The 124,932-nt window shown below is 41.6% G+C and overlaps 2 long non-coding RNA genes and 32 other non-coding genes across 34 annotated transcripts; 2 read left to right on the plus strand and 32 right to left on the minus strand.

The window, feature by feature from the left end:
* Window positions 1-6,454: 6,454 nt before the first annotated feature.
* On the minus strand, window positions 6,455-6,527 carry TRNAN-GUU (transfer RNA asparagine (anticodon GUU)). The gene has a single exon. It is a non-coding gene; the product is annotated as a tRNA-Asn (tRNA).
* A 221-nt stretch (window positions 6,528-6,748) lies between these two features.
* On the minus strand, window positions 6,749-6,821 carry TRNAN-GUU (transfer RNA asparagine (anticodon GUU)). Its single transcript has one exon. It is a non-coding gene; the product is annotated as a tRNA-Asn (tRNA).
* Window positions 6,822-18,897: 12,076 nt separating this feature from the next.
* TRNAN-GUU (transfer RNA asparagine (anticodon GUU)) lies at window positions 18,898-18,970 on the minus strand. The gene has a single exon. It is a non-coding gene; the product is annotated as a tRNA-Asn (tRNA).
* A 3,446-nt stretch (window positions 18,971-22,416) lies between these two features.
* On the minus strand, window positions 22,417-22,489 carry TRNAN-GUU (transfer RNA asparagine (anticodon GUU)). The gene has a single exon. It is a non-coding gene; the product is annotated as a tRNA-Asn (tRNA).
* Window positions 22,490-25,641: 3,152 nt separating this feature from the next.
* Window positions 25,642-25,714, minus strand: TRNAN-GUU (transfer RNA asparagine (anticodon GUU)). Its single transcript has one exon. It is a non-coding gene; the product is annotated as a tRNA-Asn (tRNA).
* A 2,419-nt stretch (window positions 25,715-28,133) lies between these two features.
* TRNAN-GUU (transfer RNA asparagine (anticodon GUU)) lies at window positions 28,134-28,206 on the minus strand. Its single transcript has one exon. It is a non-coding gene; the product is annotated as a tRNA-Asn (tRNA).
* Window positions 28,207-29,453: 1,247 nt separating this feature from the next.
* TRNAN-GUU (transfer RNA asparagine (anticodon GUU)) lies at window positions 29,454-29,526 on the minus strand. Its single transcript has one exon. It is a non-coding gene; the product is annotated as a tRNA-Asn (tRNA).
* A 1,392-nt stretch (window positions 29,527-30,918) lies between these two features.
* TRNAN-GUU (transfer RNA asparagine (anticodon GUU)) lies at window positions 30,919-30,991 on the minus strand. Its single transcript has one exon. It is a non-coding gene; the product is annotated as a tRNA-Asn (tRNA).
* Window positions 30,992-33,848: 2,857 nt separating this feature from the next.
* On the minus strand, window positions 33,849-33,921 carry TRNAN-GUU (transfer RNA asparagine (anticodon GUU)). Its single transcript has one exon. It is a non-coding gene; the product is annotated as a tRNA-Asn (tRNA).
* A 1,248-nt stretch (window positions 33,922-35,169) lies between these two features.
* On the minus strand, window positions 35,170-35,242 carry TRNAN-GUU (transfer RNA asparagine (anticodon GUU)). The gene has a single exon. It is a non-coding gene; the product is annotated as a tRNA-Asn (tRNA).
* A 3,000-nt stretch (window positions 35,243-38,242) lies between these two features.
* Window positions 38,243-38,315, minus strand: TRNAN-GUU (transfer RNA asparagine (anticodon GUU)). Its single transcript has one exon. It is a non-coding gene; the product is annotated as a tRNA-Asn (tRNA).
* A 1,537-nt stretch (window positions 38,316-39,852) lies between these two features.
* On the minus strand, window positions 39,853-39,925 carry TRNAN-GUU (transfer RNA asparagine (anticodon GUU)). The gene has a single exon. It is a non-coding gene; the product is annotated as a tRNA-Asn (tRNA).
* Window positions 39,926-42,343: 2,418 nt separating this feature from the next.
* Window positions 42,344-42,416, minus strand: TRNAN-GUU (transfer RNA asparagine (anticodon GUU)). The gene has a single exon. It is a non-coding gene; the product is annotated as a tRNA-Asn (tRNA).
* A 2,565-nt stretch (window positions 42,417-44,981) lies between these two features.
* TRNAN-GUU (transfer RNA asparagine (anticodon GUU)) lies at window positions 44,982-45,054 on the minus strand. The gene has a single exon. It is a non-coding gene; the product is annotated as a tRNA-Asn (tRNA).
* A 7,188-nt stretch (window positions 45,055-52,242) lies between these two features.
* LOC149608058 (uncharacterized) lies at window positions 52,243-52,592 on the minus strand. Its single transcript, XR_016377062.1, has 2 exons — window positions 52,541-52,592; window positions 52,243-52,429 (listed from the first exon to the last, which is right to left on the minus strand). It is a non-coding gene; the product is annotated as an uncharacterized LOC149608058 (long non-coding RNA).
* A 1,990-nt stretch (window positions 52,593-54,582) lies between these two features.
* Window positions 54,583-55,628, minus strand: LOC149608059 (uncharacterized). Its single transcript, XR_016376999.1, has 3 exons — window positions 55,104-55,628; window positions 54,988-55,036; window positions 54,583-54,917 (listed from the first exon to the last, which is right to left on the minus strand). It is a non-coding gene; the product is annotated as an uncharacterized LOC149608059 (long non-coding RNA).
* Window positions 55,629-56,289: 661 nt separating this feature from the next.
* TRNAN-GUU (transfer RNA asparagine (anticodon GUU)) lies at window positions 56,290-56,362 on the minus strand. Its single transcript has one exon. It is a non-coding gene; the product is annotated as a tRNA-Asn (tRNA).
* A 1,394-nt stretch (window positions 56,363-57,756) lies between these two features.
* On the minus strand, window positions 57,757-57,829 carry TRNAN-GUU (transfer RNA asparagine (anticodon GUU)). The gene has a single exon. It is a non-coding gene; the product is annotated as a tRNA-Asn (tRNA).
* A 219-nt stretch (window positions 57,830-58,048) lies between these two features.
* On the minus strand, window positions 58,049-58,121 carry TRNAN-AUU (transfer RNA asparagine (anticodon AUU)). Its single transcript has one exon. It is a non-coding gene; the product is annotated as a tRNA-Asn (tRNA).
* A 222-nt stretch (window positions 58,122-58,343) lies between these two features.
* Window positions 58,344-58,416, minus strand: TRNAN-GUU (transfer RNA asparagine (anticodon GUU)). The gene has a single exon. It is a non-coding gene; the product is annotated as a tRNA-Asn (tRNA).
* A 27,082-nt stretch (window positions 58,417-85,498) lies between these two features.
* TRNAN-GUU (transfer RNA asparagine (anticodon GUU)) lies at window positions 85,499-85,571 on the minus strand. The gene has a single exon. It is a non-coding gene; the product is annotated as a tRNA-Asn (tRNA).
* Window positions 85,572-86,670: 1,099 nt separating this feature from the next.
* On the minus strand, window positions 86,671-86,743 carry TRNAN-GUU (transfer RNA asparagine (anticodon GUU)). The gene has a single exon. It is a non-coding gene; the product is annotated as a tRNA-Asn (tRNA).
* Window positions 86,744-87,696: 953 nt separating this feature from the next.
* TRNAN-GUU (transfer RNA asparagine (anticodon GUU)) lies at window positions 87,697-87,769 on the minus strand. Its single transcript has one exon. It is a non-coding gene; the product is annotated as a tRNA-Asn (tRNA).
* Window positions 87,770-89,751: 1,982 nt separating this feature from the next.
* Window positions 89,752-89,824, minus strand: TRNAN-GUU (transfer RNA asparagine (anticodon GUU)). The gene has a single exon. It is a non-coding gene; the product is annotated as a tRNA-Asn (tRNA).
* A 954-nt stretch (window positions 89,825-90,778) lies between these two features.
* Window positions 90,779-90,851, minus strand: TRNAN-GUU (transfer RNA asparagine (anticodon GUU)). The gene has a single exon. It is a non-coding gene; the product is annotated as a tRNA-Asn (tRNA).
* Window positions 90,852-91,072: 221 nt separating this feature from the next.
* TRNAK-CUU (transfer RNA lysine (anticodon CUU)) lies at window positions 91,073-91,145 on the minus strand. The gene has a single exon. It is a non-coding gene; the product is annotated as a tRNA-Lys (tRNA).
* A 2,566-nt stretch (window positions 91,146-93,711) lies between these two features.
* Window positions 93,712-93,784, minus strand: TRNAK-CUU (transfer RNA lysine (anticodon CUU)). Its single transcript has one exon. It is a non-coding gene; the product is annotated as a tRNA-Lys (tRNA).
* A 2,127-nt stretch (window positions 93,785-95,911) lies between these two features.
* On the minus strand, window positions 95,912-95,984 carry TRNAN-GUU (transfer RNA asparagine (anticodon GUU)). The gene has a single exon. It is a non-coding gene; the product is annotated as a tRNA-Asn (tRNA).
* Window positions 95,985-96,938: 954 nt separating this feature from the next.
* TRNAN-GUU (transfer RNA asparagine (anticodon GUU)) lies at window positions 96,939-97,011 on the minus strand. Its single transcript has one exon. It is a non-coding gene; the product is annotated as a tRNA-Asn (tRNA).
* Window positions 97,012-97,232: 221 nt separating this feature from the next.
* On the minus strand, window positions 97,233-97,305 carry TRNAK-CUU (transfer RNA lysine (anticodon CUU)). The gene has a single exon. It is a non-coding gene; the product is annotated as a tRNA-Lys (tRNA).
* A 1,686-nt stretch (window positions 97,306-98,991) lies between these two features.
* TRNAN-GUU (transfer RNA asparagine (anticodon GUU)) lies at window positions 98,992-99,064 on the minus strand. The gene has a single exon. It is a non-coding gene; the product is annotated as a tRNA-Asn (tRNA).
* A 368-nt stretch (window positions 99,065-99,432) lies between these two features.
* On the minus strand, window positions 99,433-99,505 carry TRNAN-GUU (transfer RNA asparagine (anticodon GUU)). Its single transcript has one exon. It is a non-coding gene; the product is annotated as a tRNA-Asn (tRNA).
* A 5,389-nt stretch (window positions 99,506-104,894) lies between these two features.
* TRNAN-GUU (transfer RNA asparagine (anticodon GUU)) lies at window positions 104,895-104,967 on the plus strand. Its single transcript has one exon. It is a non-coding gene; the product is annotated as a tRNA-Asn (tRNA).
* Window positions 104,968-105,335: 368 nt separating this feature from the next.
* On the plus strand, window positions 105,336-105,408 carry TRNAD-GUC (transfer RNA aspartic acid (anticodon GUC)). Its single transcript has one exon. It is a non-coding gene; the product is annotated as a tRNA-Asp (tRNA).
* Window positions 105,409-124,932: the final 19,524 nt, after the last annotated feature.

The following is a 124,932-nucleotide window of genomic DNA, read 5'->3' on the forward strand; positions in this document are numbered from 1 at the left end:
CTCCCGGGTGGGCTCGAACCGCCAACCTTTCGGTTAACAGCCGAACGCGCTAACCATTGCGCCACGGAAGCCCAAAGATTAAATGTTCGTCAGGTATTGTGGAAAAACTTTGACTTTTTACGTCACATCTGAGACTTCACAACACCGCTCCCGAATGGGCTCGAACCACAAACCTTTTGAATAACAGCTGAACGCTCTAACCATTGCGCCACGGAAGACCAAAAATTAAATGTTCGTCAGTTATTTTTAAAAAACTCAGAATTTTACGTTACATCTAAGACCTCACAACACCGCTCCCGGATGGGCTCGAACCACCAACCTTTCGGTTAACAGCCGACGGCGTTAACCATTGTGCAACGGAAGCCCAAAGATTAAATGTTCGTCAGGTATTGTGGAAAAACTTTGGATTTTTACGTTACCTCTGAGATTTCACAACACCGCTCCCGGGTGGGCTCGAACCACCAACCTTTTGGTTAACATCCGAACGCGCTAGACTTCGAGCCAAGGAAGCTCAGAAATGAAATGGTCGTCAGGTATTGTGGAAAAACTCTGACTTTTTACGTCACATCCGAGACTTCAAAACACCGCTCCCGGATGGGCTCGAACCACCAACCTTTCGGTTAACAGCCGACGGCGTTAACCATTGCGCAACGGAAGCCCAAAGATTAAATGTTCGTCAGGTATTGTGGAAAAACTTTGGATTTTTACGTTACATGTGAGATCTCACAACACCGCTCCCGGGTGGGCTCGAACCACCAACCTTTCGGTTAACAGCCGACGGCGTTAACCATTGCGCAACGGAAGCTCAAAGATTAAATGTTCGTCAGGTATTGTGGAAAAACTTTGGATTTTTACGTTACCTGTGAGATTTCACAACACCGCTCCCGGGTGGGTTCGAACCACCAACCTTTTGGTTAACATCCGAACGCGCTAGACTTCGAGCCAAGGAAGCTCAGAAATGAAATGTTCGTCAGGTATTGTGGAAAAACTTTGGATTTTTACGTTACATGTGAGATCTCACAACACCGCTCCCGGGTGGGCTCGAACCGCCAACCTTTCGGTTAACAGCCGAACGCGCTAACCATTGCTCCACGGAAGCCCAAAGATTAAATGTTCGTCAGGTATTGTGGAAAAACTTTGACTTTTTACGTCACATCTGAGACTTCACAACACCGCTCCCGAATGGGCTCGAACCACAAACCTTTTGAATAACAGCTGAACGCTCTAACCATTGCGCCACGGAAGACCAAAAATTAAATGTTCGTCAGTTATTTTTAAAAAACTCAGAATTTTACGTTACATCTAGGACCTCACAACACCGCTCCCGGATGGGCTCGAACCACCAACCTTTCGGTTAACAGCCGACGGCGTTAACCATTGTGCAACGGAAGCCCAAAGATTAAATGTTCGTCAGGTATTGTGGAAAACTTTGACTATTTACTTCACATCTGAGACTTCACAACACCGCTCCCGGATGGGCTCGAACCACAAACCTTTTGAATAACAGCTGAACGCTCTAACCTTTGCGCCACGGAAGCCCAAAAATTAAATGTTCGTCAGTTATTTTTAAAAAACTCTGAATTTTACGTTACATCTAAGAACTCACAACACCGCTCCCGGATGGGCTCGAACCACCAACCTTTCGGTTAACAGCCGACGGCGTTAACCATTGTGCAACGGAAGCCCAAAGATTAAATTTTCGTCAGGTATTGTGGAAAAACTTTGACTATTTACGTCACATCTGAGACTTCACAACACCGCTCCCGGATGGGCTCGAACCACAAACCTTTTGAATAACAGATGAACGCTCTAACCTTTGCGCCACGGAAGCCCAAAAATTAAATGTTCGTCAGTTATTTTTAAAAAACTCTGAATTTTACGTTACATCTAAGACCTCACAACACAGCTCCCGGATGGGCTCGAACCACCAACCTTTCGGTTAACAGCCGACGGCGTTAACCATTGCGCAACGGAAGCCCAAAGATTAAATGTTCGTCAGGTATTGTGGAAAAACTTTGGATTTTTACGTTACCTCTGAGATTTCACAACACCGCTCCCGGGTGGGCTCGAACCACCAACCTTTTGGTTAACATCCGAACGCGCTAGACTTCGAGCCAAGGATGCTCAGAAATGAAATGGTCGTCAGGTATTGTGGAAAAACTCTGACTTTTTACGTCACATCCGAGACTTCAAAACACCGCTCCCGGATGGGCTCGAACCACCAACCTTTCGGTTAACAGCCGAACGCGCTAACCATTGCGCCACGGAAGCCCAAATATTAAATGTTCGTCAGGTATTGTGGAAAAACTTTGACTTTTTACGTCACATCTGAGACTTCACAACACCGCTCCCGGATGGGCTCGAACCACAAACCTTTTGAATAACAGCTGAACGCTCTAACCATTGCGCCACGGAAGACCAAAGATTAAATGTTCGTCAGGTATTGTGGAAAAACTTTGGATTTTTACGTTACCTGTGAGATTTCACAACACCGCTACCGGGTGGGCTCGAACCACCAACCTTTCGGTTAACAGCCGACGGCGTTAACCATTGCGCAACGGAAGCCCAAAGATTAAATGTTCGTCAGGTATTGTGGAAAAACTTTGGATTTTTACGTTACCTGTGAGATTTCACAACACCGCTCCCGGGTGGGCTCGAACCACCAACCTTTTGGTTAACATCCGAACGCGCTAGACTTCGAGCCAAGGAAGCTCAGAAATTAAATGGTCGTCAGGTATTGTGGAAAAACTCTGACTTTTTACGTCACATCCGAGACTTCAAAACACCGCTCCCGGATGGGCTCGAACCACCAACCTTTCGGTTAACAGCCGACGGCGTTAACCATTGCGCAACGGAAGCCCAAAGATTAAATGTTCGTCAGGTATTGTGGAAAAAATTTGGATTTTTACGTTACATGTGAGATCTCACAACACCGCTCCCGGGTGGGCTCGAACCACCAACCTTTCGGTTAACAGCCGACCGCGTTAACCGTTGCGCAACGGAAGCCCAAAGATTAAATGTTCGTCAGGTATTGTGGAAAAACTTTGGATTTTTACGTTACCTGTGAGATTTCACAACACCGCTCCCGGGTGGGCTCGAACCACCAACCTTTTGGTTAACATCCGAACGCGCTAGACTTCGAGCCAAGGAAGCTCAGAAATGAAATGGTCGTCAGGTATTGTGGAAAAACTTTGACTTTTTACGTCACATCTGAGACCTCACAACACCGCTCCCGGATGGGCTCGAACCACAAACCTTTCGGTTAACAGCCGAACGCGCTAACCATTGCGCCACGGAAGCCCAAAGATTAAATGTTCGTCAGGTATTGTGGAAAAACTTTGACTTTTTACGTCACATCTGAGACTTCACAACACCGCTCCCGGATGGGCTCGAACCACCAACCTTTCGGTTAACAGCCGACGGCGTTAACCATTGCGCAACGGAAGCCCAAAGATTAAATGTTCGTCAGGTATTGTGGAAAAACTTTGGATTTTTACGTTACATGTGAGATCTCACAACACCGCTCCCGGGTGGGCTCGAACCGCCAACCTTTCGGTTAACAGCCGAACGCGCTAACCATTGCGCCACGGAAGCCCAAAGATTAAATGTTCGTCAGGTATTGTGGAAAAACTTTGACTTTTTACGTCACATCTGAGACTTCACAACACCGCTCCCGAATGGGCTCGAACCACAAACCTTTTGAATAACAGCTGAACGCTCTAACCATTGCGCCACGGAAGACCAAAAATTAAATGTTCGTCAGTTATTTTTAAAAAACTCAGAATTTTACGTTACATCTAAGACCTCACAACACCGCTCCCGGATGGGCTCGAACCACCAACCTTTCGGTTAACAGCCGACGGCGTTAACCATTGCGCAACGGAAGCCCAAAGATTAAATGTTCGTCAGGTATTGTGGAAAAACTTTGGATTTTTACGTTACCTCTGAGATTTCACAACACCGCTCCCGGGTGGGCTCGAACCACCAACCTTTTGGTTAACATCCGAACGCGCTAGACTTCAAGCCAAGGAAGCTCAGAAATGAAATGGTCGTCAGGTATTGTGGAAAAACTCTGACTTTTTACGTCACATAAGAGACTTCAAAACACCGCTCCCGGATGGGCTCGAACCACCAACCTTTCGGTTAACAGCCGACGGCGTTAACCATTGCGCAACGGAAGCCCAAAGATTAAATGTTCGTCAGGTATTGTGGAAAAACTTTGGATTTTTACGTTACATGTGAGATCTCACAACACCGCTCCCGGGTGGGCTCGAACCACCAACCTTTCGGTTAACAGCCGACGGCGTTAACCATTGCGCAACGGAAGCTCAAAGATTAAATGTTCGTCAGGTATTGTGGAAAAACTTTGGATTTTTACGTTACCTGTGAGATTTCACAACACCGCTCCCGGGTGGGTTCGAACCACCAACCTTTTGGTTAACATCCGAACGCGCTAGACTTCGAGCCAAGGAAGCTCAGAAATGAAATGTTCGTCAGGTATTGTGGAAAAACTTTGGATTTTTACGTTACATGTGAGATCTCACAACACCGCTCCCGGGTGGGCTCGAACCGCCAACCTTTCGGTTAACAGCCGAACGCGCTAACCATTGCTCCACGGAAGCCCAAAGATTAAATGTTCGTCAGGTATTGTGGAAAAACTTTGACTTTTTACGTCACATCTGAGACTTCACAACACCGCTCCCGAATGGGCTCGAACCACAAACCTTTTGAATAACAGCTGAACGCTCTAACCATTGCGCCACGGAAGACCAAAAATTAAATGTTCGTCAGTTATTTTTAAAAAACTCAGAATTTTACGTTACATCTAGGACCTCACAACACCGCTCCCGGATGGGCTCGAACCACCAACCTTTCGGTTAACAGCCGACGGCGTTAACCATTGTACAACGGAAGCCCAAAGATTAAATGTTCGTCAGGTATTGTGGAAAACTTTGACTATTTACTTCACATCTGAGACTTCACAACACCGCTCCCGGATGGGCTCGAACCACAAACCTTTTGAATAACAGCTGAACGCTCTAACCTTTGCGCCACGGAAGCCCAAAAATTAAATGTTCGTCAGTTATTTTTAAAAAACTCTGAATTTTACGTTACATCTAAGAACTCACAACACCGCTCCCGGATGGGCTCGAACCACCAACCTTTCGGTTAACAGCCGACGGCGTTAACCATTGTGCAACGGAAGCCCAAAGATTAAATTTTCGTCAGGTATTGTGGAAAAACTTTGACTATTTACGTCACATCTGAGACTTCACAACACCGCTCCCGGATGGGCTCGAACCACAAACCTTTTGAATAACAGATGAACGCTTTAACCTTTGCGCCACGGAAGCCCAAAAATTAAATGTTCGTCAGTTATTTTTAAAAAACTCTGAATTTTACGTTACATCTAAGACCTCACAACACAGCTCCCGGATGGGCTCGAACCACCAACCTTTCGGTTAACAGCCGACGGCGTTAACCATTGCGCAACGGAAGCCCAAAGATTAAATGTTCGTCAGGTATTGTGGAAAAACTTTGGATTTTTACGTTACCTCTGAGATTTCACAACACCGCTCCCGGGTGGGCTCGAACCACCAACCTTTTGGTTAACATCCGAACGCGCTAGACTTCGAGCCAAGGATGCTCAGAAATGAAATGGTCGTCAGGTATTGTGGAAAAACTCTGACTTTTTACGTCACATCCGAGACTTCAAAACACCGCTCCCGGATGGGCTCGAACCACCAACCTTTCGGTTAACAGCCGAACGCGCTAACCATTGCGCCACGGAAGCCCAAATATTAAATGTTCGTCAGGTATTGTGGAAAAACTTTGACTTTTTACGTCACATCTGAGACTTCACAACACCGCTCCCGGATGGGCTCGAACCACAAACCTTTTGAATAACAGCTGAACGCTCTAACCATTGCGCCACGGAAGACCAAAAATTAAATGTTCGTCAGTTATTTTTAAAAAACTCAGAATTTTACGTTACATCTAAGACCTCACAACACCGCTCCCGGATGGGCTCGAACCACCAACCTTTCGGTTAACAGCCGACGGCGTTAACCATTGTGCAACGGAAGCCCAAAGATTAAATGTTCGTCAGGTATTGTGGAAAAACTTTGACTATTTACGTCACATCTGAGACTTCACAACACCGCTCCCGGATGGGCTCGAACCACAAACCTTTTGAATAACAGCTGAACGCTCTAACCTTTGCGCCACGGAAGCCAAAAAATTAAATGTTCGTCAGTTATTTTTAAAAAACTCTGAATTTTACGTTACATCTAAGACCTCACAACACAGCTCCCGGATGGGCTCGAACCACCAACCTTTCGGTTAACAGCCGACGGCGTTAACCATTGCGCAACGGAAGCCCAAAGATTAAATGTTCGTCAGGTATTGTGGAAAAACTTTGGATTTTTACGTTACCTGTGAGATTTCACAACACCGCTCCCGGGTGGGCTCGAACCACCAACCTTTCGGTTAACAGCCGAACGCGCTAACCATTGCGCCACGGAAGCCAAAAAATTAAATGTTCGTCAGGTATTGTGGAAAAACTTCGACTTTTTACGTCACATCTGAGACCTCACAACACCGCTCCCGGATGGGCTCGAACCACCAACCTTTCGGTTAACAGCCGAACGCGCTAACCATTGCGCCACGGAAGCCCAAAAATTAAATGGTCGTCGGGTATCGTGGAAACACTTTGGCTTTTTACGTTTCATGTGAGAGCTCACAACACCGCTCCCGGGTGGGCTCGAACCACCAACCTTTCGGTTAACAGCCGAACGCGCTAACCATTGCGCCACGGAAGCCCAAAGATTAAATGTTCGTCAGGTATTGTGGAAAAACTTTGGCTTTTTACGTTACATTTGAGACTTCACAACACCGCTCCCGGGTGGGCTCGAACCACCAACCTTTCGGTTAACATCCGAACGCGCTAACCTTCGAGCCAAGGAAGCTCAGAAATGAAATGGACGTCAGGTATCGTGGAAAAGATCTGACTTTTTACGTCACATCTGAGACTTCACAACACCGCTCCCGGATGGGCTCGAACCACAAACCTTTTGAATAACAGCTAAACGCGCTAACCATTGCGCCACGAAAGCCCAAAAATTAAATGTTCGTCAGTTATTTTTAAAAAACTCTGAATTTTACGTTACATCTAAGACCTCACAACACCGCTCCCGAATGGGCTCGAACCACCAACCTTTCGGTTAACACCCGACGGCGTTAACCATTGCGCAACGGAAGCCCAAAGATTAAATGTTCGTCAGGTATTGTGGAAAAACTTTGGATTTTTACGTTACCTGTGAGATTTCACAACACCGCTCCCGGGTGGGCTCGAACCACCAACCTTTCGGTTAACAGCCGACGGCGTTAACCATTGCGCAACGGAAGGCCAAAGATTAAATGTTCGTCAGGTATTGTGGAAAAACTTTGGATTTTTACGTTACCTGTGAGATTTCACAACACCGCTCCCGGGTGGGCTCGAACCACCAACCGTTTGGTTAACATCCGAACGCGCTAACCTTCGAGCCAAGGAAGCTCAGAAATGAAATGGTCGTCAAGTATTGTGGAAAAACTCTGACTTTTTACGTCACATCCGAGACTTTAAAACACCGCTCCCGGATGGGCTCGAACCACCAACCTTTTGGTTAACAGCCGACGGCGTTAACCATTGCGCAACGGAAGCCCAAAGATTAAATGTTCGTCAGGTATTGTGGAAAAACTTTGACTTTTTACGTCACATCTGAGACTTCACAACACCACTCCCGGATGGGCTCGAATCACAAACCTTTTGATTAACAGCTGAACGCTCTAACCATTGCGCCACGAAAGCCCAAAAATTAAATGTTCGTCAGTTATTTTTAAAAAACTCTGAATTTTACGTTACATCTAAGACGTCACAACACCGCTCCCGAATGGGCTCGAACCACCAAACCTTTCGGTTAACAGCCGACGGCGTTAACCATTGCGCAACGGAAGCCCAAAGATTAAATGTTCGTCAGGTATTGTGGAAAAACTTTGGATTTTTACGTTACCTGTGAGATTTCACAACTCCGCTCCCGGGTGGTCTCGAACCACCAACCTATTGGTTAACAGCCGAACGCGCTAGCCAATTGAGCCACGGAAGCCCAAAAACTAAATGGTCGTCAGGTATTGTTGAAAAACTTTGGCTTTTTACGTTACATCTAAGAACTCACAACACCGCTCTTGGGTGGGCTCGAACCACCAACCTTTCGGTTAACAGCCGAACACGCTAACCATTGCGCCACGGAAGCCCAAAAATTAAATGTTCGTCAGGTATTGTGGAAAAACTTTGGATTTTTACGTTACATGTGAGATCTCACAACACCGCTCCCGGGTGGGCTCGAACCACCAACCTTTCGGTTAACAGCCGAACGCGCTAACCATTGCGACACGGAAGCCCAAAGATTAAATGTTCGTCAGGTATTGTGGAAAAACTTTGACTTTTTACGTCACATCTGAGACTTCACAACACCGCTCCCGGATGGGCTCGAACCACAAACCTTTTGATTAACAGCCGAACGCGCTAACCATTGCGCCACGGTAGCCCAAAAATTAAATGTTCGTCAGGTATTGTGGAAAAACTTTGGATTTTTACGTTACATGTGAGATCTCACAACACCGCTCCCGGGTGGGCTCGAACCACCAACCTTTCGGTTAACAGCCGAACGCGCTAACCATTGCGACACGGAAGCCCAAAGATTAAATGTTCGTCAGGTATTGTGGAAAAACTTTGACTTTTTACGTCACATCTGAGACTTCACAACACCGCTCCCGGATGGGCTCGAACCACAAACCTTTTGAATAACAGCTGAACGCTCTAACCATTGCGCCACGGAAGACCAAAAATTAAATGTTCGTCAGTTATTTTTAAAAAACTCTGAATTTTACGTTACATCTAAGACCTCACAACACCGCTCCCGGATGGGCTCGAACCACCAACCTTTCGGTTGACAGCCGACGGCGTTAACCATTGTGCAACGGAAGCCCAAAGATTCACAACACCGCTCCCGGATGGGCTCGAACCACCAACCTTTCGGTTAACAGCCGACGGCGTTAACCATTGTGCAACGGAAGCCCAAAGATTAAATGTTCGTCAGGTATTGTGGAAAAACTTTGACTTTTTACGTCACATCTGAGACTTCACAACACCACTCCCGGATGGGCTCGAATCACAAACCTTTTGATTAACAGCTGAACGCTCTAACCATTGCGCCACGAAAGCCCAAAAATTAAATGTTCGTCAGTTATTTTTAAAAAACTCTGAATTTTACGTTACATCTAAGACGTCACAACACCGCTCCCGAATGGGCTCGAACCACCAAACCTTTCGGTTAACAGCCGACGGCGTTAACCATTGCGCAACGGAAGCCCAAAGATTAAATGTTCGTCAGATATTGTGGAAAAACTTTGGATTTTTACGTTACCTGTGAGATTTCACAACTCCGCTCCCGGGTGGTCTCGAACCACCAACCTATTGGTTAACAGCCGAACGCGCTAGCCAATTGAGCCACGGAAGCCCAAAAACTAAATGGTCGTCAGGTATTGTTGAAAAACTTTGGCTTTTTACGTTACATCTAAGAACTCACAACACCGCTCTTGGGTGGGCTCGAACCACCAACCTTTCGGTTAACAGCCGAACACGCTAACCATTGCGCCACGGAAGCCCAAAAATTAAATGTTCGTCAGGTATTGTGGAAAAACTTTGGATTTTTACGTTACATGTGAGATCTCACAACACCGCTCCCGGGTGGGCTCGAACCACCAACCTTTCGGTTAACAGCCGAACGCGCTAACCATTGCGACACGGAAGCCCAAAGATTAAATGTTCGTCAGGTATTGTGGAAAAACTTTGACTTTTTACGTCACATCTGAGACTTCACAACACCGCTCCCGGATGGGCTCGAACCACAAACCTTTTGATTAACAGCCGAACGCGCTAACCATTGCGCCACGGAAGCCCAAAAATTAAATGTTCGTCAGGTATTGTGGAAAAACTTTGGATTTTTACGTTACATGTGAGATCTCACAACACCGCTCCCGGGTGGGCTCGAACCACCAACCTTTCGGTTAACAGCCGAACGCGCTAACCATTGCGACACGGAAGCCCAAAGATTAAATGTTCGTCAGGTATTGTGGAAAAACTTTGGATTTTTACGTTACATGTGAGATCTCACAACACCGCTCCCGGGTGGGCTCGAACCACCAACCTTTCGGTTAACAGCCGAACGCGCTAACCATTGCGACACGGAAGCCCAAAGATTAAATGTTCGTCAGGTATTGTGGAAAAACTTTGACTTTTTACGTCACATCTGAGACTTCACAACACCGCTCCCGGATGGGCTCGAACCACAAACCTTTTGAATAACAGCTGAACGCTCTAACCATTGCGCCACGGAAGACCAAAAATTAAATGTTCGTCAGTTATTTTTAAAAAACTCTGAATTTTACGTTACATCTAAGACCTCACAACACCGCTCCCGGATGGGCTCGAACCACCAACCTTTCGGTTGACAGCCGACGGCGTTAACCATTGTGCAACGGAAGCCCAAAGATTCACAACACCGCTCCCGGATGGGCTCGAACCACCAACCTTTCGGTTAACAGCCGACGGCGTTAACCATTGTGCAACGGAAGCCTAAAGATTAAATGTTCGTCAGGTATTGTGGAAAAACTTTGACTTTTTACGTCACATCTGAGACTTCACAACACCACTCCCGGATGGGCTCGAATCACAAACCTTTTGATTAACAGCTGAACGCTCTAACCATTGCGCCACGAAAGCCCAAAAATTAAATGTTCGTCAGTTATTTTTAAAAAACTCTGAATTTTACGTTACATCTAAGACGTCACAACACCGCTCCCGAATGGGCTCGAACCACCAAACCTTTCGGTTAACAGCCGACGGCGTTAACCATTGCGCAACGGAAGCCCAAAGATTAAATGTTCGTCAGGTATTGTGGAAAAACTTTGGATTTTTACGTTACCTGTGAGATTTCACAACTCCGCTCCCGGGTGGTCTCGAACCACCAACCTATTGGTTAACAGCCGAACGCGCTAGCCAATTGAGCCACGGAAGCCCAAAAACTAAATGGTCGTCAGGTATTGTTGAAAAACTTTGGCTTTTTACGTTACATCTAAGAACTCACAACACCGCTCTTGGGTGGGCTCGAACCACCAACCTTTCGGTTAACAGCCGAACACGCTAACCATTGCGCCACGGAAGCCCAAAAATTAAATGTTCGTCAGGTATTGTGGAAAAACTTTGGATTTTTACGTTACATGTGAGATCTCACAACACCGCTCCCGGGTGGGCTCGAACCACCAACCTTTCGGTTAACAGCCGAACGCGCTAACCATTGCGACACGGAAGCCCAAAGATTAAATGTTCGTCAGGTATTGTGGAAAAACTTTGACTTTTTACGTCACATCTGAGACTTCACAACACCGCTCCCGGATGGGCTCGAACCACAAACCTTTTGATTAACAGCCGAACGCGCTAACCATTGCGCCACGGAAGCCCAAAAATTAAATGTTCGTCAGGTATTGTGGAAAAACTTTGGATTTTTACGTTACATGTGAGATCTCACAACACCGCTCCCGGGTGGGCTCGAACCACCAACCTTTCGGTTAACAGCCGAACGCGCTAACCATTGCGACACGGAAGCCCAAAGATTAAATGTTCGTCAGGTATTGTGGAAAAACTTTGACTTTTTACGTCACATCTGAGACTTCACAACACCGCTCCCGGATGGGCTCGAACCACAAACCTTTTGAATAACAGCTGAACGCTCTAACCATTGCGCCACGGAAGACCAAAAATTAAATGTTCGTCAGTTATTTTTAAAAAACTCTGAATTTTACGTTACATCTAAGACCTCACAACACCGCTCCCGGATGGGCTCGAACCACCAACCTTTCGGTTGACAGCCGACGGCGTTAACCATTGTGCAACGGAAGCCCAAAGATTCACAACACCGCTCCCGGATGGGCTCGAACCACCAACCTTTCGGTTAACAGCCGACGGCGTTAACCATTGTGCAACGGAAGCCCAAAGATTAAATGTTCGTCAGGTATTGTGGAAAAACTTTGACTTTTTACGTCACATCTGAGACTTCACAACACCGCTCTCGGATGGGCTCGAACCACAAACCTTTTCAATAACAGCTGAACGCTCTAACCATTGCGCCACGGAAGCCCAAAAATTAAATGTTCGTCAGTTATTTTTAAAAAACTCTGAATTTTACGTTACATCTAAGACCTCACAACACCGCTCCCGGATGGGCTCGAACCACCAACCTTTCGGTAACAGCCGACGGCGTTAACCATTGCGCAACGGAAGCCCAACGATTAAATGTTCGTCAGGTATTGTGGAAAAACTTTGGATTTTTACGTTACATGTGAGATTTCACAACACCGCTCTTGGGTGGGCTCGAAGCACCAACCTTTCGGTTAACAGCCGAACGCGCTAACCATTGCGCCACGGAAGCCCAAAAATTAAATGTTCGTCAGGTATTGTGGAAAAACTTTGGATTTTTACGTTACATGTGAGATCTCACAACACCGCTCCCGGGTGGGCTCGAACCACCAACCTTTCGGTTAACAGCCGAACACGCTAACCATTGCGACACCGAAGCCCAAAGATTAAATGTTCGTCAGGTATTGTGGAAAAACTTTGACTTTTTACGTCACATCTGAGACTTCACAACACCGCTCCCGGATGGGCTCGAACCACAAACCTTTTGAATAACAGCTGAACGCTCTAACCATTGCGCCACGGAAGACCAAAAATTAAATGTCCGTCAGTTATTTTTAAAAAACTCTGAATTATACGTTACATCTAAGACCTCACAACACCGCTCCCGGATGGGCTCGAACCACCAACCTTTCGGTTGACAGCCGACGGCGTTAACCATTGTGCAACGCAAGCCCAAAGATTAAATGTTCGTCAGGTATGGTGGAAAAGCTTTGACTTTTTACGTCACATCTGAGACTTCACAACACCGCTCCCGGATGGGCTCGAACCACAAACCTTTTCAATAACAGCTGAACGCTCTAACCATTGCGCCACGGAAGCCCAAAAAAAAATGTTCGTCAGTTATTTTTAAAAAACTCTGAATTTTACGTTACATCTAAGACCTCACAACACCGCTCCCGGATGGGCTCGAACCACCAACCTTTCGGTTAACAGCCGACGGCGTTAACCATTGTGCAACGGAAGCCCAAAGATTAAATGTTCGTCAGGTATTGTGGAAAAACTTTGGATTTTTACGTTACCTGTGAGATTTCACAACACCGCTCCCGGGTGGGCTCGAACCACCAACCTTTCGGTTAACAGCCGACGGCGTTAACCATTGCGCAACGGAAGCCCAAAGATTAAATGTTCGTCAGGTATTGTGGAAAAACTTTGGATTTTTACGTTACCTGTGAGATTTCACAACACCGCTCCCGGGTGGGCTCGAACCACCAACCTTTTGGTTAACATCCGAACACGCTGACCATGGAGCCAAGGAAGCTCAGAAATGAAATGGTCGTCAGGTATTGTGGAAAAACTTTGACTTTTTACGTCACATCTGAGACTTCACAACACCGCTCCCGGATGGGCTCGAACCACAAACCTTTTCAATAACAGCTGAACGCTCTAACCATTGCGCCACGGAAGCCCAAAAAAAATGTTCGTCAGTTATTTTTAAAAAACTCTGAATTTTACGTTACATCTAAGACCTCACAACACCGCTCCCGGATGGGCTCGAACCACCAACCTTTCGGTAACAGCCGACGGCGTTAACCATTGCGCAACGGAAGCCCAACGATTAAATGTTCGTCAGGTATTGTGGAAAAACTTTGGATTTTTACGTTACCTGTGAGATTTCACAACACCGCTCCCGGGTGGGCTCGAACCACCAACCTTTCGGTTAACAGCCGAACACGCTAACCATTGCGACACCGAAGCCCAAAGATTAAATGTTCGTCAGGTATTGTGGAAAAACTTTGACTTTTTACGTCACATCTGAGACTTCACAACACCGCTCCCGGATGGGCTCGAACCACAAACCTTTTGAATAACAGCTGAACGCTCTAACCATTGCGCCACGGAAGACCAAAAATTAAATGTCCGTCAGTTATTTTTAAAAAACTCTGAATTTTACGTTACATCTAAGACCTCACAACACAGCTCCCGGATGGGCTCGAACCACCAACCTTTCGGTTGACAGCCGACGGCGTTAACCATTGTGCAACGCAAGCCCAAAGATTAAATGTTCGTCAGGTATGGTGGAAAAGCTTTGACTTTTTACGTCACATCTGAGACTTCACAACACCGCTCCCGGATGGGCTCGAACCACAAACCTTTTGAATAACAGCTGAACGCTCTAACCATTGCGCCACGGAAGACCAAAAATTAAATGTTCGTCAGTTATTTTTAAAAAACTCTGAATTTTACGTTACATCTAAGACCTCACAACACCGCTCCCGGATGGGCTCGAACCACCAACCTTTCGGTTAACAGCCGACGGCGTTAACCATTGTGCAACGGAAGCCCAAAGATTAAATGTTCGTCAGGTATTGTGGAAAAACTTTGGATTTTTACGTTACCTGTGAGATTTCACAACACCGCTCCCGGGTGGGCTCGAACCACCAACCTTTTGGTTAACATCCGAACACGCTAACCATGGAGCCAAGGAAGCTCAGAAATGAAATGGTCGTCAGGTATTGTGGAAAAACCTTGACTTTTTACGTCACATCTGAGACTTCACAACACCGCTCCCGGATGGGCTCGAACCACAATCCTTTTCAATAACAGCTGAACGCTCTAACCATTGCGCCACGGAAGCCCAAAAATTAAATGTTCGTCAGTTATTTTTAAAAAACTCTGAATTTTACGTTACATCTAAGACCTCACAACACCGCTCCCGGATGGGCTCGAACCACCAACCTTTCGGTTAACAGCCGACGGCGTTAACCATTGTGCAACGGAAGCCCAAAGATTAAATGTTCGTCAGGTATTGTGGAAAAACTTTGGATTTTTACGTTACCTGTGAGATTTCACAACACCGCTCCCGGGTGGGCTCGAACCACCAACCTTTCGGTTAACAGCCGACGGCGTTAACCATTGCGCAACGGAAGCCCAAAGATTAAATGTTCGTCAGGTATTGTGGAAAAACTTTGGATTTTTACGTTACCTGTGAGATTTCACAACACCGCTCCCGGGTGGGCTCGAACCACCAACCTTTTGGTTAACATCCGAACACGCTGACCATGGAGCCAAGGAAGCTCAGAAATGAAATGGTCGTCAGGTATTGTGGAAAAACTTTGACTTTTTACGTCACATCTGAGACTTCACAACACCGCTCCCGGATGGGCTCGAACCACAAACCTTTTCAATAACAGCTGAACGCTCTAACCATTGCGCCACGGAAGCCCAAAAAAAATGTTCGTCAGTTATTTTTAAAAAACTCTGAATTTTACGTTACATCTAAGACCTCACAACACCGCTCCCGGATGGGCTCGAACCACCAACCTTTCGGTAACAGCCGACGGCGTTAACCATTGCGCAACGGAAGCCCAACGATTAAATGTTCGTCAGGTATTGTGGAAAAACTTTGGATTTTTACGTTACCTGTGAGATTTCACAACACCGCTCCCGGGTGGGCTCGAACCACCAACCTTTCGGTTAACAGCCGAACACGCTAACCATTGCGACACCGAAGCCCAAAGATTAAATGTTCGTCAGGTATTGTGGAAAAACTTTGACTTTTTACGTCACATCTGAGACTTCACAACACCGCTCCCGGATGGGCTCGAACCACAAACCTTTTGAATAACAGCTGAACGCTCTAACCATTGCGCCACGGAAGACCAAAAATTAAATGTCCGTCAGTTATTTTTAAAAAACTCTGAATTTTACGTTACATCTAAGACCTCACAACACCGCTCCCGGATGGGCTCGAACCACCAACCTTTCGGTTGACAGCCGACGGCGTTAACCATTGTGCAACGCAAGCCCAAAGATTAAATGTTCGTCAGGTATGGTGGAAAAGCTTTGACTTTTTACGTCAAATCTGAGACTTCACAACACCGCTCCCGGATGGGCTCGAACCACAAACCTTTTGAATAACAGCTGAACGCTCTAACCATTGCGCCACGGAAGACCAAAAATTAAATGTTCGTCAGTTATTTTTAAAAAACTCTGAATTTTACGTTACATCTAAGACCTCACAACACCGCTCCCGGATGGGCTCGAACCACCAACCTTTCGGTTAACAGCCGACGGCGTTAACCATTGTGCAACGGAAGCCCAAAGATTAAATGTTCGTCAGGTATTGTGGAAAAACTTTGGATTTTTACGTTACCTGTGAGATTTCACAACACCGCTCCCGGGTGGGCTCGAACCACCAACCTTTTGGTTAACATCCGAACACGCTAACCATGGAGCCAAGGAAGCTCAGAAATGAAATGGTCGTCAGGTATTGTGGAAAAACCTTGACTTTTTACGTCACATCTGAGACTTCACAACACCGCTCCCGGATGGGCTCGAACCACAATCCTTTTCAATAACAGCTGAACGCTCTAACCATTGCGCCACGGAAGCCCAAAAATTAAATGTTCGTCAGTTATTTTTAAAAAACTCTGAATTTTACGTTACATCTAAGACCTCACAACACCGCTCCCGGATGGGCTCGAACCACCAACCTTTCGGTTAACAGCCGACGGCGTTAACCATTGTGCAACGGAAGCCCAAAGATTAAATGTTCGTCAGGTATTGTGGAAAAACTTTGGATTTTTACGTTACCTGTGAGATTTCACAACACCGCTCCCGGGTGGGCTCGAACCACCAACCTTTCGGTTAACAGCCGACGGCGTTAACCATTGCGCAACGGAAGCCCAAAGATTAAATGTTCGTCAGGTATTGTGGAAAAACTTTGGATTTTTACGTTACCTGTGAGATTTCACAACACCGCTCCCGGGTGGGCTCGAACCACCAACCTTTTGGTTAACATCCGAACACGCTGACCATGGAGCCAAGGAAGCTCAGAAATGAAATGGTCGTCAGGTATTGTGGAAAAACTTTGACTTTTTACGTCACATCTGAGACTTCACAACACCGCTCCCGGATGGGCTCGAACCACAAACCTTTTCAATAACAGCTGAACGCTCTAACCATTGCGCCACGGAAGCCCAAAAAAAATGTTCGTCAGTTATTTTTAAAAAACTCTGAATTTTACGTTACATCTAAGACCTCACAACACCGCTCCCGGATGGGCTCGAACCACCAACCTTTCGGTAACAGCCGACGGCGTTAACCATTGCGCAACGGAAGCCCAACGATTAAATGTTCGTCAGGTATTGTGGAAAAACTTTGGATTTTTACGTTACCTGTGAGATTTCACAACACCGCTCCCGGGTGGGCTCGAACCACCAACCTTTCGGTTAACAGCCGAACACGCTAACCATTGCGACACCGAAGCCCAAAGATTAAATGTTCGTCAGGTATTGTGGAAAAACTTTGACTTTTTACGTCACATCTGAGACTTCACAACACCGCTCCCGGATGGGCTCGAACCACAAACCTTTTGAATAACAGCTGAACGCTCTAACCATTGCGCCACGGAAGACCAAAAATTAAATGTCCGTCAGTTATTTTTAAAAAACTCTGAATTTTACGTTACATCTAAGACCTCACAACACCGCTCCCGGATGGGCTCGAACCACCAACCTTTCGGTTGACAGCCGACGGCGTTAACCATTGTGCAACGCAAGCCCAAAGATTAAATGTTCGTCAGGTATGGTGGAAAAGCTTTGACTTTTTACGTCACATCTGAGACTTCACAACACCGCTCCCGGATGGGCTCGAACCACAAACCTTTTGAATAACAGCTGAACGCTCTAACCATTGCGCCACGGAAGCCCAAAAATTAAATGTTCGTCAGTTATTTTTAAAAAACTCTGAATTTTACGTTACATCTAAGACCTCACAACACCGCTCCCGGATGGGCTCGAACCACCAACCTTTCGGTTAACAGCCGACGGCGTTAACCATTGCGCAACGGAAGCCCAAAGATTAAATGTTCGTCAGGTATTGTGGAAAATCTTTGGATTTTTACGTTACATGTGACATCTCACAACACCGCTCCCGGGTGGGCTCGAACCACCAACCTTTCGGTTAACAGCCGAACGCGCTAACCATTGCGCCACAGAAGCCCAAAGATTAAATGTTCGTCAGGTATTTTTAAAAAACGCTGAATTTTACGTTACATCTAAGACCTCACAACACCGCTCCCGGATGGGCTCGAACCACCAACCTTTCGGTTAACAGCCGAACGCGCTAACCATTGTGCCACGGAAGCCCAAAAATTAAATGTTCGTCAGTTATTTTTAAAAAACTCTGAATTTTACGTTACATCTAAGACCTAACAACACCGCTCCCGGATGGGCTCGAACCACCAACCTTTCAGTTAACAGCCGACGACGTTAACCATTGCGCAACGGAAGCCCAAAGATTAAATGTTCGTCAGGTATTGTGGAAAAACTTTGGATTTTTACGTTACATGTGAGATTTCACAACACCGCTCCTGGGTGGGCTCGAACCACCAACCTTTCGGTTAACAGCCGAACGCGCTAACCATTGCGCCACGGAAGCTCAAAAATTTAATGGTCGTCAGGTATTGTGGAAAAACTTTGACTTTTCACGTCACATCTGAGACCTCACAACACCGCTCCCGGATGGGCTCGAACCACCAACCTTTAGGTTAACAGCCGAACGCGCTAACCATTGCGCCACGTAAGCTCAAAAATTAAATGTTCGTCAGGTATTGTGGAAAAACTTTGGCATTTGACATTACGTTTGAGATCTCACAACACCGCTCCCGGGTGGGCTCGAACCACCAACCTTTCGGTTAACAGCCGAACGCGCTAACCATTGCGCCACGGAAGCTCAAAAATTAAACGGTCGTCAGGTATTGTGGAAAAACGTTGGCTTTTTACGTTACATTTGAGACTTCACAACACGGCAGCCGGGTGGGCTCGAACCACCAACCTTTTGGTTAACATCCGAACGCGCTAACCTTCGAGCCAAGGAAGCTCAGAAATGAAATGGTCGTCAGGTATTGTGGAAAAACTCTGACTTTTTACGTCACATCCGAGACTTCAAAACACCGCTCCCGGATGGGCTCGAACCACAAACCTTTTGAAAAACAGCTGAACGCGCTAACCATTGCGCCACGGAAGCCCAAAAATTAAATGTTCGTCAGATATTTTTAAAAAACTTTGGATTTTTACGTTACATGTGAGATCTCACAACACCGCTCCCGGGTGGGCTCGAACCACCAACCTTTCGGTTAACAGCCGAACGCGCTAACCATTGCGCCACATAAGCCCAAAGATTAAAGGTTCGTCAGGTATTTTTAAAAAACTCTGAATTTTACGTTACATCTAAGACCTCACAACACCGCTCCCGGATGGGCTCGAACCACCAACCTTTCGGTTAACAGCCGAACGCGCTAACCATTGTGCCACGGAAGCCCAAAAATTAAATGTTCTTCAGTTATTTTTAAAAAACTCTGAATTTTACGTTACATCTAAGACCTCACAACACCGCTCCCGGATGGGCTCGAAACACCAACCTTTAGGTTAACAGCCGAACGCGCTAACCATTGTGCCACGGAAGCCCAAAAATTAAATGTTCTTCAGTTATTTTTAAAAAACTTTGGATTTTTACGTTACATGTGAGATCTCACAACACCGCTCCCGGGTGGGCTCGAACCACCAACCTTTCGGTTAACAGCCGAACGCGCTAACCATTGCGCCACATAAGCCCAAAGATTAAAGGTTCTTCAGTTATTTTTAAAAAACTCTGAATTTTACGTTACATCTAAGACCTCACAACACCGCTCCCGGATGGGCTCGAAACACCAACCTTTAGGTTAACAGCCGAACGCGCTAACCATTGTGCCACGGAAGCCCAAAAATTAAATGTTCTTCAGTTATTTTTAAAAAACTCTGAATTTTAAGTTACATCTAAGACCTCACAACACCGCTCCCGGATGGGCTCAAACCACCAACCTTTCGGTTAACAGCCGACGGCGTTAACCATTGCGCAACGGAAGCCCAAAGATTAAATGTTCGTCAGGTATTGTGGAAAATCTTTGGATTTTTACGTTACATGTGACATCTCACAACACCGCTCCCGGGTGGGCTCGAACCACCAACCTTTCGGTTAACAGCCGAACGCGCTAACCATTGCGCCACAGAAGCCCAAAGATTAAATGTTCGTCAGGTATTTTTAAAAAACTCTGAATTTTACGTTACATCTAAGACCTCACAACACCGCTCCCGGATGGGCTCGAACCACCAACCTTTCGGTTAACAGCCGAACGCGCTAACCATTGTGCCACGGAAGCCCAAAAATTAAATGTTCGTCAGTTATTTTTAAAAAACTCTGAATTTTACGTTACATCTAAGACCTCACAACACCGCTCCCGGATGGGCTCGAAACACCAACCTTTCAGTTAACAGCCGACGACGTTAACCATTGCGCAACGGAAGCCCAAAGATTAAATGTTCGTCAGGTATTGTGGAAAAACTTTGGATTTTTACGTTACATGTGAGATTTCACAACACCGCTCCTGGGTGGGCTCGAACCACCAACCTTTCGGTTAACAGCCGAACGCGCTAACCATTGCGCCACGGAAGCTCAAAAATTTAATGGTCGTCAGGTATTGTGGAAAAACTTTGACTTTTCACGTCACATCTGAGACCTCACAACACCGCTCCCGGATGGGCTCGAACCACCAACCTTTCGGTTAACAGCCGAACGCGCTAACCATTGCGCCACGTAAGCTCAAAAATTAAATGTTCGTCAGGTATTGTGGAAAAACTTTGGCATTTGACATTACGTTTGAGATCTCACAACACCGCTCCCGGGTGGGCTCGTACCACCAACCTTTCGGTTAACAGCCGAACGCGCTAACCATTGCGCCACGGAAGCTCAAAAATTAAACGGTCGTCAGGTATTGTGGAAAAACTTTGGCTTTTTACGTTACATTTGAGACTTCACAACACGGCAGCCGGGTGGGCTCGAACCACCAACCTTTTGGTTAACATCCGAACGCGCTAACCTTCGAGCCAAGGAAGCTCAGAAATGAAATGGTCGTCAGGTATTGTGGAAAAACTCTGACTTTTTACGTCACATCCGAGACTTCAAAACACCGCTCCCGGATGGGCTCGAACCACAAACCTTTTGAATAACAGCTGAACGCGCTAACCATTGCGCCACGGAAGCCCAAAAATTAAATGTTCGTCAGATATTTTTAAAAAACTTTGGATTTTTACGTTACATGTGAGATCTCACAACACCGCTCCCGGGTGGGCTCGAACCACCAACCTTTCGGTTAACAGCCGAACGCGCCCACCATTGCGCCACAGAAGCCCAAAGATTAAAGGTTCGTCAGGTATTTTTAAAAAACTCTGAATTTTACGTTACATCTAAGACCTCACAACACCGCTCCCGGATGGGCTCGATCCACCAACCTTTCGGTTAACAGCCGAACGCGCTAACCATTGTGCCACGGAAGCCCAAAAATTAAATGTTCTTCAGTTATTTTTAAAAAACTCTGAATTTTACGTTACATCTAAGACCTCACAACACCGCTCCCGGATGGGCTCAAACCACCAACCTTTCAGTTAACAGCCGACGGCGTTAACCATTGCGCAACGGAAGCCCAAAGATTAAATGTTCTTCAGGTATTGTGGAAAAACTTTGGATTTTTACGTTACATGTGAGATTTCACAACACCGCTCCCGGATGGGCTCGAACCACCAACCTTTCGGTTAACAGCCGAACGCGCTAACCATTGCGCCACGTAAGCTCAAAAATTAAATGGTCGTCAGGTATTGTGGAAAAACTTTGACTTTTTACGTCACATCCGAGACCTCACAACACCGCTCACGGATGGGCTCGAACCACCAACCTTTCGGTTAACAGCCGAACGCGCTAACCATTGCGCCACGGAAGCTCAAAAATTAAACGGTCGTCAGGTATTGTGGAAAAACTTTGGCTTTTTACGTCACATCCGAGACTTCAAAACACCGCTCCCGGATGGGCTCGAACCACAAAACTTTTGAATAACAGCTGAACGCGCAAACCATTGCGCCACGGAAGCCCAAAAATTAAATGTTCGTCAGATATTTTTAAAAAACTCTGAATTTTAAGTTACATCTAAGACCTCACAACACCGCTCCCGGATGGGCTCGAACCACCAACCTTTCGGTTAACAGCCGACGGCGTTAACCATTGCGCAACGGAAGCCCAAAGATTAAATGTTCGTCAGGTATTGTGGAAAAACTTTGGATTTTTACGTTACATGTGAGATTTCACAACACCGCTCCCGGGTGGGCTCGAACCACCAACCTTTCGGTTAACAGCCGAACGCGCTAACCATTGCGCCACGGAAGCTCAAAAATTAAACGGTCGTCAGGTATTGTGGAAAAACTTTGGCTTTTTACGTTACATTTGAGACTTCACAACACGGCAGCCGGGTGGGCTCGAACCACCAACCTTTTGGTTAACATCCGAACGCGCTAACCTTCGAGCCAAGGAAGCTCAGAAATGAAATGGTCGTCAGGTATTGTGGAAAAACTCTGACTTTTTACGTCACATCCGAGACTTCAAAACACCGCTCCCGGATGGGCTCGAACCACAAACCTTTTGAATAACAGCTGAACGCGCTAACCATTGCGCCACGGAAGCCCAAAAATTAAATGTTCGTCAGATATTTTTAAAAAACTTTTGATTTTTACGTTACATGTGAGATCTCACAACACCGCTCCCGGATGGGCTCGAACCACCAACCTTTCGGTTAACAGCCGAACGCGCTAACCATTGTGCCACGGAAGCCCAAAAATTAAATGTTCTTCAGTTATTTTTAAAAAACTCTGAATTTTACGTTACATCTAAGACCTCACAACACCGCTCCCGGATGGGCTCAAACCACCAACCTTTCAGTTAACAGCCGACGGCGTTAACCATTGCGCAACGGAAGCCCAAAGATTAAATGTTCGTCAGGTATTGTGGAAAAACTTTGGATTTTTACGTTACATGTGAGATTTCACAACACCGCTCCCGGGTGGGCTCGAACCACCAACCTTTCGGTTAACAGCCGAACGCGGTAACCATTGCGCCACGGAAGCTCAAAAATTAAACGGTCGTCAGGTATTGTGGAAAAACTTTGGCTTTTTACGTTACATTTGAGACTTCACAACACGGCAGCCGGGTGGGCTCGAACCACCAACCTTTTGGTTAACATCCGAACGCGCTAACCTTCGAGCCAAGGAAGCTCAGAAATGAAATGGTCGTCAGGTATTGTGGAAAAACTCTGACTTTTTACGTCACATCCGCGACTTCAAAACACCGCTCCCGCATGGGCTCGAACCACAAACCTTTTGAATAACAGCCGAACGCGCTAACCATTGCGCCACAGAAGCCCAAAAATTAAATGTTCGTCAGATATTTTTAAAAAACTCTGAATTTTACGTTACATCTAAGACCTCACAACACCGCTCCCGGATGGGCTCGAACCACCAACCTTTCGGTTAACAGCCGACGGCGTTAACCATGGCGCAACGGAAGCCCAAAGATTAAATGTTCGTCAGGTATTGTGGAAAAACTTTGGATTTTTATGTTACATGTGAGATCTCACAACACCGCTCCCGGGTGGGCTCGAACCACCAACCTTTCGGTTAACAGCTGAACGCGCTAACCATTGCGCCACGGAAGCCCAAAGATTAAATGTTCGTCAGGTATTGTGGAAAAACTTTGACTTTTTACGTCACATCTGAGGCTTCACAACACCGCTCCCGGATGGGCTCGAACCACAAACCTTTTGAATAACAGCTGAACGCTCTAACCATTGCGCCACGGAAGACCAAAAATTAAATGTTCGTCAGTTATTTTTAAAAAACTCTGAATTTTACGTTACATCTAAGACCTCACAACACCGTTCCCGGATGGGCTCGAACCACCAACCTTTCGGTTAACAGCCGAACGCGGTAACCATTGCGCCACGGAAGCTCAAAAATTAAACGGTCGTCAGGTATTGTGGAAAAACTTTGGCTTTTTACGTTACATTTGAGACTTCACAACACGGCAGCCGGGTGGGCTCGAACCACCAACCTTTTGGTTAACATCCGAACGCGCTAACCTTCGAGCCAAGCAAGCTCAGAAATGAAATGGTCGTCAGGTATTGTGGAAAAACTCTGACTTTTTACGTCACATCCGAGACTTCAAAACACCGCTCCCGGATGGGCTCGAACCACAAACCTTTTGAATAACAGCTGAACGCGCTAACCATTGCGCCACGGAAGCCCAAAAATTAAATGTTCGTCAGATATTTTTAAAAAACTCTGAATTTTACGTTACATCTAAGACCTCACAACACCGCTCCCGGATGGGCTCGAACCACCAACCTTTCGGTTAACAGCCGACGGCGTTAACCATTGTGCAACGGAAGCCCAAAGATTAAATGTTTGTCAGGTATAGTGGAAAAGCTTTGACTTTTTACGTCACATCTGAGACTTCACAACACCGCTCCCGGATGGGCTCGAACCACAAACCTTTTGAATAACAGCTGAACGCTCTAACCATTGCGCCACGGAAGCCCAAAAATTAAATGTTCGTCAGTTATTTTTAAAAAACTCTGAATTTTACGTTACATCTAAGACCTCACAACACCGCTCCCGGATGGGCTCGAACCACCAACCTTTTGGTTAACAGCCGACGGCGTTACCCATTGCGCAACGGAAGCCCAAAGATTAAATGTTCGTCAGGTATTGTGGAAAAACTTTGGCTTTTTACGTTACATGTGAGAGCTCACAACACCGCTCCCGGGTGGGCTCGAACCACCAACTTTCGGTTAACAGCTGAACGCTCTAACCATTGCGCCACGGAAACCCAAAAATTAAATGTTCGTCAGTTATTTTTAAAAAACTCTGAATTTTACGTCACATCTAAGACCTCACAACACCGCTCCCGGATGGGCTCGAACCACCAACCTTTCGGTTAACAGCCGACGGCGTTAATCATTGCGCAACGGAAGCCCAAAGATTAAATGTTCGTCAGGTATTGTGGAAAAACTTTGACTTTTTACGTCACATCTGAGACCTCACAACACCGCTCACGGATGGGCTCGAACCACCAACCTTTCGGTTAACAGCCGAACGCGCTAACCATTGCGCCACGGAAGCTCAGAAATTAAATGGTCGTCAGGTATGTGGAAAAACTTTGACTTTTTACGTCACATCTGAGACCTCATAACACCGCTCACGGATGGGCTCGAACCACCAACCTTTCGGTTAACAGCCGAACGCGCTAGCCATTGCGCCACAGAAGCCCAAAGATAAAATGTTCGTCAGGTATTTTTAAAATACTCTGAATTTTACGTTACATCTAAGACCTCACAACACCGCTCCCGGATGGGCTCGAACCACCAACCTTTCGGTTAACAGCCGACGGCGTTAACCATTGCGCAACGGAAGCTCAAAAATTAAACGGTCGTCAGGTATTGTGGAAAAACTTTGGCTTTTTACGTTACATTTGAGAGCTCACAACACCGCTCCCGGGTGGGCTCGAACCACCAACCTTTCGGTTAACAGCCGAACGCGCTAACCATTGCGCCACGGAAGCTCAAAAATTAAACGGTCGTCAGGTATTGGGGAAAAACTTTGGCTTTTTACGTTACATTTGAGACTTCACAACACGGCAGCCGGGTGGGCTCGAACCACCAACCTTTTGGTTAACATTCGAACGCGCTAACCTTCGAGCCAAGGAAGCTCAGAAATGAAATGGTCGTCAGGTATTGTGGAAAAACTCTGACTTTTTACGTCACATCCGAGACTTCAAAACACCCCTCCCGGATGGGTTCGAACCACAAACCTTTTGAATAACAGCTGAACGCGCTAACCATTGCGCCACGGAAGCCCAAAAATTAAATGTTCGTCAGATATTTTTAAAAAAACTCTGAATTTTACGTTACATCTAAGACCTCACAACACCGCTCCCGGATGGGCTCGAACCACCAACCTTTCGGTTAACAGCCGACGGCGTTAACCATTGTGCAACGGAAGCCCAAAGATTAAATGTTCGTCAGGTATTGTGGAAAAACTTTGGATTTTTATGTTACATGTGAGATCTCACAACACCGCTCCCGGGTGGGCTCGAACCACCAACCTTTCGGTTAACAGCTGAACGCGCTAACCATTGCGCCACGGAAGCCCAAAGATTAAATGTTCGTCAGGTATTGTGGAAAAACTTTGACTTTTTACGTCACATCTGAGGCTTCACAACACCGCTCCCGGATGGGCTCGAACCACAAACCTTTTGAATAACAGCTGAACGCTCTAACCATTGCGCCACGGAAGACCAAAAATTAAATGTTCGTCAGTTATTTTTAAAAAACTCTGAATTTTACGTTACATCTAAGACCTCACAACACCGTTCCCGGATGGGCTCGAACCACCAACCTTTCGGTTAACAGCCGAACGCGGTAACCATTGCGCCACGGAAGCTCAAAAATTAAACGGTCGTCAGGTATTGTGGAAAAACTTTGGCTTTTTACGTTACATTTGAGACTTCACAACACGGCAGCCGGGTGGGCTCGAACCACCAACCTTTTGGTTAACATCCGAACGCGCTAACCTTCGAGCCAAGCAAGCTCAGAAATGAAATGGTCGTCAGGTATTGTGGAAAAACTCTGACTTTTTACGTCACATCCGAGACTTCAAAACACCGCTCCCGGATGGGCTCGAACCACAAACCTTTTGAATAACAGCTGAACGCGCTAACCATTGCGCCACGGAAGCCCAAAAATTAAATGTTCGTCAGATATTTTTAAAAAACTCTGAATTTTACGTTACATCTAAGACCTCACAACACCGCTCCCGGATGGGCTCGAACCACCAACCTTTCGGTTAACAGCCGACGGCGTTAACCATTGTGCAACGGAAGCCCAAAGATTAAATGTTTGTCAGGTATAGTGGAAAAGCTTTGACTTTTTACGTCACATCTGAGACTTCACAACACCGCTCCCGGATGGGCTCGAACCACAAACCTTTTGAATAACAGCTGAACGCTCTAACCATTGCGCCACGGAAGCCCAAAAATTAAATGTTCGTCAGTTATTTTTAAAAAACTCTGAATTTTACGTTACATCTAAGACCTCACAACACCGCTCCCGGATGGGCTCGAACCACCAACCTTTTGGTTAACAGCCGACGGCGTTACCCATTGCGCAACGGAAGCCCAAAGATTAAATGTTCGTCAGGTATTGTGGAAAAACTTTGGCTTTTTACGTTACATGTGAGAGCTCACAACACCGCTCCCGGGTGGGCTCGAACCACCAACTTTCGGTTAACAGCTGAACGCTCTAACCATTGCGCCACGGAAACCCAAAAATTAAATGTTCGTCAGTTATTTTTAAAAAACTCTGAATTTTACGTCACATCTAAGACCTCACAACACCGCTCCCGGATGGGCTCGAACCACCAACCTTTCGGTTAACAGCCGACGGCGTTAATCATTGCGCAACGGAAGCCCAAAGATTAAATGTTCGTCAGGTATTGTGGAAAAACTTTGACTTTTTACGTCACATCTGAGACCTCACAACACCGCTCACGGATGGGCTCGAACCACCAACCTTTCGGTTAACAGCCGAACGCGCTAACCATTGCGCCACGGAAGCTCAGAAATTAAATGGTCGTCAGGTATGTGGAAAAACTTTGACTTTTTACGTCACATCTGAGACCTCATAACACCGCTCACGGATGGGCTCGAACCACCAACCTTTCGGTTAACAGCCGAACGCGCTAACCATTGCGCCACAGAAGCCCAAAGATAAAATGTTCGTCAGGTATTTTTAAAATACTCTGAATTTTACGTTACATCTAAGACCTCACAACACCGCTCCCGGATGGGCTCGAACCACCAACCTTTCGGTTAACAGCCGACGGCGTTAACCATTGCGCAACGGAAGCTCAAAAATTAAACGGTCGTCAGGTATTGTGGAAAAACTTTGGCTTTTTACGTTACATTTGAGAGCTCACAACACCGCTCCCGGGTGGGCTCGAACCACCAACCTTTCGGTTAACAGCCGAACGCGCTAACCATTGCGCCACGGAAGCTCAAAAATTAAACGGTCGTCAGGTATTGGGGAAAAACTTTGGCTTTTTACGTTACATTTGAGACTTCACAACACGGCAGCCGGGTGGGCTCGAACCACCAACCTTTTGGTTAACATTCGAACGCGCTAACCTTCGAGCCAAGGAAGCTCAGAAATGAAATGGTCGTCAGGTATTGTGGAAAAACTCTGACTTTTTACGTCACATCCGAGACTTCAAAACACCCCTCCCGGATGGGTTCGAACCACAAACCTTTTGAATAACAGCTGAACGCGCTAACCATTGCGCCACGGAAGCCCAAAAATTAAATGTTCGTCAGATATTTTTAAAAAAACTCTGAATTTTACGTTACATCTAAGACCTCACAACACCGCTCCCGGATGGGCTCGAACCACCAACCTTTCGGTTAACAGCCGACGGCGTTAACCATTGTGCAACGGAAGCCCAAAGATTAAATGTTTGTCAGGTATAGTGGAAAAGCTTTGACTTTTTACGTCACATTTGAGACTTCACAACACCGCTCCCGGATGGGCTCGAACCACAAACCTTTTGAATAACAGCTGAACGCTCTAACCATTGCGCCACGGAAGCCCAAAAATTAAATGTTCGTCAGTTATTTTTAAAAAACTCTGAATTTTACGTTACATCTACGACCTCACAACACCGCTCCCGGATGGGCTCGAACCACCAACCTTTTGGTTAACAGCCGACGGCGTTAACCATTGCCCAACGGAAGCCCAAAGATTAAATGTTCGTCAGGTATTGTGGAAAAACTTTGGCTTTTTACGTTACATGTGAGAGCTCACAACACCGCTCCCGGGTGGGCTCGAACCACCAACTTTCGGTTAACAGCTGAACGCTCTAACCATTGCGCCACGGAAACCCAAAAATTAAATGTTCGTCAGTTATTTTTAAAAAACTCTGAATTTTACGTTACATCTAAGACCTCACAACACCGCTCCCGGATGGGCTCGAACCACCAACCTTTCGGTTAACAGCCGACGGCGTTAACCATTGCGCAACGGAAGCCCAAAGATTAAATTTTCGTCAGGTATTGTGGAAAAACTTTGGCATTTGACATTACGTTTGAGATCTCACAACACCGCCCCCGGGTGGGCTCGAACCACCAACCTTTCGGTTAACAGCCGAACGCGCTAACCATTGCGCCACGGAAGCTCAAAAATTAAACGGTCGTCAGGTATTGTGGAAAAACTTTGGCTTTTTACGTTACATTTGAGAGCTCACAACACCGCTCCCGGGTGGGCTCGAACCACCAACCTTTCGGTTAACAGCCGAACGCGCTAACCATTGCGCCACGGAAGCTCAAAAATTAAACGGTCGTCAGGTATTGTGGAAAAACTTTGGCTTTTTACGTTACATTTGAGACTTCACAACACGGCAGCCGGGTGGGCTCGAACCACAAACCTTTGAATAACAGCTGAACGCTCTAACCATTGCGCCACGGAAGCCCAAAAATTAAATGTTCGTCAGTTATTTTTAAAAAACTCTGAATTTTACGTTACATCTAAGACCTCACAACACCGCTCCCGGATGGGCTCGAACCACCAACCTTTCGGTTAACAGCCGACGGCGTTAACCATTGTGCAACGGAAGCCCAAAGATTAAATGTTTGTCAGGTATAGTGGAAAAGCTTTGACTTTTTACGTCACATCTGAGACTTCACAACACCGCTCCCGGATGGGCTCGAACCACAAACCTTTTGAATAACAGCTGAACGCTCTAACCGTTGCGCCACGGAAGCCCAAAAATTAAATGTTCGTCAGTTATTTTTAAAAAACTCTGAATTTTACGTTACATCTAAGACCTCACAACACCGCTCCCGGATGGGCTCGAACCACCAACCTTTCGGTTAACAGCCGACGGCGTTAACCATTGCGCAACGGAATCCCAAAGATTAAATGTTCGTCAGGTATTGTGGAAATTCTTTGACTTTTTACGTCACATCTGAGACCTCACAACACCGCTCACGGATGGGCTCGAACCACCAACCTTTCGGTTAACAGCCGAACGCGCTAACCATTGCGCCACGGAAGCCCAAAAATTAAATGGTCGTCGGGTATTGTGGAAACACTTTGGCTTTTTACGTTACATGTGAGAGCTCACAACACCGCTCCAGGGTGGGCTCGAACCACCAACCTTTCGGTTAACAGCCGAACGCGCTAACCATTGCGCCACAGAAGCCCAAAGATAAAATGTTCGTCAGGTATTTTTAAAAAACTCTGAATTTTACGTTACATCTAAGACCTCACAACACCGCTCCCGGATGGGCTCGAACCACCAACCTTTCGGTTAACAGCCGAACGCGCTAACCATTGCGCCACAGAAGCCCAAAGATAAAATGTTCGTCAGGTATTTTTAAAAAACTCTGAATTTTACGTTACATCTAAGACCTCACAACACCGCTACCGGATGGGCTCGAACCACCAACCTTTCGGTTAACAGCCGACGGCGTTAACCATTGCGCAACGGAAGCCCAAAGATTAAATGTTCGTCAGGTATTGTGGAAAAACTTTGGCATTTGACATTACGTTTGAGATCTCACAACACCGCCCCCGGGTGGGCTCGAACCACCAACCTTTCGGTTAACAGCCGAACGCGCTAACCATTTCGCCACGGAAGCTCAAAAATTAAACGGTCGTCAGGTATTGTGGAAAAACTTTGGCTTTTTACGTTACATTTGAGAGCTCACAACACCGCTCCCGGGTGGGCTCGAACCACCAACCTTTCGGTTAACAGCCGAACGCGCTAACCATTGCGCCACGGAAGCTCAAAAATTAAACGGTCGTCAGGTATTGTGGAAAAACTTTGGCTTTTTACGTTACATTTGAGACTTCACAACACGGCAGCCGGGTGGGCTCGAACCACCAACCTTTTGGTTAACATTCGAACGCGCTAAACTTCGAGCCAAGGAAGCTCAGAAATGAAATGGTCGTCAGGTATTGTGGAAAAACTCTGACTTTTTACGTCACATCCGAGACTTCAAAACACCCCTCCCGGATGGGTTCGAACCACAAACCTTTTGAATAACAGCTGAACGCGCTAACCATTGCGCCACGGAAGCCCAAAAATTAAATGTTCGTCAGATATTTTTAAAAAACTCTGAATTTTACGTTACATCTAAGACCTCACAACACCGCTCCCGGATGGGCTCGAACCACCAATCTTTCGGTTAACAGCCGACGGCGTTAACCATTGTGCAACGGAAGCCCAAAGATTAAATGTTTGTCAGGTACAGTGGAAAAGCTTTGACTTTTTACGTCACATCTGAGACTTCACAACACCGCTCCCGGATGGGCTCGAACCACAAACCTTTTGAATAACAGCTGAACGCTCTAACCATTGCGCTACGGAAGCCCAAAAATTAAACGTTCGTCAGTTATTTTTAAAAAACTCTGAATTTTACGTTACATCTAAGACCTCACAACACCGCTCCCGGATGGGCTCGAACCACCAACCTTTTGGTTAACAGCCGACGGCGTTAACCATTGCGCAACGGAAGCCCAAAGATTAAATGTTCGTCAGGTATTGTGGAAAAACTTTGGCTTTTTACGTTACATGTGAGAGCTCACAACACCGCTCCCGGGTGGGCTCGAACCACCAACTTTCGGTTAACAGCTGAACGCTCTAACCATTGCGCCACGGAAACCCAAAAATTAAATGTTCGTCAGTTATTTTTAAAAAACTCTGAATTTTACGTCACATCTAAGACCTCACAACACCGCTCCCGGATGGGCTCGAACCACCAACCTTTCGGTTAACAGCCGACGGCGTTAACCATTGCGCAACGGAAGCCCAAAGATTAAATGTTCGTCAGGTATTGTGGAAAAACTTTGACTTTTTACGTCACATCTGAGACCTCACAACACCGCTCACGGATGGGCTCGAACCACCAACCTTTCGGTTAACAGCCGAACGCGCTAACCATTGTTCCACAGAAGCCCAAAGATAAAATGTTCGTCAGGTATTTTTAAAAAACTCTGAATTTTACGTTACATCTAAGACCTCACAACACCGCTCCCGGATGGGCTCGAACCACCAACCTTTCGGTTAACAGCCGAACGCGCTAACCATTGCGCCACAGAAGCCCAAAGATAAAATGTTCGTCAGGTATTTTTAAAAAACTCTGAATTTTACGTTACATCTAAGACCTCACAACACCGCTCCCGGATGGGCTCGAACCACCAACCTTTCGGTTAACAGCCGACGGCGTTAACCATTGCGCAACGGAAGCCCAAAGATTAAATGTTCGTCAGGTATTGTGGAAAAACTTTGGCATTTGACATTACGTTTGAGATCTCACAACACCGCCCCCGGGTGGGCTCGAACCACCAACCTTTCGGTTAACAGCCGAACGCGCTTACCATTTCGCCACGGAAGCTCAAAAATTAAACGGTCGTCAGGTATTGTGGAAAAACTTTGGCTTTTTACGTTACATTTGAGACTTCACAACACGGCAGCCGGGTGGGCTCGAACCACCAACCTTTTGGTTAACATTCGAACGCGCTAACCTTCGAGCCAAGGAAGCTCAGAAATGAAATGGTCGTCAGGTATTGTGGAAAAACTCTGACTTTTTACGTCACATCCGAGACTTCAAAACACCCCTCCCGGATGGGTTCGAACCACAAACCTTTTGAATAACAGCTGAACGCGCTAACCATTGCGCCACGGAAGCCCAAAAATTAAATGTTCGTCAGATATTTTTAAAAAACTCTGAATTTTACGTTACATCTAAGACCTCACAACACCGCTCCCGGATGGGCTCGAACCACCAACCTTTCGGTTAACAGCCGACGGCGTTAACCATTGTGCAACGGAAGCCCAAAGATTAAATGTTTGTCAGGTATAGTGGAAAAGCTTTGACTTTTTACGTCACATCTGAGACTTCACAACACCGCTCCCGGATGGGCTCGAACCACAAACCTTTTGAATAACAGCTGAACGCTCTAACCATTGCGCCACGGAAGCCCAAAAATTAAATGTTCGTCAGTTATTTTTAAAAAACTCTGAATTTTACGTTACATCTAAGACCTCACAACACCGCTCCCGGATGGGCTCGAACCACCAACCTTTTGGTTAACAGCCGACGGCGTTAACCATTGCGCAACGGAAACCCAAAGATTAAATGTTCGTCAGGTATTGTGGAAAAACTTTGGCTTTTTACGTTACATGTGAGAGCTCACAACACCGCTCCCGGGTGGGCTCGAACCACCAACTTTCGTTTAACAGCTGAACGCTCTAACCATTGCGCCACGGAAACCCAAAAATTAAATGTTCGTCAGTTATTTTTAAAAAACTCTGAATTTTACGTCACATCTAAGACCTCACAACACCGCTCCCGGATGGGCTCGAACCACCAACCTTTCGGTTAACAGCCGACGGCGTTAACCATTGCGCAACGGAAGCCCAAAGATTAAATGTTCGTCAGGTATTGTGGAAAAACTTTGGCATTTGACATTACGTTTGAGATCTCACAACACCGCCCCCGGGTGGGCTCGAACCACCAACCTTTCGGTTAACAGCCGAACGCGCTAACCATTTCGCCACGGAAGCTCAAAAATTAAACGGTCGTCAGGTATTGTGGAAAAACTTTGGCTTTTTACGTTACATTTGAGAGCTCACAACACCGCTCCCGGGTGGGCTCGAACCACCAACCTTTCGGTTAACAGCCGAACGCGCTAACCATTGCGCCACGGAAGCTCAAAAATTAAACGGTCGTCAGGTATTGTGGAAAAACTTTGGCTTTTTACGTTACATTTGAGACTTCACAACACGGCAGCCGGGTGGGCTCGAACCACCAACCTTTTGGTTAACATTCGAACGCGCTAACCTTCGAGCCAAGGAATCTCAGAAATGAAATGGTCGTCAGGTATTGTGGAAAAACTCTGACTTTTTACGTCACATCCGAGACTTCAAAACACCCCTCCCGGATGGGTTCGAACCACAAACCTTTTGAATAACAGCTGAACGCGCTAACCATTGCGCCACGGAAGCCCAAAAATTAAATGTTCGTCAGATATTTTTAAAAAAACTCTGAATTTTACGTTACATCTAAGACCTCACAACACCGCTCCCGGATGGGCTCGAACCACCAACCTTTCGGTTAACAGCCGACGGCGTTAACCATTGTGCAACGGAAGCCCAAAGATTAAATGCTTGTCAGGTATAGTGGAAAAGCTTTGACTTTTTACGTCACATCTGAGACTTCACAACACCGCTCCCGGATGGGCTCGAACCACAAACCTTTTGAATAACAGCTGAACGCTCTAACCATTGCGCCACGGAAGCCCAAAAATTAAATGTTCGTCAGTTATTTTTAAAAAACTTTGAATTTTACGTTACATCTAAGACCTCACAACACCGCTCCCGGATGGGCTCGAACCACCAACCTTTCGGTTAACAGCCGACGGCGTTAACCATTGCGCAACGGAAGCCCAAAGATTAAATGTTGGTCAGGTATTGTGGAAAAACTTTGACTTTTTACGTTACATCTAAGACCTCACAATACCGCTCCCGGATGGGCTCGAACCACCAACCTTTCGGTTAACAGCCGAACGCGCTAACCATTGCGCCACGGAAGCCCAAAAATTAAATGTTCGTCAGTTATTTTTAAAAATCTCTGAATTTTACGTTACATCTAAGACCTCACAACACCGCTCCCGGATGGGCTCGAACCACCAACCTTTCGGTTAACAGCCGACGGCGTTAACCATTGCGCAACGGAAGCCCAAAGATTAAATGTTCGTCAGGTATTGTGGAAAAACTTTGGCATTTGACATTACGTTTGAGATCTCACAACACCGCCCCCGGGTGGGCTCGAACCATCAACCTTTCGGTTAACAGCCGAACGCGCTAACCATTGCGCCACGGAAGCTCAAAAATTAAACGGTCGTCAGGTATTGTGGAAAAACTTTGGCTTTTTACGTTACATTTGAGAGCTCACAACACCGCTCCCGGGTGGGCTCGAACCACCAACCTTTCGGTTAACAGCCGAACGCGCTAACCATTGCGCCACGGAAGCTCAAAAATTAAACGGTCGTCAGGTATTGTGGAAAAACTTTGGCTTTTTACGTTACATTTGAGACTTCACAACACGGCAGCCGGGTGGGCTCGAACCACAAACCTTTTGAATAACAGCTGAACGCTCTAACCATTGCGCCACGGAAGCCCAAAAATTAAATGTTCGTCAGTTATTTTTAAAAAACTCTGAATTTTACGTTACATCTAAGACCTCACAACACCGCTCCCGGATGGGCTCGAACCACCAACCTTTTGGTTAACAGCCGACGGCGTTAACCATTGCGCAACGGAAGCCCAAAGATTAAATGTTCGTCAGGTATTGTGGAAAAACTTTGGCTTTTTACGTTACATGTGAGAGCTCACAACACCGCTCCCGGGTGGGCTCGAACCACCAACTTTCGGTTAACAGCTGAACGCTCTAACCATTGCGCCACGGAAACCCAAAAATTAAATGTTCGTCAGTTATTTTTAAAAAACTCTGAATTTTACGTCACATCTAAGACCTCACAACACCGCTCCCGGATGGGCTCGAACCAACAACCTTTCGGTTAACAGCCGACGGCGTTAACCATTGCGCAACGGAAGCCCAAAGATTAAATGTTCGTCAGGTATTGTGGAAAAACTTTGACTTTTTACGTCACATCTGAGACCTCACAACACCGCTCACGGATGGGCTCGAACCACCAACCTTTCGGTTAACAGCCGAACGCGCTAACCATTGCGCCACGGAAGCCCAAAAATTAAATGGTCGTCGGGTATTGTGGAAACACTTTGGCTTTTTACGTCACATCCGAGACTTCAAAACACCCCTCCCGGATGGGTTCGAACCACAAACCTTTTGAATAACAGCTGAACGCGCTAACCATTGCGCCACGGAAGCCCAAAAATTAAATGTTCGTCAGATATTTTTAAAAAACTCTCAATTTTACGTTACATCTAAGACCTCACAACACCGCTCCCGGATGGGCTCGAACCACCAACCTTTCGGTTAACAGCCGACGGCGTTAACCATTGTGCAATTGAAGCCCAAAGATTAAATGTTTGTCAGGTATAGTGGAAAAGCTTTGACTTTTTACGTCACATCTGAGACTTCACAACACCGCTCCCGGATGGGCTCGAACCACAAACCTTTTGAATAACAGCTGAACGCTCTAACCATTGCGCCACGAAGCCCAAAAATTATATGTTCGTCAGTTATTTTTAAAAAACTCTGAATTTTACGTTACATCTAAGACCTCACAACACCGCTCCCGGATGGGCTCGAACCACCAACCTTTTGGTTAACAGCCGACGGCGTTAACCATTGCGCAACGGAAGCCCAAAGATAAAATGTTCGTCAGGTATTGTGGAAAAACTTTGGCTTTTTACGTTACATGTGAGAGCTCACAACACCGCTCCCGGGTGGGCTCGAACCACCAACTTTCGGTTAACAGCTGAACGCTCTAACCATTGCGCCACGGAAACCCAAAAATTAAATGTTCGTCAGTTATTTTTAAAAAACTCTGAATTTTACGTCACATCTAAGACCTCACAACACCGCTCCCGGATGGGCTCGAACCACCAACCTTTCGGTTAACAGCCGACGGCGTTAACCATTGCGCAACGGAAGCCCAAAGATTAAATGTTCGTCAGGTATTGTGGAAAAACTTTGACTTTTTACGTCACATCTGAGACCTCACAACACCGCTCACGGATGGGCTCGAACCACCAACCTTTCGGTTAACAGCCGAACGCGCTAACCATTGCGCCACGGAAGCCCAAAGATAAAATGTTCGTCAGGTATTTTTAAAAAACTCTGAATTTTACGTTACATCTAAGACCTCACAACACCGCTCCCGGATGGGCTCGAACCACCAACCTTTCGGTTAACAGCCGAACGCGCTAACCATTGCGCCACGGAAGCCCAAATATTAAATGTTCGTCAGTTATTTTTAAAAAACTCTGAATTTTACGTTACATCTAAGACCTCACAACACCGCTCCCGGATGGGCTCGAACCACCAACCTTTCGGTTAACAGCCGACGGCGTTAACCATTGCGCAACGTAAGCCCAAAGATTAAATGTTCGTCAGGTATTGTGGAAAAACTTTGGCTTTTTACGTTACATGTGAGAGCTCACAACACCGCTCCCGGGTGGGCTCGAACCACCAACTTTCGGTTAACAGCTGAACGCTCTAACCATTGCGCCACGGAAACCCAAAAATTAAATGTTCGTCAGTTATTTTTAAAAAACTCTGAATTTTACGTCACATCTAAGACCTCACAACACCGCTCCCGGATGGGCTCGAACCACCAACCTTTCGGTTAACAGCCGAACGCGCTAACCATTGCGCCACGGAAGCCCAAAGATTAAATGTTCGTCAGGTATTGTGGAAAAACTTTGACTTTTTACGTCACATCTGAGACCTCACAACACCGCTCACGGATGGGCTCGAACCACCAACCTTTCGGTTAACAGCCGAACGCGCTAACCATTGCGCCACGGAAGCCCAAAGATAAAATGTTCGTCATTTATTTTTTAAAAACTCTGAATTTTACGTTACATCTAAGACCTCACAACACCGCTCCCGGATGGGCTCGAACCACCAACCTTTCGGTTAACAGCCGAACGCGCTAACCATTGCGCCACGGAAGCCCAAAAATTAAATGTTCGTCAGTTATTTTTAAAAAACTCTGAATTTTACGTTACATCTAAGACCTCACAACACCGCTCCCGGATGGGCTCGAACCACCAACCTTTCGGTTAACAGCCGACGGCGTTAACCATTGCGCAACGGAAGCCCAAAGATTAAATGTTCGTCAGGTATTGTGGAAAAACTTTGGCATTTGACATTACGTTTGAGATCTCACAACACCGCCCCCGGGTGGGCTCGAACCACCAACCTTTCGGTTAACAGCCGAACGCGCTAACCATTGCGCCACGGAAGCTCAAAAATTAAACGGTCGTCAGGTATTGTGGAAAAACTTTGGCTTTTTACGTTACATTTGAGAGCTCACAACACCGCTCCCGGGTGGGCTCGAACCACCAACCTTTCGGTTAACAGCCGAACGCGCTAACCATTGCGCCACGGAAGCTCAAAAATTAAACGGTCGTCAGGTATTGTGGAAAAACTTTGGCTTTTTACGTTACATTTGAGACTTCACAACACGGCAGCCGGGTGGGCTCGAACCACAAACCTTTTGAATAACAGCTGAACGCTCTAACCATTGCGCCACGGAAGCCCAAAAATTAAATGTTCGTCAGTTATTTTTAAAAAACTCTGAATTTTACGTTACATCTAAGACCTCACAACACCGCTCACGGATGGGCTCGAACCACCAACCTTTCGGTTAACAGCCGAACGCGCTAACCATTGCGCCACGGAAGCCCAAAGATAAAATGTTCGTCAGGTATTTTTAAAAAACTCTGAATTTTACGTTACATCTAAGACCTCACAACACCGCTCCCGGATGGGCTCGAACCACCAACCTTTCGGTTAACAGCCGAACGCGCTAACCATTGCGCCACGGAAGCCCAAATATTAAATGTTCGTCAGTTATTTTTAAAAAACTCTGAATTTTACGTTACATCTAAGACCTCACAACACCGCTCCCGGATGGGCTCGAACCACCAACCTTTCGGTTAACAGCCGACGGCGTTAACCATTGCGCAACGTAAGCCCAAAGATTAAATGTTCGTCAGGTATTGTGGAAAAACTTTGGCTTTTTACGTTACATGTGAGAGCTCACAACACCGCTCCCGGGTGGGCTCGAACCACCAACTTTCGGTTAACAGCTGAACGCTCTAACCATTGCGCCACGGAAACCCAAAAATTAAATGTTCGTCAGTTATTTTTAAAAAACTCTGAATTTTACGTCACATCTAAGACCTCACAACACCGCTCCCGGATGGGCTCGAACCACCAACCTTTCGGTTAACAGCCGAACGCGCTAACCATTGCGCCACGGAAGCCCAAAGATTAAATGTTCGTCAGGTATTGTGGAAAAACTTTGACTTTTTACGTCACATCTGAGACCTCACAACACCGCTCACGGATGGGCTCGAACCACCAACCTTTCGGTTAACAGCCGAACGCGCTAACCATTGCGCCACGGAAGCCCAAAGATAAAATGTTCGTCATTTATTTTTTAAAAACTTTGAATTTTACGTTACATCTAAGACCTCACAACACCGCTCCCGGATGGGCTCGAACCACCAACCTTTCGGTTAACAGCCGAACGCGCTAACCATTGCGCCACGGAAGCCCAAAAATTAAATGTTCGTCAGTTATTTTTAAAAAACTCTGAATTTTACGTTACATCTAAGACCTCACAACACCGCTCCCGGATGGGCTCGAACCACCAACCTTTCGGTTAACAGCCGACGGCGTTAACCATTGCGCAACGGAAGCCCAAAGATTAAATGTTCGTCAGGTATTGTGGAAAAACTTTGGCATTTGACATTACGTTTGAGATCTCACAACACCGCCCCCGGGTGGGCTCGAACCACCAACCTTTCGGTTAACAGCCGAACGCGCTAACCATTGCGCCACGGAAGCTCAAAAATTAAACGGTCGTCAGGTATTGTGGAAAAACTTTGGCTTTTTACGTTACATTTGAGAGCTCACAACACCGCTCCCGGGTGGGCTCGAACCACCAACCTTTCGGTTAACAGCCGAACGCGCTAACCATTGCGCCACGGAAGCTCAAAAATTAAACGGTCGTCAGGTATTGTGGAAAAACTTTGGCTTTTTACGTTACATTTGAGACTTCACAACACGGCAGCCGGGTGGGCTCGAACCACAAACCTTTTGAATAACAGCTGAACGCTCTAACCATTGCGCCACGGAAGCCCAAAAATTAAATGTTCGTCAGTTATTTTTAAAAAACTCTGAATTTTACGTTACATCTAAGACCTCACAACACCGCTCCCGGATGGGCTCGAACCACCAACCTTTTGGTTAACAGCCGACGGCGTTAACCATTGCGCAACGGAAGCCCAAAGATTAAATGTTCGTCAGGTATTGTGGAAACACTTTGGCTTTTTACGTTACATGTGAGAGCTCACAACACCGCTCCCGGGTGGGCTCGAACCACCAACTTTCGGTTAACAGCTGAACGCTCTAACCATTGCGCCACGGAAACCCAAAAATTAAATGTTCGTCAGTTATTTTTAAAAAACTCTGAATTTTACGTCACATCTAAGACCTCACAACACCGCTCCCGGATGGGCTCGAACCAACAACCTTTCGGTTAACAGCCGACGGCGTTAACCATTGCGCAACGGAAGCCCAAAGATTAAATGTTCGTCAGGTATTGTGGAAAAACTTTGACTTTTTGCGTCACATCTGAGACCTCACAACACCGCTCACGGATGGGCTCGAACCACCAACCTTTCGGTTAACAGCCGAACGCGCTAACCATTGCGCCACGGAAGCCCAAAAATTAAATGGTCGTCGGGTATTGTGGAAACACTTTGGCTTTTTACGTCACATCCGAGACTTCAAAACACCCCTCCCGGATGGGTTCGAACCACAAACCTTTTGAATAACAGCTGAACGCGCTAACCATTGCGCCACGGAAGCACAAAAATTAAATGTTCGTCAGATATTTTTAAAAAACTCTGAATTTTACGTTACATCTAAGACCTCACAACACCGCTCCCGGATGGGCTCGAACCACCAACCTTTCGGCTAACAGCCGACGGCGTTAACCATTGTGCAACGGAAGCCCAAAGATTAAATGTTTGTCAGGTATAGTGGAAAAGCTTTGACTTTTTACGTCACATCTGAGACTTCACAACACCGCTCCCGGATGGGCTCGAACCACAAACCTTTTGAATAACAGCTGAACGCTCTAACCATTGCGCCACGGAAGCCCAAAAATTATATGTTCGTCAGTTATTTTTAAAAAACTCTGAATTTTACGTTACATCTAAGACCTCACAACACCGCTCCCGGATGGGCTCGAACCACCAACCTTTTGGTTAACAGCCGACGGCGTTAACCATTGCGCAACGGAAGCCCAAAGATTAAATGTTCGTCAGGTATTGTGGAAAAACTTTGGCTTTTTACGTTACATGTGAGAGCTCACAACACCGCTCCCGGGTGGGCTCGAACCACCAACTTTCGGTTAACAGCTGAACGCTCTAACCATTGCGCCACGGAAACCCAAAAATTAAATGTTCGTCAGTTATTTTTAAAAAACTCTGAATTTTACGTCACATCTAAGACCTCACAACACCGCTCCCGGATGGGCTCGAACCACCAACCTTTCGGTTAACAGCCGACGGCGTTAACCATTGCGCAACGGAAGCCCAAAGATTAAATGTTCGTCAGGTATTGTGGAAAAACTTTGACTTTTTTCGTCACATCTGAGACCTCACAACACCGCTCACGGATGGGCTCGAACCACCAACCTTTCGGTTAACAGCCGAACGCGCTAACCATTGCGCCACGGAAAAGCCCAAAGATAAAATGTTCGTCAGGTATTTTTAAAAAACTCTGAATTTTACGTTACATCTAAGACCTCACAACACCGCTCCCGGATGGGCTCGAACCACCAACCTTTCGGTTAACAGCCGAACGCGCTAACCATTGCGCCACGGAAGCCCAAAAATTAAATGTTCGTCAGTTATTTTTAAAAAACTCTGAATTTTACGTTACATCTAAGACCTCACAACACCGCTCCCGGATGGGCTCGAACCACCAACCTTTCGGTTAACAGCCGAACGCGCTAACCATTGCGCCACGGAAGCCCAAAAATTAAATGTTCGTCAGTTATTTTTAAAAAACTCTGAATTTTACGTTACATCTAAGACCTCACAACACCGCTCCCGGATGGGCTCGAACCACCAACCTTTCGGTTAACAGCCGACGGCGTTAACCATTGCGCAACGGAAGCCCAAAGATTAAATGTTCGTCAGGTATTGTGGAAAAACTTTGGCATTTGACATTACGTTTGAGATCTCACAACACCGCCCCCGGGAGGGCTCGAACCACCAACCTTTCGGTTAACAGCCGAACGCGCTAACCATTGCGCCACGGAAGCTCAAAAATTAAACGGTCGTCAGGTATTGTGGAAAAACTTTGGCTTTTTACGTTACATTTGAGAGCTCACAACACCGCTCCCGGGTGGGCTCGAACCACCAACCTTTCGGTTAACAGCCGAACGCGCTAACCATTGCGCCACGGAAGCTCAAAAATTAAACGGTCGTCAGGTATTGTGGAAAAACTTTGGCTTTTTACGTTACATTTGAGACTTCACAACACGGCAGCCGGGTGGGCTCGAACCACCAACCTTTTGGTTAACATTCGAACGCGCTAACCTTCGAGCCAAGGAAGCTCAGAAATGAAATTTTCGTCAGGTATTGTGGAAAAACTCTGACTTTTTACGTCACATCCGAGACTTCAAAACACCGCTCCCGGATGGGCTCGAACCACAAACCTTTTGAATAACAGCTGAACGCGCTAACCATTGCGCCACGGAAGCCCAAAAATTAAATGTTCGTCAGATATTTTTAAAAAACTCTGAATTTTAAGTTACATCTAAGACCTCACAACACCGCTCCCGGATGGGCTCGAACCACCAACCTTTCGGTTAACAGCCGACGGCGTTAACCATTGCGCAACGGAAGCCCAAAGATTAAATGTTCGTCAGGTATTGTGGAAAAACTTTGGCTTTTTACGTTACATGTGAGAGCTCACAACACCGCTCCCGGGTGGGCTCGAACCACCAACTTTCGGTTAACAGCTGAACGCTCTAACCATTGCGCCACGGAAACCCAAAAATTAAATGTTCGTCAGTTATTTTTAAAAAACTCTGAATTTTACGTCACATCTAAGACCTCACAACACCGCTCCCGGATGGGCTCGAACCACCAACCTTTCGGTTAACAGCCGACGGCGTTAACCATTGCGCAACGGAAGCCCAAAGATTAAATGTTCGTCAGGTATTGTGGAAAAACTTTGGCTTTTTACGTTACATGTGAGAGCTCACAACACCGCTCCCGGGTGGGCTCGAACCACCAACTTTCGGTTAACAGCTGAACGCTCTAACCATTGCGCCACGGAAACCCAAAAATTAAATGTTCGTCAGTTATTTTTAAAAAACTCTGAATTTTACGTCACATCTAAGACCTCACAACACCGCTCCCGGATGGGCTCGAACCAACAACCTTTCGGTTAACAGCCGACGGCGTTAACCATTGCGCAACGGAAGCCCAAAGATTAAATGTTCGTCAGGTATTGTGGAAAAACTTTGACTTTTTGCGTCACATCTGAGACCTCACAACACCGCTCACGGATGGGCTCGAACCACCAACCTTTCGGTTAACAGCCGAACGCGCTAACCATTGCGCCACGGAAGCCCAAAAATTAAATGGTCGTCGGGTATTGTGGAAACACTTTGGCTTTTTACGTCACATCCGAGACTTCAAAACACCCCTCCCGGATGGGTTCGAACCACAAACCTTTTGAATAACAGCTGAACGCGCTAACCATTGCGCCACGGAAGCACAAAAATTAAATGTTCGTCAGATATTTTTAAAAAACTCTGAATTTTACGTTACATCTAAGACCTCACAACACCGCTCCCGGATGGGCTCGAACCACCAACCTTTCGGCTAACAGCCGACGGCGTTAACCATTGTGCAACGGAAGCCCAAAGATTAAATGTTTGTCAGGTATAGTGGAAAAGCTTTGACTTTTTACGTCACATCTGAGACTTCACAACACCGCTCCCGGATGGGCTCGAACCACAAACCTTTTGATTAACAGCTGAACGCTCTAACCATTGCGCCACGGAAACCCAAAAATTAAATGTTCGTCAGTTATTTTTAAAAAACTCTGAATTTTACGTCACATCTAAGACCTCACAACACCGCTCCCGGATGGGCTCGAACCACCAACCTTTCGGTAAACAGCCGACGGCGTTAACCATTGCGCAACGGAAGCCCAAAGATTAAATGTTCGTCAGGTATTGTGGAAAAACTTTGACTTTTTACGTCACATCTGAGACCTCACAACACCGCTCACGGATGGGCTCGAACCACCAACCTTTCGGTTAACAGCCGAACGCGCTAACCATTGCGCCACGGAAAAGCCCAAAGATAAAATGTTCGTCAGGTATTTTTAAAAAACTCTGAATTTTACGTTACATCTAAGACCTCACAACACCGCTCCCGGATGGGCTCGAACCACCAACCTTTCGGTTAACAGCCGAACGCGCTAACCATTGCGCCACGGAAGCCCAAAAATTAAATGTTCGTCAGTTATTTTTAAAAAACTCTGAATTTTACGTTACATCTAAGACCTCACAACACCGCTCCCGGATGGGCTCGAACCACCAACCTTTCGGTTAACAGCCGAACGCGCTAACCATTGCGCCACGGAAGCCCAAAAATTAAATGTTCGTCAGTTATTTTTAAAAAACTCTGAATTTTACGTTACATCTAAGACCTCACAACACCGCTCCCGGATGGGCTCGAACCACCAACCTTTCGGTTAACAGCCGACGGCGTTAACCATTGCGCAACGGAAGCCCAAAGATTAAATGTTCGTCAGGTATTGTGGAAAAACTTTGGCATTTGACATTACGTTTGAGATCTCACAACACCGCCCCCGGGTGGGCTCGAACCACCAACCTTTCGGTTAACAGCCGAACGCGCTAACCATTGCGCCACGGAAGCTCAAAAATTAAACGGTCGTCAGGTATTGTGGAAAAACTTTGGCTTTTTACGTTACATTTGAGAGCTCACAACACCGCTCCCGGGTGGGCTCGAACCACCAACCTTTCGGTTAACAGCCGAACGCGCTAACCATTGCGCCACGGAAGCTCAAAAAATAAACGGTCGTCAGGTATTGTGGAAAAACTTTGGCTTTTTACGTTACATTTGAGACTTCACAACACGGCAGCCGGGTGGGCTCGAACCACCAACCTTTTGGTTAACATTCGAACGCGCTAACCTTCGAGCCAAGGAAGCTCAGAAATGAAATGGTCGTCAGGTATTGTGGAAAAACTCTGACTTTTTACGTCACATCCGAGACTTCAAAACACCGCTCCCGGATGGGCTCGAACCACAAACCTTTTGAATAACAGCTGAACGCGCTAACCGTTGCGCCACGGAAGCCCAAAAATTAAATGTTCGTCAGATATTTTTAAAAAACTCTGAATTTTAAGTTACATCTAAGACCTCACAACACCGCTCCCGGATGGGCTCGAACCACCAACCTTTCGGTTAACAGCCGACGGCGTTAACCATTGCGCAACGGAAGCCCAAAGATTAAATGTTCGTCAGGTATTGTGGAAAAACTTTGGCTTTTTACGTTACATGTGAGAGCTCACAACACCGCTCCCGGGTGGGCTCGAACCACCAACTTTCGGTTAACAGCTGAACGCTCTAACCATTGCGCCACGGAAACCCAAAAATTAAATGTTCGTCAGTTATTTTTAAAAAAACTCTGAATTTTACGTCACATCTAAGACCTCACAACACCGCTCCCGGATGGGCGCGAACCACCAACCTTTCGGTTAACAGCCGACGGCGTTAACCATTGCGCAACGGAAGCCCAAAGATTAAATGTTCGTCAGGTATTGTGGAAAAACTTTGGCTTTTTACGTCACATCTGAGACCTCACAACACCGCTCACGGATGGGCTCGAACCACCAACCTTTCGGTTAACAGCCGAACGCGCTAACCATTGCGCCACGGAAGCCCAAAAATTAAATGGTCGTCGGGTATTGTGGAAACACTTTGGCTTTTTACGTTACATGTGAGAGCTCACAACACCGCTCCCGGGTGGGCTCGAACCACCAACCTCTCGGTTAACAGCCGAACGCGCTAACCATTGCGCCACAGAAGCCCAAAGATAAAATGTTCGTCAGGTATTTTTAAAAAAACTCTGAATTTTACGTTACATCTAAGACCTCACAACACCGCTCCCGGATGGGCTCGAACCACCAACCTTTCGGTTAACAGCCGAACGCGCTAACCATTGCGCCACGGAATCCCAAAAATTAAATGTTCGTCAGTTATTTTTAAAAAACTCTGAATTTTACGTTACATCTAAGACCTCACAACACCGCTCCCGGATGGGCTCGAACCACCAACCTTTCGGTTAACAGCCGACGGCGTTAACCATTGCGCAACGGAAGCCCAAAGATTAAATGTTCGTCAGGTATTGTGGAAAAACTTTGGCATTTGACATTACGTTTGAGATCTCACAACACCGCCCCCGGGTGGGCTCGAACCACCAACCTTTCGGTTAACAGCCGAACGCGCTAACCATTGCGCCACGGAAGCTCAAAAATTAAACGGTCGTCAGGTATTGTGGAAAAACTTTGGCTTTTTACGTTACATTTGAGACTTCACAACACGGCAGCCGGGTGGGCTCGAACCACCAACCTTTTGGTTAACATCCGAACGCGCTAACCTTCGAGCCAAGGAAGCTCAGAAATGAAATGTTCGTCAGGTATTGTGGAAAAACTTTGACTTTTTACGTCACATCCGAGACCTCACAACACCGCTCACGGATGGGCTCGAACCACCAACCTTTCGGTTAACAGCCGAACGCGCTAACCATTGCGCCACGGAAGCCCAAAAATTAAATGGTCGTCGGGTATTGTGGAAACACTTTGGCTTTTTACGTTACATGTGAGATTTCACAACACCGCTCCCGGGTGAGCTCGAACCACCAACCTTTCGGTTAACAGCCGACCGCGTTAACCATTGCGCAACGGAAGCCCAAAGATTAAATGTTCGTCAGGTATTGTGGAAAAACTTTGGCATTTGACATTACGTTTGAGATCTCACAACACCGCCCCCGGGTGGGCTCGAACCACCAACCTTTCGGTTAACAGCCGAACGCGCTAACCATTGCGCCACGGAAGCCCAAAAATTAAATGGTCGTCGGGTATTGTGGAAACACTTTGGCTTTTTACGTTACATGTGAGATTTCACAACACCGCTCCCGGGTGAGCTCGAACCACCAACCTTTCGGTTAACAGCCGAACGCGCTAACCATTGCGCCACGGAAGCCCAAAAATTAAATGTTCGTCAGGTATTGTGGAAAAACTTTGACTTTTTACGTCACATCTGAGACCTCACAACACCGCTCCCGGATGGTCTCGAACCATTAACCTTTCAGTTAACAGCCGAACGCGCTAACCATTGCGCCACGGAAGCCCAAAGATTAAATGTTCGTCACATATTTTTAAAAATCTCTGAATTTTACGTTACATCTAAGACCTCACAACACCGCTCCCGGATGGGCTCGAACCACCAACCTTTCGGTTAACATAGACGGCGTTAACCATTGTGCAACGGAAGCCCAAAGATTAAACGGTCGTCAGGTATTGTGGAAAAACTTTGGCTTTTTACGTTACATTTGAGACTTCACAACACGGCAGCCGGGTGGGCTCGAACCACCAACCTTTTGGTTAACATCCGAACGCGCTAACCTTCGAGCCAAGGAAGCTCAGAAATGAAATGTTCGTCAGGTATTGTGGAAAAACTTTGACTTTTTACGTCACATCCGAGACCTCACAACACCGCTCACGGATGGGCTCGAACCACCAACCTTTCGGTTAACAGCCGAACGCGCTAACCATTGCGCCACGGAAGCCCAAAAATTAAATGGTCGTCGGGTATTGTGGAAACACTTTGGCTTTTTACGTTACATGTGAGATTTCACAACACCGCTCCCGGGTGAGCTCGAACCACCAACCTTTCGGTTAACAGCCGACGGCGTTAACCATTGCGCAACGGAAGCCCAAAGATTAAATGTTCGTCAGGTATTGTGGAAAAACTTTGGCATTTGACATTACGTTTGAGATCTCACAACACCGCCCCCGGGTGGGCTCGAACCACCAACCTTTCGGTTAACAGCCGAACGCGCTAACCATTGCGCCACGGAAGCCCAAAAATTAAATGGTCGTCGGGTATTGTGGAAACACTTTGGCTTTTTACGTTACATGTGAGATTTCACAACACCGCTCCCGGGTGAGCTCGAACCACCAACCTTTCGGTTAACAGCCGAACGCGCTAACCATTGCGCCACGGAAGCCCAAAAATTAAATGTTCGTCAGGTATTGTGGAAAAACTTTGACTTTTTACGTCACATCTGAGACCTCACAACACCGCTCCCGGATGGTCTCGAACCATTAACCTTTCAGTTAACAGCCGAACGCGCTAACCATTGCGCCACGGAAGCCCAAAGATTAAATGTTCGTCACATATTTTTAAAAATCTCTGAATTTTACGTTACATCTAAGACCTCACAACACCGCTCCCGGATGGGCTCGAACCACCAACCTTTCGGTTAACATAGACGGCGTTAACCATTGTGCAACGGAAGCCCAAAGATTAAACGGTCGTCAGGTATTGTGGAAAAACTTTGGCTTTTTACGTTACATTTGAGACTTCACAACACGGCAGCCGGGTGGGCTCGAACCACCAACCTTTTGGTTAACATCCGAACGCGCTAACCTTCGAGCCAAGGAAGCTCAGAAATGAAATGTTCGTCAGGTATTGTGGAAAAACTTTGACTTTTTACGTCACATCCGAGACCTCACAACACCGCTCACGGATGGGCTCGAACCACCAACCTTTCGGTTAACAGCCGAACGCGCTAACCATTGCGCCACGGAAGCCCAAAAATTAAATGGTCGTCGGGTATTGTGGAAACACTTTGGCTTTTTACGTTACATGTGAGATTTCACAACACCGCTCCCGGGTGAGCTCGAACCACCAACCTTTCGGTTAACAGCCGAACGCGCTAACCATTGCGCCACGGAAGCCCAAAAATTAAATGTTCGTCAGGTATTGTGGAAAAACTTTGACTTTTTACGTCACATCTGAGACCTCACAACACCGCTCCCGGATGGTCTCGAACCATTAACCTTTCAGTTAACAGCCGAACGCGCTAACCATTGCGCCACGGAAGCCCAAAGATTAAATGTTCGTCACATATTTTTAAAAATCTCTGAATTTTACGTTACATCTAAGACCTCACAACACCGCTCCCGGATGGGCTCGAACCACCAACCTTTCGGTTAACATAGACGGCGTTAACCATTGTGCAACGGAAGCCCAAAGATTAAACGGTCGTCAGGTATTGTGGAAAAACTTTGGCTTTTTACGTTACATTTGAGACTTCACAACACGGCAGCCGGGTGGGCTCGAACCACCAACCTTTTGGTTAACATCCGAACGCGCTAACCTTCGAGCCAAGGAAGCTCAGAAATGAAATGTTCGTCAGGTATTGTGGAAAAACTCTGACTTTTTACGTCACATCCGAGACTTCAAAACACCGCTCCCGGATGGGCTCGAACCACAAACCTTTTGAATAACAGCTGAACGCGCTAACCATTGCGCCACGGAAGCCCAAAAATTAAATGTTCGTCACATATTTTTAAAAAACTCTGAATTTTACGTTACATCTAAGACCTCACAACACCGCTCCCGGATGGGCTCGAACCACCAACCTTTCGGTTAACAGCCGACGGCGTTACCCATTGCGCCACGGAAGACCAAAAATTAAATGTTCGTCAGTTATTTTTAAAAAACTCTGAATTTTACGTTACATCTAAGACCTCACAACACCGCTCCCGGATGGGCTCGAACCACCAACCTTTCGGTTAACAGCCGACGGCGTTAACCATTGCGCAACGGAAGCCCAAAGATTAAATGTTCGTCAGGTATTGTGGAAAAACTTTGGCATTTGACATTACGTTTGAGATCTCACAACACCGCCCCCGGGTGGGCTCGAACCACCAACCTTTCGGTTAACAGCCGAACGCGCTAACCATTGCGCCACGGAAGCTCAAAAATTAAACGGTCGTCAGGTATTGTGGAAAAACTTTGGCTTTTTACGTTACATTTGAGACTTCACAACACGGCAGCCGGGTGGGCTCGAACCACCAACCTTTTGGTTAACATCCGAACGCGCTAACCTTCGAGCCAAGGAAGCTCAGAAATGAAATGTTCGTCAGGTATTGTGGAAAAACTTTGACTTTTTACGTCACATCCGAGACCTCACAACACCGCTCACGGATGGGCTCGAACCACCAACCTTTCGGTTAACAGCCGAACGCGCTAACCATTGCGCCACGGAAGCCCAAAAATTAAATGGTCGTCGGGTATTGTGGAAACACTTTGGCTTTTTACGTTACATGTGAGATTTCACAACACCGCTCCCGGGTGAGCTCGAACCACCAACCTTTCGGTTAACAGCCGAACGCGCTAACCATTGCGCCACGGAAGCCCAAAAATTAAATGTTCGTCAGGTATTGTGGAAAAACTTTGACTTTTTACGTCACATCTGAGACCTCACAACACCGCTCCCGGATGGTCTCGAACCATTAACCTTTCAGTTAACAGCCGAACGCGCTAACCATTGCGCCACGGAAGCCCAAAGATTAAATGTTCGTCACATATTTTTAAAAATCTCTGAATTTTACGTTACATCTAAGACCTCACAACACCGCTCCCGGATGGGCTCGAACCACCAACCTTTCGGTTAACATAGACGGCGTTAACCATTGTGCAACGGAAGCCCAAAGATTAAACGGTCGTCAGGTATTGTGGAAAAACTTTGGCTTTTTACGTTACATTTGAGACTTCACAACACGGCAGCCGGGTGGGCTCGAACCACCAACCTTTTGGTTAACATCCGAACGCGCTAACCTTCGAGCCAAGGAAGCTCAGAAATGAAATGTTCGTCAGGTATTGTGGAAAAACTCTGACTTTTTACGTCACATCCGAGACTTCAAAACACCGCTCCCGGATGGGCTCGAACCACAAACCTTTTGAATAACAGCTGAACGCGCTAACCATTGCGCCACGGAAGCCCAAAAATTAAATGTTCGTCACATATTTTTAAAAAACTCTGAATTTTACGTTACATCTAAGACCTCACAACACCGCTCCCGGATGGGCTCGAACCACCAACCTTTCGGTTAACAGCCGACGGCGTTACCCATTGCGCCACGGAAGACCAAAAATTAAATGTTCGTCAGTTATTTTTAAAAAACTCTGAATTTTACGTTACATCTAAGACCTCACAACACCGCTCCCGGATGGGCTCGAACCACCAACCTTTCGGTTAACAGCCGACGGCGTTAACCATTGTGCAACGGAAGCCCAAAGATTAAAGGGGAACTCTGCTCGGTTGGCGCCCCTTTAGTGAAACTTTCCTGTGTAGCTCCAAACGCCGAGAAAATGTGCTGCCGCCTAGGCGAAAAAGCTTGCAACTCAGTTTATTTCTAACGAATTTTCTACTCCCCCCTTTCCCCCATCCGTTACCGCACCAGTCGTTGGTGGCTTCGTCGTGAAGCCACGCTTCCTTTAGGTTCGCCAATCCCCCCCTCCCCCATGGATGATGCCCGCGCCACGTGACCGTTGATGGTAGGGAAAGCTTAAGAATGTTAAACGGGGGGACGAAAAACGCCAGACTGGGTTTTCTTTTTTCCCCTATATAGAGTAGTGGCACTCCATGTTAATTTCTCATAGAGCGTAACGTAGCCAAAGGCAGGGAGGTGCCATTACTCTATAGTCTTACTGCCATGATTATCCTGGGGACTGCGGTACCAAGAAGGGGTTCGGAGTTTTAAGAGGGCAAAGGTTTAAACTGAAACCCCCTAACATTGCAATACTTACGTTTTTTCTCTGTAAGGAGGAGGTACCTCCCCCCCTTTTTTTTCAAATAAGGGCAGGGTAGCTTCGACCACCTGAATAGTTGGACAACCAATCACCTATAGTTGATTCCTTTATTCCCTTTTCCCAATGCCATTTCAATCCATTTTCTCACTCTCTATGTGCTAAAGGCTAGTAGCTTTGAATAGAAAGGTCTTTTATAAAGATTCACTATTTTTTTCGATTCGATATTTTTAACTTAAAATGAAACTATGGAGACAAATATCTATACTCCTGTTCATCCGCACTTGAGAAACCGTACTTGCCATTATATATTGGCTAATGCTCCTCAACTTTTACAATACTGTCAAGTGAGGTTGAACAAGAGTATATAATGAGCATTTTTATTTATTTCTTGGAAAAACTGAAAAAGTACATTGGTTTGAACGTTCTTCAAACGAAAGGGACGTGATCCTTCTTTATATCCTGTGAACACCTGACGTGAAATGATTTGGTTATCCCGATCTAATTCCTTATATCGTGTGATAATTGCGAAGTGTTTCGAACATACTTCTTTCTGAAATGAAATGACTCGTTAATCGCTTTACAATTACCTTTGCCATGTGTAATTGGCGAGTTGTTCTGGGTACAAGTGGCGATTAAATAATGTTATAATCACTGCAGTAACCATAATAGTGAGTAGCCCCTCGACGAGACTGAATTCTATCTCCATTTCTTCGGTGGCCACATTCCAATGCACCTAAACATTTCTTTTATCTCCTTTTAAAATAATGAACGAATGAGCTTGTATTCAAGGTAGAAATGTCAGAACCGGCCGATATTATGGGTGTGTTTGGGAAGCACTAGCCACCCGGAATTTCACTTTAAAGCTGAGTTGATACTAAGAAAAGGGTAGGAAAACCTCAATTACCCTCCCAAAATTAACACCATCCGCCAAGACTGAGAAATGGTATACATTCATGGATCTGGAGGGAATTCTTAGAACCCAAACAAAAATAAAACCACATTTCTGGTTTACAGACCCCCTTTACCTACAAACTATAGAAAATTTCGGAATATAAATACTGAGTAACCAACCCACAAGGGAGAGGCGGCCATTGGGGTATTCTCCCTCGCGCCAAGAAGAGACGCCAGAATGAGCCCGAGTTCACTGCTCGCGGGAGGCTAGCCAACTCGCACTGAATCTAGCGGGGTTTCTTGGCGCCAAGGAGGATACCGCAATGGTACCGTATTTAATTTCCGAAATGGTCTGTACGGTAGGTAGCAAGGCGGATTTATAAGAGAGGAGGTTCAGAGTCAGACAAAATGCACGTAGTCCGCAGTTCATAAAATTACACTGTGGCGTTCCCCAGTTACCATGATTACCACGACCCCCTCACGGCAAGAGAGCGTACGTTCTCGCCCATGCGTTCAAGCCCCCTTTTTCTAGCCTCATCAGCTTGTTTATAATTTTGAATATTCCTCGTTTGCAAGAACGATCACGTGACGTGAGCCTTTACCAACGGCTTACGCGCCGATGCATGTTTTTATTTCCACATTTCCAAAACGAGTCTTCTCTCTTATTCATCCTCCTTGCTTTTAGCGAGCCGGCGCAAAAATTTTCCAACACCATCACACCCTTACCCAAGTTACCCCACTCAAAGTAACGAAGCAAGTACCAGTCCATACTACCCCTTAATGCCAATAAGGATGAATGCATACATCTCCTTTGCTAATTACCACCTGGTATTATCTAACATTCGATGTTGCTAACAAAGACCAAAATTATTTTGCAATGTGCTAAGGTTGTACAATACCCAACAATGGTCTAAGGCTGTGCGGTGCATGACGCATAAGTTTTTTCTCCTTTCCTAAATCATAGAAAATGTCTTTAGCCTACCTATCCTCTCCCAAACCTGTCTCGATTTATAGATACAATAGTTTGAAGCGCTACACCCTTTCCCTCTTGAAGCTGCCAGTTTAACAGCTCTATGATTAGACACGGTTATACGAGAAAGAATCACAACATTGTATAGAAAACCCTAGTTGCTAAAGGCTTGTCTATATACATGTACACGTACACAAACTGGTTCTGATGTTGTAAGACTGAAGTCAGGCCCGATATAGAGTAATGGCAGTACTACCTATGCAAACGGCATACCTCCTATCTCTTAGCTCAGTGTCATGCCCCTACTGGGCGCGTACAGTATCCTCTCTTACAAAAGCGCGCCCAGAGGGAGGGATACACGGTTTTCACCCCTCTCTACCACCATTAGTCTATACACTGTATCCTCAAAAAGTTTTTATAAATACGAAGTTTGAAAAAATATTCTAACTATTGCGACTGTCCACTTAAAATATCGCGAGTGTCCATTTAAAATATCACGAGTGTCCATTTAAAATATCGCGAGTGTCCATTTAAAATATCGCGAGCGTCCATTTAAAATATCGCGAGCGTCCATTTAAAATATCGCGAGCGTCCATTTAAAATTTCGCGAGTGTCCATTTAAAATATCGCGAGCGTCCATTTAAAATATCGCGAGCGTCCATTTAAAATATCGCGAGCGTCCATTTAAAATTTCGGGAGCGTCCATTTAAAATATCGCGAGCGTCCATTTAAAATTTCGCGAGCGTCCATTTAAAATTTCGCGAGCGTCCATTTAAAATATCGCAAGCGTCCATTTAAAATTTCGCGAGCGTCCATTTAAAATTTCGCGAGCGTCCATTTAAAATATCGCGAGTGTCCATTTAAAATATCGCGAGCGTCCATTTAAAATATCGCGAGCGTCCATTTAAAATATCGCGAGTGTCCATTTAAATTTTGCCAAGCGTCCAGTAACCCAGTTCAATTTCATTTTGGTTCTCCCAGTGTTACTAAGCCAAGAGGCTGCAGGGAGAAAGGCTACAGTTCAGTTTGACCATCTTGGCTGACGTAGAATGCCTCACAATCAAAACATGGCACTGAAGATAAAGCTGAGAGAGGGAGCAACTTCTCCCACCTCAATAATTTCAAACATTATTCACACGTCCTGTTAAATTATCAGTAACGTCCTGGTGTATACGTACTATATAAAAGTCACAAAATGTTTAGTCACTAATCTTTTAGATTGGTCAAACTTAACATTCGATTTTTACCTCATTTTATTTTTGATGTTCATTACCAAACACCACTAAAATAATTATCCTGATAAAACAAAGCATGAATTAAATCCTGGCATGGATATAGTTTTGATGCTTTTATTAATAGTTACCTATCATCTTCATATAAAACAGTTCCGAACACAATTGACTTCATGGGATATGAAGAAAGCTCAATTCGTTTCTTACTAACCGTCTTTCTGAAATCCCGTCCCTAAGAAAGATACCTAACCGATCGCTAAACGCGCCCGGCCCAAAGCCCCCAACCAAACCAAGTCGAATGATTTCTCAATTCCGCGAATTTCCCCTCTCCTATGACTATAACAGCATAGTACAAAAAAAAAAAAAAAAATTCCAAGAATAAAAGAAGTTCCCAGGTGCGAAAAAGAAAAACCGCTCCTCGCTGTCACGAAAGAATGAGGAAAAGGGGTGCAAAATGGACTGCAAGGTTTTGCGCTCTAGGCGAGCTTCATTTATATTGATACGTGGAGTCCAGGTTGAGGGGCAAATAGAGTCTTTGTAGCCCACGTGACGCGATTCATCCACTCGTAGGGTATGGTCCTTTTTTCAAATTTTAGGCCACCGCCCCCAACGCGAGCGCCATCTAGCGTTCTAGATCGGTAATAAACCTCGCCGACGCTACCTTTAAATGTTCGTCAGGTATTGTGGAAAAACTTTGACTATTTACGTCACATCTGAGACTTCACAACACCGCTCCCGGATGGGCTCGAACCACAAACCTTTTGAATAACAGCTGAACGCGCTAACCATTGCGCCACGGAAGACCAAAAATTAAATGTTCGTCACATATTTTTAAAAAACTCTGAATTTTACGTTACATCTAAGACCTCACAACACAGCTCCCGGATGGGCTCGAACCACCAACCTTTCGGTTAACAGCCGACGGCGTTAACCATTGCGCAACGGAAGCCCAAAGATTAAATGTTCGTCAGGTATTGTGGAAAAACTTTGGACATTTACGTTACCTGTGAGATTTCACAACACCGCTCCCGGGTGGGCTCGAACTACCAACCTTTCGGTTAACAGCCGAACGCGCTAACCATTGCGCCACGGAAGCCCAAAAATTAAATGTTCGTCAGGTATTGTGGAAAAACTTTGACTTTTTACGTCACATCTGAGACCTCACAACACCGCTCACGGATGGGCTCGAACCACCAACCTTTCGGTTAACAGCCGAACGCGCTAACCATTGCGCCACGGAAGCCCAAAAATTAAATGGTCGTCGGGTATTGTGGAAACACTTTGGCTTTTTACGTTACATGTGAGAGCTCACAACACCGCTCCCGGGTGGGCTCGAACCACCAACCTTTCGGTTAACAGCCGAACGCGCTAACCATTGCGCCACGGAAGCTCAAAAATTAAACGGTCGTCAGGTATTGTGGAAAAACTTTGGCTTTTTACGTTACATTTGAGACTTCACAACACGGCAACCGGGTGAGCTCGAACCACCAACCTTTTGGTTAACATCCGAACGCGCTAACCTTCGAGCCAAGGAAGCTCAGAAATGAAATGTTCGTCAGGTATTGTGGAAAAACTTTGACTTTTTACGTCACATCCGAGACCTCACAACACCGCTCACGGATGGGCTCGAACCACCAACCTTTCGGTTAACAGCCGAACGCGCTAACCATTGCGCCACGGAAGCCCAAAAATTAAATGGTCGTCGGGTATTGTGGAAACACTTTGGCTTTTTACGTTACATGTGAGATTTCACAACACCGCTCCCGGGTGAGCTCGAACCACCAACCTTTCGGTTAACAGCCGAACGCGCTAACCATTGCGCCACGGAAGCCCAAAAATTAAATGTTCGTCACATATTTTTAAAAAACTCTGAATTTTACGTTACATCTAAGACCTCACAACACCGCTCCCGGATGGGCTCGAACCACCAACCTTTCGGTTAACAGCCGACGGCGTTAACCATTGCGCAACGGAAGCCCAAAGATTAAATGTTCGTCAGGTATTGTGGAAAAACTTTGGATTTTTACGTTACATGTGAGATCTCACAACACCGCTCCCGGGTGGGCGCGAACCACCAACCTTTCGGTTAACAGCCGAACGCGCTAACCATTGCGCCACGGAAGCCCAAAGATTAAATGTTCGTCAGGTATTGTGGAAAAACTTTGACTTTTTACGTCACATCTGAGACTTCACAACACCGCTCGTGGATGGGCTCGAACCACAAAACTTTTGAATAACAGCTGAACGCTCTAACCATTGCGCCACGGAAGACCAAAAATTAAATGTTCGTCAGTTATTTTTAAAAAACTCTGAATTTTACGTTACATGTGAGAGCTCACAACACCGCTCCCGGGTGGGCTCGAACCACCAACCTTTCGGTAAACAGCCGAACGCGCTAACCATTGCGCCACGGAAGCCCAAAGATTAAATGTTCGTCAGGTATTGTGGAAAAACTCTGACTTTTTACGTCACATCTGAGACTTCACAACACCGCTCCCGGATGGGATCGAACCACAAACCTTTCGGTTAACAGCCGAACGCGCTAACCATTGCGCCACGGAAGCCCAAAATTAAATGTTCGTCAGGTATTGTGGAAAAACTTTGGATTTTTACGTCACATCTGAGATTTTACAACACCGCTCACGGATGGGCTCGAACCACCAACCTTTCGGTTAACAGCCGAACGCGCTAACCATTGCGCCACGGAAGCCCAAAAATTAAATGGTCGTCGGGTATTGTGGAAACACTTTGGCTTTTTACGTTACATGTGAGAGCTCACAACACCGCTCCCGGGTGGGCTCGAACCACCAACCTTTCGGTTAACAGCCGAACGCGCTAACCATTGCGCCACGGAAGCCCAAAGATAAAATGTTCGTCAGGTATTGTGGAAAAACTTTGGCTTTTTACGTCACATCTGAGACTTCACAACACCGCTCCCGGATGGGATCGAACCACAAACCTTTCGGTTAACAGCCGAACGCGCTAACCATTGCGCCACGGAAGCCCAAAATTAAATGTTCGTCAGGTATTGTGGAAAACTTTGGATTTTTACGTCACATCTGAGATTTTACAACACCGCTCCCGGGTGGGCTCGAACCACCAACCTTTCGGTTAATAGCCGAACGCGCTAACCATTGCGCCACGGAAGCTCAGAAATGAAATGGTCGTCAGGTATTGTGGAAAAACTTTGACTTTTTACGTCACATCTGAGACCTCACAACACCGCTCCCGGATGGGCTCGAAACCACCAACCTTTCGGTTAACAGCCGAACGCGCTAACCATTGCGCCACGGAAGCCCAAAAATTAAATGGTCGTCGGGTATTGTGGAAACACTTTGGCTTTTTACGTTACATGTGAGAGCTCACAACACCGCTCCCGGGTGGGCTCGAACCACCAACCTTTCGGTTAACAGCCGAACGCGCTAACCATTGCGCCACGGAAGCTCAAAACTTAAATGGTCGTCAGGTATTGTGGAAAAACTTTGACTTTTTACGTCACATCTGAGACCTCACATTAATAACATTTTCAAAATCGACGTTTCTCGACCAGAGAAGCACATTTTGAGAATTTTTACACTATTTTCAAATATAGCCAATGAAACCATTATTTTTTTACTTTTTGCTTTAATTCAAGCAAATGTAACGATATTCATTCAAAAAACTGTTCAAATTCAATTTTCAATAAGAAATCGTTGTCACGGATTTTGTATCTTGAAGAAAAAAAACATGCGATTTTTTCAGTACACTTTTTAATGCATTTTCTTCTGGACAAATTTTTGACCGAATTCAGCTTAATTTCCTATAAAATACTCATTAAAAGTGATTTCATCTCGATTGATCAATAAATAAAAATGTACCTCGATTTTTAATAACATTTTCAAAATCGACGTTTCTCGACCAGAGAAGCACATTTTGAGAATTTTTTCACTATTTTCAAATATAGCCAATGAAACCATTATTTTTTTACTTTTTGCTTTAATTCAAGCAAATGTAACGATATTCATTCAAAAAACTGTTCAAATTAAATTTTCAATAAGAAATCGTTGTCACGGATTTTGTATTTTGAAGAAAAAAACATGCGATTTTTTCGGTACACTTTTTAATGCATTATTTTCTGGACATATTTATGACCCAATTCAGCTTATTTAACTATAAAATACTCATTAAAAGTGATTTCATCTCGATTGATCAATAAATAAAAATGTACCTCGATTTTTAATAACATTTTCAAAATCGACGTTTCTCGACCAGAGAAGCACATTTTGAGAATTTTTTTCACAATTTTCAAAAAAAATCACTGAAACCATAGTTTTTGTACTTTTTGTTTTAATTCATGCAAATGTAACGATATTCATTCAAAAAACTGTTCAAATTCAATTTTCAATAAGAAATCGTTGTCACGGATTTTGTATCTTGAAGAAAAAAACATGCGATTTTTTCGGTACACTTTTGAATGCATATTTTTCTGGACAAATTTTTGACCGAATTTAGCTTATTTACCTATAAAATACTCATTAAAAGTGATTTCATCTCGATTGATCAATAAATAAAAATGTACCTCGATTTTTAATAACATTTTCAAAATCGACGTTTCTCGACCAGAGAAGCACATTTTGAGAATTTTTTTCACTATTTTCAAATATAGCCAATGAAACAATTATTTTTTTACTTTTTGCTTTAATTCAAGCAAATGTAACGATATTCATTCAAAAAACTGTTAAAATTCAATTTTCAATAAGAAATCGTGTTCACGGATTTTGTATCTTGAAGAAAAAAACATGCGATTTTTTCGGTACACTTTTTAATGCATTATTTTCTGGACATATTTATGACCCAATTCAGCTTATTTAACTATAAAATACTCATTAAAAGTGATTTCATCTCGATTGATCAATAAATAAAAATGTACCTCGATTTTTAATAACATTTCCAAAATCGACGTTTCTCGACCAGAGAAGCACATTTTGAGAATTTTTTCACTATTTTCAAAAAAAATCACTGAAACCATTATTTTTGTACTTTTTGCTTTAATTCAAGCAAATGTAACGATATTCATTCAAAAAACTGTTCAAATTCAATTTTCAATAAGAAATCGTTGTCACGGATTTTGTATCTTGAAGAAAAAAAACATGCGATTTTTTCAGTACACTTTTTAATGCATTTTCTTCTGGACAAATTTTTGACCGAATTCAGCTTAATTTCCTATAAAATACTCATTAAAAGTGATTTCATCTCCATTGATCAATAAATAAAAATGTACCTCGATTTTTAATAACATTTTCAAAATCGACGTTTCTCGACCAGAGAAGCACATTTTGAGAATTTTTTTCACTATTTTCAAATATAGCCAATGAAACAATTATTTTTTTACTTTTTGCTTTAATTCAAGCAAATGTAACGATATTCATTCAAAAAACTGTTAAAATTCAATTTTCAATAAGAAATCGTGTTCACGGATTTTGTATCTTGAAGAAAAAAACATGCGATTTTTTCGGTACACTTTTTAATGCATTATTTTCTGGACATATTTATGACCCAATTCAGCTTATTTAACTATAAAATACTCATTAAAAGTGATTTCATCTCGATTGATCAATAAATAAAAATGTACCTCGATTTTTAATAACATTTTCAAAATCGACGTTTCTCGACCAGAGAAGCACATTTTGAGAATTTTTTCACTATTTTCAAAAAAAATCACTGAAACCATTATTTTTGTACTTTTTGCTTTAATTCAAGCAAATGTAACGATATTCATTCAAAAAACTGTTCAAATTCAATTTTCAATAAGAAATCGTTGTCACGGATTTTGTATCTTGAAGAAAAAAAACATGCGATTTTTTCAGTACACTTTTTAATGCATTTTCTTCTGGACAAATTTTTGACCGAATTCAGCTTAATTTCCTATAAAATACTCATTAAAAGTGATTTCATCTCCATTGATCAATAAATAAAAATGTACCTCGATTTTTAATAACATTTTCAAAATCGACGTTTCTCGACCAGAGAAGCACATTTTGAGAATTTTTTCACTATTTTCAAATATAGCCAATGAAACCATTATTTTTTTACTTTTTGCTTTAATTCAAGCAAATGTAACGATATTCATTCAAACAACTGTTCAAATTCAATTTTCAATAAGAAATCGTTGTCACGGATTTTGTATCTTGAAGAAAAAAACATGCGATTTTTTCGGTACACTTTTTAATGCATTATTTTCTGGACATATTTATGACCCAATTCAGCTTATTTAACTATAAAATACTCATTAAAAGTGATTTCATCTCGATTGATCAATAAATAAAAATGTACCTCGATTTTTAATAACATTTTCAAAATCGACGTTTCTCGACCAGAGAAGCACATTTTGAGAATTTTTTCACTATTTTCAAAAAAAATCACTGAAACCATAGTTTTTGTACTTTTTGTTTTAATTCATGCAAATGTAACGATATTCATCAAAAAACTGTTTAAATTCAATTTTCAATAAGAAATCGTTGTTACGGATTTTGTATCTTCAAGAAAAAAACATGCGATTTTTTCGGTACACTTTTGAATGCATTTTTTTCTGGACAAATTTTTGACGGAATTATGCTTATTTACCTATAAAATACTCATTAAAAGTGATTTCATCTCGATTGATCAATAAATAAAAATGTACCTCGATTTTTAATAACATTTTCAAAATCGACGTTTCTCGACCAGAGAAGCACATTTTGAGAATTTTTTCACTATGTTCAAATATAGCCAATGAAACCATTATTTTTTTATTTTTTGCTTTAATTCAAGCAAATGTAACGATATTCATTCAAAAAACTGTTCAAAGTCAATTTTCAATAAGAAATCGTTGTCACGGATTTTGTATCTTGAAGAAAAAAACATGCGATTTTTTCAGTACACTTTTTAATGAATTTTCTTCTGGACAAATTTTTGACCGAATTTAGCTTATTTAAATATAAAATACTCATTAAAAGTGATTTCATCTCGATTGATCAATAAATAAAAATGTACCTCGATTTTTAATAACATTTTCAAAATCGACGTTTCTCGACCAGAGAAGCACATTTTGAGAATTTTTTCATTATTTTCAAATATAATCACTGAAACCATTATTTTTGTACATTTGCTTTAATCCAAGCAAATGTAACGACATTCATTCAAAAAACTGTTCAAATTCAATTTTCAATAAGAAATCGTTGTCACGGATTTTGTATCTTGAAAAAAAAAACATGCGATTTTTGTCTGGACAAATTTTTGACCGAATTCAGCTTAATTATCTATAAAATACTCATTAAAAGTGATTTCATCTCGATTGATCAATAAATAAAAATGTACCTCGATTTTTAATAACATTTTCAAAATCGACGTTTCTCGACCAGAGAAGCACATTTTGAGAATTTTTTCACTATTTTCAAATATAGCCAATGAAACCATTATTTTTTACTTTTTGCTTTAATTCAAGCAAATGTAACGATATTCATTCAAAAAACTGTTCAAATTAAATTTTCAATAAGAAATCGTTGTCATGGATTTTGTATCTTGAAGAAAAAAACATGCGATTTTTTCGGTACACTTTTTAATGCATTATTTTCTGGACATATTTATGACCCAATTCAGCTTATTTAACTATAAAATACTCATTAAAAGTGATTTCATCTCGATTGATCAATAAATAAAAATGTACCTCGATTTTTAATAACATTTTCAAAATCGACGTTTCTCGACCAGAGAAGCACATTTTGAGAATTTTTTCACTATTTTCAAATATAATCACTGAAACCATTATTTTTGTACATTTGCTTTAATCCAAGCAAATGTAACGACATTCATTCAAAAAACTGTTAAAATTCAATTTTCAATAAGAAATCGTGTTCACGGATTTTGTATCTTGAAGAAAAAAAACATGCGATTTTTTTCGGTACACTTTTGAATGCATTTTTTTCTGGACAAATTTTTGACGGAATTATGCTTATTTACCTATAAAATACTCATTAAAAGTGATTTCATCTCGATTGATCAATAAATAAAAATGTACCTCGATTTTTAATAACATTTTCAAAATCGACGTTTCTCGACCAGAGAAGCACATTTTGAGAATTTTTTCACTATTTTCAAATATAATCACGTAAACCATTATTTTTTTACTTTTTGCTTTAATTCAAGCAAATGTAACGATATTCATTCAAGCAAATGTAACGATATTCATTCAAGCAAATGTAACGATATTCATTCAAAAAACTGTTCAAATTCAATTTTCAATAAGAAATCGTTGTCACGGATTTTGTATCTTGAAGAAAAAAAACATGCGATTTTTTCGGTACACTTTTGAATGCATTATTTTCTGGACAAATTTATGACCGAATTCAGCTTAATTATCTATAAAATACAAAGTGATTTCATCTCGATTGATCAATAAATAAAAATGTACCTCAATTTTTAATAACATTTTCAAAATCGACGTTTCTCGGCCAGAGAAGCACATTTTGAGTATTTTTTCACTTTTTTCAAATATAACCACTGAAACCATTATTTTTGTACTTTTTGCTTAAATTCAAGCAAATGTAACGATATTCATTCAAAAAACTGTTTAAATTCACGTTTCAATAAGAAATCGTTGTCACGGATTTTGTATCTTGAAGAAAAAAAAACAAGCGATTTTTTCGGAAAACTTTAAAATGCATTTTTTTCTGTACACATTTTTTACCGAATTCAGCTTAAATATCTTTAAAATACTCATTAAAAGTGATTTCATCTCGATTGATCAATAAATAAAAATGTACCTCGATTTTTAATACCATTTTCAAAATTGACGTTTCTCGGCCAGAGAAGCACATTTTGAGTATTTTTTCACTATTTTCAAATATAACCACTGAAACCATTATTTTTGTACTTTTTGCTTTAATTCAAGCAAATGTAACGATATTCAATCAAAAAACTTTAAATTCAATTTTCAATAAGAAATCGTTGTCACGGATTTTGTATCTTGAAGAAAAAAACATGCGATTTTTTCGGTACACTTTTGAATGCATTATTTTCTGGACAAATTTTTAACCTAATTCAGCTTAAATATCTATAAAATACTCATTAAAAGTGATTTCATCTCGATTGATCAATAAATAAAAATGTACCTCGACTTTTAATAACATTTTCAAAATCGACGTTTCTCGGCCAGAGAAGCATATTTTGAGTATTTTTTCACTTTTTTGAAATATAACCACTAAAACCATTATATTTGTAATTTTTGCTTTAATTCAAGCAAATGTAACGATATTCATTCAAAAAACTGTTTAAATTCAATTTTGAATAAGAAATCGTTGTCACGGATCTTGTAACTTGAAGAAAAAAAACATGCGATTTTTTCGGTACACTTTTGAATGCATTTTTTCTGGACAAATTTTTAACCTAATTCAGCTTAAATATCTATAAAATACTCATTAAAAGTGATTTCATCTCGATTGATCAATAAATAAAAATGTACCTCGATTTTTAATAACATTTTCAAAATCGACGTTTCTCGGCCAGAGAAGCACATTTTGAGTATTTTTTCACTTTTTTCAAATATAACCACTAAAACCATTATTTTTGTACTTTTTGCTTTAATTCAAGCATATGTAACGATATTCATTCAAAAACGGTTTAAATCCAATTTTCAACAAGAAATCGTTGTCACGGATTTTGTATCTTGAAGAAAAAAAACATGCGATTTTTTCGGTACACTTTTGAATGCATTTTTTCTGGACAAATTTTTAACCTAATTCAGCTTAAATATCTATAAAATACTCATTAAAAGTGATTTCATCTCGATTGATCAATAAATAAAAATGTACCTTGATTTTTAATACCATTTTCAAAATTGACGTTTCTCGGCCAGAGAAGCACATTTTGAGTATTTTTTCACTATTTTCAAATATAACCACTGAAACCATTATTTTTGTACTTTTTGCTTTAATTCAAGCAAATGAAACGATATTCAATCAAAAAACTTTTAATTCAATTTTCAATAAGAAATCGTTGTCACGGATCTTGTAACTTGAAGAAAAAAAACATGCGATTTTTTCAGTACACTTTTGAATGCATTTTTTTCTGGACAATTTTTTTACCGAATTCAGCTTAAATATCTATAAAATACTCATTAAAAGTGATTTCATCTCGATTGATCAATAAATAAAAATGTACCTTGATTTTTAATACCATTTTCAAAATCGACGTTTCTCGGCCAGAGTATTTTGAGTATTTTTTCACTATTTTCAAATATAACCACTGAAACCATTATTTTTGTACTTTTTGCTTAAATTCAAGCAAATGTAACGATATTCATTCAAAAAACTGTTTAAATTCAATTTTCAATAAGAAATCGTTGTCACGGATTTTGTATCTTGAAGAAAAAAAAACAAGCGATTTTTTCGGAAAACTTTAAAATGCATTTTTTTCTGTACAAATTTTTTACCGAATTCAGCTTAAATATCTATAAAATACTCATTAAAAGTGATTTCATCTCGATTGATCAATAAATAAAAATGTACCTCGATTTTTAATACCATTTTCAAAATTGACGTTTCTCGGCCAGAGAAGCACATTCTGAGTATTTTTTCACTATTTTCAAATATAACCACTGAAACCATTATTTTTGTACTTTTTGCTTTAATTCAAGCAAATGTAACGATATTCATTCAAAAAACTGTTCAAATTGAATTTTCAATAAGAAATTGTTGTCACGGATCTTGTATCTTGAAGAAAAAAAACATGCGATTTTTTCGGTACACTTTTTAATGCATTTTCTTTTGGACAAATTTTTGACCGAATTCAGCTTTATTACCTATAAAATACTCATTAAAAGTGATTTCATCTCGATTGATCAATAAATAAAAATGAACCGCGATTTTTAATAACATTTTCAAAAACGACGTTTCTCGACCAGAGAAGCACATTTTCCGAATTTTTTCACTATTTTCAAATATAATCACTGAAACCATAGTTTTTGTACTTTTTGCTTTAATTCAAGCAAATGTAACGATATTCATTCAAAAAACTGTTCAAATTCAATTTTCAATAAGAAATCATTGTCACGGATTTTTTATCTTGAAGAAAAAAACATGCGATTTTTTCGGTACGCTTTTTAATGCATTACTTTCTGGACATATTTATGACCCAATTCAGCTTATTTACCTATAAAATACTCATTAAAAGTGATTTCATCTCGATTGATCAATAAGTAAAAATGTACCTCGATTTTTAATAACATTTTCAAAATCGACGTTTTTCGACCAGAGAAGCACATTTTGAGAATTTTTTCACTATTTTCAAATATAATCAATGAAACCATTATTTTTGTACTTTTTGCTTTAATTCAAGCAAATGTAACGATATTCATTCAAAAAACTGTTCAAATTCAATTTTCAATAAGAAATCGTTGTCACGGATTTTGTATCTTGAAGAAAAAAAAATGCTATTTTTTCGGTACACTTTTTAATGCATTTTCTTCTGGACAAATTTTTGACCGAATTCAGCTTAATTACCTATAAAATACAAAGTGATTTCATCTCGATTGATCAATAAATAAAAATGTACCTCGATTTTTAATAACATTTTCAAAATCGACGTTTCTCGACCAGAGAAGCACATTTTGAGATTTTTTTCACAATTTTCAAATATAACCAATGAAACCATTATATTTGTAATTTTTGCTTTAATTCAAGCAAATGTAACGATATTCATTCAAAAAACTGTTTAAATTCAATTTTGAATAAGAAATCGTTGGTACGGAACTTGTAACTTGAAGAAAAAAAACATGCGATTTTTTCGGTACACTTTTGAAAGCATTTTTTTCTGGACAAATTTTTACCGAATTCAGCTTAAATATCTATAAAATACTCATTAAAAGTGATTTCATCTCGATTGATCAATAAATAAAAATGTACCTCGATTTTTAATAACATTTTCAAAATCGACGTTTCTCGGCCAGAGAAGCACATTTTGAGTATTTTTTCACTTTTTTCAAATATAACCACTGAAACCATTATTTTTGTACTTTTTGCTTAAATTCAAGCAAATGTAACGATATTCATTCAAAAAACTGTTTAAATTCACGTTTCAATAAGAAATCGTTGTCACGGATTTTGTATCTTGAAGAAAAAAAAACAAGCGATTTTTTCGGAAAACTTTAAAATGCATTTTTTTCTGTACAAATGTTTTACCGAATTCAGCTTAAATATCTATAAAATACTCATTAAAAGTGATTTCATCTCGATTGATCAATAAATAAAAATGTACCTCGATTTTTAATAACATTTTCAAAATCGACGTTTCTCGGCCAGAGAAGCACATTTTGAGTATTTTTTCACTTTTTTCAAATATAACCACTAAAACCATTATTTTTGTACTTTTTGCTTTAATTCAAGCATATGTAACGATATTCATTCAAAATCTGTTTAAATCCAATTTTCAACAAGAAATCGTTGTCACGGATTTTGTATCTTGAAGAAAAAAAACATGCGATTTTTTCGGTACACTTTTGAATGCATTTTTTTCTGGACAATTGTTTTACCGAATTCAGCTTAAATATCTATAAAATACTCATTAAAAGTGATTTCATCTCGATTGATCAATAAATAAAAATGTACCTTGATTTTTAATACCATTTTCAAAATTGACGTTTCTCGGCCAGAGAAGCACATTTTGAGTATTTTTTCACTATTTTCAAATATAACCACTGAAACCATTATTTTTGTACTTTTTGCTTAAATTCAAGCAAATGTAACGATATTCATTCAAAAAACTGTTTAAATTCAATTTTCAATAAGAAATCGTTGTCACGGATTTTGTATCTTGAAGAAAAAAAAACAAGCGATTTTTTCGGAAAACTTTAAAATGCATTTTTTTCTGTACACATTTTTTACCGAATTCAGCTTAAATATCTATAAAATACTCATTAAAAGTGATTTCATCTCGATTGATCAATAAATAAAAATAAACCTCGATTTTTAATACCATTTTCAAAATTGACGTTTCTCGGCCAGAGAAGCACATTTTGAGTATTTTTTCACTATTTTCAAATATAACCACTGAAACCATTATTTTTGTACTTTTTGCTTAAATTCAAGCAAATGTAACGATATTCATTCAAAAAACTGTTTAAATTCAATTTTCAATAAGAAATCGTTGTCACGGATTTTGTATCTTGAAGAAAAAAAAACAAGCGATTTTTTCGGAAAACTTTAAAATGCATTTTTTTCTTTACACATTTTTTACCGAATTCAGCTTAAATATCTATAAAATACTCATTAAAAGTGATTTCATCTCGATTGATCAATAAATAAAAATGTACCTCGATTTTTAATAACATTTTCAAAATCGACGTTTCTCGACCAGAGAAGCACATTTTGAGAATTATTTCACTATTTTCAAATATAGCCAATGAAACCATTATTTTTTTACTTTTTGCTTTAATTCAAGCAAATGTAACGATATTCATTCAAAAAAATGTTCAAATTCAATTTTCAATAAGAAATCGTTGTCACGGATTTTGTATCTTGAAGAAAAAAAAACAAGCGATTTTTTCGGAAAACTTTAAAATGCATTTTTTTCTTTACACATTTTTTACCGAATTCAGCTTAAATATCTATAAAATACTCATTAAAAGTGATTTCATCTCGATTGATCAATAAATAAAAATGTACCTTGATTTTTAATACCATTTTCTAAATCGACGTTTCTCGGCCAGAGAAGCATATTTTGAGTATTTTTTCACTATTTTCAAATATAACCACTGAAACCATTATTTTTGTACTTTTTGCTTAAATTCAAGCAAATGTAACGATATTCATTCAAAAAACTGTTTAAATTCAATTTTCAATAAGAAATCGTTGTCACGGATTTTGTATCTTGAAGAAAAAAAAACAAGCGATTTTTTCGGAAAACTTTAAAATGCATTTTTTTCTGTACAAATTTTTTACCGAATTCAGCTTAAATATCTATAAAATACTCATTAAAAGTGATTTCATCTTGATTGATCAATAAATAAAAATGTACCTCGATTTTTAATACCATTTTCAAAATTGACGTTTCTCGGCCAGAGAAGCACATTCTGAGTATTTTTTCACTATTTTCAAATATAACCACTGAAACCATTATTTTTGTACTTTTTGCTTTAATTCAAGCAAATTTAACGATATTCATTCAAAAAACTGTTCAAATTGAATTTTCAATAAGAAATTGTTGTCACGGATCTTGTATCTTGAAGAAAAAAAACATGCGATTTTTTCGGTACACTTTTTAATGCATTTTCTTTTGGACAAATTTTTGACCGAATTCAGCTTTATTACCTATAAAATACTCATTAAAAGTGATTTCATCTCGATTGATCAATAAATAAAAATGAACCGCGATTTTTAATAACATTTTCAAAAACGACGTTTCTCGACCAGAGAAGCACATTTTCCGAATTTTTTCACTATTTTCAAATATAATCACTGAAACCATAGTTTTTGTACTTTTTGCTTTAATTCAAGCAAATGTAACGATATTCATTCAAAAAACTGTTCAAATTCAATTTTCAATAAGAAATCATTGTCACGGATTTTTTATCTTGAAGAAAAAAACATGCGATTTTTTCGGTACGCTTTTTAATGCATTACTTTCTGGACATATTTATGACCCAATTCAGCTTATTTACCTATAAAATACTCATTAAAAGTGATTTCATCTCGATTGATCAATAAGTAAAAATGTACCTCGATTTTTAATAACATTTTCAAAATCGACGTTTTTCGACCAGAGAAGCACATTTTGAGAATTGTTTCACTATTTTCAAATATAATCAATGAAACCATTATTTTTGTACTTTTTGCTTTAATTCAAGCAAATGTAACGATATTCATTCAAAAAACTGTTCAAATTCAATTTTCAATAAGAAATCGTTGTCACGGATTTTGTATCTTGAAGAAAAAAAACATGCTATTTTTTCAGTACACTTTTTAATGCATTTTCTTCTGGACAAATTTTTGACCGAATTCAGCTTAATTATCTATAAAATACTCATTAAAAGTGATTTCATCTCGATTGATCAATAAATAAAAATGTACCTCGATCTTTAATAACATTTTCAAAATCGACGTTTCTCGGCCAGAGAAGCACATTTTGAGAATTTTTTCACTATTTTCAAATATAACCACTGAAACCATTATTTTTGTACTTTTTGCATTAATTCATGTAAATGTAACGATATTCATTCAAAAAACTGTTCAAATTCAATTTTCAATAAGAAATCATTGTCATGGATTTTTTATCTTGAAGAAAAAAACATGCGATTTTTTCGGTACGCTTTTTAATGCATTATTTTCTGGACATATTTATGACCCAATTCAGCTTATTTACCTATAAAATACTCATTAAAAGTGATTTCATCTCGATTGATCAATAAGTAAAAATGTACCTCGATTTTTAATAACATTTTCAAAATCGACGTTTTTCGACCAGAGAAGCACATTTTGAGAATTGTTTCACTATTTTCAAATATAATCAATGAAACCATTATTTTTGTACTTTTTGCTTTAATTCATGTAAATGTAACGATATTCATTCAAAAAACTGTTCAAATTCAATTTTCAATAAGAAATCATTGTCATGGATCTTGTATCTTGAAGAAAAAAAACATGCTATTTTTTCAGTACACTTTTTAATGCATTTTCTTCTGGACAAATTTTTGACCGAATTCAGCTTAATTATCTATAAAATACTCATTAAAAGTGATTTCATCTCGATTGATCAATAAATAAAAATGTACCTCGATCTTTAATAACATTTTCAAAATCGACGTTTCTCGGCCAGAGAAGCACATTTTGAGAATTTTTTCACTATTTTCAAATATAACCACTGAAACCATTATTTTTGTACTTTTTGCATTAATTCATGTAAATGTAACGATATTCATTCAAAAAACTGTTCAAATTCAATTTTCAATAAGAAATCATTGTCATGGATTTTTTATCTTGAAGAAAAAAACATGCGATTTTTTCGGTACGCTTTTTAATGCATTATTTTCTGGACATATTTATGACCCAATTCAGCTTATTTACCTATAAAATACTCATTAAAAGTGATTTCATCTCGATTGATCAATAAGTAAAAATGTACCTCGATTTTTAATAACATTTTCAAAATCGACGTTTTTCGACCAGAGAAGCACATTTTGAGAATTGTTTCACTATTTTCAAATATAATCAATGAAACCATTATTTTTGTACTTTTTGCTTTAATTCAAGCAAATGTAACGATATTCATTCAAAAAACTGTTCAAATTCAATTTTCAATAAGAAATCGTTGTCACGGATTTTGTATCTTTAAGAAAAAAAACATGCTATTTTTTCGGTAAACTTTTTAATGCATTTTCTTCTGGACAAATTTTTGACCGAATTCAGCATAATTATCTATAAAATACTCATTAAATGTGATTTCATCTCGATTGATCAATAAATAAAAATGTACCTTGATTTTTAATACCATTTTCAAAATCGACGTTTCTCGGCCAGAGAAGCATATTTTGAGTATTTTTTCACTATTTTCAAATATAACCACTGAAACCATTATTTTTGTACTTTTTGCTTAAATTCAAGCAAATGTAACGATATTCATTCAAAAAACTGTTTAAATTCAATTTTCAATAAGAAATCGTTGTCACGGATTTTGTATCTTGAAGAAAAAAAAACAAGCGATTTTTTCGGAAAACTTTAAAATGCATTTTTTTCTGTACAAATTTTTTACCGAATTCAGCTTAAATATCTATAAAATACTCATTAAAAGTGATTTCATCTCGATTGATCAATAAATAAAAATGTACCTCGATTTTTAATACCATTTTCAAAATCGACGTTTTTCGACCAGAGAAGCACATTTTGAGAATTGTTTCACTATTTTCAAATATAATCAATGAAACCATTATTTTTGTACTTTTTGCTTTAATTCAAGCAAATGTAACGATATTCATTCAAAAAACTGTTCAAATTCAATTTTCAATAAGAAATCGTTGTCACGGATTTTGTATCTTTAAGAAAAAAAACATGCTATTTTTTCGGTAAACTTTTTAATGCATTTTCTTCTGGACAAATTTTTGACCGAATTCAGCTTAATTATCTATAAAATACTCATTAAATGTGATTTCATCTCGATTGATCAATAAATAAAAATGTACCTTGATTTTTAATACCATTTTCAAAATCGACGTTTCTCGGCCAGAGAAGCATATTTTGAGTATTTTTTCACTATTTTCAAATATAACCACTGAAACCATTATTTTTGTACTTTTTGCTTAAATTCAAGCAAATGTAACGATATTCATTCAAAAAACTGTTTAAATTCAATTTTCAATAAGAAATCGTTGTCACGGATTTTGTATCTTGAAGAAAAAAAAACAAGCGATTTTTTCGGAAAACTTTAAAATGCATTTTTTTCTGTACAAATTTTTTACCGAATTCAGCTTAAATATCTATAAAATACTCATTAAAAGTGATTTCATCTCGATTGATCAATAAATAAAAATGTACCTCGATTTTTAATACCATTTTCAAAATTGACGTTTCTCGGCCAGAGAAGCACATTCTGAGTATTTTTTCACTATTTTCAAATATAACCACTGAAACCATTATTTTTGTACTTTTTGCTTTAATTCAAGCAAATGTAACGATATTCATTCAAAAAACTGTTCAAATTCAATTTTCAATAAGAAATTGTTGTCACGGATCTTGTATCTTGAAGAAAAAAAACATGCGATTTTTTCGGTACACTTTTTAATGCATTTTCTTTTGGACAAATTTTTGACCGAATTCAGCTTTATTACCTATAAAATACTCATTAAAAGTGATTTCATCTCGATTGATCAATAAATAAAAATGTACCGCGATTTTTAATAACATTTTCAAAAACGACGTTTCTCGACCAGAGAAGCACATTTTCCGAATTTTTTCACTATTTTCAAATATAATCACTGAAACCATAGTTTTTGTACTTTTTGCTTTAATTCAAGCAAATGTAACGATATTCATTCAAAAAACTGTTCAAATTCAATTTTCAATAAGAAATCATTGTCACGGATTTTTTATCTTGAAGAAAAAACATGCGATTTTTTCGGTACGCTTTTTAATGCATTATTTTCTGGACATATTTATGACCCAATTCAGCTTATTTACCTATAAAATACTCATTAAAAGTGATTTCATCTCGATTGATCAATAAGTAAAAATGTACCTCGATTTTTAATAACATTTTCAAAATCGACGTTTTTCGACCAGAGAAGCACATTTTGAGAATTTTTTCACTATTTTCAAATATAATCAATGAAACCATTATTTTTGTACTTTTTGCTTTAATTCAAGCAAATGTAACGATATTCATTCAAAAAACTGTTCAAATTCAATTTTCAATAAGAAATCGTTGTCACGGATTTTGTATCTTGAAGAAAAAAAAATGCTATTTTTTCGGTACACTTTTTAATGCATTTTCTTCTGGACAAATTTTTGACCGAATTCAGCTTAATTACCTATAAAATACAAAGTGATTTCATCTCGATTGATCAATAAATAAAAATGTACCTCGATTTTTAATAACATTTTCAAAATCGACGTTTCTCGACCAGAGAAGCACATTTTGAGAATTTTTTCACAATTTTCAAATATAACCAATGAAACCATTATTTTTGTACTTTTTGCTTTAATTCAAGCAAATTTAACGATATTCATTCAAAAAACTGTTCAAATTCAATTTTCAATAAGAAATTGTTGTCACGGATCTTGTATCTTGAAGAAAAAAACATGCTATTTTTTCAGTACACTTTTTAATGCATTTTCTTCTGGACAAATTTTTGACCGAATTCAGCTTAATTATCTATAAAATACTCATTAAAAGTGATTTCATCTCGATTGATCAATAAATAAAAATGTACCTCGATCTTTAATAACATTTTCAAAATCGACGTTTCTCGGCCAGAGAAGCACATTTTGAGAATTTTTTCACTATTTTCAAATATAACCACTGAAACCATTATTTTTGTACTTTTTGCATTAATTCATGTAAATGTAACGATATTCATTCAAAAAACTGTTCAAATTCAATTTTCAATAAGAAATCATTGTCATGGATTTTTTGTCTTGAAGAAAAAAACATGCGATTTTTTCGGTACGCTTTTTAATGCATTATTTTCTGGACATATTTATGACCCAATTCAGCTTATTTACCTATAAAATACTCATTAAAAGTGATTTCATCTCGATTGATCAATAAGTAAAAATGTACCTCGATTTTTAATAACATTTTCAAAATCGACGTTTTTCGACCAGAGAAGCACATTTTGAGAATTGTTTCACTATTTTCAAATATAATCAATGAAACCATTATTTTTGTACTTTTTGCTTTAATTCAAGCATATGTAACGATATTCATTCAAAAACTGTTTAAATCCAATTTTCAACAAGAAATCGTTGTCACGGATTTTGTATCTTGAAGAAAAAAAACATGCGATTTTTTCGGTACACTTTTGAATGCATTTTTTTCTGGACAATTTTTTTACCGAATTCAGCTTAAATATCTATAAAATACTCATTAAAAGTGATTTCATCTCGATTGATCAATAAGTAAAAATGTACCTCGATTTTTAATAACATTTTCAAAATCGACGTTTCTCGGCCAGAGAAGCACATTTTGAGAATTTTTTCACTATTTTCAAATATAATCATTGAAACCATTATTTTTGTACTTTTTGCTTTAATTCAAGCAAATGTAACGATATTCATTCAAAAAACTGTTCAAATTCAATTTTCAATAAGAAATCGTTGTCACGGATTTTGTATCTTGAAGAAAAAAACATGCTATTTTTTCGGTACACTTTTTAATGCATTTTCTTCTGGACAAATTTTTGACCGAATTCAGCTTAATTACCTATAAAATACAAAGTGATTTCATCTCGATTGATCAATAAATAAAAATGTACCTCGATTTTTAATAACATTTTCAAAATCGACGTTTCTCGACCAGAGAAGCACATTTTGAGAATTTTTTTCACTATTTTCAAATATAGCCAATGAAACAATTATTTTTTTACTTTTTGCTTTAATTCAAGCAAATGTAACGATATTCATTCAAAAAACTGTTAAAATTCAATTTTCAATAAGAAATCGTGTTCACGGATTTTGTATCTTGAAGAAAAAAACATGCGATTTTTTCGGTACACTTTTTAATGCATTATTTTCTGGACATATTTATGACCCAATTCAGCTTATTTAACTATAAAATACTCATTAAAAGTGATTTCATCTCGATTGATCAATAAATAAAAATGTACCTCGATTTTTAATAACATTTTCAAAATCGACGTTTCTCGACCAGAGAAGCACATTTTGAGAATTTTTTCACTATTTTCAAAAAAAATCACTGAAACCATTATTTTTGTACTTTTTACTTTAATTCAAGCAAATGTAACGATATTCATTCAAAAAACTGTTCAAATTCAATTTTCAATAAGAAATCGTTGTCACGGATTTTGTATCTTTAAGAAAAAAAACATGCTATTTTTTCGGTAAACTTTTTAATGCATTTTCTTCTGGACAAATTTTTGACCGAATTCAGCTTAATTATCTATAAAATACTCATTAAATGTGATTTCATCTCGATTGATCAATAAATAAAAATGTACCTTGATTTTTAATACCATTTTCAAAATCGACGTTTCTCGGCCAGAGAAGCATATTTTGAGTATTTTTTCACTATTTTCAAATATAACCACTGAAACCATTATTTTTGTACTTTTTGCTTAAATTCAAGCAAATGTAACGATATTCATTCAAAAAACTGTTTAAATTCAATTTTCAATAAGAAATCGTTGTCACGGATTTTGTATCTTGAAGAAAAAAAAACAAGCGATTTTTTCGGAAAACTTTAAAATGCATTTTTTTCTGTACAAATTTTTTACCGAATTCAGCTTAAATATCTATAAAATACTCATTAAAAGTGATTTCATCTCGATTGATCAATAAATAAAAATGTACCTCGATTTTTAATACCATTTTCAAAATTGACGTTTCTCGGCCAGAGAAGCACATTCTGAGTATTTTTTCACTATTTTCAAATATAACCACTGAAACCATTATTTTTGTACTTTTTGCTTTAATTCAAGCAAATGTAACGATATTCATTCAAAAAACTGTTCAAATTCAATTTTCAATAAGAAATTGTTGTCACGGATCTTGTATCTTGAAGAAAAAAAACATGCGATTTTTTCGGTACACTTTTTAATGCATTTTCTTTTGGACAAATTTTTGACCGAATTCAGCTTTATTACCTATAAAATACTCATTAAAAGTGATTTCATCTCGATTGATCAATAAATAAAAATGTACCGCGATTTTTAATAACATTTTCAAAAACGACGTTTCTCGACCAGAGAAGCACATTTTCCGAATTTTTTCACTATTTTCAAATATAATCACTGAAACCATAGTTTTTGTACTTTTTGCTTTAATTCAAGCAAATGTAACGATATTCATTCAAAAAACTGTTCAAATTCAATTTTCAATAAGAAATCATTGTCACGGATTTTTTATCTTGAAGAAAAAAACATGCGATTTTTTCGGTACGCTTTTTAATGCATTATTTTCTGGACATATTTATGACCCAATTCAGCTTATTTACCTATAAAATACTCATTAAAAGTGATTTCATCTCGATTGATCAATAAGTAAAAATGTACCTCGATTTTTAATAACATTTTCAAAATCGACGTTTTTCGACCAGAGAAGCACATTTTGAGAATTTTTTCACTATTTTCAAATATAATCAATGAAACCATTATTTTTGTACTTTTTGCTTTAATTCAAGCAAATGTAACGATATTCATTCAAAAAACTGTTCAAATTCAATTTTCAATAAGAAATCGTTGTCACGGATTTTGTATCTTGAAGAAAAAAAAATGCTATTTTTTCGGTACACTTTTTAATGCATTTTCTTCTGGACAAATTTTTGACCGAATTCAGCTTAATTACCTATAAAATACAAAGTGATTTCATCTCGATTGATCAATAAATAAAAATGTACCTCGATTTTTAATAACATTTTCAAAATCGACGTTTCTCGACCAGAGAAGCACATTTTGAGAATTTTTTCACAATTTTCAAATATAACCAATGAAACCATTATTTTTGTACTTTTTGCTTTAATTCAAGCAAATTTAACGATATTCATTCAAAAAACTGTTCAAATTCAATTTTCAATAAGAAATTGTTGTCACGGATCTTGTATCTTGAAGAAAAAAAACATGCTATTTTTTCAGTACACTTTTTAATGCATTTTCTTCTGGACAAATTTTTGACCGAATTCAGCTTAATTATCTATAAAATACTCATTAAAAGTGATTTCATCTCGATTGATCAATAAATAAAAATGTACCTCGATCTTTAATAACATTTTCAAAATCGACGTTTCTCGGCCAGAGAAGCACATTTTGAGAATTTTTTCACTATTTTCAAATATAACCACTGAAACCATTATTTTTGTACTTTTTGCATTAATTCATGTAAATGTAACGATATTCATTCAAAAAACTGTTCAAATTCAATTTTCAATAAGAAATCATTGTCATGGATTTTTTATCTTGAAGAAAAAAACATGCGATTTTTTCGGTACGCTTTTTAATGCATTATTTTCTGGACATATTTATGACCCAATTCAGCTTATTTACCTATAAAATACTCATTAAAAGTGATTTCATCTCGATTGATCAATAAGTAAAAATGTACCTCGATTTTTAATAACATTTTCAAAATCGACGTTTTTCGACCAGAGAAGCACATTTTGAGAATTGTTTCACTATTTTCAAATATAATCAATGAAACCATTATTTTTGTACTTTTTGCTTTAATTCAAGCATATGTAACGATATTCATTCAAAAACTGTTTAAATCCAATTTTCAACAAGAAATCGTTGTCACGGATTTTGTATCTTGAAGAAAAAAAACATGCGATTTTTTCGGTACACTTTTGAATGCATTTTTTTCTGGACAATTTTTTTACCGAATTCAGCTTAAATATCTATAAAATACTCATTAAAAGTGATTTCATCTCGATTGATCAATAAGTAAAAATGTACCTCGATTTTTAATAACATTTTCAAAATCGACGTTTCTCGGCCAGAGAAGCACATTTTGAGAATTTTTTCACTATTTTCAAATATAATCATTGAAACCATTATTTTTGTACTTTTTGCTTTAATTCAAGCAAATGTAACGATATTCATTCAAAAAACTGTTCAAATTCAATTTTCAATAAGAAATCGTTGTCACGGATTTTGTATCTTGAAGAAAAAAACATGCTATTTTTTCGGTACACTTTTTAATGCATTTTCTTCTGGACAAATTTTTGACCGAATTCAGCTTAATTACCTATAAAATACAAAGTGATTTCATCTCGATTGATCAATAAATAAAAATGTACCTCGATTTTTAATACCATTTTCAAAATCGACGTTTTTCGACCAGAGAAGCACATTTTGAGAATTGTTTCACTATTTTCAAATATAATCAATGAAACCATTATTTTTGTACTTTTTGCTTTAATTCAAGCAAATGTAACGATATTCATTCAAAAAACTGTTCAAATTCAATTTTCAATAAGAAATCGTTGTCACGGATTTTGTATCTTTAAGAAAAAAAACATGCTATTTTTTCGGTAAACTTTTTAATGCATTTTCTTCTGGACAAATTTTTGACCGAATTCAGCTTAATTATCTATAAAATACTCATTAAATGTGATTTCATCTCGATTGATCAATAAATAAAAATGTACCTTGATTTTTAATACCATTTTCAAAATCGACGTTTCTCGGCCAGAGAAGCATATTTTGAGTATTTTTTCACTATTTTCAAATATAACCACTGAAACCATTATTTTTGTACTTTTTGCTTAAATTCAAGCAAATGTAACGATATTCATTCAAAAAACTGTTTAAATTCAATTTTCAATAAGAAATCGTTGTCACGGATTTTGTATCTTGAAGAAAAAAAAACAAGCGATTTTTTCGGAAAACTTTAAAATGCATTTTTTTCTGTACAAATTTTTTACCGAATTCAGCTTAAATATCTATAAAATACTCATTAAAAGTGATTTCATCTCGATTGATCAATAAATAAAAATGTACCTCGATTTTTAATACCATTTTCAAAATTGACGTTTCTCGGCCAGAGAAGCACATTCTGAGTATTTTTTCACTATTTTCAAATATAACCACTGAAACCATTATTTTTGTACTTTTTGCTTTAATTCAAGCAAATGTAACGATATTCATTCAAAAAACTGTTCAAATTCAATTTTCAATAAGAAATTGTTGTCACGGATCTTGTATCTTGAAGAAAAAAAACATGCGATTTTTTCGGTACACTTTTTAATGCATTTTCTTTTGGACAAATTTTTGACCGAATTCAGCTTTATTACCTATAAAATACTCATTAAAAGTGATTTCATCTCGATTGATCAATAAATAAAAATGTACCGCGATTTTTAATAACATTTTCAAAAACGACGTTTCTCGACCAGAGAAGCACATTTTCCGAATTTTTTCACTATTTTCAAATATAATCACTGAAACCATAGTTTTTGTACTTTTTGCTTTAATTCAAGCAAATGTAACGATATTCATTCAAAAAACTGTTCAAATTCAATTTTCAATAAGAAATCATTGTCACGGATTTTTTATCTTGAAGAAAAAACATGCGATTTTTTCGGTACGCTTTTTAATGCATTATTTTCTGGACATATTTATGACCCAATTCAGCTTATTTACCTATAAAATACTCATTAAAAGTGATTTCATCTCGATTGATCAATAAGTAAAAATGTACCTCGATTTTTAATAACATTTTCAAAATCGACGTTTTTCGACCAGAGAAGCACATTTTGAGAATTTTTTCACTATTTTCAAATATAATCAATGAAACCATTATTTTTGTACTTTTTGCTTTAATTCAAGCAAATGTAACGATATTCATTCAAAAAACTGTTCAAATTCAATTTTCAATAAGAAATCGTTGTCACGGATTTTGTATCTTGAAGAAAAAAAAATGCTATTTTTTCGGTACACTTTTTAATGCATTTTCTTCTGGACAAATTTTTGACCGAATTCAGCTTAATTACCTATAAAATACAAAGTGATTTCATCTCGATTGATCAATAAATAAAAATGTACCTCGATTTTTAATAACATTTTCAAAATCGACGTTTCTCGACCAGAGAAGCACATTTTGAGAATTTTTTCACAATTTTCAAATATAACCAATGAAACCATTATTTTTGTACTTTTTGCTTTAATTCAAGCAAATTTAACGATATTCATTCAAAAAACTGTTCAAATTCAATTTTCAATAAGAAATTCTTGTCACGGATCTTGTATCTTGAAGAAAAAAAACATGCTATTTTTTCAGTACACTTTTTAATGCATTTTCTTCTGGACAAATTTTTGACCGAATTCAGCTTAATTATCTATAAAATACTCATTAAAAGTGATTTCATCTCGATTGATCAATAAATAAAAATGTACCTCGATCTTTAATAACATTTTCAAAATCGACGTTTCTCGGCCAGAGAAGCACATTTTGAGAATTTTTTCACTATTTTCAAATATAACCACTGAAACCATTATTTTTGTACTTTTTGCATTAATTCATGTAAATGTAACGATATTCATTCAAAAAACTGTTCAAATTCAATTTTCAATAAGAAATCATTGTCATGGATTTTTTATCTTGAAGAAAAAAACATGCGATTTTTTCGGTACGCTTTTTAATGCATTATTTTCTGGACATATTTATGACCCAATTCAGCTTATTTACCTATAAAATACTCATTAAAAGTGATTTCATCTCGATTGATCAATAAGTAAAAATGTACCTCGATTTTTAATAACATTTTCAAAATCGACGTTTTTCGACCAGAGAAGCACATTTTGAGAATTGTTTCACTATTTTCAAATATAATCAATGAAACCATTATTTTTGTACTTTTTGCTTTAATTCAAGCATATGTAACGATATTCATTCAAAAACTGTTTAAATCCAATTTTCAACAAGAAATCGTTGTCACGGATTTTGTATCTTGAAGAAAAAAAACATGCGATTTTTTCGGTACACTTTTGAATGCATTTTTTTCTGGACAATTTTTTTACCGAATTCAGCTTAAATATCTATAAAATACTCATTAAAAGTGATTTCATCTCGATTGATCAATAAGTAAAAATGTACCTCGATTTTTAATAACATTTTCAAAATCGACGTTTCTCGGCAAGAGAAGCACATTTTGAGAATTTTTTCACTATTTTCAAATATAATCATTGAAACCATTATTTTTGTACTTTTTGCTTTAATTCAAGCAAATGTAACGATATTCATTCAAAAAACTGTTCAAATTCAATTTTCAATAAGAAATCGTTGTCACGGATTTTGTATCTTGAAGAAAAAAACATGCTATTTTTTCGGTACACTTTTTAATGCATTTTCTTCTGGACAAATTTTTGACCGAATTCAGCTTAATTACCTATAAAATACAAAGTGATTTCATCTCGATTGATCAATAAATAAAAATGTACCTCGATTTTTAATAACATTTTCAAAATCGACGTTTCTCGACCAGAGAAGCACATTTTGAGAATTTTTTCACAATTTTCAAATATAACCAATGAAACCATTATTTTTGTACTTTTTGCTTTAATTCAAGCAAATGTAACGATATTCATTCAAAAAACTGTTCAAATTCAATTTTCAATAAGAAATTGTTGTCACGGATCTTGTATCTTGAAGAAAAAAAACATGCTATTTTTTCAGTACACTTTTTAATGCATTTTCTTCGGGACAAATATTTGACCGAATTCAGCTTAATTATCTATAAAATACTCATTAAAAGTGATTTTATCTCGATTGATCAATAAATAAAAATGTACCTCGATTTTTAATAACATTCTCAAAATCGACGTTTCTCGACCAGAGAAGCACATTTTGAGAATTTTTTCACTATTTTCAAATATAACCAATGAAACCATTATTTTTGTACTTTTTGCTTTAATTCAAGCAAATGTATCGATATTCATTCAAAAAACTGTTCAAATTGAATTTTCAATAAGAAATTGCTGTCAAAAAAAAACATGCGATTTTTTCGGTACACTTTTTAATGCATTTTTTTCTGGACAAATTTTTGACCAAATTCAGCTTAATTATCTATAAAATATTCATTAAAAGTGATTTCATCTCGATTGATCAATAAATAAAAATGTACCTCGATTTTTAATAACATTTTCAAAATCGACGTCTCTCGACCAGAGAAGCACATTTTGAGAATTTTTTCACTATTTTCAAATATAATCACTGAAACCATAGTTTTTGTACTTTTTGTTTTAATTCATGCAAATGTAACGATATTCATTCAAAAAACTGTTCAAATTCAATTTTAAATAAGAAATCGTTGTCACGGATTTTGTAACTTGAAGAAAAAAACATGCGATTTTTTCGGTACACTTTTGAATGCATTTTTTTCTGGACAAAATTTTGACCGAATTCAGCTTAATTATCTATAAAATATTCATTAAAAGTGATTTCATCTCGATTGATCAATAAATAAAAATGTACCTCGATTTTTAATAACATTTTCAAAATCGACGTTTCTCGGCCAGAGAAGCACATTTTGAGAATTTTTTCACTATTTTCAAATATAATCATTGAAACCATTATTTTTGTACTTTTTGCTTTAATTCAAGCAAATGTAACGATATTCATTCAAAAAACTGTTCAAATTCAATTTTCAATAAGAAATCGTTGTCACGGATTTTGTATCTTGAAGAAAAAAACATGCTATTTTTTCGGTACACTTTTTAATGCATTTTCTTCTGGACAAATTTTTGACCGAATTCAGCTTAATTACCTTTAAAATACAAAGTGATTTCATCTCGATTGATCAATAAATAAAAATGTACCTCGATTTTTAATAACATTTTCAAAATCGACGTTTCTCGACCAGAGAAACACATTTTGAGAATTTTTTCACAATTTTCAAATATAACCAATGAAACCATTATTTTTGTACTTTTTGCTTTAATTCAAGCAAATGTAACGATATTCATTCAAAAAACTGTTCAAATTCAATTTTCAATAAGAAATTGTTGTCACGGATCTTGTATCTTGAAGAAAAAAAACATGCTATTTTTTCAGTACACTTTTTAATGCATTTTCTTCGGGACAAATATTTGACCGAATTCAGCTTAATTATCTATAAAATACTCATTAAAAGTGATTTTATCTCGATTGATCAATAAATAAAAATGTACCTCGATTTTTAATAACATTTTCAAAATCGACGTCTCTCGACCAGAGAAGCACATTTTGAGAATTTTTTCACTATTTTCAAATATAATCACTGAAACCATAGTTTTTGTACTTTTTGTTTTAATTCATGCAAATGTAACGATATTCATTCAAAAAACTGTTCAAATTCAATTTTAAATAAGAAATCGTTGTCACGGATTTTGTAACTTGAAGAAAAAAAACATGCGATTTTTTCGGTACACTTTTGAATGCATTTTTTTCTGGACAAATTTTTGACCGAATTCAGCTTAATTATCTATAAAATATTCATTAAAAGTGATTTCATCTCGATTGATCAATAAATAAAAATGTACCTCGATTTTTAATAACATTTTCAAAATCGACGTCTCTCGACCAGAGAAGCACATTTTGAGAATTTTTTCACTATTTTCAAATATAATCACTGAAACCATAGTTTTTGTACTTTTTGTTTTAATTCATGCAAATGTAACGATATTCATTCAAAAAACTGTTCAAATTCAATTTTAAATAAGAAATCGTTGTCACGGATTTTGTATCTTGATGAAAAAAAAACATGCGATTTTTTCGGTACACTTTTTAATGCATTATTTTCTGGACATATTTATGACCCAATTCAGCTTATTTACCTAAAAAATACTAATTAAAAGTGATTTCATCTCGATTGATCAATAAGTAAAAATGTACCTCGATTTTTAATAACATTTTCAAAATCGACGTTTCTCGACCTGAGAAGCACATTTTGAGAATTTTTTCACTATTTTCAAATATAATCACTGAAACTATTATTTTTGTACTTTTTGCTTTAATTCAAGCAAATGTAGCGATATTCATTCAAAAAACTGTTCAAATTCAATTTTCAATAAGAAATCGTTGTCACGGATTTTGTATCTTGACAAAAAAAACATGCTATTTTTTCGGTACACTTTTTAATGCATTTTCTTTTGGACAAATTTTTGACCGAATTCAGCTTAATTACCTATAAAATACTCATTAAAAGTGATTTCATCTCGATTGATCAATAAATAAAAATGTACTTCGATTTTTAATAACATTTTCAAAATCGACGTTTCTCGACCAGAGAAGCACATTTTCCGAATTTTTTCACTATTTTCAAATATATTTACTGAAACCATAGTTTTTGTACTTTTTGTTTTAATTCATGTTAATGTAACGATATTCATTCAAAAAACTGTTGAAATTCAATTTTCAATAAGAAATCGTTGTCACGGAAATGTATCTTGAAGAAAAAAACATGCGATTTTTTCGGTACACTTTTGAACGGATTTTTTTCTGGACAAATTTTTGACCGAATTTAGCTTAAATACTTAAAAAATACTCATTAAAAGTGATTTCATCTCGATTGATCAATAAATAAAAATGTACCTCGATTTTTAATAACATTTTCAAAATCGACGTTTCTCGACCAGAAAAGCACATTTTGAGTTTTTTTTCACTATTTTCAAATATAACCAATGAAACCATTATTTTTGTACTTTTTGCTTTAATTCAAGCAAATGTAACGATATTCATTCATAAAACTGTTAAAATTCCATTTTCAATAAGAAATCGTTGTCACGGATTTTGTATCTTGAAGAAAAAAAACATGCGATTTTTTCGGTACACATTTTAATGCATTTTTTTCTGGACAAAGTTTTGACCGAATTCAGCTTAATTACCTATAAAATACTCATTAAAAGTGATTTCATCTCGATTGAGACCTTGCAAACCCGCTCCCGGATGGGCTCGAACCACAAACCTTTTGAATAACAGCTGAACGCGCTAACGATTGCGCAACGGAAGCCCAAAGATTAAATGTTCGTCAGGTATTGTGGAAAAACTCTGAATTTTACGTTACATCAAAGACCTCACAACACCGCTCCCGGATGGGCTCGAACCACCAACCTTTCGGTTAACAGCCCACGGCGCTAACCATTGCGCAACGGCATCCCAAAGATTAAATGTTCGTCAGGTATTGTGGAAAAACTTTGGATTTTTACGTTACACTTGAGATCTCACAACACCGCTCCCGGGTGGGCTCCATCCACCAACCTTTCGGTTAAGAGCCCACGGCGCTAACCATTGCGCCACGGAAGCCCAAAAATTAAATGGTCGTCAAATATTGTGGAAAAACTTTGGCTTTTTACGTTACATTTGAGACTTCACAACACCGCTCCCGGGTGGGCTCGAACCACCAACCTTTCGGTTAACAGCCGAACGCGCTAACCATTGCGCCACGGAAGCCCAAAGATTAAATGTTCGTCAGGTATTGTTGAAAAACTTTGACTTTTTACGTCACATCTGAGACTTCACAACACCGCTCCCGGATTGGCTCGAACCACAAACCTTTTGAATAACAGCTGAACGCTCTAACCATTGCGCCACGGAAGCCCAAAAATTAAATGTTCGTCAGTTATTTTTAAAAAACTCTGAATTTTACGTTACATCTAAGACCTCACAACACAGCTCCCAGATGGGCTCGAACCACCAACCTTTCGGTTAACAGCCGACGGCGTTAACCATTGCGCAACGGAAGCCCAAAAATTAAATGGTCGTCGGCTATTGTGGAAACACTTTGGCTTTTTACGTTACATGTGAGAGCTCACAACACCGATCCCGGGTGGGCTCGAACCACCAACCTTTCGGTTAACAGCCGAACGCGCTAACCATTGCGCCACGGAAGCCCAAAGATTAAATGTTCGTCAGGTATTTTTAAAAAACTCTGAATTTTACGTTACATCTAAGACCTCACATTACCGCTCCCGGATGGGCTCGAACCACCAACCTTTCGGTTAACAGCCGACGGCGTTAACCATTGCGCAACGGAAGCCCAAAGATTAAATGTTCGTCAGGTATTGTGGAAAAACTTTGACTTTTTACGTCACATCTGAGACTTCACAACACCGCTCCCGGATGGGCTCGAACCACAAACCTTTTGAATAACATCTGAACGCTATAACCATTGCGCCACGGAAGCCCAAAGATTAAATGTTCGTAAGGAATTTTTAAAAAACTCTGAATTTTACGCTACATCTAAGACCTCACATTACCGCTCCCGGATGGGCTCGAACCACAAAATTTTTGAATAACAGCTGAACGCTCTAAACATTGCGCCACGGAAGCCCAAAAATTTAATATTCGTCAGTTATTTTTAAAAAACTCTGAATTTTACGTTACATCTAAGACCTCACAACACCGCTCCCGGATGGGCTCAAACCACCAACCTTTCGGTTAACAGCCGACGGCGTTAACCATTGCGCAACGGAAGCCCAAAGATTAAATGTTCGTCAGGTATTGTGGAAAAACTTTGGATTTTTACGTTACATGTGAGATCTCACAACACCGCTCCCGGGTGGGCTCGAACCACCAACCTTTCGGTTAACAGCCGAACGCGCTAACCATTGCGCCACGGAAGCCCAAAGATTAAATGTTCGTCAGGTATTGTGGAAAAACTTTGACTTTTTACGTCACATCTGAGACTTCACAACACCGCTCCCGGATGGGCTCGAACCACAAACCTTTTGAATAACATCTGAACGCTATAACCATTGCGCCACGGAAGACCAAAAATTAAATGTTCGTCAGTTATTTTTAAAAAACTCTGAATTTTACGTTACATCTAAGACCACACAACACCGCTCCCGGATGGGCTCGAACCACCAACCTTTCGGTTAACAGCCGACGGCGTTAACCATTGTGCAACGGAAGCCCAAAGATTAAATGTTCGTCAGGTATTGTGGAAAAACTTTGACTTTTTACGTCACATCTAAGACTTCACAACACCGCTCCCGGATGGGCTCGAACCACAAACCTTTTGAATAACAGCTGAACGCTCTAACCATTGCGCCACGGAAGCCCAAAAATAAAATGTTCGTCAGTTATTATTAAAAAACTCTGAATTTTACGTTACATCTAAGACCTCACAACACAGCTCCCGGATGGGCTCGAACCACCAACCTTTCGGTTAACAGCCGACGGCGTTAACGATTGCGCAACGGAAGCCCAAAAATTAAATGGTCGTCGGCTATTGTGGAAACACTTTGGCTTTTTACGTTACATGTGAGAGCTCACAACACCGATCCCGGGTGGGTTCGAACCACCAACCTTTCGGTTAACAGCCGAACGCGCTAACCATTGCGCCACGGAAGCCCAGAGATTAAATGTTCGTCAGGTATTTTTAAAAAACTCTGAATTTTACGTTACATCTAAGACCTCACAACACCGCTCCCGGATGGGCTCGAACCACCAACCTTTCGGTTAACAGCCGACGGCGTTAACCATTGCGCAACGGAAGCCCAACGATTTAATGTTCGTCAGGTATTGTGGAAAAACTTTGGATTTTTACGTTACATGTGAGATTTCACAACACCGCTCCCGGGTGGGCTCGAACCACCAACCTTTCGGTTAACAGCCGAACGCGCTAACCATTGCGCCACGGAAGCCCAAAAATTAAATGTTCGTCAGGTATTGTGGAAAAACTTTGACTTTTTACGTCACATCTGAGACCTCACAACACCGCTCACGGATGGGCTCGAATCACCAACCTTTCGGTTAACAGCCGAACGCGCTAACCATTGCGCCACGGAAGCTCAGAAATGAAATGGTCGTCAGGTATTGTGGAAAAACTTTGACTTTTTACGTCACATCTGAGACCTCACAACACCGCTCCCGGATGGGCTCGAACCACCAACCTTTCGGTTAACAGCCGAACGCGCTAACCATTGCGCCACGGAAGCTCAAAAATTAAATGGTCGTCAGGTATGTGGAAAAACTTTGACTTTTTACGTTACATTTGAGACTTCACAACACTGCTCCCGGGTGGGCTCGAACCACCAACCTTAAGGTTAACATCCGAACACGCTAACCATGGAGCCAAGGAAGCTCAGAAATGAAATGGTCGTCAGGTATTGTGGAAAAACTTTGACTTTTTACGTCACATCTGAGACTTCACAACACCGCTCCCGGATGGGCTCGAACCACAAACCTTTTGAATAACAGCTGAACGCTCTAACCATTGCGCCAAGTAAGCCCAAAAATTAAATGTTCGTCAGGTATTGTGGAAAAACTTTGGCTTTTTACGTTACATTTGAGACTTCACAACACGGCAGCCGGGTGGGCTCGAACCACCAACCTTTTGGTTAACATCCGAACGCGCTAACCTTCGAGCCAAGGAAGCTCAGAAATGAAATGGTCGTCAGGTATTGTGGAAAAACTCTGACTTTGTACGTCACATCCGAGACTTCAAAACACCGCTCCCGGATGGGCTCGAACCTCAAACCTTTTGAATAACAGCTGAACGCGCTAACCATTGCGCCACGGAAGCCCAAAAATTAAATGTTCGTCAGATATTTTTAAAAAACTCTGAATTTTACGTTACATCTAAGACCTCACAACACCGCTCCCGGATGGGCTCGAACCACCAACCTTTCGGTTAACAGCCGACGGCGTTAAACATTGCGCAACGGAAGCCCAAAGATTAAATGTTCGTCAGGTATTGTGGAAAAACTTTGGATTTTTACGTTACATGTGAGATCTCACAACACCGCTCCCGGGTGGGCTCAAACCGCCAACCTTTCGGTTAACAGCCGAACGCGCTAACCATTGCGCCACGGAAGCCCAAAGATTAAATGTTCGTCAGGTATTGTGGAAAAACTTTGACTTTTTACGTCACATCTGAGACCTCACAACACCGCTCTCGGATGGGCTCGAACCACCAACCTTTTGGTTAACAGCCGAACGCGCTAACCATTGCGCCACGGAAGCCCAAAGATTAAATGTTCGTCAGGTATTGTGGAAAAACTTTGACTTTTTACGTCACATCTGAGACCTCACAACACCGCTCCCGGATGGGCTCGAACCACCAACCTTTCGGTTAACAGCCGACGGCTTTAACCATTGTGCAACGGAAGCCCAAAGATTAAATGTTTGTCAGGTATTGTGGAAAAACTTTAACTATTTACGTCACATCTGAGACTTCACAACACCGCTCCCGGATGTGCTCGAACCACAAACCTTTTGAATAACAGCTGAACGCTCTAACCTTTGCGCCACGGAAGCCCAAAAATTAAATGTTCGTCAGTTATATTTAAAAAACTCTGAATTTTACGTTACATCTAAGACCTCACAACACCGCTCCCGGGTGGGCTCGAACCACCAATCTTTCGGTTAACAGCCGAACGCGCTAACCATTGCGCCACGGAAGCCCAAAAATTAAATGTTCGTCAGGTATTGTGGAAAAACTTTGACTTTTTACGTCACATCTGAGACCTCACAACACCGCTCACGGATGGGTTCGAACCACCAACCTTTCGGTTAACAGCCGAACGCGCTAACCATTGCGCCACGGAAGCCCAAAGATTAAATGTTTGTCAGGTATTGTGGAAAAACTTTGGCATTTGACATTACGTTTGAGATCTCACAACACCGCTCCCGGGTGGGCTCGAACCACCAACCTTTCGGTTAACAGCCGAACGCGCTAACCATTGCGCCACGGAAGCTCAAAAATTAAACGGTCGTCAGGTATTGTGGAAAAACTTTGGCTTTTTACGTTACATTTGAGACTTCACAACACGGCAGCCGGGTGGGCTCGAACCACCAACTTTTTGGTTAACATCCGAACGCGCTAACCTTCGAGCCAAGGAAGCTCAGAAATGAAATGGTCGTCAGGTATTGTGGAAAAACTCTGACTTTGTACGTCACATCCGAGACTTCAAAACACCGCTCCCGGATGGGCTCGAACCTCATACCTTTTGAATAACAGCTGAACGCGCTAACCATTGCGCCACGGAAGCCCAAAAATTAAATGTTCGTCAGATATTTTTAAAAAACTCTGAATTTTACGTTACATCTAAGACCTCACAACACCGCTCCCGGATGGGCTCGAACCACCAACCTTTCGGTTAACAGCCGACGGCGTTAAACATTGCGCAACGGAAGCCCAAAGATTAAATGTTCGTCAGGTATTGTGGAAAAACTTCGGATTTTTACGTTACATGTGAGATCTCACAACACCGCTCCCGGGTGGGCTCAAACCGCCAACCTTTCGGTTAACAGCCGAACGCGCTAACCATTGCGCCACGGAAGCCCAAAGATTAAATGTTCGTCAGGTATTGTGGAAAAACTTTAACTATTTACGTCACATCTGAGACTTCACAACACCGCTCCCGGATGTGCTCGAACCACAAACCTTTTGAATAACAGCTGAACGCTCTAACCTTTGCGCCACGGAAGCCCAAAAATTAAATGTTCGTCAGTTATATTTAAAAAATTCTGAATTTTACGTTACATCTAAGACCTCACAACACAGCTCCCGGATGGGCTCGAACCACCAACCTTTCGGTTAACAGCCGACGGCGTTAACCATTGCGCAACGGAAGCCCAAAGATTAAATGTTCGTCAGGTATTGTGGAAAAACTTTGGATTTTTACGTTACATGTGAGATTTCACAACACCGCTCCCGGGTGGGCTCGAACCACCAACCTTTCGGTTAACAGCCGAACGCGCTAACCATTGCGCCACGGAAGCCCAAAAATTAAATGTTCGTCAGGTATTGTGGAAAAACTTTGACTTTTTACGTCACATCTTAGACCTCACAACACCGCTCACGGATGGGTTCGAACCACCAACCTTTCGGTTAACAGCCGAACGCGCTAACCATTGCGCCACGGAAGCCCAAAGATTAAATGTTCGTCAGGTATTGTGGAAAAACTTTGACTTTTTACGTCACATCTGAGGACTCACAACACCGCTCCCGGATGGTCTCGAACCACCAACCTTTCAGTTAAGAGCCGAACGCGCTAACCATTGCGCCACGGAAGCCCAAAGATTAAATGTTTGTCAGGTATGTGGAAAAACTTTGACTTTTTACGTTACATTTGAGACTTCACAACACTGCTCCCGGGTGGGCTCGAACCACCAACCTTAAGGTTAACATCCGAACACGCTAACCATGGAGCCAAGGAAGCTCAGAAATGAAATGGTCGTCAGGTATCGTGGAAAAACTTTGACTTTTTACGTCACATCTGAGACTTCACAACACCGCTCCCGGATGGGCTCGAACCACAAACCTTTTGAATAACAGCTGAACGCTCTAACCATTGCGCCAAGTAAGCCCAAAAATTAAATGTTCGTCAGTTATTTTTAAAAAACTCTGAATTTTACGTTACATCTAAGACCTCACAACACCGCTCCCGGATGGGCTCGAACCACCAACCTTTCGGTAACAGACGACGGCGTTAACCATTGCGCAACGGAAGCCCAACGATTAAATGTTCGTCAGGTATTGTGGAAAAAGTTTGGATTTTTACGTTACATATGAGATTTCACAACACCGCTCCCGGGTGGGCTCGAACAACCAACCTTTCGGTTAACAGCCGAACGCGCTAACCATTGCGCCACGGAAGCCCAAAAATTAAATGTTCGTCAGGTATTGTGGAAAAACTTTGACTTTTTACGTCACATCTGAGACCTCACAACACCGCTCACGGATGGGCTCGAACCACCAACCTTTCGGTTAACAGCCGAACGCGCTAACCATTGCGCCACGGAAGCCCAAAGATTAAATGTTTGTCAGGTATGTGGAAAAACTTTGACTTTTTACGTTACATTTGAGACTTCACAACACTGCTCCCGGGTGGGCTCGAACCACCAACCTTAAGGTTAACATCCGAACACGCTAACCATGGAGCCAAGGAAGCTCAGAAATGAAATGGTCGTCAGGTATTGTGGAAAAACTTTGACTTTTTACGTCACATCTGAGACTTCACAACACCGCTCCCGGATGGGCTCGAACCACAAACCTTTTGAATAACAGCTGAACGCTCTAACCATTGCGCCAAGTAAGCCCAAAAATTAAATGTTCGTCAGTTATTTTTAAAAAACTCTGAATTTTACGTTACATCTAAGACCTCACAACACCGCTCCCGGATGGGCTCGAACCACCAACCTTTCGGTAACAGCCGACGGCGTTAACCATTGCGCAACGGAAGCCCAACGATTAAATGTTCGTCAGGTATTGTGGAAAAAGTTTGGATTTTTACGTTACATATGAGATTTCACAACACCGCTCCCGGGTGGGCTCGAACAACCAACCTTTCGGTTAACAGCCGAACGCGCTAACCATTGCGCCACGGAAGCACAAAAATTAAATGTTCGTCAGGTATTGTGGAAAAACTTTGACTTTTTACGTCACATCTGAGACCTCACAACACCGCTCACGGATGGGCTCGAACCACCAACCTTTCGGTTAACAGCCGAACGCGCTAACCATTGCGCCACGGAAGCCCAAAGATTAAATGTTCGTCAGGTATTGTGGAAAAACTTTGACTTTTTACGTCACATCTGAGACCTCACAACACCGCTCCCGGATGGTCTCGAACCACCAACCTTTCAGTTAACAGCCGAACGCGCTAACCATTGCGCCACGGAAGCCCAAAGATTAAATGTTTGTCAGGTATTGTGGAAAAACTTTGGCATTTGACATTACGTTTGAGATCTCACAACACCGCTCCCGGTAGGGCTCGAACCACCAACCTTTCGGTTAACAGCCGAACGCGCTAACCATTGCGCCACGGAAGCTCAAAAATTAAACGGTCGTCAGGTATTGTGGAAAAACTTTGGCTTTTTACGTTACATTTGAGACTTCACAACACGGCAGCCGGGTGGGCTCGAACCACCAACCTTTTGGTTAACATCCGAACGCGCTAACCTTCGAGCCAAGGAAGCTCAGAAATGAAATGGTCGTCAGGTATTGTGGAAAAACTCTGACTTTGTACGTCACATCCGAGACTTCAAAACACCGCTCCTGGATGGGCTCGAACCTCAAACCTTTTGAATAACAGCTGAACGCGCTAACCATTGCGCCACGGAAGCCCAAAAATTAAATGTTCGTCAGATATTTTTAAAAAACTCTGAATTTTACGTTACATCTAAGACCTCACAACACCGCTCCCGGATGGGCTCGAACCACCAACCTTTCGGTTAACAGCCGACGGCGTTAAACATTGCGCAACGGAAGCCCAAAGATTAAATGTTCGTCAGGTATTGTGGAAAAACTTCGGATTTTTACGTTACATGTGAGATCTCACAACACCGCTCCCGGGTGGGCTCAAACCGCCAACCTTTCGGTTAACAGCCGAACGCGCTAACCATTGCGCCACGGAAGCCCAAAGATTAAATGTTCGTCAGGTATTGTGGAAAAACTTTGACTTTTTACGTCACATCTGAGACCTCACAACACCGCTCTCGGATGGGCTCGAACCACCAACCTTTTGGTTAACAGCCGAACGCGCTAACCATTGCGCCACGGAAGCCCAAAGATTAAATGTTCGTCAGGTATTGTGGAAAAACTTTGACTTTTTACGTCACATCTGAGACCTCACAACACCGCTCCCGGATGGTCTCGAACCACCAACCTTTCAGTTAAGAGCCGAACGCGCTAACCATTGCGCCACGGAAGCCCAAAGATTAAATGTTTGTCAGGTATGTGGAAAAACTTTGACTTTTTACGTTACATTTGAGACTTCACAACACTGCTCCCGGGTGGGCTCGAACCACCAACCTTAAGGTTAACATCCGAACACGCTAACCATGGAGCCAAGGAAGCTCAGAAATGAAATGGTCGTCAGGTATTGTGGAAAAACTTTGACTTTTTACGTCACATCTGAGACTTCACAACACCGCTCCCGGATGGGCTCGAACCACAAACCTTTTGAATAACAGCTGAACGCTCTAACCATTGCGCCAAGTAAGCCCAAAAATTAAATGTTCGTCAGTTATTTTTAAAAAACTCTGAATTTTACGTTACATCTAAGACCTCACAACACCGCTCCCGGATGGTCTCGAACCACCAACCTTTCGGTTAACAGCCGAACGCGCTAACCATTGCGCCACGGAAGCTCAAAAATTAAATGGTCGTCAGGTATGTGGAAAAACTTTGACTTTTTACGTTACATTTGAGACTTCACAACACTGCTCCCGGGTGGGCTCGAACCACCAACCTTAAGGTTAACATCCGAACACGCTAACCATGGAGCCAAGGAAGCTCAGAAATGAAATGGTCGTCAGGTATTGTGGAAAAACTTTGACTTTTTACGTCACATCTGAGACTTCACAACACCGCTCCCGGATGGGCTCGAACCACAAACCTTTTGAATAACAGCTGAACGCTCTAACCATTGCGCCAAGTAAGCCCAAAAATTAAATGTTCGTCAGGTATTGTGGAAAAACTTTGGCTTTTTACGTTACATTTGAGACTTCACAACACGGCAGCCGGGTGGGCTCGAACCACCAACCTTTTGGTTAACATCCGAACGCGCTAACCTTCGAGCCAAGGAAGCTCAGAAATGAAATGGTCGTCAGGTATTGTGGAAAAACTCTGACTTTGTACGTCACATCCGAGACTTCAAAACACCGCTCCCGGATGGGCTCGAACCTCAAACCTTTTGAATAACAGCTGAACGCGCTAACCATTGCGCCACGGAAGCCCAAAAATTAAATGTTCGTCAGATATTTTTAAAAAACTCTGAATTTTACGTTACATCTAAGACCTCACAACACCGCTCCCGGATGGGCTCGAACCACCAACCTTTCGGTTAACAGCCGACGGCGTTAAACATTGCGCAACGGAAGCCCAAAGATTAAATGTTCGTCAGGTATTGTGGAAAAACTTTGGATTTTTACGTTACATGTGAGATCTCACAACACCGCTCCCGGGTGGGCTCAAACCGCCAACCTTTCGGTTAACAGCCGAACGCGCTAACCATTGCGCCACGGAAGCCCAAAGATTAAATGTTCGTCAGGTATTGTGGAAAAACTTTGACTTTTTACGTCACATCTGAGACCTCACAACACCGCTCTCGGATGGGCTCGAACCACCAACCTTTTGGTTAACAGCCGAACGCGCTAACCATTGCGCCACGGAAGCCCAAAGATTAAATGTTCGTCAGGTATTGTGGAAAAACTTTGACTTTTTACGTCACATCTGAGACCTCACAACACCGCTCCCGGATGGGCTCGAACCACCAACCTTTCGGTTAACAGCCGACGGCTTTAACCATTGTGCAACGGAAGCCCAAAGATTAAATGTTTGTCAGGTATTGTGGAAAAACTTTAACTATTTACAGCACATCTGAGACTTCACAACACCGCTCCCGGATGTGCTCGAACCACAAACCTTTTGAATAACAGCTGAACGCTCTAACCTTTGCGCCACGGAAGCCCAAAAATTAAATGTTCGTCAGTTATATTTAAAAAACTCTGAATTTTACGTTACATCTAAGACCTCACAACACCGCTCCCGGGTGGGCTCGAACCACCAATCTTTCGGTTAACAGCCGAACGCGCTAACCATTGCGCCACGGAAGCCCAAAAATTAAATGTTCGTCAGGTATTGTGGAAAAACTTTGACTTTTTACGTCACATCTGAGACCTCACAACACCGCTCACGGATGGGTTCGAACCACCAACCTTTCGGTTAACAGCCGAACGCGCTAACCATTGCGCCACGGAAGCCCAAAGATTAAATGTTTGTCAGGTATTGTGGAAAAACTTTGGCATTTGACATTACGTTTGAGATCTCACAACACCGCTCCCGGGTGGGCTCGAACCACCAACCTTTCGGTTAACAGCCGAACGCGCTAACCATTGCGCCACGGAAGCTCAAAAATTAAACGGTCGTCAGGTATTGTGGAAAAACTTTGGCTTTTTACGTTACATTTGAGACTTCACAACACGGCAGCCGGGTGGGCTCGAACCACCAACTTTTTGGTTAACATCCGAACGCGCTAACCTTCGAGCCAAGGAAGCTCAGAAATGAAATGGTCGTCAGGTATTGTGGAAAAACTCTGACTTTGTACGTCACATCCGAGACTTCAAAACACCGCTCCCGGATGGGCTCGAACCTCAAACCTTTTGAATAACAGCTGAACGCGCTAACCATTGCGCCACGGAAGCCCAAAAATTAAATGTTCGTCAGATATTTTTAAAAAACTCTGAATTTTACGTTACATCTAAGACCTCACAACACCGCTCCCGGATGGGCTCGAACCACCAACCTTTCGGTTAACAGCCGACGGCGTTAAACATTGCGCAACGGAAGCCCAAAGATTAAATGTTCGTCAGGTATTGTGGAAAAACTTCGGATTTTTACGTTACATGTGAGATCTCACAACACCGCTCCCGGGTGGGCTCAAACCGCCAACCTTTCGGTTAACAGCCGAACGCGCTAACCATTGCGCCACGGAAGCCCAAAGATTAAATGTTCGTCAGGTATTGTGGAAAAACTTTAACTATTTACGTCACATCTGAGACTTCACAACACCGCTCCCGGATGTGCTCGAACCACAAACCTTTTGAATAACAGCTGAACGCTCTAACCTTTGCGCCACGGAAGCCCAAAAATTAAATGTTCGTCAGTTATATTTAAAAAATTCTGAATTTTACGTTACATCTAAGACCTCACAACACAGCTCCCGGATGGGCTCGAACCACCAACCTTTCGGTTAACAGCCGACGGCGTTAACCATTGCGCAACGGAAGCCCAAAGATTAAATGTTCGTCAGGTATTGTGGAAAAACTTTGGATTTTTACGTTACATGTGAGATTTCACAACACCGCTCCCGGGTGGGCTCGAACCACCAACCTTTCGGTTAACAGCCGAACGCGCTAACCATTGCGCCACGGAAGCCCAAAAATTAAATGTTCGTCAGGTATTGTGGAAAAACTTTGACTTTTTACGTCACATCTTAGACCTCACAACACCGCTCACGGATGGGTTCGAACCACCAACCTTTCGGTTAACAGCCGAACGCGCTAACCATTGCGCCACGGAAGCCCAAAGATTAAATGTTCGTCAGGTATTGTGGAAAAACTTTGACTTTTTACGTCACATCTGAGACCTCACAACACCGCTCCCGGATGGTCTCGAACCACCAACCTTTCAGTTAAGAGCCGAACGCGCTAACCATTGCGCCACGGAAGCCCAAAGATTAAATGTTTGTCGGGTATGTGGAAAAACTTTGACTTTTTACGTTACATTTGAGACTTCACAACACTGCTCCCGGGTGGGCTCGAACCACCAACCTTAAGGTTAACATCCGAACACGCTAACCATGGAGCCAAGGAAGCTCAGAAATGAAATGGTCGTCAGGTATCGTGGAAAAACTTTGACTTTTTACGTCACATCTGAGACTTCACAACACCGCTCCCGGATGGGCTCGAACCACAAACCTTTTGAATAACAGCTGAACGCTCTAACCATTGCGCCAAGTAAGCCCAAAAATTAAATGTTCGTCAGTTATTTTTAAAAAACTCTGAATTTTACGTTACATCTAAGACCTCACAACACCGCTCCCGGATGGGCTCGAACCACCAACCTTTCGGTTAACAGCCGAACGCGCTAACCATTGCGCCACGGAAGCTCAAAAATTAAATGGTCGTCAGGTATGTGGAAAAACTTTGACTTTTTACGTTACATTTGAGACTTCACAACACTGCTCCCGGGTTGGCTCGAACCACCAACCTTAAGGTTAACATCCGAACACGCTAACCATGGAGCCAAGGAAGCTCAGAAATGAAATGGTCGTCAGGTATTGTGGAAAAACTTTGACTTTTTACGTCACATCTGAGACTTCACAACACCGCTCCCGGATGGGCTCGAACCACAAACCTTTTGAATAACAGCTGAACGCTCTAACCATTGCGCCAAGTAAGCCCAAAAATTAAATGTTCGTCAGTTATTTTTAAAAAACTCTGAATTTTACGTTACATCTAAGACCTCACAACACCGCTCCCGGATGGGCTCGAACCACCAACCTTTCGGTAACAGCCGACGGCGTTAACCATTGCGCAACGGAAGCCCAACGATTAAATGTTCGTCAGGTATTGTGGAAAAAGTTTGGATTTTTACGTTACATATGAGATTTCACAACACCGCTCCCGGGTGGGCTCGAACAACCAACCTTTCGGTTAACAGCCGAACGCGCTAACCATTGCGCCACGGAAGCCCAAAAATTAAATGTTCGTCAGGTATTGTGGAAAAACTTTGACTTTTTACGTCACATCTGAGACCTCACAACACCGCTCACGGATGGGCTCGAACCACCAACCTTTCGGTTAACAGCCGAACGCGCTAACCATTGCGCCACGGAAGCCCAAAGATTAAATGTTCGTCAGGTATTGTGGAAAAACTTTGACTTTTTACGTCACATCTGAGACCTCACAACACCGCTCCCGGATGGTCTCGAACCACCAACCTTTCAGTTAACAGCCGAACGCGCTAACCATTGCGCCACGGAAGCCCAAAGATTAAATGTTTGTCAGGTATTGTGGAAAAACTTCGGATTTTTACGTTACATGTGAGATCTCACAACACCGCTCCCGGGTGGGCTCAAACCGCCAACCTTTCGGTTAACAGCCGAACGCGCTAACCATTGCGCCACGGAAGCCCAAAGATTAAATGTTCGTCAGGTATTGTGGAAAAACTTTGACTTTTTACGTCACATCTGAGACCTCACAACACCGCTCTCGGATGGGCTCGAACCACCAACCTTTTGGTTAACAGCCGAACGCGCTAACCATTGCGCAACGGAAGCCCAAAGATTAAATGTTCGTCAGGTATTGTGGAAAAACTTTGGATTTTTACGTTACATGTGAGATTTCACAACACCGCTCCCGGGTGGGCTCGAACCACCAACCTTTCGGTTAACAGCCGAACGCGCTAACCATTGCGCCACGGAAGCCCAAAAATTAAATGTTCGTCAGGTATTGTGGAAAAACTTTGACTTTTTACGTCACATCTGAGACCTCACAACACCGCTCACGGATGGGTTCGAACCACCAACCTTTCGGTTAACAGCCGAACGCGCTAACCATTGCGCCACGGAAGCCCAAAGATTAAATGTTCGTCAGGTATTGTGGAAAAACTTTGACTTTTTACGTCACATCTGAGACCTCACAACACCGCTCCCGGATGGTCTCGAACCATCAACCTTTCGGTTAACAGCCGACGGCGTTAACCATTGCGCAACGGAAGCCCAAAGATTAAATGTTCGTCAGGTATTGTGGAAAAACTTTGGATTTTTACGTTACATGTGAGATTTCACAACACCGCTCCCGGGTGGGCTCGAACCACCAACCTTTCGGTTAACAGCCGAACGCGCTAACCATTGCGCCACGGAAGCCCAAAAATTAAATGTTCGTCAGGTATTGTGGAAAAACTTTGACTTTTTACGTCACATCTGAGACCTCACAACACCGCTCACGGATGGGTTCGAACCACCAACCTTTCGGTTAACAGCCGAACGCGCTAACCATTGCGCCACGGAAGCCCAAAGATTAAATGTTCGTCAGGTATTGTGGAAAAACTTTGACTTTTTACGTCACATCTGAGATCTCACAACACCGCTCCCGGGTGGGCTCGAACCACCAACCTTTCAGTTAACAGCCGAACGCGCTAACCATTGCGCCACGGAAGCCCAAAGATTAAATGTTTGTCAGGTATTGTGGAAAAACTTTGGCATTTGACATTACGTTTGAGATCTCACAACACCGCTCACGGATGGGTTCGAACCACCAACCTTTCGGTTAACAGCCGAACGAGCCAGCCATTACGCCACGGAAGCCTAAAAATTAAATGGTCGTCAGGTATTGTGGAAATACTTTTATATTTTGCGTTACATTGACACCTCATAACACCGCTCCCGGGTGTGCTCGAACAACCAACCTTTCGGATTACAGCCGAACGAGCCAGCCATTACGCAACGGAAGCCCAAAAATTAAATGGTTTTCAGGTATTGTGGAAAAACTTTGACATTTTACGTCGCATCTGAGACCTCACAACACCGCTCCCGGATGGGCTCGAACCACCAACCTTTCCGTTAACGGCCGAACGCACTAAGCATTGCGCCACGGAAGCTTAGAATTTAAAATGTTGTCAAGTATGGTGGAAAAACTTTGACTTTTTATGTTACTTAAAACATTTCACACTAACGCTCCAGCGTGGGATCTAACCACCAACCTATCGGTTAACAGCCGAACGCCCTAACCTAACCATCGCGCCACGGAAGCCTAAAAATTAAATGGCCGTCAGGTATTGTGGAAAAACATTGACTTTTTACGTTACTTATAAAACATTACACAACCGTTCCCGGGTGGGCTTGATCCACCAACCTTTCGGTTAACAGTCGAACGCGCTAACCATTGCGCCACCGAAGCCCAAAAATTAAATGGTCGTCAGGTATTGTGGAAAAACTTTGGCTTTTTACGTTACATCTGAGACCTCACTACACCGCTCCCGGATGGGCTCGAACAACCAACCTTTCGGATTACAGCCGAACGAGCCAGCCATTACGCCACGGAAGCCTAAAAATTAAATGGTCGTCAGGTATTGTGGAAATACTTTTATATTTTACGTTACATTGACACCTCATAAAGTTTTTCACTATTTTCAAATATAACCAATGAAACCATTATTTTTGTACTTTTTGCTTTAATTCAAGCAAATGTATCGATATTCATTCAAAAAACTGTTCAAATTGAATTTTCAATAAGAAATTGTTGTCACGGATCTTGTATCTTGAAGAAAAAAAACATGCGATTTTTTCGGTACAATTTTTAATGCATTTTTTTCTGGACAAATTTTTGACCGAATTCAGCTTAATTATCTATAAAATATTCATTAAAAGTGATTTCATCTCGATTGATCAATAAATAAAAATGTACCTCGATTTTTAATAACATTTTCAAAATCGACGTCTCTCGACCAGAGAAGCACATTTTGAGAATTTTTTCACTATTTTCAAATATAATCACTGAAACCATAGTTTTTGTACTTTTTGTTTTAATTCATGCAAATGTAACGATATTCATTCAAAAAACTGTTCAAATTCAATTTTAAATAAGAAATCGTTGTCACGGATTTTGTATCTTGATGAAAAAAACATGCTATTTTTTCGGTACACTTTTTAATGCATTTTCTTTTGGACAAATTTTTGACCGAATTCAGCTTAATTACCTATAAAATACTCATTAAAAGTGATTTCATCTCGATTGATCAAAAAATAAAAATGTATTTCGATTTTCAAAATCGACGTTTCTCGACCAGAGAAGCACATTTTCCGAATTTTTTCACTATTTTCAAATATATTTACTGAAACCATAGTTTTTGTACTTTTTGTTTTAATTCATGTTAATGTAACGATATTCATTCAAAAAACTGTTCAAATTCAATTTTCAATAAGAAATCGTTGTCACGGAAATGTATCTTGAAGAAAAAAACCTACGATTTTTTCGGTACACTTTTGTACGGATTTTTTTCTGGACAAATTTTTGACCGAATTTAGCTTAAATACTTAAAAAATACTCATTAAAAGTGATTTCATCTCGATTGATCAATAAATAAAAATGTACCTCGATTTTTAATAACATTTTCAAAATCGACGTTTCTCGACCACAGAAGCATATTTTGAGAATTTTTTCACTATTTTCAAATATAACCAATGAAACTATTATTTTGTACTTTTTGCTTTAATTCAAGCAAATGTAACGATATTCATTCAAAAAACTGTTCAAATTCAATTTTCAATAAGAAATCGTTGTCACGGATTTAGTATCTTGAAGAAAAAAAACATGCGATTATTTCGGTACACTTTTGAATGCATTTTTTTCGGGACAAATTTTTGACGAAATTATGCTTATTTACAAATAAAATACTCATTAAAAGTGATTTCATCTCGATTGATCAATAAATAAAAATGTACCTCGATTTTTAATAACATTCTCAAAATCGAGGTTTCTCGACCAGAGAAGCACATTTTGAGAATTTTTTCACTATTTTCAAATATAACCAATGAAACCATTATTTTTGTACTTTTTGCTTTAATTCAAGCAAATGTATCGATATTCATTCAAAAAACTGTTCAAATTGAATTTTCAATAAGAAATTGTTGTCACGGATCTTGTATCTTGAAGAAAAAAAACATGCGATTTTTTCGGTACACTTCTTAATGCATTTTTTTCTGGACAAATTTTTGACCGAATTCAGCTTAAATACTTATATAATACTCATTAAAAGTGATTTCATCTCGATTGATCAATAAATAAAAATGTACCTCGATTATTAGTACCATTTTCAAAATCGACGTTTCTCGAAAAGAAAAGCACATTTTGAGTTTTTTTTCACTATTTTCAAATATAACCAATGAAACCATTATTTTTGTACTTTTTGCTTTAATTCAAGCAAATGTAACGATATTCATTCATAAAACTGTTAAAATTCCATTTTCAATAAGAAATCGTTGTCACGGATTTTGTATCTTGAAGAAAAAAAACATGCGATTTTTTCGGTACACATTTTAATGCATTTTTTTCTGGACAAAGTTTTGACCGAATTCAGCTTAATTACCTATAAAATACTCATTAAAAGTGATTTCATCTCGATTGAGACCTTGCAAACCCGCTCCCGGATGGGCTCGAACCACAAACCTTTTGAATAACAGCTGAACGCGCTAACCATTGCGCAACGGAAGCCCAAAGATTAAATGTTCGTCAGGTATTGTGGAAAAACTCTGAATTTTACGTTACATCAAAGACCTCACAACACCGCTCCCGGATGGGCTCGAACCACCAACCTTTCGGTTAACAGCCCACGGCGCTAACCATTGCGCAACGGCATCCCAAAGATTAAATGTTCGTCAGTTATTGTGGAAAAACTCTGAATTTTACGTTACATCTAAGACCTCACATCACCGCTTTCGGATGGGCTCGAACCACCAACCTTTCGGTTAACAGCCGACGGCGCTAACCATTGCGCCACGGAAGCCCAACAATTATATGGTCGTCAGGAATTGTGGAAAAACTCTGACATTTTACGTCACATCTGAGACCTCACAACACCGCTCCCGGATGGGCTCGAACCACCAACTTTTCGGTTAACAGCCGAACGCGCTAACCATTGCGCCACGGAAGCCCAAAAATTAAATGGTGGTCAGGTATTGTGGAAAAAGTTTGGCTTTTTACGTTACATTTGAGATCCCACAACACCGCTCCCGGGTGGGCTCGAACCACAAACCTATTGTTTACCAGCTGAACGCGCAAACCATTGAGCCACGGAAGCTCAGAAATTAAATGGTTGTCACGTATTGTGGAAAAGTTTTGACATTTTACGTCACATCTGAGACCTCACAACACCGCTCACGGATGGGCTCGAACCACCAACCTTTCGGTTAACAGCCAAACGCGCTAACCATTGCGCCACGGAAGCCCAAAAATTAAATGTTCGTCAGGTATTGTGGAAAAACTTTGACTTTTTACATCACATCTGAGACCTCACAACAACGCTCACGGATGGGCTCGAACCACCAACCTTTCGGTCAACAGCCGAACGCGCTAACCATTGGGCCGCGGAAGCCCAAAAATTAAATGGTCGTCAGGTATTGTGGAAAAACTTTGAGTTTTTACGTTACATTTGAGATCTTACAACACCGCTCCCGGGTGAGCTCGAACCACCAACCTTTCGGTTAACAGCTTTACGCGCTAACCATTGCGCCACGGAAGCCCAAAAATTAAATGTTCGTCAGGTATTGTGGAAAAACTTTGACTTTTTACATCACATCTGAGACCTCACAACAACGCTCACGGATGGGCTCGAACCACCAACCTTTCGGTCAACAGCCGAACGCGCTAATTTTTGGGCTTCCGTGGCGCAATGGTTAGAGCGTTCGGCTGTTAACCGAAAGGTTGGTGGTTCGAGCCCACCCGGGAGCGGTGTTGTGAGATCTCACATGTAACGTAAAAATCCAAAGTTTTTCCACAATACCTGACGAACATTTAATCTTTGGGTTTCCGTGGCGCAATGGTTAGCGCGTTCGGCTGTTAACCGAAAGGTTGGTGGTTCGAGCCCACCCGGGAGCGGTGTTGTGAGCTCTCACATGTAACGCAAAAAGCCAAAGTGTTTCCACAATACCCGACGACCATTTAATTTTTGGGCTTCCGTGGCGCAATGGTTAGCGCGTTCGGCTGTTAACCGAAAGGTTGGTGGTTCGAGCCCATCCGTGAGCGGTGTTGTGAGGTCTCAGATGTGACGTAAAAAGTCAAAGTTTTTCCACAATACCTGACGAACATTTAATCTTTGGGCTTCCGTTGCACAATGGTTAACGCCGTCGGCTGTTAACCGAAAGGTTGGTGGTTCGAGACCATCCGGGAGCGGTGTTGTGAGGTCTTAGATGTAACGTAAACTTCAGAGTTTTTTAAAAATAACTGACGAACATTTAATTTTTGGTCTTCCGTGGCGCAATGGTTAGCGCGTTCGGCTGTTAACCGAAAGGTTGGTGGTTCGAGCCCACCCGGGAGCGGTGTTGTGAAATCTCACATGTAACCTAAAAATCCAAAGTTTTTCCACAATACCTGACGAACATTTAATTTTTGGGCTTCCGTGGCGCAATGGTTAGCGCGATCGGCTGTTAACCGAAAGGTTGGTGGTTCGAGCCCATCCGGGAGCGGTGTTGTGAGGTCTTAGATGTAACGTAAAATTCAGAGTTTTTTAAAAATAACTGACGAACATTTAATTTTTGGGCTTCCGTGGCGCAATGGTTAGCGCGTTCGGCTGTTAACCGAAAGGTTGGTGGTTCGAGCCCACCCGGGAGCGGTGTTGTGAGATCTCACATGTAACGTAAAAATCCAAAGTTTTCCCACAATACCTGACGAACATTTAATCTTTGGGCTTCTGTGGCGCAATGGTTAGCGCGTTCGGCTGTTAACCGAAAGGTTGGTGGTTCGAGCCCACCCGGGAGCGGTGTTGTGAGCTCTCACATGTAACGTAAAAAGCCAAATTGTTTCCACAATACCCGACGACCATTTAATTTTTGGGCTTCCGTGGCGCAATGGTTAGCGCGTTCGGCTGTTAACCGAAAGGTTGGTGGTTCGAGCCCATCCGTGAGCGGTGTTGTGAGGTCTCAGATGTGACGTAAAAAGTCAAAGTTTTTCCACAATAACTGACGAACATTTAATTTTTGGGCTTCCGTGAAGCAATGGTTAGCGCGTTCGGCTGTCAACCGAAAGGTTGGTGGTTCGAGCCCACCCGGGAGCGGTGTTGTGAAATCTCACATGTAACCTAAAAATCCAAAGTTTTTCCACAATACCTGACGAACATTTAATTTTTGGGCTTCCGTTGCGCAATGGTTAACGCCGTCGGCTGTTAACCGAAAGGTTGGTGGTTCGAGCCCATCCGGGAGCTGTGTTGTGAGGTCTTAGATGTAACGTAAAATTCAGAGTGTTTTAAAAATAACTGACGAACATTTAATTTTCGGGCTTCCGTGGCGCAATGGTTAGAGCGTTCAGCTGTTATTCAAAAGGTTTGTGGTTCGAGCGCATCTGGGAGCGGTGTTGTGAAGTCTCAGATGTGACGTAAAAAGTCAAAGTTTTTCCACAATACCTGACGAACATTTAATCTTTGGGCTTCCCTTGCACAATGGTTAACGCCGTCGGCTGTTAACCGAAAGGTTGGTGGTTCGAGCCCATCCGTGAGCGGTGTTGTGAGGTCTCAGATGTGACGTAAAAAGTCAAAGTTTTTCCACAATACCTGACGAACATTTAATTATTGGGCTTCCGTGAAGCAATGGTTAGCGCGTTCGGCTGTTAACCGAAAGGTTGGTGGTTCGAGCCCACCCGGGAGCGGTGTTGTGAGGTCTTAGATGTAACGTAAAATTCAGAGTTTTTTAAAAATAACTGACGAACATTTAATTTTTGGGCTTCCGTGGCGCAATGTTTAGAGCGTTCAGCTGTTATTCAAAAGGTTTGTGGTTCGAGCCCATCCGGGAGCGGTGTTGTGAAGTCTCAGATGTGACGTAAAAAGTCAAAGTTTTTCCACAATACCTGACGAACATTTAATCTTTGGGCTTCCGTTGCACAATGGTTAACGCCGTCGGCTGTTAACCGAAAGGTTGGTGGTTCGAGCCCATCCGGGAGCGGTGTTGTGAGGTCTTAGATGTAACGTAAAATTCAGAGTTTTTTAAAAATAACTGACGAACATTTAATTTTTGGGCTTCCGTGGCGCAATGTTTAGAGCGTTCAGCTGTTATTCAAAAGGTTTGTGGTTCGAGCCCATCCGGGAGCGGTGTTGTGAAGTCTCAGATGTGACGTAAAAAGTCAAAGTTTTCCACAATACCTGACGAACATTTAATCTTTGGGCTTCCGTTGCACAATGGTTAACGCCGTCGGCTGTTAACCGAAAGGTTGGTGGTTCGAGCCCATCCGGGAGCGGTGTTGTGAGGTCTTAGATGTAACGTAAAATTCAGAGTTTTTTAAAAATAACTGACGAACATTTAATTTTTGGTCTTCCGTGGTGCAATGGTTAGAGCGTTCAGCTGTTATTCAAAAGGTTTGTGGTTCGAGCCCATCCGTGAGCGGTGTTGTGAGGTCTCAGATGTGACGTAAAAAGTCAAAGTTTTTCCACAATACCTGACGAACATTTAATATTTGGGCTTCCGTGAAGCAATGGTTAGCGCGTCCGGCTGTTAACCGAAAGGTTGGTGGTTCGAGCCCACCCGGGAGCGGTGTTGTCAAATCTCACATGTAACGTAAAAATCCAAAGTTTTTCCACAATACCTGACGATCATTTAATCTTTGGGCTTCCGTTACGCAATGGTTAACGCCGTCGGCTGTTAACCGAAAGGTTGGTGGTTCGAGCCCATCCGGGAGCTGTGTTGTGAGGTCTTAGATGTAACGTAAAATTCAGAGTGTTTTAAAAATAACTGACGAACATTTAATTTTTGGGCTTCCGTGGCGCAATGGTTAGAGCGTTTAGCTGTTATTCAAAAGGTTTGTGGTTCGAGCCCATCTGGGAGCGGTGTTGTGAAGTCTCAGATGTGACGTAAAAAGTCAAAGTTTTTCCACAATACCTGACGAACATTTAATCTTTGGGCTTCCCTTGCACAATGGTTAACGTCGTCGGCTGTTAACCGAAAGGTTGGTGGTTCGAGCCCATCCGTGGGCGGTGTTGTGAGGTCTCAGATGTGACGTAAAAAGTCAAAGTTTTTCCACAATACCTGACGAACATTTAATTATTGGGCTTCCGTGAAGCAATGGTTAGCGCGTTCGGCTGTTAACCGAAAGGTTGGTGGTTCGAGCCCACCCGGGAGCGGTGTTGTGAGGTCTTAGATGTAACGTAAAATTCAGAGTTTTTTAAAAATAACTGACGAACGTTTAATTTTTGGGCTTCCGTGGCGCAATGTTTAGAGCGTTCAGCTGTTATTCAAAAGGTTTGTGGTTCGAGCCCATCCGGGAGCGGTGTTGTGAAGTCTCAGATGTGACGTAAAAAGTCAAAGTTTTTCCACAATACCTGACGAACATTTAACCTTTGGGCTTCCGTTGCACAATGGTTAACGCCGTCGGCTGTTAACCGAAAGGTTGGTGGTTCGAGCCCATCCGGGAGCGGTGTTGTGAGGTCTTAGATGTAACGTAAAATTCAGAGTTTTTTAAAAATAACTGACGAACATTTAATTTTTGGTCTTCCGTGGCGCAATGGTTAGAGCGTTCAGCTGTTATTCAAAAGGTTTGTGGTTCGAGCCCATCCGTGAGCGGTGTTGTGAGGTCTCAGATGTGACGTAAAAGTCAAAGTTTTTCCACAATACCTGACGAACATTTAATATTTGGGCTTCCGTGAAGCAATGGTTAGCGCGTCCGGCTGTTAACCGAAAGGTTGGTGGTTCGAGCCCACCCGGGAGCGGTGTTGTCAAATCTCACATGTAACGTAAAAATCCAAAGTTTTTCCACAATACCTGACGATCATTTAATCTTTGGGCTTCCGTTGCGCAATGGTTAACGCCGTCGGCTGTTAACCGAAAGGTTGGTGGTTCGAGCCCATCCGGGAGCTGTGTTGTGAGGTCTTAGATGTAACGTAAAATTCAGAGTGTTTTAAAAATAACTGACGAACATTTAATTTTTGGGCTTCCGTGGCGCAATGGTTAGAGCGTTCAGCTGTTATTCAAAAGGTTTGTGGTTCGAGCCCATCCGGGAGCGGTGTTGTGAAGTCTCAGATGTGACGTAAAAAGTCAAAGTTTTTCCACAATACCTGACGAACATTTAATCTTTGGGCTTCCGTGGCGCAATGGTTTGCGCGTTCGGCTGTTAACCGAAAGGTTGGTGGTTCGAGCCCACCCAGGAGCGGTGTTGTGAGATCTCACATGTAACGTAAAAATCCAAAGTTTTTCCACAATACCTGACGAACATTTAATCTTTGGGCTTCCGTTGCGCAATGGTTAACGCCGTCGGCTGTTAACCGAAAGGTTGGTGGTTCGAGCCCATCCGGGAGCGGTGTTGTGAGGTCTTAGATGTAACGTAAAATTCAGAGTTTTTTAAAAATAACTGACGAACATTTAATTTTTGGGCTTCCGTGGCGCAATGTTTAGAGCGTTCAGCTGTTATTCAAAAGGTTTGTGGTTCGAGCCCATCCGGGAGCGGTGTTGTGAAGTCTCAGATGTGACGTGAAAAGTCAAAGTTTTTCCACAATACCTGACGAACATTTAATCTTTGGGCTTCCGTTGCACAATGGTTAACGCCGTCGGCTGTTAGCCGAAAGGTTGGTGGTTCGAGCCCATCCGGGAGCGGTGTTGTGAGGTCTTAGATGTAACGTAAAATTCAGAGTTTTTTAAAAATAACTGACGAACATTAAATTTTTGGTCTTCCGTGGCGCAATGGTTAGAGCGTTCAGCTGTTATTCAAAAGGTTTGTGGTTCGAGCCCATCCGGGAGCGGTGTTGTGAAGTCTCAGATGTGACGTAAAAAGTCAAAGTTTTTCCACAATAACTGACGAACATTTATTCTTTGGGCTTCCGTGGCGCAATGGTTAACGCGTTCGGCTGTTAACCGAAAGGTTGGTGGTTCGAGCCCACCCAGGAGCGGTGTTGTGAGATCTCACATGTAACGTAAAAATCCAAAGTTTTTCCACAATACCTGACGAACATTTAATCTTTGGGCTTCCGTTGCGCAATGGTTAACGCCGTCGGCTGTTAACCGAAAGGTTGGTGGTTCGAGCCCATCCGGGAGCGGTGTTGTGAGGTCTTAGATGTAACGTAAAATTCAGAGTTTTTTAAAAATAACTGACGAACATTTAATTTTTGGTCTTCCGTGGCGCAATGGTTAGAGCGTTCAGCTGTTATTCAAAAGGTTTGTGGTTCGAGCCCATCCGTGAGCGGTGTTGTGAGGTCTCAGATGTGACGTAAAAAGTCAAAGTTTTTCCACAATACCTGACGAACATTTAATATTTGGGCTTCCGTGAAGCAATGGTTAGCGCGTCCGGCTGTTAACCGAAAGGTTGGTGGTTCGAGCCCACCCGGGAGCGGTGTTGTCAAATCTCACATGTAACGTAAAAATCCAAAGTTTTTCCACAATACCTGACGATCATTTAATCTTTGGGCTTCCGTTGCGCAATGGTTAACGCCGTCGGCTGTTAACCGAAAGGTTGGTGGTTCGAGCCCATCCGGGAGCTGTGTTGTGAGGTCTTAGATGTAACGTAAAATTCAGAGTGTTTTAAAAATAACTGACGAACATTTAATTTTTGGGCTTCCGTGGCGCAATGGTTAGAGCGTTCAGCTGTTATTCAAAAGGTTTGTGGTTCGAGCCCATCTGGGAGCGGTGTTGTGAAGTCTCAGATGTGACGTAAAAAGTCAAAGTTTTTCCACAATACCTGACGAACATTTAATCTTTGGGCTTCCCTTGCACAATGGTTAACGCCGTCGGCTGTTAACCGAAAGGTTGGTGGTTCGAGCCCATCCGTGAGCGGTGTTGTGAGGTCTCAGATGTGACGTAAAAAGTCAAAGTTTTTCCACAATACCTGACGAACATTTAATTATTGGGCTTCCGTGAAGCAATGGTTAGCGCGTTCGGCTGTTAACCGAAAGGTTGGTGGTTCGAGCCCACCCGGGAGCGGTGTTGTGAGGTCTTAGATGTAACGTAAAATTCAGAGTTTTTTAAAAATAACTGACGAACATTTAATTTTTGGGCTTCCGTGGCGCAATGTTTAGAGCGTTCAGCTGTTATTCAAAAGGTTTTTGGTTCGAGCCCATCCGGGAGCGGTGTTGTGAAGTCTCAGATGTGACGTAAAAAGTCAAAGTTTTCCACAATACCTGACGAACATTTAATCTTTGGGCTTCCGTTGCACAATGGTTAACGCCGTCGGCTGTTAACCGAAAGGTTGGTGGTTCGAGCCCATCCGGGAGCGGTGTTGTGAGGTCTTAGATGTAACGTAAAATTCAGAGTTTTTTAAAAATAACTGACGAACATTTAATTTTTGGTCTTCCGTGGTGCAATGGTTAGAGCGTTCAGCTGTTATTCAAAAGGTTTGTGGTTCGAGCCCATCCGTGAGCGGTGTTGTGAGGTCTCAGATGTGACGTAAAAAGTCAAAGTTTTTCCACAATACCTGACGAACATTTAATATTTGGGCTTCCGTGAAGCAATGGTTAGCGCGTCCGGCTGTTAACCGAAAGGTTGGTGGTTCGAGCCCACCCGGGAGCGGTGTTGTCAAATCTCACATGTAACGTAAAAATCCAAAGTTTTTCCACAATACCTGACGATCATTTAATCTTTGGGCTTCCGTTACGCAATGGTTAACGCCGTCGGCTGTTAACCGAAAGGTTGGTGGTTCGAGCCCATCCGGGAGCTGTGTTGTGAGGTCTTAGATGTAACGTAAAATTCAGAGTGTTTTAAAAATAACTGACGAACATTTAATTTTTGGGCTTCCGTGGCGCAATGGTTAGAGCGTTTAGCTGTTATTCAAAAGGTTTGTGGTTCGAGCCCATCTGGGAGCGGTGTTGTGAAGTCTCAGATGTGACGTAAAAAGTCAAAGTTTTTCCACAATACCTGACGAACATTTAATCTTTGGGCTTCCCTTGCACAATGGTTAACGCCGTCGGCTGTTAACCGAAAGGTTGGTGGTTCGAGCCCATCCGTGAGCGGTGTTGTGAGGTCTCAGATGTGACGTAAAAAGTCAAAGTTTTTCCACAATACCTGACGAACATTTAATTATTGGGCTTCCGTGAAGCAATGGTTAGCGCGTTCGGCTGTTAACCGAAAGGTTGGTGGTTCGAGCCCACCCGGGAGCGGTGTTGTGAGGTCTTAGATGTAACGTAAAATTCAGAGTTTTTTAAAAATAACTGACGAACGTTTAATTTTTGGGCTTCCGTGGCGCAATGTTTAGAGCGTTCAGCTGTTATTCAAAAGGTTTGTGGTTCGAGCCCATCCGGGAGCGGTGTTGTGAAGTCTCAGATGTGACGTAAAAAGTCAAAGTTTTTCCACAATACCTGACGAACATTTAACCTTTGGGCTTCCGTTGCACAATGGTTAACGCCCTCGGCTGTTAACCGAAAGGTTGGTGGTTCGAGCCCATCCGGGAGCGGTGTTGTGAGGTCTTAGATGTAACGTAAAATTCAGAGTTTTTTAAAAATAACTGACGAACATTTAATTTTTGGTCTTCCGTGGCGCAATGGTTAGAGCGTTCAGCTGTTATTCAAAAGGTTTGTGGTTCGAGCCCATCCGTGAGCGGTGTTGTGAGGTCTCAGATGTGACGTAAAAAGTCAAAGTTTTTCCACAATACCTGACGAACATTTAATATTTGGGCTTCCGTGAAGCAATGGTTAGCGCGTCCGGCTGTTAACCGAAAGGTTGGTGGTTCGAGCCCACCCGGGAGCGGTGTTGTCAAATCTCACATGTAACGTAAAAATCCAAAGTTTTTCCACAATACCTGACGATCATTTAATCTTTGGGCTTCCGTTGCGCAATGGTTAACGCCGTCGGCTGTTAACCGAAAGGTTGGTGGTTCGAGCCCATCCGGGAGCTGTGTTGTGAGGTCTTAGATGTAACGTAAAATTCAGAGTGTTTTAAAAATAGCTGACGAACATTTAATTTTTGGGCTTCCGTGGCGCAATGGTTAGAGCGTTCAGCTGTTATTCAAAAGGTTTGTGGTTCGAGCCCATCCGGGAGCGGTGTTGTGAAGTCTCAGATGTGACGTAAAAAGTCAAAGTTTTTCCACAATACCTGACGAACATTTAATCTTTGGGCTTCCGTGGCGCAATGGTTTGCGCGTTCGGCTGTTAACCGAAAGGTTGGTGGTTCGAGCCCACCCAGGAGCGGTGTTGTGAGATCTCACATGTAACGTAAAAATCCAAAGTTTTTCCACAATACCTGACGAACATTTAATCTTTGGGCTTCCGTTGCGCAATGGTTAACGCCGTCGGCTGTTAACCGAAAGGTTGGTGGTTCGAGCCCATCCGGGAGCGGTGTTGTGAGGTCTTAGATGTAACGTAAAATTCAGAGTTTTTTAAAAATAACTGACGAACATTTAATTTTTGGGCTTCCGTGGCGCAATGTTTAGAGCGTTCAGCTGTTATTCAAAAGGTTTGTGGTTCGAGCCCATCCGGGAGCGGTGTTGTGAAGTCTCAGATGTGACGTGAAAAGTCAAAGTTTTTCCACAATACCTGACGAACATTTAATCTTTGGGCTTCCGTTGCACAATGGTTAACGCCGTCGGCTGTTAGCCGAAAGGTTGGTGGTTCGAGCCCATCCGGGAGCGGTGTTGTGAGGTCTTAGATGTAACGTAAAATTCAGAGTTTTTTAAAAATAACTGACGAACATTAAATTTTTGGTCTTCCGTGGCGCAATGGTTAGAGCGTTCAGCTGTTATTCAAAAGGTTTGTGGTTCGAGCCCATCCGGGAGCGGTGTTGTGAAGTCTCAGATGTGACGTAAAAAGTCAAAGTTTTTCCACAATAACTGACGAACATTTATTCTTTGGGCTTCCGTGGCGCAATGGTTAACGCGTTCGGCTGTTAACCGAAAGGTTGGTGGTTCGAGCCCACCCAGGAGCGGTGTTGTGAGATCTCACATGTAACGTAAAAATCCAAAGTTTTTCCACAATACCTGACGAACATTTAATCTTTGGGCTTCCGTTGCGCAATGGTTAACGCCGTCGGCTGTTAACCGAAAGGTTGGTGGTTCGAGCCCATCCGGGAGCGGTGTTGTGAGGTCTTAGATGTAACGTAAAATTCAGAGTTTTTTAAAAATAACTGACGAACATTTAATTTTTGGTCTTCCGTGGCGCAATGGTTAGAGCGTTCAGCTGTTATTCAAAAGGTTTGTGGTTCGAGCCCATCCGTGAGCGGTGTTGTGAGGTCTCAGATGTGACGTAAAAAGTCAAAGTTTTTCCACAATACCTGACGAACATTTAATATTTGGGCTTCCGTGAAGCAATGGTTAGCGCGTCCGGCTGTTAACCGAAAGGTTGGTGGTTCGAGCCCACCCGGGAGCGGTGTTGTCAAATCTCACATGTAACGTAAAAATCCAAAGTTTTTCCACAATACCTGACGATCATTTAATCTTTGGGCTTCCGTTGCGCAATGGTTAACGCCGTCGGCTGTTAACCGAAAGGTTGGTGGTTCGAGCCCATCCGGGAGCTGTGTTGTGAGGTCTTAGATGTAACGTAAAATTCAGAGTGTTTTAAAAATAACTGACGAACATTTAATTTTTGGGCTTCCGTGGCGCAATGGTTAGAGCGTTCAGCTGTTATTCAAAAGGTTTGTGGTTCGAGCCCATCTGGGAGCGGTGTTGTGAAGTCTCAGATGTGACGTAAAAAGTCAAAGTTTTTCCACAATACCTGACGAACATTTAATCTTTGGGCTTCCCTTGCACAATGGTTAACGCCGTCGGCTGTTAACCGAAAGGTTGGTGGTTCGAGCCCATCCGTGAGCGGTGTTGTGAGGTCTCAGATGTGACGTAAAAAGTCAAAGTTTTTCCACAATACCTGACGAACATTTAATTATTGGGCTTCCGTGAAGCAATGGTTAGCGCGTTCGGCTGTTAACCGAAAGGTTGGTGGTTCGAGCCCACCCGGGAGCGGTGTTGTGAGGTCTTAGATGTAACGTAAAATTCAGAGTTTTTTAAAAATAACTGACGAACATTTAATTTTTGGGCTTCCGTGGCGCAATGTTTAGAGCGTTCAGCTGTTATTCAAAAGGTTTGTGGTTCGAGCCCATCCGGGAGCGGTGTTGTGAAGTCTCAGATGTGACGTAAAAAGTCAAAGTTTTTCCACAATACCTGACGAACATTTAACCTTTGGGCTTCCGTTGCACAATGGTTAACGCCGTCGGCTGTTAACCGAAAGGTTGGTGGTTCGAGCCCATCCGGGAGCGGTGTTGTGAGGTCTTAGATGTAACGTAAAATTCAGAGTTTTTTAAAAATAACTGACGAACATTTAATTTTTGGTCTTCCGTGGCGCAATGGTTAGAGCGTTCAGCTGTTATTCAAAAGGTTTGTGGTTCGAGCCCATCCGTGAGCGGTGTTGTGAGGTCTCAGATGTGACGTAAAAAGTCAAAGTTTTTCCACAATACCTGACGAACATTTAATCTTTGGGCTTCCGTGGCGCAATGGTTTGCGCGTTCGGCTGTTAACCGAAAGGTTGGTGGTTCGAGCCCACCCAGGAGCGGTGTTGTGAGATCTCACATGTAACGTAAAAATCCAAAGTTTTTCCACAATACCTGACGAACATTTAATCTTTGGGCTTCCGTTGCGCAATGGTTAACGCCGTCGGCTGTTAACCGAAAGGTTGGTGGTTCGAGCCCATCCGGGAGCGGTGTTGTGAGGTCTTAGATGTAACGTAAAATTCAGAGTTTTTCAAAAATAACTGACGAACATTTAATTTTTGGGCTTCCGTGGCGCAATGTTTAGAGCGTTCAGCTGTTATTCAAAAGGTTTGTGGTTCGAGCCCATCCGGGAGCGGTGTTGTGAAGTCTCAGATGTGACGTGAAAAGTCAAAGTTTTTCCACAATACCTGACGAACATTTAATCTTTGGGCTTCCGTTGCACAATGGTTAACGCCGTCGGCTGTTAGCCGAAAGGTTGGTGGTTCGAGCCCATCCGGGAGCGGTGTTGTGAGGTCTTAGATGTAACGTAAAATTCAGAGTTTTTTAAAAATAACTGACGAACATTAAATTTTTGGTCTTCCGTGGCGCAATGGTTAGAGCGTTCAGCTGTTATTCAAAAGGTTTGTGGTTCGAGCCCATCCGGGAGCGGTGTTGTGAAGTCTCAGATGTGACGTAAAAAGTCAAAGTTTCTCCACAATACCTGACGAACATTTAATTTTTGGGCTTCCGTGGCGCAATGGTTAGCGCGTTCGGCTGTTAACCGAAAGGTTGGTGGTTCGAGCCCATCCGGGAGCGGTGTTGTGAGGTCTTAGATGTAACGTAAAATTCAGAGTTTTTTAAAAATAACTGTCGAACATTTAATTTTTGGGCTTCCGTTGCGCAATGGTTAGAGCGTTCAGCTGTTATTCAAAAGGTTTGTGGTTCGAGCCCATCCGGGAGCGGTGTTGTGAAGTCTCAGATGTGACGTAAAAAGTCTAAGTTTTTCCACAATACCTGACGAACATTTAATCTTTGGGCTTCCGTTGCACAATGGTTAACGCCGTCGGCTGTTAACCGAAAGGTTGGTGGTTCGAACCCATCCGGGAGCGGTGTTGTGAGGTCTTAGATGTAACGTAAAATTCAGAGTTTTTTAAAAATAACTGACGAACATTTAATTTTTGGTCTTCCGTGGCGCAATGGTTAGAGCGTTCAGCTGTTATTCAAAAGGTTTGTTGTTCGAGCCCATCCGGGAGCGGTGTTGTGAAGTCTCAGATGTGACGTAAAAAGTGAAAGTTTTTCCACAATACCTGACGAACATTTAATCTTTGGGCTTCTGTGGCGCAATGGTTAGCGCGTTCGGCTGTTAACCGAAAGGTTGGTGGTTCGAGCCCTCCCGGGAGCGGTGTTGTGAGATCTTACATGTAACGTAAAAATCCAAAGTTTTCCCACAATACCTGACCGACATTTAATCTTTGGGCTTCCGTTGCGCAATGGTTAACGCCGTCGGCTGTTAACCGAAAGGTTGGTGGTTCGAGCCCATCCGGGAGCGGTGTTGTGAGGTCTTAGATGTAACGTAAAATTCAGAGTTTTTTAAAAATACCTGACGAACATTTAATCTTTGGGCTTCTGTGGCGCAATGGTTAGCGCGTTCGGCTGTTAACCGAAAGGTTGGTGGTTCGAGCCCACCCGGGAGCGGTGTTGTGAGCTCTCACATGTAACGTAAATAGCCAAAGTGTTTCCACAATACCCGACGACCATTTAATTTTTGGGCTTCCGTTGCACAATGGTTAACGCCGTCGGCTGTTAACCGAAAGGTTGGTGGTTCGAGCCCATCCGGGAGCGGTGTTGTGAGGTCTTAGATGTAACGTAAAATTCAGAGTTTTTTAAAAATAACTGACGAACATTTAATTTTTGGGCTTCCGTGGCGCAATGTTTAGAGCGTTCAGCTGTTATTCAAAAGGTTTGTGGTTCGAGCCCATCCGGGAGCGGTGTTGTGAAGTCTCAGATGTGACGTAAAAAGTTAAAGTTTTTCCACAATACCTGACGAACATTTAATCTTTGGGCTTCCTTGAAGCAATGGTTAGCGCGTTCGGCTGTCAACCGAAAGGTTGGTGGTTCGAGCCCACCCGGGAGCGGTGTTGTGAGGTCTTAGATGTAACGGAAAACTCAGAGTTTTTTAAAAATAACTGACGAACATTTAATTTTTGGGCTTCATTGGCGCAATGTTTAGAGCGTTCAGCTGTTATTCAAAAGGTTTGTGGTTCGAGCCCATCCGGGAGCGGTGTTGTGAAGTCTCAGATGTGACGTAAAAAGTCAAAGTTTTTCCACAATACCTGACGAACATTTAATCTTTGGGCTTCCGTTGCACAATGGTTAACGCCGTCGGCTGTTAACCGAAAGGTTGGTGGTTCGAGCCCATCCGGGAGCGGTGTGGTGAGGTCTTAGATGTAACGTAAAATTCAGAGTTTTTTAAAAATAACTGACGAACATTTAATTTTTGGGCTTCCGTGGCGCAATGTTTAGAGCGTTCAGCTGTTATTCAAAAGGTTTGTGGTTCGAGCCCATCCGGGAGCGGTGTTGTGAAGTCTCAGATGTGACGTAAAAAGTCAAAGTTTTTCCACAATACCTGACGAACATTTAATCTTTGGGCTTCCTTGAAGCAATGGTTAGCGCGTTCGGCTGTCAACCGAAAGGTTGGTGGTTCGAGCCCACCCGGGAGCGGTGTTGTGAGGTCTTAGATGTAACGTAAAACTCAGAGTTTTTTAAAAATAACTGACGAACATTTAATTTTTGGGCTTCATTGGCGCAATGTTTAGAGCGTTCAGCTGTTATTCAAAAGGTTTGTGGTTCGAGCCCATCCGGGAGCGGTGTTGTGAAGTCTCAGATGTGACGTAAAAAGTCAAAGTTTTTCCACAATACCTGACGAACATTTAATCTTTGGGCTTCCGTTGCACAATGGTTAACGCCGTCGGCTGTTAACCGAAAGGTTGGTGGTTCGAGCCCATCCGGGAGCGGTGTTGTGAGGTCTTAGATGTAACGTAAAATTCAGAGTTTTTTAAAAATAACTGACGAACATTTAATTTTTGGGCTTCCGTGGCGCAATGTTTAGAGCGTTCAGCTGTTATTCAAAAGGTTTGTGGTTCGAGCCCATCCGGGAGCGGTGTTGTGAAGTCTCAGATGTGACGTAAAAAGTCAAAGTTTTTCCACAATACCTGACGAACATTTAATCTTTGGGCTTCCGTGAAGCAATGGTTAGAGCGTTCAGCTGTTATTCAAAAGGTTTGTGGTTCGAGCCCATCCGGGAGCGGTGTTGTGAAGTCTCAGATGTGACGTAAAAAGTCAAAGTTTTTCCACAATACCTGACGAACATTTAATCTTTGGGCTTCCGTGGCGCAATGGTTAGCGCGTTCGGCTGTTAACCGAAAGGTTGGTGGTTCGAGCCCACCCAGGAGCGGTGTTGTGAGATCTCACATGTAACGTAAAAATCCAAAGTTTTTCCACAATACCTGACGAACATTTAATCTTTGGGCTTCCGTTGCGCAATGGTTAACGCCGTCGGCTGTTAACCGAAAGGTTGGTGGTTCGAGCCCATCCGGGAGCGGTGTTGTGAGGTCTTAGATGTAACGTAAAATTCAGAGTTTTTTAAAAATAACTGACGAACATTTAATTTTTGGGCTTCCGTGGCGCAATGTTTAGAGCGTTCAGCTGTTATTCAAAAGGTTTGTGGTTCGAGCCCATCCGGGAGCGGTGTTGTGAAGTCTCAGATGTGACGTAAAAAGTCAAAGTTTTTCCACAATACCTGACGAACATTTAATTTTTGGGCTTCCGTGAAGCAATGGTTAGCGCGTTCGGCTGTTAACCGAAAGGTTGGTGGTTCGAGCTAACCCGGGAGCGGTGTTGTGAGGTCTTAGATGTAACGTAAAATTCAGAGTTTTTTAAAAATAACTGACGAACATTTAATTTTTGGGCTTCCGTGGCGCAATGTTTAGAGCGTTCAGCTGTTATTCAAAAGGTTTGTGGTTCGAGCCCATCCGGGAGCGGTGTTGTGAAGTCTCTGATGTGACGTAAAAAGTCAAAGTTTTTCCACAATACCTGACGAACATTTAATCTTTGGGCTTCCTTGAAGCAATGGTTAGCGCGTTCGGCTGTCAACCGAAAGGTTGGTGGTTCGATCCCACCCGGGAGCGGTGTTGTGAGGTCTTAGATGTAACGTAAAACTCAGAGTTTTTTAAAAATAACTGACGAACATTTAATTTTTGGGCTTCATTGGCGCAATGTTTAGAGCGTTCAGCTGTTATTCAAAAGGTTTGTGGTTCGAGCCCATCCGGGAGCGGTGTTGTGAAGTCTCAGATGTGACGTAAAAAGTCAAAGTTTTTCCACAATACCTGACGAACATTTAATCTTTGGGCTTCCGTTGCACAATGGTTAACGCCGTCGGCTGTTAACCGAAAGGTTGGTGGTTCGAGCCCACCCAGGAGCGGTGTTGTGAGATCTCACATGTAACGTAAAAATCCAAAGTTTTTCCACAATACCTGACGAACATTTAATCTTTGGGCTTCCGTTGCGCAATGGTTAACGCCGTCGGCTGTTAACCGAAAGGTTGGTGGTTCGAGCCCATCCGGGAGCGGTGTTGTGAGGTCTTAGATGTAACGTAAAATTCAGAGTTTTTTAAAAATAACTGACGAACATTTAATTTTTGGGCTTCCGTGGCGCAATGTTTAGAGCGTTCAGCTGTTATTCAAAAGGTTTGTGGTTCGAGCCCATCCGGGAGCGGTGTTGTGAAGTCTCAGATGTGACGTAAAAAGTCAAAGTTTTTCCACAATACCTGACGAACATTTAATTTTTGGGCTTCCGTGAAGCAATGGTTAGCGCGTTCGGCTGTTAACCGAAAGGTTGGTGGTTCGAGCCCACCCAGGAGCGGTGTTGTGAGATCTCACATGTAACGTAAAAATCCAAAGTTTTTCCACAATACCTGACGAACATTTAATCTTTGGGCTTCCGTTGCGCAATGGTTAACGCCGTCGGCTGTTAACCGAAAGGTTGGTGGTTCGAGCCCATCCGGGAGCGGTGTTGTGAGGTCTTAGATGTAACGTAAAATTCAGAGTTTTTTAAAAATAACTGACGAACATTTAATTTTTGGGCTTCCGTGGCGCAATGTTTAGAGCGTTCAGCTGTTATTCAAAAGGTTTGTGGTTCGAGCCCATCCGGGAGCGGTGTTGTGAAGTCTCAGATGTGACGTAAAAAGTCAAAGTTTTTCCACAATACCTGACGAACATTTAATTTTTGGGCTTCCGTGAAGCAATGGTTAGCGCGTTCGGCTGTTAACCGAAAGGTTGGTGGTTCGAGCTAACCCGGGAGCGGTGTTGTGAGGTCTTAGATGTAACGTAAAATTCAGAGTTTTTTAAAAATAACTGACGAACATTTAATTTTTGGGCTTCCGTGGCGCAATGTTTAGAGCGTTCAGCTGTTATTCAAAAGGTTTGTGGTTCGAGCCCATCCGGGAGCGGTGTTGTGAAGTCTCAGATATGAGGTAAAAAGTCAAAGTTTTTCCACAATACCTGACGAACATTTAATCTTTGGGCTTCCGTTGCACAATGGTTAACGCCGTCGGCTGTTAACCGAAAGGTTGGTGGTTCCAGCCCATCCGGGAGTGGTGTTGTGAGGTCTTAGATGTAACGTAAAATTCAGAGTTTTTTAAAAATAACTGACGAACATTTAATTTTTGGTCTTCCGTGGCGCAATGGTTAGAGCGTTCAGCTGTTATTCAAAAGGTTTGTGGTTCGAGCCCATCCGGGAGCGGTGTTGTGAAGTCTCAGATGTGACGTAAAAAGTCAAAGTTTTTCCACAATACCTGACGAACATTTAATCTTTGGGCTTCCGTTGCGCAATGGTTAACGCCGTCGGCTGTTAACCGAAAGGTTTGTGGCTCGAGCCCATCCGGGAGCGCTGTTGTGAGGTCTTAGATGTAACGTAAAATTCAGAGTTTTTTTAAAAATAACTGACGAACATTTAATTTTTGGGCTTCCGTGGCGCAATGTTTAGAGCGTTCAGCTGTTATTCAAAAGGTTTGTGGTTCGAGCCCATCCGGGAGCGGTGTTGTGAAGTCTCAGATGTGACGTGAAAAGTCAAAGTTTTTCCACAATACCTGACGAACATTTAATCTTTGGGCTTCCGTTGCACAATGGTTAACGCCCTCGGCTGTTAGCCGAAAGGTTGGTGGTTCGAGCCCATCCGGGAGCGGTGTTGTGAGGTCTTAGATGAAACGTAAAATTCAGAGTTTTTTAAAAATAACTGACGAACATTAAATTTTTGGTCTTCCGTGGCGCAATGGTTAGAGCGTTCAGCTGTTATTCAAAAGGTTTGTGGTTCGAGCCCATCCGGGAGCGGTGTTGTGAAGTCTCAGATGTGACGTAAAAAGTCAAAGTTTTTCCACAATACCTGACGAACATTTAATTTTTGGGCTTCCGTGAAGCAATGGTTAGCGCGTTCGGCTGTTAACCGAAAGGTTGGTGGTTCGAGCTAACCCGGGAGCGGTGTTGTGAGGTCTTAGATGTAACGTAAAATTCAGAGTTTTTTAAAAATAACTGACGAACATTTAATTTTTGGGCTTCCGTGGCGCAATGTTTAGAGCGTTCAGCTGTTATTCAAAAGGTTTGTGGTTCGAGCCCATCCGGGAGCGGTGTTGTGAAGTCTCTGATGTGACGTAAAAAGTCAAAGTTTTTCCACAATACCTGACGAACATTTAATCTTTGGGCTTCCTTGAAGCAATGGTTAGCGCGTTCGGCTGTCAACCGAAAGGTTGGTGGTTCGAGCCCACCCGGGAGCGGTGTTGTGAGGTCTTAGATGTAACGTAAAACTCAGAGTTTTTTAAAAATAACTGACGAACATTTAATTTTTGGGCTTCATTGGCGCAATGTTTAGAGCGTTCAGCTGTTATTCAAAAGGTTTGTGGTTCGAGCCCATCCGGGAGCGGTGTTGTGAAGTCTCAGATGTGACGTAAAAAGTCAAAGTTTTTCCACAATACCTGACGAACATTTAATCTTTGGGCTTCCGTTGCACAATGGTTAACGCCGTCGGCTGTTAACCGAAAGGTTGGTGGTTCGAGCCCATCCGGGAGCGGTGTTGTGAGGTCTTAGATGTAACGTAAAATTCAGAGTTTTTTAAAAATAACTGACGAACATTTAATTTTTAGGCTTCCGTGGCGCAATGTTTAGAGCGTTCAGCTGTTATTCAAAAGGTTTGTGGTTCGAGCCCATCCGGGAGCGGTGTTGTGAAGTCTCAGATGTGACGTAAAAAGTCAAAGTTTTTCCACAATACCTGACGAACATTTAATCTTTGGGCTTCCTTGAAGCAATGGTTAGCGCGTTCGGCTGTCAACCGAAAGGTTGGTGGTTCGAGCCCACCCGGGAGCGGTGTTGTGAGGTCTTAGATGTAACGTAAAACTCAGAGTTTTTTAAAAATAACTGACGAACATTTAATTTTTGGGCTTCATTGGCGCAATGTTTAGAGCGTTCAGCTGTTATTCAAAAGGTTTGTGGTTCGAGCCCATCCGGGAGCGGTGTTGTGAAGTCTCAGATGTGACGTAAAAAGTCAAAGTTTTTCCACAATACCTGACGAACATTTAATCTTTGGGCTTCCGTTGCACAATGGTTAACGCCGTCGGCTGTTAACCGAAAGGTTGGTGGTTCGAGCCCATCCGGGAGCGGTGTTGTGAGGTCTTAGATGTAACGTAAAATTCAGAGTTTTTTAAAAATAACTGACGAACATTTAATTTTTGGGCTTCCGTGGCGCAATGTTTAGAGCGTTCAGCTGTTATTCAAAAGGTTTGTGGTTCGAGCCCATCCGGGAGCGGTGTTGTGAAGTCTCAGATGTGACGTAAAAAGTCAAAGTTTTTCCACAATACCTGACGAACATTTAATCTTTGGGCTTCCGTGAAGCAATGGTTAGAGCGTTCAGCTGTTATTCAAAAGGTTTGTGGTTCGAGCCCATCCGGGAGCGGTGTTGTGAAGTCTCAGATGTGACGTAAAAAGTCAAAGTTTTTCCACAATACCTGACGAACATTTAATCTTTGGGCTTCCGTGGCGCAATGGTTAGCGCGTTCGGCTGTTAACCGAAAGGTTGGTGGTTCGAGCCCACCCAGGAGCGGTGTTGTGAGATCTCACATGTAACGTAAAAATCCAAAGTTTTTCCACAATACCTGACGAACATTTAATCTTTGGGCTTCCGTTGCGCAATGGTTAACGCCGTCGGCTGTTAACCGAAAGGTTGGTGGTTCGAGCCCATCCGGGAGCGGTGTTGTGAGGTCTTAGATGTAACGTAAAATTCAGAGTTTTTTAAAAATAACTGACGAACATTTAATTTTTGGGCTTCCGTGGCGCAATGTTTAGAGCGTTCAGCTGTTATTCAAAAGGTTTGTGGTTCGAGCCCATCCGGGAGCGGTGTTGTGAAGTCTCAGATGTGACGTAAAAAGTCAAAGTTTTTCCACAATACCTGACGAACATTTAATTTTTGGGCTTCCGTGAAGCAATGGTTAGCGCGTTCGGCTGTTAACCGAAAGGTTGGTGGTTCGAGCTAACCCGGGAGCGGTGTTGTGAGGTCTTAGATGTAACGTAAAATTCAGAGTTTTTTAAAAATAACTGACGAACATTTAATTTTTGGGCTTCCGTGGCGCAATGTTTAGAGCGTTCAGCTGTTATTCAAAAGGTTTGTGGTTCGAGCCCATCCGGGAGCGGTGTTGTGAAGTCTCAGATATGAGGTAAAAAGTCAAAGTTTTTCCACAATACCTGACGAACATTTAATCTTTGGGCTTCCGTTGCACAATGGTTAACGCCGTCGGCTGTTAACCGAAAGGTTGGTGGTTCCAGCCCATCCGGGAGTGGTGTTGTGAGGTCTTAGATGTAACGTAAAATTCAGAGTTTTTTAAAAATAACTGACGAACATTTAATTTTTGGTCTTCCGTGGCGCAATGGTTAGAGCGTTCAGCTGTTATTCAAAAGGTTTGTGGTTCGAGCCCATCCGGGAGCGGTGTTGTGAAGTCTCAGATGTGACGTAAAAAGTCAAAGTTTTTCCACAATACCTGACGAACATTTAATCTTTGGGCTTCCGTTGCGCAATGGTTAACGCCGTCGGCTGTTAACCGAAAGGTTTGTGGCTCGAGCCCATCCGGGAGCGCTGTTGTGAGGTCTTAGATGTAACGTAAAATTCAGAGTTTTTTTAAAAATAACTGACGAACATTTAATTTTTGGGCTTCCGTGGCGCAATGTTTAGAGCGTTCAGCTGTTATTCAAAAGGTTTGTGGTTCGAGCCCATCCGGGAGCGGTGTTGTGAAGTCTCAGATGTGACGTGAAAAGTCAAAGTTTTTCCACAATACCTGACGAACATTTAATCTTTGGGCTTCCGTTGCACTATGGTTAACGCCCTCGGCTGTTAGCCGAAAGGTTGGTGGTTCGAGCCCATCCGGGAGCGGTGTTGTGAGGTCTTAGATGAAACGTAAAATTCAGAGTTTTTTAAAAATAACTGACGAACATTAAATTTTTGGTCTTCCGTGGCGCAATGGTTAGAGCGTTCAGCTGTTATTCAAAAGGTTTGTGGTTCGAGCCCATCCGGGAGCGGTGTTGTGAAGTCTCAGATGTGACGTAAAAAGTCAAAGTTTTTCCACAATACCTGACGAACATTTAATTTTTGGGCTTCCGTGAAGCAATGGTTAGCGCGTTCGGCTGTTAACCGAAAGGTTGGTGGTTCGAGCTAACCCGGGAGCGGTGTTGTGAGGTCTTAGATGTAACGTAAAATTCAGAGTTTTTTAAAAATAACTGACGAACATTTAATTTTTGGGCTTCCGTGGCGCAATGTTTAGAGCGTTCAGCTGTTATTCAAAAGGTTTGTGGTTCGAGCCCATTCGGGAGCGGTGTTGTGAAGTCTCTGATGTGACGTAAAAAGTCAAAGTTTTTCCACAATACCTGACGAACATTTAATCTTTGGGCTTCCTTGAAGCAATGGTTAGCGCGTTCGGCTGTCAACCGAAAGGTTGGTGGTTCGAGCCCACCCGGGAGCGGTGTTGTGAGGTCTTAGATGTAACGTAAAACTCAGAGTTTTTTAAAAATAACTGACGAACATTTAATTTTTGGGCTTCATTGGCGCAATGTTTAGAACGTTCAGCTGTTATTCAAAAGGTTTGTGGTTCGAGCCCATCCGGGAGCGGTGTTGTGAAGTCTCAGATGTGACGTAAA

This window comes from Phalangium opilio, unplaced genomic scaffold (genome assembly GCF_054372755.1).
Source record: "Phalangium opilio isolate 3A_F unplaced genomic scaffold, DU_Popi_V2 ptg000352l_1, whole genome shotgun sequence".
Taxonomy (NCBI): Eukaryota; Metazoa; Arthropoda; class Arachnida; order Opiliones; family Phalangiidae; genus Phalangium; species Phalangium opilio.